Source organism: Gymnoscopelus microlampas (genome assembly GCF_963454915.1).
Source record: "Gymnoscopelus microlampas genome assembly, chromosome: 11".
NCBI lineage: Eukaryota > Metazoa > Chordata > Actinopteri > Myctophiformes > Myctophidae > Gymnoscopelus > Gymnoscopelus microlampas.
Window position 1 is genome coordinate 16,222,514 of NC_139948.1, and position 120,214 is coordinate 16,342,727.

The following is a 120,214-nucleotide window of genomic DNA, read 5'->3' on the forward strand; positions in this document are numbered from 1 at the left end:
GAATCGACATTGTAAATTAATGTTACTACAGCATAAAGTGGTTTGTCATGCTCATTGCACTTTATGATGTGAATGTCCTAGAATCAAGGGGTTCCCATGCATATCTACAACAAGATTAATGCATACAACGATCTGTTGTACACAAACACAAGGGTTTCTGGATGTTCCTGACATTTATGGCACTTACTGTAAACAGCACCCTGCATCTTAGATGTTAGAAGTGTCCTTGGGAGTCACAACTCCACTATATATAGTTCCTCACACTGAGACACCAGAACATGTGTTTATGTATTGTACTCTCTCCATATGATGTCATATAACATTTTGTGGATTATTGGTTAGATTTAAACTTCAGTGTATTCCTGGCATACATCACAAATGTTTCATGAAATAATACATTACACTATAAACCATTCATTGAAGAGATACACTGAAAACAAAGACAAGCAACTCACCTATGCACAAACACACAAGAACTGCTGTGCAAATGGTGGCAGGTGCTCTGTGCTAACCTAACGACATATTTGACTCTTAACAGCAGGCGGTTTGTTCAAGCCAGGGCTGAGAGCACTACACGGATGAGTATCTGCAGGCAAAAATGAAGCATTGCATGTTCTGGGCAGTATTTTTGCAAATGGAGTTGGGAGGTATGGTCATAATTTAGTGGCGTTCTCAGATTCAGATTTCAGATTTTTATTGAAGGGATAGCCCCTTGAGATGCAGCATCTCATTTTTGAGAGGGTCCCATAAAAACATGAACAACAGACATAGATACATACAAGTACCGGTATATATATTTCTGAACATAGGGTATTCGCACTTGCGGAATATTTAGAAAAGGCATGGGACAAACGAGTAAAGACAACATGTGAAGTATATTTATTTTTAGTTTAGTTTTTTTGGGGTGTTAACCAAACGTTTTCTTTTTACTTGTGCAGCTTTCCTGGAAGTGAATGTGATATTGTTTATTTATGTTTTTGGTGTCTTGTCCACCGTAAGGGGTGGGTCTTATGACAAGACATGAAAAATGTATTCATTCATTCATTCATTCATTCATTCATTCATTCATTCATACAAGTATACAGATACATTCATACACATGCTCACCCTCTCCCACCCACTCCACCAAACCAAACCATCAGCTGTTAAACAGAAGAGAAAGAAGGGTACAGTACAAATAAATCAGTGTATGTATCCCTACCAATAGTCAATTTAGAAGCATAAACAAGCTGATCAAGATGTAAATATAGGGAAGTCCTGAAGCGACAGAAGGATCCAATAGTGGATCCAATAGATAGAGGAAGATCATTCTAATCAGATGGAGCTTTGTAGCAGAATGACCTTCGTCCAACTTCTTTAAAGATTTGTGGGACAACAAAGTAAGGATATTTCCTAAGTGTCTAAGTGGATATGATTAAGTAGATGGAACCAAATACTTTAAAATAAGAAGGGCAACTAAAGTAAATGCATTTAAAAATGAAGTGAAACCAATGTAATTGCAGTGATGAGTTCCATGTGTTCTCAATGCTTAGAGGTAGATTCTTATCCATCTTATCATCAGGGAGGCTTCTGATCTGTCCCAAATTAATTCTGCAGCATGACTATGACCCAAACATACAGCCAGACTGAACCCACAGAGCCCTGATCTCAACATGATCGAGTCAGTCTGGTATCACATATAGAGACAGAGGCATTTGAGACCATTGCCTAACTCCACAGAAGTGGCAAATTCTGCAATATGTTAAGAACAACCTACCTGCTGTGCAGCGTAAAAAAAACTATTATGCAAGTGTACGTAGGAGAATTGGAGCCGTTTTAACGGCAAAGGGTGGTCACACCAGATGTTGATTAGATCCCCCCCCCCCCCCCACAAACGCTTAAAACTTTTGCGCTGTATTTCTTTAACCCAACTCAACTCTGTTTAGCTTTCATTCACAAGAGATGACACTATATAAAAAAGACATTACATCTCTGTACAAGGTGCCTTACATCATTAGACAAAGGCAAGTTTAATTAGAACTAATTACACACAAAAATAAAATACTCTTACAAAAATGATAGTGTTAACATACATCAAATTGCATCAGTCAGCTATGAGAGATATAGTCCTGCTAGTGGATCATGCTAAAAAAGGGGGGGAAAGGGGGAGGGACAAGAAACCAAGAGCTGCATCTCAATGTTGACTTGTTAATAAAAAGTTCAGTTGTTCAGGAAGAGGCAGCTGTGGAGCGATACTGAGAGATGTAGTGTAGGAAACAAACACTAGAGAGTTCTGTTTGTGCACAGGACTTGAGAGTAAATGAATGTCTACTTATAAAATTGATCAGTCCATTTTACCTATCTGGCATAGAGGTCTTCACCAAGTACACGTGGCAACCTGGTTCTGTATGTGTGCAATTCTTTTTTTATTTTAAGAAAAACCTTTTCTACTTAAGTTAAAGATAAATTACTTTGCGTGATCCACATAAATGAACAATATCTTATTACTGTACAAAGCACCATCTGAGGACACTTCTCACTTTGCATACACTTCTACATTAAAAAATAACAAAATGAGCTACTCATTTTTTAAGTGTATGCAAACCGTCAGAACAGTCCATGGTCATAAGAGATTGCTAGACAGGCAGCATCATTTAGAAAACATTCAAGAGTTTTTGTGTCAAATCATAGAAACTCCATGTTCTTGAAATTAAAACATTACTGGTACGACTGCTTAGCTGGGTAAAAATAATCATCTCACTCACTATATGTTTAATCAAAAGCCCATGTGAAAACACAATAGCGTTATTAACTGTCTACTGTGGGCAACACAATGCAAATTACAAGATTGTAAAGACCATTAACATAATCTGTAGGCCCCTCAATCAATGTGGGTGGGGTCAGAATTTGTGTTTTGCTTGTTCCTGAAAAATATTACAACTTAACGTGACATCTCCTGAGAATGTGGCTAGCTAGAGGTCTGCATGTATTGATTTGTGGCCACAAACAGTTTTTGGGGGGCAAGTAGTGTATTTTGAATTCTAGCATTAAGCTGCAAGAGTAAGTTTGCCAATAAAACAAACATGTATGTTATTTAGCACCACATGGCTATGACCATAAGGTAGTAGAGGTTGTTTTTGCTATGTCGACAGACAACACATACAAAATGTCACTATGGGTTATCTTTTCGTATTCCTGGATTTTGAACAGATCACTTGGAAATAATGTGTCGAGCTAGCGGAAATAATGTAAACCCCAAGTACAGAAGAACTACAAAAATTGAGAAATCATGATTTTCACAGACCATCGTACTGAATGTTGTTGGAGGATATCACTAACATTTAAAGGGTCAGCTTAATGTTTTCAAAGATTCATTCATTCAAAACTATTATGGCACTCAGAGGACATTGTGTGTTTGATCTGCCCTTAAGACATACCACTCCACATAGATAGGAGAGAGGCTAGGTAAAGATGTCAACCACAGCAATCAAAGTGAACTTCATTCAAGCTTAATTCTGCTTTCACAAATTGTCTTCTATAATTTAAACAGTAACACTTAACATTTAAAAGATTTCATTTTTTTCTGGAATAATGTCAAAGGGTTTCTGGAATATAACAGCAATAAATTATATATATATTATATATAATTTTAGTGTTTCTTTTTCATTTTCCCATTATATAAAAATAACACATTTCAAGCTATTCATTCATTTCTTCTTTTTCTCTTTCTTTTTTTTCGGACAAAACCTAGATGTCAGACGTATGAAATAGGTTTTGACTGGGAATGCAGCGCTGGTTGTCAGGTGTAGATCCCTGCTGCTGTCTTTGGAGAGGGTTGTAAACATTGGGTCACATTCGCTCTACTTCTGGATACAGCCTCTTGTCTTTAGTTCTGGGATGCAGTCTCCGCTGTCCAGCCTCGGTGCTAACTGAAACCCCCACATAAAGGCACCGGGAAGCCTTCACACCAAACCCCCCTGCCCAGACTCTCTGCATCCATTATGCTATTAAAGAGTGTTTTTGCATGGTTGTATTAACCAGCAATAACCCTGTACTCTGCCAAACCAGTCTCGTTAACGTGGGTTCTGAGTGGACTGACACGTTCTGCATGGTAAGATGATGCATTGCTACATGGAATACTGTCTATTCATTTTAGATGCTAAAAAAGGAACTTACAAAAGAAAGGGAAGAGTCAGCACTTTTTGCAGGTTCCACAAGTTAGTAAATAGTCTGAGTTATTAGCAGCTGTAAAGGTCCGTTTTTAATAATAATAATCATAAAAAAAAGTAGAGGTGGGTGTAGAGAAACTCAAGGTGAGTCTTGCCGCATGTTGTGGTCTTTTTCTGGCCACACCCGCCTCCCCACCAGGCCTGGCCACATGTCCCTGGTGAGTATGGGAGTCCTGGGGTCAGGTGACCATGGCCGACCCCCTGTTGAATTGGACTGATTTGTGGAGAGGTCCAATCACGGTCAAACTGTGTTGTTCCTGGTGCTTGCCGATCCTCCCGTCTGCATCCGTGTGTCACTCTACAGCGAAGCCACATGTCTCCTCAATGGCAGTGAGCAGCTTGTCGTATAATTTGTCATACAGCTCGTAGGGAGGAATGTCGATCCGGTTGAAACTAGATGAAGACAAGGCAGAAAAGACCTTAGTTTCCAGGTTTTGCAGCAGAAACCTTGTGTGATGTGATGAAGCGGTTAATATTCAGAACATGTTAAAACATCATAAATGTTTATGGATACACAAACCACAGTCATAAACAGAACCCTGTTCTGTTCAACATAAAGCTTCATGGCAGTTATAAAGTGAATTAAATGGATTGAATCCTAAAAGCGTGACATAAATGCTATGTCTAGGTTCACAACTGTACATATGAACATATGTTGCATCCCATGAGCAGCATAGGAAAGTATTCTATTGTGGACTCACCAGGTGTGGGCTTTGGGCAGGTTGTTGGAGCTGGCATCAATCTGGTGGATGGTGAAAAGCCGTGGCCCAGCAGCACCTGTAAGAAAGATCTACAGTTACTCTAAAGCTGTGGTGCACAAAATGTAGGACCAGAGGCAGTTCTAGGGTGTAGCCTCGGGTGGCACAGGCCACCCCTGGAATGAGGTGCCCATTGAGTGCCTCCGCATTACACACCACTTTATGCATTCGGAAATATGCTCTAAGAGCATTGAAATGCACCCGGGCCACGGCCATGGGGTACCAAGGTGGGCCAAGGTGCGCCGAGCATCGCCAATCAAAAATGCCAAGCACTGAAAACAGGTTTCTTCTTTTTTTTACACATTTTTTATCCCATGATTTTGCAACCCATTTTTTTCACCCAGTTGAATTGTCTAAGTAATCCTGGGCGCTACACTCCCTCTGAGTATATGTGAGTCTATAGTGTGACCTCATCATTGAACCTCATTGAACACCAAAAATGGTTTGTGCAACTTCATTCACAAACTGCACACAAAACATTCAAATGGTTCAAATCTGTTTCTTTAGCCTTCAGTTTAATACTGTAGTATATTCGACACCTCCATACAACTTTTGACCCGACACAACACTGTGCACCACCCATAAAACAGCAGATTTTAGGAGTTTGTGTGAGACACACACACACACACACACACACACACACACACACACACACACACACACACACAAATTGAAGTAGAGGTTTGCATAGCTGAGCCGTGTGGTTGCACGTTCTGGTGGACAAGATTTGCAGACACAGTGAACACAGAGTACACACATTTTACATACAACCAAACACAGACTCATTTCAATATCTTCGCAACACACAGCTCAACAAATAAATCTATTAAACAAACATAATAACTGTCAATTGAGAAAATATGGACTTGTGTTTACGGTGCAGTTTGCTTGCATGTAGAGACAATCAATGTATTAGTGAAAACATGCATTTAGATTTCTAACCCAATATTGCATCCCTTGATGTGCTTACTGTAATATTTTAAGTATTATGGTGGGCAACCATATATTTCTGATCAACCAGTCGATCTTGATCTTGGTCACACCATCTGCCATCCAATCACACTCAGGCTTGGTGGTTTGAATGTGAATCCTCAACGACTCATATGAGGGGAGTGGCACACCGCATTTTAACATATAAATGTGCTTTTCAGCATATGAATGGTCCAGGTGTGTTGGTTGTTTAGTTCTTTTCAACCACAGTTAATGAGACAATAGCATTGAGAACGAGTTCAGGAAGAGACACGAGAGACAGAAGATATAACATTTCCACAGAAAATAGCAAGATAATTATTTTTAAGGTCATGTCGAATGGAAAACATATTTATTCATTTTGAAACCAAGTAGCCAAGTCCCATAAATTGTTTCATTATTGTTCTAAGTGCTCACTTTTCACCCCAGATCCCATAAATTGTTTCATTATTGTTTTAAGTGCTCACTTTTCACCCAGATAGTCAGAACTTACCTTTATTATCTATATTCAATTATTGGCTCATTCTTTGTTTTGGTTTGGTTTTATTATTATAGCACTGACTTATTATTTGCATTATTCTAATTAGCAGCATATAATAAGACAATGGTGCTTTTCACAGTTTAAAAAATATATCTTTTCGAGAATTGTCGCTACTTTTTTTTACATTTTTGTATACAGATTAAAAAAATTGCAGATCTACGATCACAAGCTTGAACATTAGCTATTTAGCAATTTGTCTTACATCAAAGTATATAAGGCTTAAGGTGAGGAGGGTGATCTCTGTCACTGCACTAGTGACTACTACACGTTGGTCAGGGAACCTGTTCACTTCAGTGGGGAGCTGAACTGGGAAGAGAAGGTGTGCATTCAATTATGCACACATCAAGGTTGCCATTGTTACTACATGACTTCTCACTGTATAATATTTTCTTTTCATTCCAGATAATTCTAGCTTATTCAGGTTGAAGTGACATCCTAAAGACCAGATAAAATTGCTGTGCACAGTACCCCAACTCTGGTCATAACGCAATACAAATATTTATTCACAATCACCACCAATGCGAAATGACTGGGAGTTGTTTATCATTGGTCCATGCTTCCCTGTGTGTAACATTGCCTGCAACCAGGACACATTTCATATTGTGCCGAAAACCGATGCAGAGTATTAGGAAAATTGTCTACTGTGACCGCGGGCACGTGCAAAGCTTGTAAAGTCAAGCCTTTAAGCAACATTTTTACGTGTGGTCCCAGGTGTAGCTACTGTTAGTGCACCAAGTAAATTTATGTTGTGTTTGACCCCTATGGCTGCTGGATGGTGGGTGAGTTGTCTGACTGTCAAACAGGAAGAGCAGTGGATCACAGTGTGCTCTGCATGTCTCTCTCTCTCTCACTCTCTTTCTCTGGGCAGTGGTGTCTGCCAGGATGGACCCACTGAACCACTGGACTCTGCTCTGACTCAGGGTTCAGCCCGGGCCAGAAAAAACACAGTGACACTGATGCACAAAGAGGAGCACAGAATCTTGTGAAGATATTTGATTGAATAGAACAAGCAGCCCCCCCCCCGGTGCCCGTTGTGCCAACAGAGCTACTGAATAGGGGAGAGCACCGCTTTCAGGAGAGGGATGATCAGTGTGGGAAATGGAAAAAGTGAGTGCTCCACCTCACCTCCCACAGTGTAGTAGGGGCCAGACAGCTCTTTACAGGATAGGTAAGTATAGCTCCTTTGATGCAGCGCAATATTTGTCTTTATCTGTCATAAGCTGTGTTTCCACTGGAATACAGATATATTACTGAGCAAAACAATGTACATAAATTGCTGGCATTGACAGGTCAGATTCATACACCATTCACACACCACCCTCCTTCACAGTTAAGTAGTCATGTGACTGTTCCCATGAGATGTTAATGTTAAGGCGCTATACGAATGCACCATTTATCAAATATGTGTACCAGGGACCACCAGTGGTCCTTGAGGGGGATTCACTGCTTTAACCTCTCAGATGGCGGACAGTTGGGGCTTACAGGCCTGTGAATCACACCAGTGACACCAGTCGTTCATGATCGATTCGTTCAAAAGAACTAGTTCATTTGCCGTGAACGAGCTTGTTCACTTTCTGAAACTGTTACGCTCACGTGCAACGTAAAAATAAAACGCTCCCGCGATGGTGTTTTACACACATTATAAAACATACATGAACCACTTTAGCCCTATTTTATACCTAGGCTATTTGAAAATAGCAGGTCTACAAGCTCACAACGCTACGCGTTGTGAGCTTGTAGATCGGCTATTTTCAAATATATTAGTACTTTTACTTTTGGTACTTTAAGTATATTTTGATGCCAATACTTTTGTACTTTTACTCGAGTACATTTTGAACACTAGAAAATAGCGCTACTGAACGAGAATGTGAACGAATCATTTGAAGGAATCATTGCCGTGAACGAAATCGTTCGTTCAGTGAAATGAACGTTTTTTCCCACCACTAAATCACACCATACCTTGCAGTGCCTTGAAGCCTTGAAGGGGGACCCTGGACGAGCCGGTGACAAACTGCAGGAGGCGGGCTCTGCGCTCCTCGTCGTACGACTCCACCGCCTTCCAGAACCACTTGACGATGTTGCTGTCGGGCGTGCAGTGCTTAAGCCGCGTGTTGGACCTCCAGTCTTTGATGTCTATTTTGCCGAGCCCGCACACGATCAGCTGCAAGGAGAGAAGAGGGAGGCATTTTAAAAATTACCAATTCCAAATGTATTCAGACATAATGGATAATAAGGCCACGTACTGTAGGCTGCGTCTTAGTGGGCCAGTTAGTGTGCCATGTCCTTGGAACGCAGTTCAGGACATACGTCACATGACCTCCAACCCGCCAAGCTCGAAAAGCGTAGCCATTTGAAATGTAACGTGTGACATTTGGGTAGAATTTGGTTTCTTCCCATTTTACCACCTAAACCCGGGCATCCCTATTTTGTGCATGTCATTATAGGCAAACTTTAACCCATTAAGACCTGGAACTGTGTCATTTTTAGACTTGAGCTAAAAAAGCATTATTTTACACTTTGGGCTATTCAAAAATAGCAGATATACAAGCTCATAGCGCGGCACCGAGTGCCGCGCTACGAGCTTGTAGATCTGCTATTTTTGAAAAATCGTGAAAATGTGTGCAAATCTTCTGAATATATATATATTTTAAAGCGAACATTTTTAACTCAAATCTTTGCTTCTGGGGGTCCCTGGAACAACATATTTTGATGGGGGTCCGCGGCCAAATACATATAATTTTGGGGGTCCATGACATGAAAAAGATTGAGCACCACTGATATAGAAACATACGTTTTTCAGAATACTGTTGAGATTTAGGAGACATGTAGAATCGGCTTCAGGTCTCAATGGGTTAACCACCTAAACCAGGGCATCCCTATTTTGTGCATGTCATTATAGGCAAACTTTAATGATGTGATGTCATCACATATTGCATAAAGTCATGGTAGGTATGCTGGAGTTGCGCTGTGGAAGAGTTACCTCAAGCTCCTTCTCGTCAAAAGCCTTGAGGAGGTGCTGGGGGATGACCTCATTGAAGCCCTTCTGCAAGGCCAGGAACTGGGCCTCGATGCCGCGAAGGAAGCGCCAGTTGACGTACAGCCGCACATACTCCTTCTTGGTGTCCTGGGTGACTTGGATGCTCTTGCCGTTGGGCTTGAGCTCGTGCTGGATGATCTCGCCGTACGCGTTGTGCTCCACGCAGAAGGTGTGGTCCAGCACGCCCGTGATGTCGTTGTCCCTGAGACGCACATGGAAGGACATACTTCATTGGAGGACTCTGGCTGTCAGGTGTCATGTAGTTAAAGCTACCAATCTGCACTTGTCAACTACTGGTTTCTCCCCAGAGAAGGCAGACATGCTCTAATTGGCTCAGTGGTAAAAATGTCAGCAGTTGTGCGGGGTACCCGAGCTCATGGTAGGACATGAGTGCAGCTTTAACTTGAAAACTTTTGGACAGTAATGCTGAAATGAGCAGAAAAATAAAACATTGACAATGTATTTATCATAATTTTATAATGTCTGCTGTAAGACCTAGGTAAAGTCTCTAGGTGGCACTGTCATTCTCTCATTTGAGCTAGAGGTTGTTAAAATGTATGTATAATTGTAGCAATTTCCAATTTGCGAGTGGCTTAAATATTTATATTTATATTAAACATTTATTTGAACTCTCCAGCTCTTTGTACATTTTCAGGTCGGGATACAAGTTCTATCCAATCAGGAGAGAGAATTCAAATGATAAAGTAGTGAAATTAGAAGTGATGAAACAAAAACAAAAACACAGACAATTGGAACTGGAACACTATAAATTGACACTGATAAATTATGTTTGTGGGGTTCTCTCTCCTGATTGTATACAAATGGTATCCTGACCTGAAAATGTATTTTCTGTTTACTTAAGAGCTGGAAAGACCCCTGTTATTGAACAACCACTCTATAGCAGTCCCTACTATCGGCATGTAGAGCGTACCCAAAGAAATAAAAACGCCTCCACAGAAAACATGCAAATGGGTTTGTCGTCCACATTGGCACATCTGCCCTTTTCTTGTTTAATTCCCAGGAAACATTTAACCATTTCCCATGGGCTGTATAGTTGACCGTATTCCCATGGGCTACAATAGATATCTTAAGCTATTTTCATCAATTGGGTTGCTAGCGTTCAAGAGGTTCATTTTGACAATCTGCTCCACATGCTACGTACAGTATCCAGACAAGGCTGTTGTGCAGGTCTGGGTCAACAGACTCCATGTCGTCCAGGGTGATGGGTTTGCCCAGCAGCTGCTTGTAGAAGGGCAGGGTGAAGCCTCCATCAATGTAGTGTCCGTGGAACACCGCCATGCCCATGATACGGCCAACAAAGTGGAAATAAGACAAGTGTTCCTACCAGAGAGACAACAAACGTGTTAGTTTCTGGAAGAACACCGCACATGTTCTTTTTCTTTTCTTTTTTAAAGACGTACATCTGAAAACAATTCCATCCTTTAGGGAACTCGTGCATTCATGTTTTCAGAACAAATTCCATGTATTTGATTGCTCAAGACTGGGTTTGAGTGTGTCGAGCTGACATTTGGCCCTCTGCTAGATTGTTACAATATCTGTCTGTCTGTCTGTCTCAAGTCTCCGCTTACTACTCAAGTAGACGACATCAGAATCTCAACCATTTGTCTTTTGACCGTTTGAGAAATCCTAAAGGATAAAAAGTCAGTGAATAATCTATCATGAGAGTCTCAACAGAACAGTTAAATCCATTGCTTCACTCATCGGGGGGAAGTGTGTCCAGAAGAGTATCTTTGCTGGCCTGAGAACGGTGGTTGAGAACAGAGGGGGGACGCGAGGCCAAATAAACAGGGAGGGGCAAAGCTGTAGAAGATAACAGCCGATGAACCAACCAAATGTTTGCATGATCCCTCTTGACAGTGACGGCATTCTTGGAGGATATGTGTATGCGTGTGTGCGTGCTTTCTGTCTGTCTGGAGAGTGGGTCTTCTGTGTTGTGGTCAGTCAGTCTGTTGTGTTCTGTCTCAGACTCACCGGATTGACGGCAGAGTCAGGGTTTATCTGCAGGGTGTAGATGTCGTCACGGGAGTACTGGAACAGGCCGTAGTACGGGTTTAGCATCTCGTGGGACAGAAGATACAACCACTCCCTGCATAGACGCGGACAGGGGGTAGAGAACATATATGGTGAGAAAAGTCAGACATCAATTATATGTCCACTGCATTGTAATCCTCTGTCATCATGGAAAATGTATGAAGAGACTTTGGCAGAACAAATGTATTCTCTCTAAAACAAGGAAACACACATTTAGCAGGCTGTGAGGTCTGCCACAAGGGGGCAGACCGCAATGTAACATTTACATAACAGTGAGTGTCTTATAGGGATTTCTTACCTAGCCACTCCACCGTAGTCGAGCCCCTCTTCTCCTCTGAACTTCACCATCAGTCTCTTCCACAGGTCCTTCGGCCTCATCTTCATCACTTGACGATACGACTCCTGCATCAGAAACATGCGCGTATTACAGACACAGCACAGGGACAAGCGGACAGTTGGTGACAGTAACGGTTAGCTCTCCAAAAACTACTCAAGAGGGACCATCTGGTATATACAGTCTCTATGGCCGCTGGCCAGGGAGAAACACAGAGAGAGAAGCAGGCATCTATCTACTGGCTAACGTGCGTGTGAGCGATGCCGGTTCTGGGGAGGAAGCCAAGGAACATACATTCCTGTGACCCGTCATGTAGAACTGAGCATCCCAGAAGATGATGTGTGCCAAAGTAACCCTGTGGCAAAGGCCCTTTATCAAACTCAATTATCGGGGCTTAAAGGGCCGATAAGAGGTCCCCAAAATCATGTGACACTTTGGGCCTGGCAGTCCCATGAGAGAGTGAGCAGAGCCAGCATACAGTCCGATGCCTTGCATGGTGGCTCATGAGAAACATGGCAGGAATGTACAAAGCCATCATCTGGGCTGCCTTGCCTCGTCTGTCCTGAACAGACAACCCCTCTTACTAAACGATTATCCTTAATGGATTGCAATCAAAAAACTGCAGGGTGCGAAGCAGTGTAAACCACTCTGTACCATAACAACACTTTTCACTAGGTTGTATTTTGATAAAGGCAAACCATTCAACCCCTCTCGTGTGTCTGTCTGCTGGGATCTGACCGCCTCCGTCAAGTGTTGGGCCCACGTGCAGACAGCTTCCAGTGTCAGGGGGAGGCTCATTTAAAGTGGATTAGAGGCAGTTATAATAAACACAACCCATAAGACTATAATAACATGGCCTCTTTGACAGCAGCAGTCCACCCGTGCCCTCCAGATACGCTGAGAGGGAGAAGAAATAAGAGTGCCTTATCGCAGCAGAAAAGTACACAAGAAGACAGCTTTGACAGCTCGCCGGCCAACACTTGCCCCATTCAGTCATAATTTAATGCCTGGGTCGGTCTGGTGAAGCTATGAAGTTATGTCTAGCCCCTTGCCATGGCCCTACCTCTGGTTCGGGCCCCCCGCCCCACTGCTTTGTGTTGAGATCAGCCAACAAAAATGTCTTCCCTCAGATTAACAGACACGGCTGTTTCCAGCACATTCCATCACATATTTTACGAGGGGTCATGTAGTCTGTTTGCAGGTGTTGTTGCGGCTATGAAGGCCCGGCACCTCCTAGACTCCGAGAACTCCCCCGCTGAGAAAATGCACTTGAGAAAATCCGCATTTCAAACAAGGGGGTCTGCTTTCGATTTTGAACAGACTACCATCACACATCATAGATAATGGTGTGTGTGTGTGTGTGTGTGTGTGTGTGTGTGTGTGTGTGTGTGTGTGTGTGTGTGTGTGTGTGTGTGTGTGTGTGTGTGTGTGTGTGTGTGTGTGTGTGTGTGTGTGTGTGTGTGTGTGTGTGTGTGTGTGTGTGTGTGTGTGTGTGTGTGTGTGTGTGTAATAGCTAACAGCTAATCTGCCACAGGCAATGACCTTTATGGGAGTATCTAATGGATGGGAAAACTTACTCTTGAACTGCGAGAGAGGACAGAATGTTTGAGAGACATGGGTATCGTGCCGTTCGCCTCACTCTGCAATCTGAATTAAATAAGGAGTGCATTCCTTATTCTTCGCTGGCAATATGCGAGCAAGTCTAAGATTAAACAGATTTGAAGTGACTGAGCAGTGTCTGACTTTGCTGTGTGAGTGCGCACGCACACGCGTGGCCACATTTTGGCCAATCAATTTTTCTAAAACTCCTTCCAAACAGGTTACATGTCAAAATGGTACATGTAGCCTGTCACTCACCCCCTTCCTTCCCTCACCTCAAATATCTCCTCACGGGACACTTCGATACGGCAGTGGCCAGCCTGGGGCTGCTGCTGGGATAACTCCTGACGGAGGATCTTGAGCTTCTGTACCAGGTCTCTCTTGTACTTGGGCACCGTGAGGCACTCTGCCTCCTCGGGTAGCTGACTGGGAGACACCAGAACCTGCTGGGCCTGGTCCTTCGACTGGTTCTGACGGCTGTGGAGAAGGGCAAAGGTGGGGTAGAAATGGGAGAAATGGACATGGAAAAAGAGAGAGTCAGGGAGAAGAGAAAGAGAAAAAAATGAACAACAAAGACAAACAGCCAACTCATAACACAGAAAAATAAGCAAGCAAGCACACCGGGTAAAACAACACACCACGAGCCAACAAACTGAAAGTGAGGCCTGTGGCTCTGTCTGTACTCTCTGCTGACTGTGGAGAATGCCGGGTAAACACACTGAGGTCATCTGGGAAACGCATCAAATCAAACAGCTGCCTTGGCCTCACAGAGACACACACAGGTGGAGGTGGGAGTCTCGCCGGAGGAAACACACACACACACACACACACACACACACACACACACACACACACACACACACACACACACACACACACACACACACACACACACACACACACACACACACACACACACACACACACACACACTATACACACACTATACACAAACACACTCAAATATTAAATACACAAGCATACATATTAAATACACAGCATTAAACGCACACAGACACACATGCGCACACAGCAGGGGGGAACAAGTAGACGAGGGGCTGGAGTGACAGGTCCATGGAGCCACGCTGTCTGTAAACAGAATGATGGCCCTGCAGTCAAACCTTCTTCTATGCCCCGACAGACTCTACAAACAAATGCATATGTCCTCTACTACCCCCACCCCCCTTAACACGCACACTAACACGTCCCCCTCTGGCCACAGGGACCAACCTGGGGGCCAGATTCACAGGTAGGTGAGTGCCATGCCAGCCCTGCTCACCCCTGGGTGGGCACAGGGCCCCCAAGGCAGTCTAGCGCAGACAGACAGCTCAGCTAAAACAGGGCTCCCAGTCTCAACGGAGGAGTGTGTGTATGTGTGCGTGCGTGGGACTGGGGCAGAGACAAGAAAAGTTCTGCAAATAGATTCTCTGTTGCCATTGACTCATCATGTACTGTATACTTGAGGCAACCCGAGGGTCACTGAGGCCGTTGTTCAGAATTAGATGTTTGGGTTTGAGAAGAGAGGCTTCGCAGGCCAGGGTCCTATGCCGTTACAGAAAGGCAGAGCAAAGCCGTTCTACTGGATACGAGGGTTCTTGGCCAAATACCTCATCACTAACATTGTGGGTTCGAGCCCTGCTTGTGAACTCGCGTCTGTTAAAATCTTGAAAATGTACAAATAAAACCAGGACCAGGAAAACAAAAAGTATTACCAAGAAACCGGTTTGTTTACGATGAAGAAGCGGGAGGGATCTTCAGGAGCTTGTGATTTATTGTTTGTGCCCCTGTCAATCCTACAAGGACCACCTCTGCGATGGGCGGACAGAGAAGCCTCAGTTAACCGCAGTTATCAAAGAGGCGGTGGATATTATCTGAGGTTTGCATTTTGGCCACGAGTTCCACTCTGGCCCAGACCCCTGGACGAAGAACTGAACTTCTGAACCGAGGGGATGGGAGGGTGGGGGGGCTGGATGGAAGAGGCTGGCACTGTACGGTGGGGAGCGGGGCACGCAACACACACACACAAGAATCAAAAGGCCCTTTATGAAGCTAGCACCATTTGCACGTTGGCCTTTTGCACTTCATTGGGGCATTGCAGGCACACTCAGTTCTGAGCTGGGCTATAAACACCAAACCACTCGATGGTGGGACACACAGAGGTTGCTGGGAGCACACACACACACTCAGTGCATCTGTGTGCACTGTTCATATGTTGTTCAGGTTCATTTATCATGGAGGGGAAAAAAAGACCAGTGACAAGAAACTCTGAACTCTGGACTCTCAAGAAACAATGAAATGCTTATTCACAGCTCCCTCACACCAACTCACCCCAACAATAACAGAGACAGCAACGCAGATAGCAGTCACACAACACACAGTGAATCCGTGAAACACAGCTCACAAATCAATACAACAATAGCACAAGAACACCACCACCTGAGTTCAACAATAAAGTTCATTTAGATAAGACATATGGAAGGAATAATTGCTGATTGGAATAAGGTATTATACCATGAAGTGAGAGTATAAACAGCAAGTCTCCTTCAATAAATCCAAGGCAGAGTCTAGTTTTGTAGAGAAAAAAAAAAGTTAAAAGCCCTTTATTTTACATGGCTAGAAAAAATGAAAAAAGACCTACATGTTGCGACCTGCTCTGGTCTTCATCAGCGTCAGGGTAAATACAGTTATTTCTTGTTGAGCATACATGTGGGTTTGAGCATGAGCATAAGCTAAGTGTTAAGAAGGATTCGCATGGTGAAAGTACATGTCTCCACGTGCCAGATTTATAAATCCCCTAAAAACATGCAGCGGATATCAACTTGATCAACGAGGCAAATGGATTTTCAAGTTGTGTCTGAAGCAGGCCATTTAACTCCCACATTAACCAGAGTAAAATTTGCTCTTATGGTATTCACCAAATGGCTCGAATTATTTCTCAGCCACAACGTGCCATGACAGCTTATTCTCAACAAAAGTGGCGGCTCTTCTAGGTGCCCACTCTCGTCAGATTAATCCACTTCCTCCTATCCCAGAAAGACACAGGGCCCCCACAGGCCACTCCGGCCCTCCAATCCCTTTATTTCCTGCAGACTAGACTCAGAGGGAGGGAAAGATATGTAGATGGGGGTTAGGCAGGAAGGACTGCCTCCCGACAGCACCCAAACACAGAGGACAGCTCGGAGGGCGGAAGGGAAGGAAGGAGAAGGGAGAGGTGAGGCATGGAGATTACTCTCCATGCACTTTCACCCATAAATCAAACATTCCTCCACTGTCCTCTCTCTGTCTCGCTCGCCCACATACACGCACACACACACACACACACACACACGCGCGCGCACGCACGCACGCACGCACGCACGCACGCACGCACGCACGCACGCACGCACGCACGCACGCACGCACGCACGCACGCACGCACACCCTCACTCTCCCTTCCCTTTCCAAGTCGTTCCCCTGGTGAGCACAGTGTTGTGGTTTTATGTCTTTGCAGAGATACGTGTATTAAAATATAATAATACAATAATCACTTTTGACAAACACTTTATTCTACAGCAGTGTAGGGCTGTTAACATTCCTCAGAAATAGTATTTGAATATTGGTCTAAAAAAGACCAGTATTTTGTACACTAATCGGAAGCCATTCGAATGTTCATTGTTATATTCGAATGTAAAGAAAAATTCAATATTTGAGGAATATTCGATATTCGAATATTAATTTACCAGCCCTACACCAGTGTAACGCCTGTATATTAAATCAGTTTACTAACCCATGGAAAACAATTTCATGTACACACTATAATCACTTCATGCAACTCTGCCTCCGATGTGTCATCTGTTTGGGTAGGAAGTGCATAACAATTGCGTGCTTAGGATGCTTTGCTATAGGTTGATGTGACACACAGACTAATAACACTGGGATATGGCCGTTGTCAATAAAGTGTTACCAAACCATCCTCACTAATAAAATTCAACATTGCTTAAATGCAAGAAAAAAGCCATCCTCTGTGGAAATGAAACAGCAACTTCCCGTGCGAGAATACAGACGGTCAGCCAGCTCTTAAAAACAGACAAGGATTCAGTTACCTATTGTACAGTGACCATGACCAGCTGCACTGGTGGGGGGGGGGATTCATCAGAAGATATTGCAACACCACACGGGGAGTCTAACCAAAACCGTGCTCTGGCTGGCCGATCCAATGTCTTTAGCGAATAAAGAGGGGCCAATAAACCATGAGATTGACGGACATATATATATCAAACATTTTTGTGGGATGACGGCCGTGTGAGGGGTGAAAACTTCTGAAATCCCTGCCCTTGATAAAAGGCAGATGTCTTGACGGAAAGCCATGGCGACTGATCTCTTTTCCAGAGGTTTTTGTCGCGAGCGGGAACGTCGCTCCGAAGCCGGTCCCAGTTCCAGTCATGGTCCAGCGGCTTCATACTGGAGCCGCTCGCTGGTCAGCTTGGAGTTTCAAGTTTCAACATTTCATTCAGAGAATGGAAAATGGCCTTTCAAATGCAAGGGGAGAGGCTTAAGAATGGATCACTGGGGCTCGTGGCAGTGATTGGTTTTAAAACCTGGTCACTTGCACGTCAGGACTGGAGAAAGTTAGTTTGCTCAACTTGAGCAAAGGAATCTGAGCCCTGGACTAACCAGTGGAATTATCAGTAGCATGAAATGAAACCCCTATCAAACACTCAGTGAGGTGTGTTAGATTAACACACACACACACACACACACACACACACACACACACCTTTACAGATCTCTTCCATCCATGTCAAAGTCAGGGGTTTCTCACTTCAGAGCACATACGCAAGGAAAGTATGTGGTCGGATTGTACATCACTCTAATGGCTATAGACTTGCTTTTGCCGCTGAGACGCCATCCTTTCTCTGACTCAGATATGATCATTCCTCTGAAATAAAGTAATCAATAACCAAAACCCTACTCCCTTCCTGGCTTTGATGTGTAATAATTATCCAACCTGTGTATTTATAGAACAGGAAAAACGCTACGTGCGAGATTTTCGCACATCTGGACGTTATTGGGCTTAAAACGAAAAAGAAAAATTCCTGCATTACAAAAACGTACGTGGCGTGCCAGGCTGGGTTTTTATAAGATTTTCAGAGCACCACGGATGAGAAGAAAAAAAATGAGTACAAAGTACTCAAACACGTTCTTTGATCTGTCAGGACAGGGGGAAAAAAAGAAACCCGATCTCTCTATTTCCATCCGTCCGTCGAAGCACTCCGCCTCTCCCCGCACGCGGAGGAGGAATGAGGTCAGGCGGTGAAGGAGGCCCGTCGAAGCACCCACAACGCTGCTCCCACCTTCCACAGAGGCCTGGGACCCTCTGTGGCCATCGCCATGACTGTATTTGAACAGCTGCATGAGGTGAAAATGTTTCAAAGCATGCACACACACACACACACACGCAGGGGCGCAAGCAAAAAAAAAAGAAACAGGCAGCCACCACAAAGTGCAGAGGCAAGTCCGACAGACTTGTGTGGGTATACACACACACGTGCACTGCACATGCACATGTGAACACCCGTAAACACACACACGAACAAACACGGTTCATTCATTTACTGAGCATATCCTGGCCGCAGACACGGCAGCCTTGGTTTCCAGGCCGCTATCTGATGTGCAGCCAAAGCCTGCTTTGTGACGGATTGTGTGCTAAAACTCCTTCACCATCAAAACCTCTGCAGGCAGGGCTGTGGAATTTAAACTGCAATGTGTGTGCATGTGTGGAGGGAAAACTGTGGGGGAGTGCATGGGAGTGTGTGTGTGTGTGTGTGTGTGTGTGTGTGTGTGTGTGTGTGTGTGTGTGTGTGTCTGCTCAGCAGAAAAGCAGCTCTGATTGTTGAACCTCCACAGGTGGTGAACACACCTTGGCGTAGGATCCTGCTGTAAAAGACTCAACGTGGGGTCCTCAGACCCGCAAGGAGTCCTTGCGGGTCCCCGACTAAATAACTGATAGTTAGGAACCAAATGGACCCTTAATCCTCAGATTTAAATGAACACTGTGGATTTTACAGTGTAGATTGGGGTCCCAGAGAAAAAGAACGTATCATCCATGGCCTGATGTATATCAAACTGGGGGTCCTTGAAATCACTGCTGTAAAACATTCTCTGAAGGGGGAAGGTCTGTTTATATTTCCTTGTGTGTGTGTGTGTGTGTGTGTGTGTGTGTGTGTGTGTGTGTGTGTGTGTGTGTGTGTGTGTGTGTGTGTGTGTGTGTGTGTGTGTGTGTGTGTGTGTGTGTGGTTGTGCCTTACCTGACATTCTGACTTTCTACACCACCACGAGAACCGTTGGGGCTTGGACTGCAGATACATAAAAAAGAAAGAAAACACACACATACACACACACACACACACACACACACACACACACACACACACACACACACACACACACACACACACACACACACACACACACACACACACACACACACACACACACACACACACACACACACACACAAGAAAACAAAACATTTACTAATTGTACACCACAGTGACTTCATAACAGACAGTCTTTCAGTGTCATTTGTATTTGTCACTAATTAGTTCAGTTAAAGAGAAAAAAAAAGAAGGAAACCAATAGACGGACTCACTTGAGGACTAGATGCAGGTTGGCGGAGAGGCGCGGGTCCGTGAACTGCGTGGTTCGGTTGTTGTGATCCACGAAATAGACTCGGCCAGTGGCGGTATTTCTGATTTCCCAGCCAGGGGGCAGCGGACCAAGCTCCTCACAGTTCACGTTGCTGAGATCTCTGAAAGACGTGACACACACACACACACACAGGTCAGATACAGTATAGTGGCACTCAAAACAGAAAAAGAGACAGAATTTTTCTCTTTCTCTCTGTCTATCTTTATAATAAAAAACTATTCAGAGCAAGTGACTCAGGGCCGAGAGAGGAGACTCAGGCGGAGAGTGAGGATTTTCTGACATGTCTGAGAAATCACTTTAATGCTATTTTTCCCTTCTTTCCTCCCATCAGAGTTATTTACTGCTGCCAAGCAGCCCTTTTTTCCGGCAGTGGTTCACAGAGCCGAAAAGGTTCAGAACACTGCAGCGGAGTAGCTCCGCTACGCTGGCGCTCACTTATCGGCTTCTGCCGGTTCAGAGCCAAAGCAGAGCAGAGGAGCCTCCAGAGTATTCAGAACTTTGGCGGCTCAGTCTCATCTGGAGCCGTCTGCCCAGTGAGGTGTGGCCTGACCAATGTGGCTAGTATTCATGGCAATAAAAATACCATCCATCACGCTGCATATTGACACAGAGTGAGGGTGGACTGGCCCAGGTATTATGATATCGCTCATGTTTTATTGATCTAGTTTGCAGCACACTGCTGTGTCTGTGTGCATGTGTGAACGTGCATGTACATTATGTCCTTCTGGGAGTTTGGTAGTCAATAGCGCTCACATGTCTGAGTGAGCAGGGCCCTTGAGTCTCCAGTATGACAGAGTGGAAGGCCTGTTCTTTTGTACTTGCATCCTGTGGTGGGACCAGAGTCTAGAGGTCTCTTAAGCACAGAGAGACCTCTAGCAAGAGAGAGAACTCATAGCGTTCCACAAGCCAGTAATCAGCTTCTGCTTTCCTAGGGGATACTAAAGCACTGACTGGTTCTCAACCTTTTTAATTAAAAAAAAATGTCCCTGGAACCCAGGTTGAGAACCAGTGTACTAGAGGACCAGGCGACTTCAGTAACCAGAGATGTGAGGGGGATATACACATGCATGGCACCAGACTGTATCTTCTGTTCAATATCTTGTCATTAAACAAACGTTTCTGGGGAAATGCCAGGTGAAAATGACCATTAACAGGAATATGTTTAAAAAAAACAGCTAAACGAAAAAATAACGAAAAAGTGTGAATAATATGGGGAAATGCATACAGTGTTGTGGGTTGCAGCCATACACAGGCGTTATGGCAGACATACCTAGGTACTCTGGGGTCGTGCCATGTACTAACGCCCGTCTGGGTGTGGAGAAAGTACACCTGTCCTTGCTGCGTAGTCCTCTGCTCTGTAGGGGGTAGGGGGGTGAAGACAAAAGGATATTAAAACCTGTGGAAGGATTCAGGCACACTGTTACACAACAGAGCGATTTTGGGCGGCGTAAATCTCCTCCGCACCCCCACGTGGAGCGCACAAGACGTTGTGTCGACAACGTCGGAAAATGAAATGAGGTTTGATTTATACTGTATGTGTGTGTGTCGGGCCAGAGCTTGTGTGGCATCTGCGTGCGTAATAGAGAGAGATAGAGATCACACATGGGTGGAGATAAAAGCAGACCGTTCTGTCGGCGGAGGTCCCAGACTCAAATGGATTGGTGGGGTTGGAGGAAAGAGGGATGAAGGATGAAGGTGGATGGGAAGACTGAGAAGGAGAGATGGGGGGAGCTCATTCATCATAGGGGTTGACATGGATATTTCCACAGAGCAGCCCGCCAGGGAGCTCTCTTCTCTCTGGCATCCCTGTGGACATTACTGCCCGGTTTTAGCGTGCGTGTACATAATGGAGTCCAACCGATGACCAGATTATTGGGTCTGATGCCGTTCCTGATTGTGAAGAGCCTAAACCACCTAAAACCAATGTTTTTTCTAATCAATCTGAAAAACATTTTATAAAAAACAATTATAAAAATATATATTCTTTCGCATAGATAAAATATAAACACAAATTGAACTATTTTTATTTAACCATTTAAGCCCTGTCTATAATGACATGTCCAAAATAGAGAAGCCAGAGGTTTAAAGTGGCTGATATATGAGCTAGACTGATATATCAGTTGGGCTCTAGTACATGAGCCCCCTTCCACCACAGCAGACTAGTGCATGACTCACTCCATGTATTCGGTGCCTCCATGTACTGTACTCGATGATCTGGAGATACCGTAGGGCTGGCTGATGTGCCTTATTTTAAGCCAAGGCATACCGGTATCACACAAAGGTTCGCACAATGTCATCATCAATGCTATCATTGCTTTAAAAAAAGAGAAGGAAAAAAAACTAGAACAATTTGCTCTTGGGAGCACAGATCTCCACCAGGCCGGTTGCCAACCCAGGCCTTTGTCAGTCGTGGTGGGGTGCAGCCGCCTGGACACGAGGAAGCTGCGGATGGAAACTGAGTTTGCACGACAGACTGTGTGTTTGTGGTGCCCACTATGGGCGGAAGTGAAAGGGGTTTGGGAGGTGCACTATATAGAGGCCCCTCAACATGCAATTCCAATTTGGGCATGATTGGATGTTGCATTCATGACATGCGGCGTGTTTTTTAAGAAATAGGCCATGCCCACAAATTTGTGAAGGCAATTACAGGAAAATGCTAGGGAGAATAAAAATCCTGTTTGACGGCCGTTGTCACATCATGACTCTATGAGACCATTTGTGCCTCCGGAGACAAAAATACATGTGACATTGCAAACAATGCATGCATACGTATGCGAGGCACAATAACTCGGCTGAAGTCCCCAAACCCTTAAATGATAAGAATGGGTGTTAGGGGTGCATTTTGTTTGCATTTCTTCAGAGATGAAGTCAGACTAAGAAACACCTCTGACTACTTTTAAACTCAGGTAATAATGATATTTAAACTGTTCTCAACAGCATTTTGTTAAGCGTTTCCGTCTACCTAAATATTGATGCAATCAACACTTGTCTCTTTTCAAAATAAGGAAATTGTGAATTGTTGATTCTGATTGGAGTATCAATTTGTACTAGGAAGAAAGGAAAAGAAGAATAAAGAAAAGTGTACATAGTGTAATAAAAGGGTTTTGGTACACTAATCAGCGTGCATATGAAATGTTCAGGGGGACACTATAATATCCTCGTAACATTTTACCACGGTAAATACATTCTATGAATGTAAGAGTGTCTGGGACACTCTTAAGGCTGGTACACACTGCAAGACCTTAAAGTGGTCGGGGGGTCATCTGATCGTTAAGCATAACACACTGCAGGAGTTTATTTCTTGAAATCGGCTGTCATAATATCGTTGTGGTCTTCACAACACGATTGATCCCCGACAAGGGCTGACACACTGTAGGATAGTTCACTAGGATGCTATCTCCAGAGTCAGACCCAATACATACATTTGTGTTTATTCCAATTCATTTTAATCGACGTATCCCGTGATATGCCTCTCTCCCTCTCCCTCTCCCCCCGGGCCCTCTCTCTCTCCCCCCTCTCTCGCTCTCTCTCTCGCTCGCTCGTCAAGAGCGCAGAAACGGTCAGTGCCATGTCTGCTTATTATAAGCGACTTTGGGATTGTTTTTCTGTAAAGTTGCTTGAAAGTGTAGTTGTTTTTTTGGCCTTGTTTCCTAATGTTGTTTGAACCAGTTGTTCTCAAACATTTTCATGGCAAGGACCCCCAAATTAATAATAATAATTAATTGTCCACAGAGGCGCAGACCTCCCACTTCTGAAAACATGTTGTGCCATAGACCCCCATTCAAGATCTGTGTGGATTTTGTAAATATTCCCCCCCGCCCCCCAAAATGTCTTCTTTAAAAATAGCCTATCTACAACGTGAGCTTGTAGATCGTCTATTTTCAAGTATCCAATGTATTTGTATATAGGCTTAAAGTGCTCATAGTCGCTTTTGTTGGGCTTGTTTTCACAAACCTGGTTGCTTATTTCTCTCGCAAAATCTGGCAACACAGACAACGACACACACACACACACACACACACACACACACACACACACAGAGAGAGAGAGAGAGCGCTCGCTCTCTCTCTCTGTCTCTCTCTCTCTCTCTCTGTACAATTCCTCTAAAATAAACAGCCCACCAGGCTCGCTCACTTTCTCATTTTGTTTAATAATGTTAACTTATTAGAGGACTGGACGGTAATATTGCGGTAGGGACTGTTTGTTGTGGTCAGGTCCAGCGACGCACATTACAGCCACGGTGGCTGTAATGTGCTCTCATTGGCTGTAGCGTGCATCTCCTCTCAAGGTGCTCGCAGCCCCGTTCATAGTGTATGATATTGTCTGTTGTCCTGTCCCAGACAGAGATGAATATCTAACAATTTAGATATCTGAAAACGGTCGGAAAGCCGTCGCAGAGCGGAGAATCGCGGCCACATCGGGTCGCAGAGCCTTTCACACACACAGAGCATTATCTCGCCGATCAAAGGCCGATCTGCGTCAGGTTGGGAGGTTTTGTCGGCGAGCGCCAAAAAATGTCGGCGACAGCAATATCGGACCTAATGTCTTGCAGTGTGTACCAGCCCTTAAGCTCTGTTCAGAGGAGGTGTGTGAGAACCTGGGGTGTGAGACCCAAAATCATGTTCTCCTAACATATGTTACAAAACCAGCAATGACATCATGGTAAATTCCACATGTCGTGGCAAAACCAAAGGAGGATAAATGCTTTTACACTAAACCTTTACTTAAATGCCTTTCACACATGCACTTTAATATGGACATTTTCCAGACTTTAAACGGTCGGGCTGTATATATGAACGCAAATGTCCGACTCACTAGGACCTGATATGCAACAGACTTTATGCTTCCAGCTCCATTGAGTTAAGTCGAGGTAATGTCTGATTGAATTCAAACAGCTCAATGTGTGAATGGACGCAGTGATTATCCGGTGAATTTGCATGAGCGATCTGTCATGTTCCGTGGAAGGAAATTCATTTGAAAAAGATCATATTTGATCCTCGCATCTCCTTCACGCTGTTAAGTGGGAGTAGCTAACGCATGCGTCTACCCAGACACCGCCCCTTGCCTTATCAAACAGAGTATTTTAGTTATACAGTATGTGAAACAGACATTCTCCTGTTGCGTGCTACATGTGTGAAAGGCTAACACTGGACAATGTCCCGGCCTGATTCCCCAGACATTTTCCAGAATTCATAAGTGAAAAGGGCTTTAGGTTATTTCTGGTAGTCTTCATCTTGACTGATGAGCAAAACTAAAACCACAATTGCACTTTGACCTTTATGCTTTTACATTGAACAAAGGGTCTAAAAATGTATTGATTTAGCAGAAAACACAGACAGAATAACAGAACTGGGACATAACCAGATATCATATACTACTGTATCATGAAATTTGGAGATGTGCAACATCAGAATAAAATATGGGGTTAGGTGCCGTTATTTCTGCGAGTGCATGCCGTTTTCACGTATACGTAATACATATCAGTATATATCACTACTAAGTTTGTAGAGTGCGATGCCTTCGTTTCATGTAGATTACACCAGAGAGTGACTGCAGTTCAGTTCTGTGAGAGAAACATTTATGAAAGATATGATGTAATCCAGCAAACATGCTCTGGCAATGGTTGTCAGGTCTATGTGTGCACGTGCTTGGTGTCAGGGTTCCCAAAAACTTTAATGGGGGGGGGGGGATATTTGGGAAAAATACACAGTATTTGGGCCACCCCCATCAGGTATGAATTGGATAACCAAATAGAGAGATAAACCGATATCAATAATATTACAATATATATTTTGTGATCGAAAAAAGAAAGGAACAGCAACAAATATTGATAGAGAGAGAGTGAGAGAGAGAGAAAGAGTGGAGCTGCCAGTGAGAGAGAAACCACAAGGAGCCTCCTAATCAGACAGGCTGTGATAGTGTCCTCCAAACGAGGCTCCAAAAGCCGCAACAAGATTTCCAGTGTTAACTCCCCTCAGGCTGTGTGACGGATATAGGCTTGTGTGTGTGTGTGTGTGTGTGTGTGTGTGTGTGTGTGTGTGTGTGTGTGTGTGTGTGTGTGTGTGTGTGTGTGTGTGTGTGTGTGTGTGTGTGTGTGTGTGTGTGTGTGTGTGTGTGTTTACATGAATATGTCTGACTGCTTCAATGTGTGCAGAGAGAGGGAGACACGTGGAGGGGAAGGGGTGGAGTGAACGGCCAGCCTTTAACTGCTAGATCAATTCAATTAAGTCAGTCTAAACAGGACACCGATTAGCTGGGTGACTCAGCCCGCTGTTGAGCTAGGATGGGGGTCCTAAGAATCATGACACAGGCAGCACAGATACACACACAGCGGCGCTCTGATGTTGTGGGCTTAGCATGTTTTGCATATAGCTGTCAGCGCGTTGTTGGCGGTGTTCCTGAAGTGGAGCGTGTCAGTTGCAGTAAACTTACCACTCGTACTTTTGTTATTCATTAAACATTTTGTCCCTTTCAATACTGCAATATTTCATATCGTTGCTGTCCGGCAGAAACCAGTTAACTCCATTTTGACGCTTTTGCATTTTTTTCCATAAATCAGGGCCATTGAACACCCAAAAATGGAAACCAATGAAAAGCATTAAAAAGCGCTTCTGACAAAACCAGCTAACTCCATTGGATCCTCAAACTTCCAGGCTCCACCCCCTTTTGACCTCCAATCTCATTGCGAGCTTGGAGGTCCATTCAGCTGTTCTCATCAATGATGAACAATTTTTTTTTCTCATTTCCTGAAAATTGAACATTTTGGAGTTTGCGGTTTCTGCCGGACAGCAGAGATATACTTTTATTTTGTTCTACAATACTAAATAAAAGCATATTATATGTTGTTTATCAGTGGACAGCTAGCACAGACTGCCGAAATGAGAGACATTAATATGACGTGTATTTACAGGAACTGCATGCATTGAGGTGCTTATCCACGTTATGTGTCCGAACACACTGCAACTCACCGTAACCCTCCGGCAGGTCGGGGGGCGTGTGCAGGTGCGTTCTGCTCATGTAGTTGCGGTGCCTTTGAGAGCGCACGCGTCTCTCCTGGGCACGCTGGTCACTGGACGGCACGACGCTGGTGGGCGGGGGCGTGGCCCCGTTCGTGCTGATGGGCGTGTTCTCGTCCACGATGCAGCTCAGGGGGCGGCCGGGGCTGGAGTACTCCGACGCCGGCCTAGACATACACAGAGAGAGAGAGAGAGAGAGTAAGAAAGAAAGAAAGAAAGAGAGCAAAGGAGGACAGGAAGGAAGGATAGAAGAGTTGCTTGAAAACCAAAGCTGCAACCATTTGTGATCATGTTTTAGGTTTATTTTTAGGCTATGTAATGTTATGTAAATGTATTCCACCGTTCGTCTGTTTTTCTGATTTTATGTTTTGTGTGAGGACTGCGGATGAAAATTAGCATCGTTGCTAAATGCTCTGTCCTGTCTAAATAAACAAATAAAGTAAAGTAAAGAACACATAGCACACACATTCATCCTTGAACATAATACACTGTGGACTGACTCTGTATGATTTGCTGGCTCATGTATCAATTATGCATGAATTTGACATTGGTCCAGCCATAGATATAAAATAGTACAAAGAGCACAGTGCCCTAATTCTGTGTTGACAGAACCTATTTTGCTGTGCGATCTGATCTGCTCTAGAATCTAGATAATATTCAATCCTATAGCCAACAAATCTTGTCATTTAATGATAGCTATTAGATAGCCTGGGTAAACTTAATTAACAGCACAGCTATTTAATGTTATCGTTAACCCCCCCATGGAAATGTCCCTTCTATACCTTTCTATTTCTATGATTCCAACAGTATACAAATACAGGCATGCAAACAGCCCCGAGGTGAAAAAGGTGACAACATGTTGGGGTTTTTTTCAGTTCAGGTGTCACACAATTGCCCTATTTGGATTCAAAACGGCTATTGTTGCTGAAAAGCTACAAGTTTGCATGTCTGCAAATAGCAATGCCTTCTCCGATACAGAACAGCACACCTTGCACTTTCACGTTAGCATTAATGCCGCCTTTATGTTAATTCCTGACACCCAGAGACGAGAGACACCACACCAACAATCTGTGGACCTAGGCTGACAAATATAAACACAATTTGACTATGTTTATATCCAAGCTGTGTGATATCATTTGTGAGAGTTAAACATTAAAACCTCTTCGTTCAGACTATAGTCAAAGGTACACAGACACACCAGTTCCAAAACAGCCACTTGTCTGCTGACCTCATGGACAACAGCTGGTGTATTTGCTGTAACATTTGAGGCACGCACACACAGCTGTGTGATGTGCTGGAATGAGACTACCATAATAATAGGAAGACAGCTGATAAGGACAGTAGGGAAAGCAGCGAGAGAGCAAGAGACAGAAAGAGAGGTTAAGAGAAAGGCTGCGGCCAAACTCTCTTCCTCTCTGCCCCCTCCTCCTCATCACTGTCGCCTCTCTTATCAGCCCTGTGACTCCAGTCCGGAGAGTAAAGGGAACTTGTGTTTCTTTTTTTGGGCACCTAAGTTGGTGCAACCCACTCCCACGCTGATTGGACAGAGCATTATGACATCACCTTGTATCGTGAAGTTCATGCAGGCTTCATGATAGTTTAGCTCACGTATAATGCTAGATTATCCAACATAGTGCCAAAGTGAGGCGACAAGAACACGTCTCAGCTTCACAACACTGGCTGTAAAGCCTCTCCCACTGCGTGGTGCATGTGATGTGCATTCACCTGATAGGACTCTCCCATTGTGTGGTGCACTGTGCACTCGCCTGGTAGGCCTTTCCCACAGTGCGATGTGTGTACTGTTTCACTGTGCACTCTCACCTGGTAGGCCTCTCCCACTGTGTGGTGCGTGTGATGTGGTTCAAGTACTGGATTCGTCCAGACGCCGTCCTCCTCTCTTCCCACCTTGGCAGCAGAAAACAGACACACACACACAGAAACACACACACACACACACACACACACACACACACACACACACACACACACACACACACACACACACACACACACACACACACACACACACACACACACACACACACACACACACACACACACACACACACACACACACACACACACAGAGCAGTGAGACATGGTTTTAACACAGCTGCAGAACAGAACCTCCATTGGCGGAGTTCTGCCTGATCACATTGCAAATATATTCCAGAATGTATTTAGCCTATCTCTGCGCTACGAGGGCAGTGCACATTGTTTTGTGTCTGTGTGAGTGTGTGTGTGTGTGTGGGGGGGGGTTATCCAACTCACCCGTCTGGCAGATCGTTGTCAAACAGCCGGCTGCAATCCACCACTGGTCCGCCTGTGCCAATCCGATCCCTGGACTGCAGGCTCACTAGATCCACACATGGTGGACAGATGTACACACAAACGCACACACACACACACACACACACACACACACACACACACACACACACACACACACACACACACACACACACACACACACACACACACACACACACACACACACACATTACTAGACAGCACAATACACTCACAGGGCACAGATATCATATGGGGCAGGACAGTGCAGAGCAATAAAGCTTTATGAATCGCAGGAACAGGGCCTAGAAGCTGTCAGTGGGGTGCCTTGTGGGGGCCAATCTCCTTCTGAGGAGCGTGTCTGGTATAGCTGAATTCTACTCTTCATGAAGTCTTTGTATTTTACTTTACACTATGGCCATAATGTAAAACAATGCTACATTGCTGGCCAACTGTGGGCTCCTGGGTGATGTTATGTAGCCAGGGAACATTTGTATCAACATTTGAGTGGCTTGTGTGAAGCCCCATTTCAAAATTCTACAAGCTACCCAACGTGTTGCATTGGGAATGCGTTCTGAGCTTGTAGACCTGCTATTTTTGCTATTTGAAAAAAAGTAGTATATTTTTTAATGGAATTACATCTTTTGCATGTAATGACATGCCAAAACAGGAATGTCAGTATTAATGTGGCTGGTATAAAGCCTAATTTATTCTTCGTTGTACCATAGTGCTGCATGCCGAAAATAAAGGTAATAATTAGTCTTAAGCGCAGTTCCATTTGGGGTCATTAGTCAATGAGTGAGAACATAGTAATTAATCCACTTCAACCATCCTCTGTACTCACCAACTATCTGGCCTCGCACTGTGTCACTGTCATTGGGGCTCAGCTTGTTCAAGTCCAGTCTCTGGTCTGTCGAAGGAAGAAAGGGGGGGAGAGAGAGAGATGAAGAGGAGAGAGGTGATCGTAGAGAGCAGCGAAGCAAAGTAAGGAAGCCAAGAGGGAGAGAGAGAGAAAGAGAATGGCAAATCAATAGATGAAAGGGCAGAGAGAGATAGAGAGAGACAGAGAAAGCTGGATCGATCAGTGTCTGAGAGAGACACATGTAAACCAGCACGTGCTGGGAGGGGTTTTTCTTTTTCTCCCCCCTATGGACAAGTCCCATCGCTCTGTATCATTTACATCAGCCAGACGATTCCTCTCTCTCCCTCTCTAGACCACGACTGGACCTGTATATATGATGTACCAGAACAGATGTTCTGGCTCTGCGAGGAGGCAGCCACAGGGCCGTAGAAGTTAAAAAAGAAAAAGCACAATAAAAGAAAGCTCATTGAGCCGATCGGTATAGAGGGAGCAGTGGTCAGAGGTCAAACATTTGACAAATGTCAGTACAAAGCCAGCACTATTCCACTCAGTCTGAGCACGGACGCGAACCCCTCTGCCAAACTCTGGAAAGTCTTTGTCTTCTCAACCGAGTCTGGGAATGAGAAAAGTTAAGAAAGAGAGAGAATTGTGGAGGAGGATTGGGACAGATGGGGGGGTGGGGGGCAAAAATATGTCAGGAATACCAAGTTGCCTGCAGACATGAGAAATGCCACTATCTGTTCTGTGCTCTGTTGTCTGACTGTCGCGCAGAACCGCTCAGGATGTCAGTCTAGACTAAACAGGCAGCGGGGAAAAAAAAGACACAACACTCGAAACAGTTTTGTGACGAGACTGGCCCGGGGTCAGTAGCCCGCGGAGAAAACGCAAAGCACACACAGATGGACAGAAAAAATAACAATACACAAGCTTATAAAAGAATACCTGCACATACGTACAGTATGTCTGAATACATGCAGTTATATATACACACAATAGCCAAATCGTGACCAATGCCTGTGGATGGCAGACGGAAACAGCTGGCAAAGATGCTAAAGAAAAGAAAAAGAATGACAAAACCATAGTGAGAGAGAGAGACCACAACACAAGACCGATCTGTGCTTACACTCAAATAGCCATACAATTATGCATGTCTGGGTGAAATGGCCGGTTGTCTAGATCGACAGACGGAGATAGGCAGAGCTTAGTCACTGCAGAGTGTGTGTGTGTGTGTGTGTGTGTGCGTGTGTGCTGCCAGTCTATGCGGAAAGACAGGGGGGGTAAGGAAATGCAGCAGCAAACCGCTCACAGCTGTGGAGTGTGGTTCAGGTTTCCTGTGCCGCTCCAGGAAAACAACAGTGTCAGCGGCTTCTAGTAAAAAGGCAGTGGGACTCTCTTCCTTTTGGCTCGAATGTGAGGCCGCAGGTACGAGTCACTACTACAGGCCACTCTCTATGATAGGATATGTCATACCTTAGCTAACAACTAATTTTATCCCATTAGCGTCTTTTAATGGCAATCGCAGGGTGACAGTGATTGTTTCGTCCTGTTCTTGCGTGCGTGGGTGCGTGCGTGCGTGAACCCTCTCGCACCCTGGTCTGCACTCCGTCAGGCCTAGGGTGGGAGACACCCTCCGTCACTTAGCCCTGACAGGGAAGCTGCGTTATTAGCATCTGGCTTGTCTCACTGGGCCAAGTAGGACTTTCCTCACACTAAAAGCCTAGCAGCTGGGAGAAGAGGGGGATTGAAGATAAAAGCTTAAAGATTATTGTTGATAACTACTGTATAAGGTCTCCATGCGTTCATTCTGCATCTGTACTGCAGCCAATTCTTCTCATGAAAGCTACCGTACAGAGAAATTAGCATAGCGGTAGTTCAAATCTCTCACCTCTCAGCCAAGTGACACACCGGACCGTTCTCTGAAAAGCATCAGACAGCATCGCGGTTGTATGCCTGCCAACAGTTGCAGTCTACATCCATGTCTGTCCACGCTCATAGTTATGTAGTGAAGACTTTAATGGAATTTAATGAATGTGTTTTGTGAGGTCACAGTGCCCTTGAGTTGACATTTGACACCACCTAATTCTAATCAGTTCATCCTTTAGTCCAAGTGAACGTTTGTGCCAAATGCCATGAAATTTCCTCGAGGCGATCCTGAGCTATTGAGTTCACAAGGTTGGGACATATGTATGTACACATATCGGTACGTATGTAAACATAATGCTTCTGGCCACCGGCTGTGTGCCAGCACTGAGGCATAAAAAAGGTAGAGCCGTCTGAAATGTCTTCCAAATAAGTCCACCTGGGGCTGGAGCAGTCCAGTGTAACAGAGGTTTTATCAAGCTAGTGGCAAAACATGGGTTGTAAAATTCACATCAACACAAATTGCATACACTGTAAAATACTTAGTGTTAAATTCAAATCCCTCTTTGGAGTTTAATTAACACTGAGGATTTTACTGTGTGCGCACACACTACCAGAAAGACAGACAGGTCAATCATGTGGATCCTTACAGCCTGTGTCTTTGAGGCGGTTGATGGCGTTGGACAGGAGGCGGACACAGCCCAGGAAGCCTGCCCCTTGCTTTTTGTGGATCTTCTTGTGGTTCCACACGCTGATGGTGATGGAGTCCGATTTACCGATATACCTGAGGGGCGAGAGAGAGCAAGAGAGGATGGAGAGTGGACACTATCAATATAATGGTATTATTGACATAATTTCTGGTGACAACAATGAAGATCAGAATGAGACGAGTGACAAACCGCTTCTAAAAAAAACGGAAAGATAAATGTGGGCACACTTTTCTCTACTGTCCAGTAAATTAAAACTAACAACCAAAACTCAACATGTATTATTCCTAGAATGGCATAACGAGAAGTTTTCATAAATGTGGAAAAGAGGTTACATTAGTCAACTTATTATAGACGACATCTGACCCAAAGACATCCCCGTCTGAGCAAGCCAGTCCACGAGAAACATTTACCATTTACACACAGTATGTTTGTGGCTTTGTTTGCAACTCTCCCATCTTCATCTTCATTAGTGTAATTGCAGTATTGGATAAACTGTGGGAAAGTTTTGTCACTCAAATAACAGACAGAAATGCTATGGGTACAATGTGACCGCACTTAGCACAGTAGGGGAATTACTGGCGCCACTTGTAGCGTAGACGAGGAGACTGACCGATGTGCTCGATCAATAACCGTAGTATGGATGAAAACGGGAACATCCAGGCAGACATTTCTCTTTCTGCTGTGTGTGGAGACAGCTTAATCAAGTTACTCTCGTAATAAGAGTTAACTGCAACAATCAGGTTATATTGCGTGTGTGCAAACATTGTCACTGGATGAAGGATTTGGTGGGGAGACGTCTAGATGAGCCTGACAGACAGGAGACGAACGTTAACGACCGAGCCATATTATCCCCCGTCTGACTCGGTCTGTCTCCTACAGTAAATTGTCTTTCCCCTCCTCTATTTTGCTCATTTCTCTCTCTTTCCTTTCTTCCATGAAGAAGCGCGTCGTGGTCGGGTGGGTTCCCCTCCTTCGGTGTAAAACTAATCATCCATGGAGCACGCGGACCACATCCCAACTGTAATTATCACGCTGCAATCGACAGGGATGTGAAACAATGGGGTGTGAGTAAGGCGTCTGGACAGTTTGAGTTAATGCCAAATGCCTGTCTGGGTGGTGGGGGGGTGTATGAGCTGGACAGACGTGAGGGGAAGCGGTGCAATCAAACCCAGGTGATCTGGAATGCTCTCTCTGTGTAATATAATTCATTAGTCTGCCGGAGATTTCTCTAATGACACTCAAAGGCAATAATCACACACATGCCGAGCAGCGGGGAATGTGTACGGAAAAAAGAAAGGGTTGGGGTGGCGAGGGGTTGAGGGTGCAAGGCAGCAGATTAAAAACACTCGCCTGGACTTTTGAAATTAAGCCTATTGTATTTGTAGATCACATTTGTGTTAAGAGACACCATTGTCCCCGTCAATCTAATATTTCCTCTCAGGGCCACAGCGTGCAGCACCTGGTCAAAATGACAGAAAATGCACCGAGTTCCACCACTCTGAAGGCTGCTAATGGTTTTGTTCCAGTTTTCATTCCTTCTGTATTTCATTCCTTCTGACCGCCAGAGGCAGTGTTTTCAACACCTGGATATCCAGGTGTTGAAAACACTGCCTCTGGCGGTCATCCGGAATTCATAGAACCTTAGTTATATGCATAACTCTCACTTTCAATCATTATCTACCTGACACATTTCAGTGATAATCCTCAAATTAAGTATTAGTGTAGTCTAGTGCAACAGTTCCGCCATCAAACACAACCCTATACCCAAAGAAAGGTGTTGTTTCAACAGCATGATATAGCATTTGCACAATACACAGAACCCGATGGAACTGGCTACACTACAGTATTTAACTGATGGAATGCGCTATTAAAGACCCAGTGACATGCTAGAAATTATGACATTTGCTTCTACATATCACGTGTTTCCTGTAAAAACAGTATAATGGGGTGGGACGTCATGGATATTGATTGGCAGTTATAGTAGCCAACAGGACTCCATAAAAACAAGCGTTTCACCCAGAGACGGCACATTACAGCTTGCATTTGAACGGTCTTGTTGTCATGCTAAACTAGCTTAACAAAAACGGAAACTAGTCAATAACCAAATGTAATGACCCGAATTCTGTTCATCTGAAGAACAGTTCATGACAAAGGATATTCAAGGAATTACTCCTTATTTACAGCAAAATCATGTTGAAATGAATTTTACATCACGTTGGAAAGGGACTGATCAAATTGAAGACACATCACAGTCATGGTGTTACATAAAATAAACATATATACCATCCTAAATGACCAAAAGAACACCATGATACAACACTACACATAATGCCCACAACATAATCCTATAACGTGCTCCCATATTGAACCAACAACAAAATAATAAAAAACACAATAACATAACATAACAAAATCTTACTTCACCCTATAGCCACCTAAGCTAAGCTAAGAAAACCGGAAGCTAAAACATTGTTTAATAACCCAATCTTTGCTTTAATGCAAGATTAAGCCTTCAAGAGACATCACATCTGATAACCCCGTGGTTGAGGTTAGCAAACAGACTTCTCATCACAGGTGTTTTATTTAATGCTAATTAAAGCAATTTTCCAAGCCACCCCCTATGAAACAAATGGAGAATGTATGGGAGATTCGGAACCACTGTCCACTGTGTCCCTATTTCGGGCATGTCATCACACAGATGAACATCTTTCATTTTCTTCAAAACATTTAAAAGATTTTCAAAATAATTCAACATTTTGTAAAAAATGACCCATTTACAAGCTCCCATGTCCCATTGAGCTTAAAGATCTTATTTTATTGCAATTTGACGTACGATTAAGTATATAGGGCTTAAATGGTTAAAGCCAAGGCCTGCAGTACTTCACATACTTGGAACAGGCAGCGTCAGGAGGAGAAGCCAGGCAGGTTGCCAGCTAGACTTTGTCTGCTATCCTTGGCATGTCTGCCACTTCCTGCAACAATGCTGACAGGTCAGAGTTCACAAGCCAGTCTACTGGCTTGAACTGACCACTGAAACCATGTGCCTGGACCGCACTCTGACGTTTCAATGGTGCACTTGCAAACACAAACACACACAGACAAATACTGGCTCTCCCCACCCTCACATGAGCACACACAACAAATGGAAACAAAGAGTCACTGCCAGCAGCCTTTTAAATGCAGTTGGCTGTATTGTTAACACCAGGTGTTGCAGTCACTATTTTAATAAGTGTGCGCCAGCCAGCCAGCTAGAGCTGCTCTCTCAGTCAATTAAGACTTCTCTCCTCTCCAACACACCACCTGAGAGTCCTTCCGCTGGCCAGAGAGTAAACACGCACATACACATACGCACACGCACGCACACGCACACGCACACACACACACACACACACACACACACACACACACACACACACAGGGCACTGTGATGTTTAACTCATCACTGGCACAGAAAACACTCCTGCAGTTTCCACATAAACTCCAGTCCGCTCAGCTCACTGGCTCTCGGGAGAGATTGGAGAGGAGAGCTCCACACGGCCACAGGTCCATGTTCTCCTATCCATCAATCTGAGGTCACTCCACACTGTGCCTCTGAGGGGCAGTGGATGTATGGAAGTGTGTGTGTGTGTGTGTGTGTGTGTGTGTGTGTGTGTGTGTGTGTGTGTGTGTGTGTGTGTGTGTGTGTGTGTGTGTGTGTGTGTGTGTGTGTGTGTGTGTGTGTGTGTGTGTGTGTGTGTGTTTCTCTCCTGTCAAACGTGACATGAACAGCTAATTAAACAGCCATGTAGGGAGAGGGGGGTCCCGTATCCTGAGCAACCAAACAAACGGAGACATGTGCTTCCTCTTTCTGTTGGCTGGGCGTGACGGCTGGATAAACACCGAGCAAATACTGGAAACTTTCACTCTCGCTTTTCAACTCGTGCACACTCACTTTCACTCCTTTTTTCCAGGTCACTTTCACAGGACAAGCAGTCTGTGCGAAAGGCAACAAGACATGCACGTGTTTCTGTCCGTGGGGGAAAATACTATCGTGCTGACCTGCCCCCCCCCCCCCATGCAACATGCATTAAGTGATGCATTAAGGAGATTTTTTTTTTAGCCTGTGATTGCTAGGTCTATAGAATGATGTAATTATTGGGTCACTAAGTAAGTGAGAGGCCTGGTGTAAACAAGGGTTCCTTTTGGCCCCGGCTGCAGACACTTCTCTGTGTGCTCTCTTAGCTAAGTCAAATAAAGAAAAGTACATCATAAAGAGCTCAAAATAGTCAAGGCGGTTGCACTGATAGATGAGTGGATGCAGGCTGCCGGCAACGCTGAGCTCAAGTCTTTGGTTAGGCGGAAGGTATTCTTGTAAAAAAAAAAGGAGGACAAATGTGCTCATTCCGCCTTCAGAGCAGATGTTGGAGAGCGAGGCGGCGAGGGAGGTACAGGTCAGGATGTTGTGGCAGGTGTGTGTGAGTTTGTGTGTGTGTGTGTGTGTGTGTGTGTGTGTGTGTGTGTGTGTGTGTGTGTGTGTGTGTGTGTGTGTGTGTGTGTGTGTGTGTGTTTGTGTGTGTGCTTACAGGTCGTAGTGTTGGTTCCACTTGGGGTCGAGTGTGTTCCTCACAGTGTCTGTAGAGTGGCATTGTCCTGAGCCGTCCACCACCACCTTAGCGAAGGGATCGGGGAGACCTGCGGGGAAGGAAATCACAACAAAACATAAACAACACATGGCTCCACCACACAACACGAGGGTCGGGGGGGGAACAAAACTCTAATTCAGACAATGAGGCAGGTCAATCTATCATTACTGAGACGACCAAACAAAAGACTTCTCTGGCTCTCAATGAGATGCGGGGCTTTGCGTGAACGCTGATGAATGACTATGTGTGACAAGGCCATGAATGAATGGCAACATGTGATAGCAGTGTGAACCCGAGCTGCTGCGTGACAGGTGGAGATGAGCTGCGCTGTCTCTAATGCCTGGGTGCCTTTAAACACTTAACGTGCTTTTCAGTACCATGGCCAAACAGGACTAGCTAGGGCTTCCCCGGTTCTTGGGTGTCAGTTTCCACCCTAGTCTAAAGTAACGTTTACATTTAAAAATGTATTTAGAATCTTGTTGCCAGTGGCCACACTTAGCTGACTGGATTATTGTTTTAACGACTTAAACCCTTTATACTTAGTTGACCGGGGTCCCCCAGGGCTGTATACTAGGTGCCAGGCTAGTATTTCACTTCACACACCAAATCTCTTTGACAAAAGTAGCTGATCTACAAGCTCACAATGCATCGTAATGTGAACCGTTGTGAGCTTGTAGATCTGCTATTTTATGCCAAATGTTCGTCCTAGAATAGGGATGCTAGGGTTAAAGTGGCCCTAGCAGGCCCCCACTCGGCCCTATGGTGGAAAAGCTTCCTGCTGACCGGTAGGACCTGCTGGGCGACATTCACCCGGTTGCAACAGTGCTGCGGCTGGGTTGGAGGCATGCGCACTTACTGGCATCAACAGATATCATGCATGCACTCACGCACAGACGCCACGTTGTGTGCACACAAAACAAAGACACAACTCAGACGGCTGCTTCTATATACTGTATCTATGGCAGTTCCTCTGCACCCACTCTCTGCCTGAGTATTTGCTCAGCTCCTGAACGCTGGAATGGGAAGAATGGGCACCACAGAAACCACCTGAGTGAGTGGGGGGGACCTTTACACACTCACCATGACAGCCACTCCAAAACATACCAAAACACACACACAACACTGTGGACATCTAACCCCAAGTGAGTCTCCCAGGTTAAAAATGAACTGGCTAGCTCAGGCTAAACGACAGTGGAAAAGTCTTCTAATTGGCTACACATTTAAGACATATGGGCTGTGTGCCAGGCCATGCTGCTGCATCTCGCTAGAACGCTGTGTTAAACCGTTACTATATACAGTATTTATATCGATATTAAATGTGCCGAGAATGGTTTTCTTTGTGATATTCAACTTCTTAAAAGTCATATTGATAAGAGAGTAAGATTCGCACACATGACTCCCCAATGTAGTGTATCAAATAGGCCTACTATGTGCTGCAATACGTAGTATAGCAGCATACGCTGAGACCCCCCACATGTGTTGCCACACAGACACTATATTCTGTAAAAAGCTCACAACGTGTTGCATGGCGATGTGCTGTGAGCTTGATCGATATAAATAGATCTGCTATTTTTTAAATGTTTTGAAAAAAGGTTGAATATTATTTGAATATTTATTTCAAAATAGGGCATAATAGGCCTCCCCCCCCCCGTGATCTTTGGTGGCCCCTCCCCCAAGAGGGGACTGGACCCCAGGTTGCGGAACACTGCTTTAAAAGCACTGGTTCTCAACCTTTTTCATTTCAAGGACCCCAATTTGATACAATATTTTTTATATCTGGGATCCCAATCTACACGGTAAATAATCCTCAGTGTTAATTTAACACTATGAGAGTGTACAAATAGTACCAATTGGACTCTTACAGGTCCATTTGGTTCCAAAGAAACACCAGCCAATATTGATAATATTACTTGGTGACTTTGACTGATGAAGGCAACATTCTCATCCAGCGAGTTCCCAGAGGACACATCCAATGGTAACACAGTGTGTTGGTGAAGGCTAGAGGCAGCTGGCAGCACGGGGGGGGGGGGGGGTAACCAGTGGTGGAAATTAAATATGCACATTTACTCAAGTAATGTACTTAAATACAATATCGAGTTGTTTTTTTTCACTTTACATGAGTATGTCCATTTTCCAATACTTTGTACTTCTACTCCAGAACATCTCAAAGGAAAATATTGTACTTTTTACTACAGTTATTTGAAAACGTTAGCTACTTTGCAGATTGAGAATAGTACAAGACATCCAATGAAGCCCTATTTTATACTTCGAAAATAGCCAATCTACAAGCTCGCAACGCGTCACATTGCGGCGTGTTGTGAACTTGTAGATCTGCTATTTTCAGTACTTTTACTGGTACTGTAAGTGTATTTTTGATGCCAATAATTGTGTACTTGTACTCAAGTGAAAGCTTGAATACTATTACTTGTAACAGAGTATATTTATATTGCTACTTTTAATTAAGTAAAAGATCTGAGTACTTGGCCGTGACTAACCCACATTTCTAATTATTTGTATTTCACAGTGCATACTTCAAAGGCACTGGCATGGGCCACCATAAAGAAACTACTACTATTTAAAAATGCAAGATACTTACGAAAGAAGTCTTTCTTCACCAAGTTTTTGGCACAGAGAACTGAAAGAAAGAAGAGAAGGGTGGGTGTTACTTAAATTGTGCAGACACCACTCACACATACTTGCTGTTGAAGGTTGCTGAAAGGGGATTGTTTGGTTCAGGACTGATGTGGGACGTTCTCATTATAGGAGCCTCTACAAACACAGACTAACATCAGATATGGATTGCACCATCCATCTCTCACCGTAGATCGCATTGCATTCACATTGCATGACATGACATCACATAAACAACAGCGGTGGTAGGCAGCTAGTGGTTGGCTGAGAACGAAGGCTTACAGGCCTAACAGCGAGCTGCTTGGTTGATCGGTATGTACTTTCTTTTGGCAAGCGACCTTAATGCCTCGTCGGCACACCTTACATTTTTATTGTATTGTCTGCGTAGAATCGGCAAGCTACAAAGCAATTCAAGTTGCATTCTTATTGCTCATAACAACTTTTCACCTTTTTTATACAGAGGGAGAGAATAGAATCTTTTCCCAGCCTTGTCACGGTTTCTGGAGGAAAGGAGTTGATCCTACAGATCCCCCTCTGGGGGCCACGGAGGCGGTTGCTGGGGCAATGAGGCAGAGACACTTATGCTGTGTTCACACTGGCAGCTACAAAGATACAATCTACCATTCATTTTCAATGGAAGCCAGCGACATGAAGATACAAAGTTACATCCAACATTTGTAGCTGCTACAAAGCTACAAATAAGTTGAGCTGGCTTCAACTTCAGATACAAAGCTGCAAAGTGACAGATGCTCTGTAGCTTTGTTTCTTTGTAACTTTTGTATCTGCCAGAGTGAACAAAACCATCCTCCACCCCTGCTTGCCTTGCCTGCATGCCCATTTCTCTGTCAGTCAGTCGGTCTGAGTTCATTCTGTCTGTGTGGATGGACATAGGTCCGCTCACAAACTGAGCGAACACTCGGACACTGAAGCCCCAGATATAATTAGTTGTATGCAGCATACAACTACTAATACAACATGCAACATGCTTGAAGATGTGCTATTTTTGGTGTGTGACATCAGCACGCAACCAGTATGAATCTGACTTAAAGGAGTAGTTCAAATTATTGGCTTAGGAAAAGCGACAAAAACTAAAAACTCTCCATGAATTCAAGGCTTCATGGGGTGTGTAATTGATAGAAAATAAGTCATTTTTTGGGTGAACTACTCCTTTAAGTCACTCTCACGGAAACATTGTCTGCCTTGTTTTTTTTTTTTTTTTCAGCAAAAGCACCGTAGTACGTTGTTAGTCTTAGCGAAACCATCAGTAGATGGGGTGATTTTGGAATGTGCCTATAGCATTTACATCAATTTATCAAAACACTGGGTTTTAGATTCCCAGTTTCCCACTGCCAATGGCCATTTCCTATAAACAGCTATTGACAAAAGCAAAAATTAACCCTGCCTCCTTGGGGATGTATAATTCCTCCCTGCTAGCATAGATGTAACCCTGTAAAAACAGTCTACGAGAAATGAGAATAGTTCGCCTAAATGTGCACAGAAAGAACCCCCATGCAATTTTGTGTATGAAAATACAACTCGAGTTGGTCTGGCTTAAAGCAGGATTATTTGAGTTCAGGAGCTAATTAAGCCACAAACCGCTGCCAATATAATGACTATCAACATTCTCACTATGGCGGGGGGACCAATCTCCACCCATCCACCGTGGAAAAACAGCAGGCTGACCTAAAGACAACAGCTGCGGTTGGGAGGGCCATCACGGTGCCATGTGAGCCCATTTCACACCTTTCCTGGATGAAATCTGCTTTATGTCTAGCTAGCATGGCCGTGGGGCAAGCTCTGTGTTTTGTGTGTGCGTGTGTGTCTTTATGGAGGCTAGCTTGCCTAATGCCCTCACGTGCAGGTTAAGAGTGCTCAGACTTTGCTTTGCTAATACAAATAGACAAAGGCCCACCCATAGGGGAGGCGGTCTGCCGTTTAAACCGCTGAATCTACAGTCACTGCTATTCATCCAACCATTCAGTTGTATATGTGTGCCACTGTGTTTGCAGGCCTCAGTTGAAACAATGTTGCCGACGAGTGACGTGACGCCTTGCCTGCCGTAGCGTGAAAGGTACGACTATGTATGAAAAAAGAAAAAAATGCACAAATATGTACATACGTACGCACAGCGTTTACAGTGAATTACTCAGACAATGGGTTGAGGGCTTAATGAGAAGAACGCCATGTAAAGAGAGAGAAGGGGGTGTTTGGAATGAAAAAACAGACGACAAAACTGGATCTAATTCCTCTCTGGGGGGGTGGGGGGTGCAGGCCCGGGGTGGATGGGAAGGGAGAGCATGCTCGACAGACGCGGAAGAATTTCTTTCCGCAAACATCCCTGGGAATGTGTTACGTTCCAGTGAAACCCACCTCATTACTCAAACATCTGGTATGCATCTCCCTCAGTCGCTCTCTCTTCCTCAACACGCACGCACACATGCACACACACACACACACACACACACACACACACACACACACACACACGGTCTTCTACCCCTCACTCTGTACTCTCACTCCACTGATCTTAATTAATTATTAACAGGCAGAGAGAACTGTGTGTGTGTGTGTGTGTGTGTGTGTGTGTGTGTGTGTGTGTGTGTGTGTGTGTGTGTGTGTGTGTGTGTGTGTGTGTGTGTGTGTGTGTGAGTACTGTAGGCAGTGAGGGAGGGTGGAGAGTGGTTAAGGAACAGGTGACAGCATTCTTTTTGTTTCTATAATGCTTGGTGCCCTTGGCACTAGCTTATATGGCGAGGAGCAGGCCTCTTTTAGCTCCAACATCCCTGGCGCTGGATCAATATATCCCATTCAAATCTCTTTGACACCAGTGACCACTGAAGTAATAATAATAAACTTTACTCGTAAAGCACGGTTCATACATCATTTAGAATGTAGCTCAAGAAAGTTGCTTCACAATATTGAGAATGTAAGAGCAATTTAAAAATGCACACAAAAGGTTGACAAAAAAGGACAAGGAGCCACTAGGAGGTTAAGTGGCTGTGTTGGAATTGGAAGGTTCCCGGTTCAACGCCTGCATATCACTCCAGGTCTTAGTCCTTACACTGGCTCCCTGTGTGTCAAATAATTGATTTCATAATACTACTGTTGGTCTATGAAGCTTTGAATGGTTCAGGGACAAAATACATTTCTGATCATGTACGATACCATGAACCATCCAGACCTCTCGGGTCATCGGGGAAAGGTCTGCTTTCTGTCCCTAAAACAAAAAATAAAACGTGGGGAAGCAGTATTTAGTTTTTATGCACCACATATCTGGAACAAACTGTCAGAAAACTGCAGGTCTGCTGCCACTCTTATTTCTTTTAAAACACAACTAAGACCTTTCTGTTTGCCGCTGCCTTTGATTGAGGTACTTTTCTTTCTCTCCCTTCTGCACTGTAACGTTATCTGTTACTTTTATTGTATAATTGTGTTTCCTTTGCTTGTTGTTCTGTGTAAAGCACATTGAATTGCCTTGTTGTTGAAATGTGCTATACGAATTAAATTGCCTTGCCTCCTCCTGTCATCATGTCAAAGACACAGAACCCTTATCTTCTTCCGAGACTGTTTGTGCCTCTGTTGGTGGTGTGTGTGTGTGTGTGTGTGTGTGTGTGTGTGTGTGTGTGTGTGTGTGTGTGTGTGTGTGTGTGTGTGTGTGTGTGTGTGTGTGTGTGTGTGTGTGTGTGCGAGACTGAGTGAATGTAATATAGCTACATTGTAAAGCGCTTTGGAAAAAAGGTGCTATTTAAATGCAAACCATTTACCAGACCATTTAACTTACACGCTCAGCACCATTAACAACATAAGATGGATAGAGCGGGCCTGTGTGTGACCCTACATTATAATGTGAGGTCCATATGTCCGTAAGAGAGGGATATGAACCTTGGTTAGGATTAGGTAGGATTAGGTAACCCTGGTCAAAAAATATGAGAAATATTAGGAAGTAAACAACTAATGAGGTGAAGAGAACGCTGCTCCCCGGTACCACAGGTCATCCAGTAGACAGCCTAATGGCCTGTGATCTACAACTGTGTTCTCTTTAACCACTTTCACCCTGACGTCCATATTTTGGGCATGTCATTATACGTAGGCAAAATCTTTCAAAAATATAAAACATTTTCTATTTTAACTATTTGTCATACAACGAAGAAGGGCTTAAGTGGTTAAAAGCAGGCTTCAGACGTGCATTTTTCTAGCCTTTGGTAGGGTAAGTTAAAAGTCCATGTGTGTGCGATGTGTGTATGTGCATGGCATTGTAGGTGTTCTTATGGACAGGGTTTATAAATGCTGTATTTTGTGGGTGGGACAGTGCACATTGCACTTTGTATGTTTGTACATAATTCTTTTGTTGTCCTGCACAATGAGTTTACTGTGCGAGAAATATGCTCAATTGACTACGAAAAGTCTACAGCGTGATCCCAGCATGTATATGGTGGAATAGACAATTTAGACGACAGGAAAACAAGAGCTACAGGGTGAGGCAAGCGTCTGTCTGTCTGACTGAGGTACGAAGATGATATGGCAAACATAACGGACAGTCAGGCTAAGCCTATATAAAATCCCTGTGGACTGACCGAGGAGCCCTGCAGACCCTCCTGCGAGTCCATGCACAAGCCTCAAGCCAACACTGCAATTAGGCCTATATAGGCTCCATATGAAAATATACAAGGGGCAGAATTACAGCCCAAAAACAGAAAGCGGAGACCAAACCACCGGAATGGCCCAGACGGCGGAGACAATGGCTGCTTGGAGGCCACTCGTGATTCGGAGAACCACAGAGGCACAGGGGGAAGGGGGAGGGGAGTGCGAGGGCGTCAATCAGGACGCGCTGGAAGCCAACCATCAGAACACAACCCTCATTACACAGTGACAGCGCTGTCAGACAACGGTCTGCTGCTTGTCACTGGAGCAAAACACAAACAGTCATTATGAGAAGTGACAGTGATGCACCGGAGAGCTTGAGGGCGAATGCTTCAGGTTGCCGATTTCTGATTCTGCATGGATTAGAGGGAGCTCATTTTGGAAATATTCTTGAACTGACCTACCATGAAAACTTCATTGGACCTAATATTGCCGGCTGCCGTCAAATTATTTCCACTCAGAAAAACAACATCATGCACCAAAAATAAGGTACTCAAGATGACCAACCAGGCCAGATGTCAGCGCCATCGGACGCCAGGAAGGGGAACTTGGCGGTCGGAAAAGGATGCGAGCCAGAGTCCCAGCAGGCGTCTCGTTGTGATGGACAGACATACAGATGCAAGCATGCACACACTCTCTCCCACACACACACAAATGTGGTGGCCTGAAAGGAACTTGCCAGACAACACAAAGTCTCACACACACTGTGGCATGACCCCCCCGTGGGGCAGTCTGAGTGGACTGAAGGGGAAGTCTATTTCTAGAAGGAGTGGTGGCTTGGGGCAGGGAGGGGTGTCTGCTACCTTTGTTTGGCCAGTGTGACATGTCAGTATCATGGTATGCTGTGCACCAGTTTGCTCCCGTTCCTCTGAGACAACACAACGACTAGTGTTTCTAATGTAACGATTAACCCTGATGTCCGTTCTTTTTTCCCCCTTTTTGTCCAGAAAACAGCCATCTACAAGCTCACAATGTGTCGCATCGTGACACTTTGTGAGCATGTACTGTATATTGGCTATGTTTGCAATTAGTCATATGTCATAGTTGTCCCCAACAAACATATGATTGATTGTCAAAGCAAACCATAATGACTTTGTTTCACAGCTTGTAGACATTGCGGAGCTTCTTTCACCTCTATCATCACCTCCAATCATCATCAATCTTTATTTCGCCTTGAGAAACAACCTTATTTACAACGTTATCAATGGTAAGATTTAATAATAGAAAAACGCACACATCAAGATTAATTAAACACTTAACCTGGCGTCCATATTTTAGCATTTAAAAAAGCTAAAATAGCTAAAATAAAATAGCTCACAATGCATGCTGACACGTTGTGAGCTTGTTGATCTGCTTATAGATTTTCACCGCACGACAGTGTCATGACAAAGTATAAAATAGGGTCTTTTTAAGTGTTTAAAGAGAGAATATAAGAAAAGTATGAACTAAATAAATAACACATCTACAGTAATCTACAGTAGGAGATTCAAATCAGTTCCAATTAAGTTTCATTTAACCCATTAAGACCTGGAACGCATCTGTGCAATTTTTTGATTTGAGCTAAAAAAACATTATTTTACACTTATTCAAACTTATTATGGCTATTCAAAAATAGGCATAGCGCACCGAGTGCCGCACTATGAGCTTGTGTAGATCTGCTATTTTTGAAAAATTTAGAACATTTGTGCAAATCTTTGAATATATATTTTTTTTTAAAGCAAACATTTGTAACTCAGATCTTTGCTTCTGGGACCCCCTGGAACCAAATATTGTGAGATGGGGGGTCCGCGGCCAAATACATATCATTCATGTCCTTGACATGAAAAGGTTTGAGAACCACTGACATAGCAACAAAAGTTTTTTCCAAAAAAGGATTTAGAAGACATTTTCACTTCACTTAATGGGTTAATTCATTTCTGAGATCAGTCTTTTGAACTGCCGCAGTGGCAACGGAGAGTTCAAGTTGAAGGTGCTATGTAGTTTTTGTTCCAAGCGTTAAGGACACAGAAACCAAAGGCAGATTTTCCAATTTCAGTTCTCTAACATGTGGAACATGAGCATTAAGTCTACTTTGCGAGCGAGTACCCAAACATATGGAGAACCATCTTCAATCTGATGTAATCAGACAGATGTGGCTGAGGGCCTTGATGTTGCTGGACTGCAAGAGCTTGAATATATGTTAGAACTCTCAAAATGGTGGCTGGCTTTGTGGAAGCGATGGTTTGTGTTGCCATGTTGCCCTCTTTGGTGCCGCTGACCCAGTTCAGTTTTGGTTAAGCTTCCCAGCTGTTTGCTTCCAGCATTCCGACAGATCTCCAAGCTTGGGCACTCAAATAAATCAGAAATTTCAAACAAATCTCTAGCTGTCTGATGTCTCCTTGATGAAGCCAGTAGTAGAGAGATGTTCTGAATGAAGGGCGAGTAGGCGGGAGGGAAAAGATGTGTGTCCAAACACAATGCTTGGTGATAGAGAAGTTACAATATTTCAGGCAGGGCACAACAATTATTTAAAGCTTATTAGATAAAGTTAGTTTATTTTATTTCAGTCCACATTAAGTACTGTACTATATAGTCCAGTATAGGAGAATACCAGCACTCATGGAACTGTCCTTTAAGGCACTTTTATTTATATACGTATATATACACAAGTTGGCATGGTATACTGCAGAGCAGACACAACGCTGATGAAGGCTTGACGCCGAAACGCGTACGTTGCGGTCTGCTCTGCAGTATACCATGCCAACTTATATATATAAATAAAAGTGCCATAAAAGGACAGTCCCGTGAGTGCTGGTATTCTCTTACAGAGATTTATTGTAAAGTTACTTTTCCAGACCGTGCACCCAGTAAGAAAGTTCAGTAACGTACAGTTCAGTTGAAACAAGTCATGCTCGCACCCTTGATGTTAATAGTACAGTGTTTCCCCACAGAGCCACAGTATATACTGTATATACAGTGTGTCTATGTTGTACATGTTATATACTCTATGTGAATTCCTTCCTGATGCAATGGCTTTGTATAATGACACTAAGTCAAGTGACTGTACCCTGTTTTCTTGCCAGTGCACAGAGCTCCTCCACATTTACGGGGAATGTGGGGGAACGCGGCCCCGATGACAAGAGCCTTCCCCAAGAAAACGGAAACGGGTGAGCTTGCACCTACAGGGCGGCATCGTAAATCTGCTTTTTATTAGCCGCCGCAGACGTGCTTTCTCAAGCTCGGACGCTGACAAATATATGCGCTCGCTGTAGTGTCCTGGTACATAAACATGGAACAGGGAAAGGCACATACGTAACCGCACACACACAAGCTCCGATACTAAATCCTGGGAAAGAGCAGAAACGTAAAACCCCCTTATTTCAGATGGTTAGAATCACATAATTTCTTTTCCACGTCTCGTTACAACCAAAATGCCGTATTCAGGGAGTGGCAATTCCTAGCCCAGGCAAATGATGCAGAGGCTTGCCAAAGCGAATAAGGGGTGAGGGGTTTCGATAGGAGGAGGAAAAGACAGAAAGGCCGGCAGCAGAACAGAGGAGTTGAGCTCTATAAAAAGAACATGCAAGTGACACTGCAAATGGAATCCAGCTCATCATTATTCCTGTACAGAGGGAAAATATCACCCTGCGCCCACAATAAACATGTCGTTAAAACCACCATGGCACAAACTCATTTTCCAAACATTTCTCACCAGGCCACCCACTCCCCCTCCCTTCCCAGCACCCCTTCTTTGCAGAAAGACACACAGTTTCTCTCTCTCTCTCTCTCTCTCTCACACACACACAAAAAAACCACACATGCGCACACATATACAAATACACACTCCGGAAAAACATGGCGTAACCTCCACTGCATCTCGGCTCATCTTAAATCCTCTTGTCGCCATAGCAACGGTGGTATCGAGGCAAGGCGAGAAAGAGAGGGAGAGAAGGGACCCTCTGTGTCGTCTGTGTTTCTCATTCCAGTCGCAAAGCCAAGAGCTGCAGCGCTCACTGATGGTGTGTGTGTGTGTGTGTGTGTGTGTGAGAGAAAGGGGGGGGGGGGGAGGCCCCGCTGAGATATTCCCGCCAGGCGAGGAGTGACGAGTATTGACATTTAAGACAGCAAATACTGAAACAGGGCATTGGCGCTGCCTGTCAATCAAATGCACCGTCTGGAGATAGTAGAAGCCTCAGAGGTGGCCTTCTAATGCAGGCATAAGGTTGGCCTCAGAGTGGAATGTGACAGACAGAGTTTTTTTCCCAGTACCAGGCCGTGCCTACAGTGCCTGTAAACCATCAGTTGAATTAAGTACGGGTGACGGCGACACCGTGAGTAATGACAAGTGGAACTGCCGTACATCACGGCTAGAGCGCGGGCCGCGGCTGATAACAGAGTGCCTCTGCTCCATCATTGGCCTGTCCGTACAGGGAAAAAGAAAATAAGCCTTCCCATCTCCCTACCGCTGATAAATGACAAAAACCTTTTAGAGCAGAAGACTCTGCTGACTTTTGTACTGCCATTATTGTGAATATACCGTAGAAGAATAAGGAAATTGAGGTCGAGTACAATTTCGCGATTGTAAGCCACTTGAGAGCATAGTTCTTTTAACATCTCCTTCAGAAAGACGTAGCATCACTTACTGTCCAGCTACAGTCTCAACTCACGGAACAGTCCTCAACTAAAATATTGCACAGGGCAGATATGACAAATAACTTAAATATACAAAGAAATGACTGACAGTGACCAATACCAATAATCAAAATAAATAATGTAGTATGGCAAAATAGGCCATATTTAATCATTTAGCTGTCAAATAGCTGATCCACAAGCTCACAACACGTAAGTGTAAGTTTGTAGATCTGCTAGTTCCACTATTTCAGAAAATTTTTCAACATGGAAACTTTTATGACGATTACGCAAAATAATTGCGATGATTGCGATAAGGCAATTATGTACTATTTGTGACAGGCCTAAACATGGTGTCACGCCGGAATGAGGAGCTGGGGTGTCGTATGGATCCTCTTTCATGGTAGCTGCTTGGCTGACTTTAGTGTATTGAGACACATAATGGCTCCCCCAACATCCCTAGATTACAGCCCCCCAATATACGCACACAACACAGACATGTGTTGACAGGAGAAGGATATCAAACGGAACACAACCACCCTGAAGACTAATCATTGTGTATATTCCTGCACTATACCTGCACCCAGTGATCTTGGTACATAGAAATTGATCTATTGAAGATTCTGACTTTCAAATGTACATATTTTTTGTTTTGATTGTATTGCTGTATTGTGCTTTTTGCTTTGGCAATGTAAACGTATGTTTTCTCATGCCAATAAAGCCCTTTGAATTGAATTGAATTGAATTGTGTGTGCTTCCTTTTCCCAGCCTTTTACTACTTAAGGGACACTATCATGATTTTCAACATTGTCTAATGTCTATAGTTCAGTGTTTATTTATAGGGCTAATAATAGAGCCATAAAATAATAGAGCCATAAAATGTAGCAGTCTTCAGGGTGTCTCTGACTGAAACATTGGCAAAGTTGTACTGAAAGGTTTACCCGTGACGTCACTGGGATAACATTCCTGCATGTGAAAACTACCCCTTCTTTATCGTTTTCAGCCGTTACCTTCAGTGACCATGACACGATCCTTGTCTGCTATACAGCCAAACAATGACATCATATTGATATGTCCGCCATAGACCTCATGATCGTGCTTGTCCGTGAATTGCATTATTGGAATTCACAGAGAAAACACAGACAAGGAGATTAACAACATCAACACCAATCAGCCAGTGTCAGCACCACCTGAGGAGGCCAGCCGACTAATCATCTCGGAGGCTGACTGTATGCAGAGCCTTGAAACAGGTGAACACCCGTAAGCTGGCGGCAGCATCCCTGACAGCATCCTCAAAGCATGTGTGGACCAGCTGACGGGAGTGTTTGTGGATATTTTCAACCTTTCCCTCTCCCAGGCTATGGTCCCCACAGGCCTCAGGATGTCCACCATTGTGCCGGTGCCTAAGGTATCGTGGAGAGCTGTCGCCCTCACCGCTATTGTCAATAAATTCTTTAAAGGTTGGTATGAGACTACATTATGTTCCATGCGACCTGCCTCGCAGGACCCGTGGCAATTTGCATGTCGTCAATCAGATCCACTGAGAATGAAATGACATGGCTCTTCACACGCCCTCTCTCACCTGGATGAGGGGAACAACAGATGTGTATGAATGCTGCTCATGGACTACAGCTCAGAATTCAACACAACAGCTCCCGCCTGTTGCTCAGAGACGTAAGCCTACACCAGACCGTGGGCAAGAGGATACAGATATTCCACCAGGTGGTGAGAAGAATGGGCAACATTACTGTCACTACCACTTTATACATTTGTCATTACGTTTGTCATTATATCCGCTGCTAATTTAACTGACACATTATAATGTAATTTTCATTTAAACCATGCACCATGTACATATCGTTATATTTGCTGCTATTTTTAACTGCCTCATTACATTTCTAACCATGTACCTTATGTATATTTTTACACTGTTTACCTGTTTCTTTCTTTCTCTCTCTATTCTTTCCTCCTTTCTTGAAACGCGAAACGATGGTGATTGTACGACTATTTTTTTACACACTGTGATGTGTGACAATAACGTTGAGTTCAGAACGTACGAAGGTCGAAATAGCAAACAGGGAAATGTCAGTCAATATGGGTTGTATAAATATTGTTTCAATACACTATATAATCATCAACAATTAACTGAAAAGCACAGTCCTTTTAATAAAAATCAACTTATCTAAGTGGTTTGTGTGGCAGGGAGAGGGGCCTTGGGGTTGAGAGTTAATGCTCCACCTGTGGTGGAGGGCTGAGGTTCTCACAGTGAAGCGCAGCGCACAAAGAAGCCCAGTGTGCTGGGGGAATCAATGAGCCCTCCCGATCAGACTCAAGCCAAACACCTGGGGAGCCAGAGGTCATGTGACACGCTCAAAAGACATCACCATGGCAACAATCGCCGGTCAAAACAAAATGTTTGAGTGGGGGTGGGGGGGGGGGGGGTTGGCCGGATCCCGCGTCTTTTCTTGTGAACTGATGCAGAAGGAGAGAGAGGGGAAAACACTCTCAACAGTCACACAGTTAATTTCATTCCGAAGAGTGAAGTAAATTAACACAGAGCAGAGATGCTCGTAGGCCTGCGTCCTGCGTCGCTGACGCACCATATTGCGAAAGGACGCATTCATGACAACTCTAGTGCGTCCATGGGACGCAGCTCCGATTAGCTCCGATAATATATAATATTTGTCAGCTGTGATCTACATGGACTCTCTCGGTTAGGCACCGTTGGTGGAGAAGTATAACTCTCCGGTTAGACACCGTTGTACCGGAGAAGTATAACTCGGTTAAACAGCGTTGTGTGGCAGAAGCAGCAGCACAGCCCCTCGCTGTTAGTCTACGCTACACACACAGAGAGAGAGAGAGAGAGACGGCATGAGGACCTGCTCTTAAACGTGTTAAAACGTCTTGGATAGACCACTGTCTGGAATAATAACTGATCATCATACATACAGGTCTACTACTAATCTTTGTTGCTGTTGTCATCTTAAATTGACCAGCCAAAGTAAAATCCCCGATTTTAGAGTGTTCTCCCACTTGCTTGGAGATCAGAGTGATGGTGGATTAACGCATGTTGCCAATCAGCTGTGTAACATTAGCAGGTTAACGATGGCTCGTTGATCCTATGCATTTGACCCTGATTTGACCACAAAGGCAAACAAAAGCACTAATTAATGGCAGCTGTAAGTAACCGGTTGTCTATCGTCTGTGTCTTGTGTATGTTTAATAGGCAACTGGATGTTTTCTGTAGCTTAGAGATATCATAACAATTAATTCCCTGAAGAGGGTAGACCCTCTCCCTCATGCTAAACTTAAAGTGACTTATAAGGTTCCACTTCTCCTCAAAAAGACAACTTTATTTTCCTTTCTCAATGACAAGCCTAATAGTATTATTGCATGTTGACTATGTGCAATAACTGCAAGCCAATGTTCATAGGCATTGTCAGTATTTGTCTTCATTATTTCTTGAATTCCTATTTCTTTATTTGCCAATACTTCCACTGTAAGCCAGTGTTTTCAGTCTACACAATAAATAGTAAAAATAAATTCTACATTCATAAATAATACAAAATAAAATAATAATAATGATTAAAAGGTTCTATGATTAAATGTATTCTATTGGTCAAAGGTATGTTAAATCCACCTGTTGCCCACTACTAGTATTTCTTACCATAAGGTGTGCTAATACTACAGAATCATATACATTTGAAAAAATATATTTATGATTTTTTAATATATGTATATATATCGGTATCGGTCTTGAAAAGCAGGAACGGGTCGCACTGATCTAGATCTGCTATTTTCACAATATGTATCTGTGGAACTGAATCAAACTAAATTAAGTGCCTCAACTCCTAATTCCTCAGGGTGGGGGGTCCCCAGTTAAAATATGATTATTTTGGGGGGTCGCTGCCTGAAAAGGTTGAGATCCACTGCATCAGGATATAATGTACACAGTCACACACGCATAGAAGATATGGAGATTGGAGATCAAAGAAAACGATAGGGGGGGGGACGTGTAATTGGGGACCCATAAAATGTCCCTGGGACCCATCTAAAAGACCACCCTTGCATCCCAGGACCCATTACATTGAAAACCTAGCAACATCACTGACAGAGGATTTTACTGTGCACTGTCTGTCTCTTACGCATACAGATTTTACTGTGCACTCTCTCTCTCTATCTCTCTCTTACGCATGCAGTCAGTGATACCGCAAAGGAACATGGGAAAGGCCAGAGTGCCGTAGGGAGAGAATGGGGGTTCACACTGCTGTGGTTAACCATACCTCTGGAGTCCAGAACGTGAAGGAGGAAGCGGGGGTGTGGGAATACAGACTTCCCAGTAAAACTCTACCATTCCCAGCCCTGTCAAAAGTAAAGTCTGGATTCAATGCCTACACCTTAAAATCCTCAATGTTAATTTAACTCTTGTATTAAGACTATATAAATCACACTGTGTGTGTGTGTGTGTGTGTGTGTGTGTGTGTGTGTGTGTGTGTGTGTGTGTGTGTGTGTAGGGGGACGTGCACACTGGTGACTAGTGTGAAATTAAACAATCCTCTCCAGGCTTGTGAGCTCTGGTTGACCCCCTCTCCTATACCTCCTTTCTGTCCACCTGCTTCTCCAAGTCCAGTGCCCTGGCCCAATCCCACCAGACTATCTGACACATCTTCAGGGAACTTGCCTCTCTCCCCCCCATCGCCCACCCCCACATCCACCCTTTCCCCTGCCTGCCTGCCTGGCCGTATTTTGACTCCGGGCGCAGGGCCGAGCGCTCTCATTCGCAGCATTGTTCTTCTGTAAACAAAGGCTTCCTCTTCCCCTTTCCACTCTCTGTGGGACTTTAAAATCCCTAAAAGGGAGGGAGACAACTAACGAGAGAGAGAGAGAGAGAGAGAGAGAGAGAGAGAGAGAGGGGGGGGGGGGGGGGGGGGTTGGTTTGACATGAGCTTATTCTCATGGCAGTGCTGGTGGACTTATTTGTTATCTATGGCCATGATCAATCTCTTCTGACCGGGAGCAGACTCCTACCATAGCAATCTGCCAGGTTTTGGTCTGCCCCAACGCCGGCTCCTCAAGCCCTCTCATCAGAGAAGACATTTAGAGCAAGGCTAATCTTCGACACAAATTCCATGGCAACCTCACCCAGGAAGGGTGAAAAGTAGTCCTTCAGGCAGACGCAGGAAAGAAATAACAGACAGGTCCTCGGGAAACGGTTAAAAACAAACTAATGAATATTGACATTAGGGTGGGGGGGGGGGTGCAATTTAGCAATAACAAATGCTATACAATATCTAGACAGGTTCACAGTCAATGATCACAAAGCTCATATCAGTTTCCATGTTCTGACTGATATAAACTCTGAGTGTGAGTTAGGGTTGTACAGCTAAAGCCTCCCTGTCTCCCTGATGTTTATGCCGGTCTATCCCCTAGGGCCTAAAGCTTTATGCGTTGAAGCAGGACATATTTGCCGTTGGACCAGACTACCCTCTCCACGAGCACACACAGCTCTGACCTGCTGGTATCAAAACTGGCTTACTTTTTAAAGACCTGGCTACACCACAACTGTAGCCCCGGACTGTATAGTTAGACCCAGCAGTGTGGAGGCACAGGGTAGAATTTCAGCAACTCTGTCCAAGTCTTCCCAGGGTAAAGGCAGACTGTGGAAATGTGGTTAGGGCAAAGTGATTGGTAGGCATGGGGAAAGTTTCCAGCGTTGGCATGCACTTTTTAAATACATTTTCTAAAAGTCTTACAAATCCACAATACATGTATGTAAATATGTTAATCTGATACATAATAGAGATATTAGGAGATACTGGTGGCTGAGTGATCAAGGAAGGTGGGAAACTGCCAGGACATTTTTCTAATGTCTATAAACAGACCTGTAATTTCCGAGAATTAGATGTCATCATTATATGCCCATATATGGGCATGCGCCCTTTTGTGCCCATACATGGAGCTGAGCAATTTGTTTGCGCCATGGCGCCATGACGACACATTGAGATTAGACATCACACTCCATATTTGGGTGTTGCTGCATGGAACTCCTTACATGGTTATGGTCCGCCCGTTCGTCCGCCCGCAGCCGGTCCTCCCTTAAGCCAATTTTTAGCGGCGCTAGCCGCTCTATACCTTTAGGTATAGAGCGGATCCTGCTCTATACCTGACTTTGTCCGTGTTCACCGTCAACGTTCTGATTGGTCAGACCCGTCAACGTTCTGATTGGTCAGACCCGTTATTTTTAGCGGCGCTAGCCGCTCTATACCTTTAGGTATAGAGTGGATCCTGCTCTATACCTGACTTTGTCCGTGTTCACCGTCAACGTTCTGATTGGTCAGACCCGTCAACGTTCTGATTGGTCAGACCCGTCAACAAAGTGATTGGTCAAGCTTCATGTGACACATGGCTATAAACACATTCTAAACACATATCGATGACATAATGTATCAAAGGCGCCGCTACCTTCACACAGGGTGTGATTTTTTTAAACCATGGAGACATTCAAAGACATGGTATATCTGCTCCCATGTGGCCAGTGAGCAGGGGAGGAAAGACACATGTTGTCAACAACTGGGCATTGAAGAGAAAAAAATCACACCCTGTGTGAAGGTAGCGGCGCCTTTGAATACATTATGTCATCGATATGTGTTTATAATGTGTTTATAGCCATGTGTCATGTGAAGCTTGACCAATCACTTTGTTGACGGGTCTGACCAATCAGAGCGTCGACGACAGATAAAGTTAAATTGAGGATCTAACTTTAAATAACTTACCTAGAAGGAGACTTTAGCCAAATAAAAATATATACAAAAAAAAACATGAGGAAATAAAAAATAAACCTTGACATCATAGTGATGTCATGAATAGTCCCCTTGCCTGACAAATCACAACCTTGACGGGCCTGACCAATCAGAACCTTGACGGGCCTGATCAATCAGAACCTTGACGGGCCTGACCAATCAGAACCTTAACGGACTCTTGGATTCTCGATCGTCTCTATCAAACCATTCTGTCATAACGGATGACTGGGTCCCGAACTCAGACTTTCTATACATTCACCCTTCATCTGTTCTTGTATCTTTCTCTTTCTATTCGTCATATTAACTTTAAATAACTTACCTAGACGGAGACTTTAGCCAAATGAATAATAAGATGAAGTCATTGTCATCGTTTATATAGACATCGAATTCTATATTCATGACATCATAGTGATGTCATGAATAGTGACCAATCACAACTTTGGCGCACCTGACCAATCAGAACGTTGACGCACCTGACCAATCAGAACGTTGACGCACCTGACCAATCAGAACGTTGGCGCACCTGACCAATCAGAACGTTGACGCAAAAGCCAGGCATAGAGGGCTAATATCCGCTCTATACCTAAAGGTATAGAGCGGCTAGCGCCGCTAAAAAGTGAAACGTAATTATTATAAGAGCCCCAACACAGACCCTGTGAAAATACGGCCATATCATCGACGCTCCTGGGACTCCTGTTACGCACTTGAGCAACAAAACAATAAACAGGAAGTATTTGGGAGGGGAGGGGCATCTGTCACACATCGCTGTGCAGTGTGCACGGACCTGTAAAGCGAAGCACGGCACCTGGGAATAAAGGAAGAGATAAGACACGGAACATACCTTCGCCCACCCCTCCGACCCCTGTGGCGTCAACCTGTAAATGGGATCACGGTCCTAGTGTCAGTCGTGACTAAGAGAAGCCATACATCACCGTACATCACACTCAACACCTGTGTGCCATGGTGATGATAGAGCTCTGGAAACACTGGCTCTGAGAAGGGTCTTGAGGCGCAAAGAACCCGTCGGGCCAGGTGCCATTTTACACATGGATTAAGTTGTTGGTGGTGAGGTAGCGCCAGCCTGGGCCTGGTAACACTGAGGCCTTCAAACTTAAGACGCATGTTAATTGTTCTCAACAAACAAGAGAAAACAAGATGGATACAAAAGATGCACAAGTGTTGCATTGAGCCGAGTGAGTGAGCTGCAGCGGCTGAACCTACCACTGTAAAAAGATGTTGAGGTGCGATGGGAACACACACATGCATTAAAGGAAATGGGTGACGTCATTCTTACTGTGAGAACATTTCATCCATCTTACGTCACCTTTTCCCTCTCGTGATACAGGCTATACTGTAATAATTACATAATAGGGAGTCAACCCAGACTATTCTCGGCATCTAATAGAGGGAACCCGTCCATAATGACCTTTTTTTTTTGCGGCATTTCCGCCACCCCTGCAACCGCACATCACTCGCTCTTTCCACTCTGCACAATACAATGTGCCTAACAGAGAGTCATCCAGGGCGAGTAAAGTCTTCCACAGCACCATGACCACTGCTGCTGCCACTGCTTAGCTGAGAAGTCAAAACAGTGAGCAGAGCCGAGTGCAGGGCTTCTGCAGGCTCGCACCGCTGTTGGCTGGGACCTGGCCTGTTTGGAGAGAGCCACACGGCTTTCCCTCTAAGCTCCTTGGCTTCGCTGCTCTCACTGATGTAATGGAGGAGCGCAGAGGAGAGTGGAGGCCTGGGCTGAGCTGCAGTGAGAGGGGTTGGGGCAATAACCTGTTTAACAGAAGTCCAGGACTGCCGTTGCCCTGCCTGAATCTCTGCTGCTGTGCAAAATCCACGCTTCCCCAGACCAGTCTTTTTCTTTTTTCTCCACACCTTCTTTTCCCACAGGGTTTCAGTTTCTTAGAATGATTTCACAACTCCATCTAAGAGCAACATTACATCATTACCACCATTTTGCACCCCACTTCCCTCCTCCTAATCTTCATTCCCAGCCAAGCACGTTGATGTGTTGAGCTGACCAGACCCCTGTGCTGCTTCTAAGAATTAAATCAACAGTGATATTAAAGTCATTCAACAGCTTAGAAGTTAAGAGGAACATGAGTGGGGACAAAGACTAGTAACAAATAACATACTGTAGCTGTGCCCTTAGTTGTGCCCGTGTCACACATCAAAAATGGCAGATCTACAAGCTCACAATGTGTTGCATCTGCTATTTTAGGTGCACTACACAATGCGCAATCAAGTATAAAATCAGGGGTGTCATTTGGGGTCCCTCCCAGGGGATAGCAATTGCCTGCCCCTAGCAACTGTATTTAACCTCAAATGCCGTTATTTTATGCTGTATTTTCCACCATTTTCTTTGGCAAATGTAATAATTATAACAACACAACTAATAATATTAATACCCTACTTTTTTGTCACTGTATGTTTGCATATAATTTGTAATCTGCATTTACCCATCCCACTTACCAAAAGTGGCCCACTGCGCACTTGCATTCCACGCCTGGCTCCAAGCCAGCCAGCCAGACAGGCCTTTAACCCATTTAAAATGTTAGAATGTGTTGAGATCTTTTCGGCCGCAAGACTTATAATTTGCTTTACCAGATAAGACACACATTAAAAACAGTGCGCACTATTAGTACAGTGTTCTGGGAGCAGTTGAGTGTCTTGCTCAGGGACACTTCGACACATAGACCGGGGCCGGGACACAAACCAGAGACCTTCTGTTTCCCAGGCGGCCTCTCTACCCACTCGGCTACGGCCGCCCCCATAGATTGGAGATCCACGACCATTCATCTACATGCGACACAAATGTTATAGACATTAGACACATGTTTTCTTGTCTGCAACTATGCATTCATTAGCCATGTGGTAACCTTTTTGCCACCCTCTAGTTTATATTTTCTGGTACAACTCCTCTGTATAAAACACTGCTGTGTGAACAAGACATGGTGGTAGTGCACGCACGCACGCACGCACGCACGCACGCACGCACGCACGCACGCACGCACGCACGCACGCACGCACGCACGCACGCACGCACACACACACACACACACACACACACACACACACACACACACACACACACACACACACACACACACACACACACACACACACACACACACACACACACACACACACACACACACACACACACACACACACACACACACCTTGGGGGTGGGTGTCATCATCAATAATAGCTGACATGAGCTAGTCCTGGTGCGTCATCATTGAGATGCCACTGAGGTTCCGTGATTCAAATTGTGAGCAAATGGCATAGTTAAGTGTGCAGGTGTGCGCCATTAACAGCTTTTATTAGGTGTTGGAAGTCATGTTTAAAGTGTGTGACACGTGTCTATGAGCCATATGTCATGTCTGTCCCAAATATAGCCAAGCTGCTTCAATGAAATCATCAAGAGCCTGGCGATGCCAATGGAGGTGGCTTTTATTTGGACGTAAGCGTGTGGCATTTTTATGTTTTATTTGAGATAGGTCAGTGACAGTGTAGAGAAACAGGAAACCAAGGGCAGAGAGAGAGGAGAGACATTCGAGATAAGACAGGGATCGGACTTGAACCCAGGTCCTCACGCTCACAAGGATCACATGGCCTGTGCACTAACTGGCTGAGCCACCAAGCACCCCTTGTTTTGACCTTTGCTGCAATGCTTAATCCAAGTTCTGCCAAACCGCTGAGACACAAATACTTTGGCCTAACATAGACCAAGTCATGTGTTTTATGCCTTAAGACGAGCTCCTGCATTTCACTCCAGAGTGGAGTCAACTGTGGAAATCCCACTGCTGAGTCAGATAGTGGAAATCATCACCGTTTGCCATAATCCCAGTACAGTAAACAAGCACATCAAAGTGTTTCTCCCATAATGAAAGGGTAAGCCTTTACTGGGAGAGTAAACATTAGGCTCACATCCCTGAACATTTTCAACATGGCTGGCTGGGAGTTTCTGTGGCCTCCACCGGTGAGCCCAAACACATGAATCATCAAGCCAACTGCAGTCAGTCATTATTTGGCCCATACTCACAGTGCTGGATGTGGAGGGGAGTTTCATAAGAACGTTACTGACCAGCAAACCCAAACGCTTATCATGCAGAGAGTTGTGCACCAAAACGGCCAAACTCAAGGGAGACACGGGTGAAAATACAATTGAGGGTGGCTACTATGGGCATATCTGGGATTTTTCTGCGTTGAGAACCAGAACATTCGGGAGGAGAAAAAAAAAGAGCCTGTGTTGAAATGTTTGCCGGCTGCATGCCTCTTGGCTCGCATGCAGCCGGAGTGCCCCCTTCTTACAGGAATCCTTGTGCGTATTTGTTCAAGTTTGACGGAGATGCCATTTGAAACGTGATCCAGTGTGAATATAAACATCTCCCCTCTGATCCCGTCTCCTAGAGGACCGAAGGGGCTGGACGTCAGGCTGAGGCACGGACAGACGTATGCAGTCAGCTGCTGGCATCTTGGGGCTTTCACACCAATCAACCCACTGCACCCCACCCCACCCTTTCCCTCCCCATCTGCTGGAGGTTAGCGCAAGAGAGTTAATTGTATCAAAACCATGTCCAGCCAGGTTTATAGCCGAGCTAGCACATCCAAGAATTCAGCTCAGGTTTCCACTTATCTTCATCAGGCTGGGATGGAGGGACTCTCTGGGCTGTTCCCCTGCACCTCCCATTTCTAGGAAAACCAAACAGCTCTTGTGCGTGTGTGTGGATGTCTAGCAGAGCTAATAAGACTTTTGTACAAACATGCTGAGCCGACTCACCTGGAGCACCACCGCCGGCTCGCTGAAAGAAAACAACAATCACAGACGGCACTAAAGAAGAAGGGAAAAAAAGGGGAAATATGCTGCGGCTGAGATCACATATCAAAAACTGGAATGTGACAAGAAGAGGGGGGGGGCTGGCCTCGCACCGCTTGACTACCCCTAAACCACCACCCCCAACCCCGCCAAAACCGCAGCACCTGTAGGTCTCGGCTCAGAGGAACAATGTCCAGTGTAATGACAGAAGAATGGGGGTTCTGTTGTGTAGCTGATGGAGGGAGAGTGGGGAGTGTGTGTGTGGGGGGGCCACTGATGTCAGACTAAACAACACAGAGGCCAGAGGAGGGCCGAGGCAGAACGAGGATTGATCTCCCCAACTACCTGAGACTGGAGTGAGCCTCTCTGAACTCATCTAGAGACTGCTAAAACTCTCCTTTCGCCTGGGAAATACAGTTTTCGCTCATATTCAATATGAAGAATGTAGAATTCTTAATTCCATTCAATCCTTCCACCGTGAACAGGAAAAGAATTCAGCAAAGCTGATCTCCCCTCTGGTCTTCTCTCTGACGTCACTTCCCCTTAAACCCCGAATTGTTTAGCGTTGTTATAACTTAAATAAAAAGGAGAAAGAAAGATTAGGTACATCGTCAAACTGTTTAATTAACCACTTTCCCTATTTGAGGCATGTCATTAGATTCAGAAAATTACCTTCCCCCCCAAAAAAAACTTTTTTCTCTCCAAAATAGCAGGGAAAAAGTAACAGCTCACAATGAGCTTTGTAGATAATCATATTGTTTATCATTTATTTATTATTATTCATCATACGACTAAGTATAGTATAGTATAGTATAGTATAGGCCTTCAGTGGCTAACGACTTTGAAAGAATGTAACAAAATAGCTTGTTAAATATCGCTTTGGAACATTATAATGCAATATCACTTTAAAAGCCATTTATTCCAGTCAAGTGCCAGATAGACCAACTTCTTGGTATATTAGAATTTAACAGAAAAAAAGTGAACACAACACAGCCAACAGAAACTGTACAACATTTGGCATATGTCCACTTTGCCCCCAAAACAAACAAACCAGAGTGGCTGAAGAATACCCAGGGGATGTAAACTCAAACACAGCTACAGACTCAACATAGGATACTCATGCACAGCCACGTGCACAGCCACAGGGTGGGGGGTGGGGGGAATACCCCAGAGTATTCTAACTTCAAAATGAGCACTGGGGAAATGAGTGTGAAATAACAGGGGACAGAGACAAAAAGGCGGCGACAGGGAAAAGGAGGAATGATCAGGCCAAAGCAATACTCGCTGGAGGACCCCTCCCTCGCCTCCCCTCGCCGGCGTCCTCTAATCCAATTCTGACCCATGCATTAACCGCCACAGCCAGGTTAACACATCAAGACTTTGAAGAAGCCTTTTCCCCAGCCACCCAGGAGGATTAGCACTTCTCCTAGGCAAGAGTAGAGCAGTCTTTTCTCTCTCTCACTGTCTGTGGACATTGCAACAGGGGCACACGACCAGCACAAGCTCGAACTAAGGGAAGGCGAGGGAGGAGGCTTGGTTTAAAATACAGGCATGTCACAGGCAGACACTCGATCCAGATGTAAACTCATGAGTCACTGTGACTGATCACACCAAACTAATTAGAACTGTCTAGGAATCTGGAGTAAATTTTGCATCAGACGGGATTGACCGCATTCATTAAAATGAAAAGAGTGGAAATATACAAGCAGATGAGCTAGAGGTGGGAGTCACACATCTTGAATATTAAGATGTGCGTCTCTGTGTGTTAATCAATTGAGCCCAATACTTCGTTGTACAATGAATAGTGAAACATTTTCTGAAAATAGCCTATTTTTGAACATACACCTACATAATGACATGCGCAAAATAGGATTAGCCCTGGGATGGGTCCAGTCGTGCATGGACGACTCGACCCATGAGGTACATGTACAGGACCACACAGCAGGTTTCGGAGCAACTCTGCTCATGTCCAGCATCTGCTTACCACTGGATGCCCTCTCTAGCACACAGATAAAACATAATGGTGATGAGGGCTTTCCCAGTGGCTCAAGGAGCTACCAAACACAGACACACATGCCATGAATCATCCATGAAAGGGATTTGTGTCCTTTGTCACGGGCCGTCCTGTCTGCCTGTCTTTTCTCTATCCCCTATTTAAAAAGTCTGAATGCAATGAAAATAACCGTTAAAAAAAACATGGGTGTGTCCAGGTGGCTCACAGGTAAAGTACTAACCCACCAGCATGGAGACTGATGCCCGATTCCTCCACAGTGCCTCCGGCTTGGTGGGGCGCTCAAACACAATTGTCTGTCTTCACAGGTTGCTAGCGCGGGATTATGTTCTTTGTTGCGGTACTAGTGAGTATTCAAGGGGACTAAATTCGGAAGGAATATTTAGACACAGAGGCTTTGGATGTCTGTTAGCAGCACACAGTTAGTGTTATTGACAGACAGTGCATGTAAAAAAGCAGTTAATCATCCTCCCTGCTCTAACTTGGCAGGAAGAAGCCGATCTCGCCACCCGCTAATCAAACACGACACTCTTGTTATAATACAAAATGGGTCTCACCTGCACAAGACAGTGTGCACAAAGGACCGTTTCTATATCTTATTCCATTTCAATGTCAATTTTTATTGCCGTTTTATATTGCTATTTCATCGCTTTAAAACAAAAAGTTTTATCCATGCACCTTATTAGACATTGTTCGTCTTATAGTAGAATATTTGACATATCTAACCTGTTTTCCTTGTTTCTATCTTTCTCTATTATTTACCCCTTCTTGAAACTGCAAATCGATGGGCACTTGTCCAACAAAGAATTTCACCAACTCTTTTACACCTGTAAACTTAAGATGTGAAAATTAAGTTGTATCTGAATCGTTAAAGCGCCCAGAGAGTCTGAGCAACATGTGAGACCTTGAGTCCCGCTGAGTAACATGACTACAGTCCTTCCCTTTGTTATTCCAGGGGAACCTCTAAAGGAGGAGAAACAAGGGCATGGGGGGGTTCTGGACCGGGCTGTTCTGCTCCCCACCTGTCAGGGGTGACATTTAGACAAGTGTTCGGATCGGAGGAGTGCTTCCTCTCCCCCTCGGCTACATCTGGTCTCTTGCGAGCTGTTGCTGGCAGCGGTTTGAGGGCAGAGCGACCGCAGAAGCCTTTGTCCTCGTTGAAGAGAGCAGCTGAACCAACAGCGGAGCGGGCCCAGAGTCAGTCAATTCATTGACGGAACAATTTCAAAATTATCAGAGAGGCCCTCGGCGGGGAAGAAGGAAAACATTTACAAATGACGTGCAATAATGCTCGTTATGTTGCCCTTTCTTTCAACCCTCCCTTCAATTCCACCACAGCCCCACTTTTCTCTTTGCTATCAGTTTGTTTTCACCTTCTCATCTATGCAGCAGAATGTGGAAATGTTGCGTCGTCTGCGCACCAAGCAGGGGAGTCAACGGTTCCCCACATGTAGCTAATCATTGTGTATTTACAATGTATCCTGTCTGAACACCCAGATGAGCCCAAATCACTTCCATACAGGCACTCTGTAAAGAAAAAAAAAGGCTCTGACTGAGGCCACATGAATGCACCATGCGCAGGCTCAGACCACATTAAAACCGCTCTTGATCATCAGGTCTCTGGGCCTCCACAGCCTCCGTCTCTGCCCAGCTGTGGGGGTTTCTTCCATGATCCAACACTGAAAGACCCTCATCAGTAGACTAAAGACAGGCCAAGCAAGGCTGTGTGTGTGTGTGTGTGTGTGTGTGTGTGTGTGTGTGTGTGTGTGTGTGTGTGTGTGTGTGTGTGTGTGTGTGTGTGTGTGTGTGTGTGTGTGTGTGTGTGTGTGTGTGTGTAAGGAGGAACATGCTAAACAGAAAAGACCCAAGCATTTCAATCAAGGCTGTAGAGTGGGCCTATGTTTAACCTCCACAGCTTGTTGTCGCGTCTTTAAAAACAAGTCTGTTTGGCCATGGAAACAGCATCTGTGTCCATTCAGCAGTCCATCATCTTCCAAGTAGCAGAGAAAAGGCGCGGGCACACTAGCAATCGCTTTATCAAAAATGACAGCATTGACTCTTCAGCAAGAGAAACCTGCTGCAGCGTTGTCAAATGTCATTTACAATGGCGGCTGATCTTTCTTACAGGGGAACAAAAGACCTGTAACTATTCAGAGAGACAAAGAGAAATAGGAGAGAATGGCAAAGACAAAGACAGAGAAATAGAGACAGAACCAAAAAGGCAGCTCACTTAGCAAGGGTGGGGGTGAAATATTCTTTGGACTGATGGAGAAGAGGCATACAGTCGGAAAGAACAGGAGTGACTCAGAGAGAGGGAGGAAGAGATGGGAATGCTAACGGGGAAATCGAGGGAATCCCACTGAGATAGCTCTCTTCTCGAGTCTGAATCAGGCCAAAGAATTCAGATGAGCAAACCATATGCTGAACAAATCAAAAAATAAACTTTTGATGCTTAGGACAGAAAAGGAAGGGGGGGGGGGTAACTTCAACATAAGACTAGCCGGAAGTCAAACAAGACTTTAAATTGACTTAGGCTTAAATGGTTCAAAGACAGCTCATCGTTGACTCTGCTACCCCCATTTGTTGTGTGTGTGTGTGTGTGTGTGTGTGTGTGTGTGTGTGTGTGTGTGTGTGTGTGTGTGTGTGTGTGTGTGTGTGTGTGTGTGTGTGTGTGTGTGTGTGTGTGTGTGTGTGTGTGTGTGTGTGTGTGTGTGTGTGTGTGTGTGTGTATTTTCTTTAAGAATCAAGTCTGATTTCAATTCTCTGCATGGCTCGTGTCGAAATGGAGGGACAAGTTCTCCTTTCCACAGTCTTCATTCTGTTCATCTGGGAAGGCACTCTGTGATTTAGCATCGGCTGTGTCTCAATGAATTTATGACCAATTGGAAAGGCCACAGCATCATGGCATAAGCCATGTCTTCATAGCTGAATTTAAGGCTGATCGTATAATATATAAAGCAATGAGCCATGTCTTAATTGCGTAATTTATGACTCACTGGATCATGTGTTAAGCCATTAGCTTTGTTTGTGTGTCACATAATTTAGGGGTGATCAGCTGTAGACTTTAATGGAAACCTGTCCTGTGTAGTCAAGGGGCAATTCTCACCCCGAGTGTTAGTTTTAGAGGCTCGCTTGCCATATTTTTCCAGTTTAAATGCTGGCAAACATCTGCAACATCTGGTTCAAATGGATATGGGGGGTTTGTCAGCAAAGGAGAGGCTCCTCAAGTGCAAACAGACTGGTCGAATGTAACTGCTCATCATTCAGGACTTCGCAGAAAACTAACTCATCAACAGCAATGTGTCAAAATCATCTAGTCTACACATACTGTAACAACAAGCTGCTACAATGTAGCAATGACACTCTCTGGGCCCATTACTCTCCACATCACAATCTAATAGACCTAGTATACACATACAGCTGCTGGTGTTGAACAAAGAAATGCCTAATGACAGTGTACAGTGAATATACGAGCCTGCTTTCAGCTAAAATTGAGCACTTGGGCTTTACCACCAGAAGACTGCTTTGAATGCTTTCCTATGCTTCCTCTCCTGCTCAGAGGTCTGCGTTCCACTCTACTATGGGCCAGAAGCAAGCTAGCATATGGATGACATGGCACAACATTACATAATTCCCAGCCACCCCCGCCCCACCCCCCTACATAAAAATGTATTCAGTTCAGCTGACTGACTAACAGACAGATGTGTAGAAGACAAAAAGGCAGGAAGTCAAACACCACACAGCAATAGTTAGCTGGGCAAATAAATTTCTATAGGCTTTCCAGCAGGAATGACGTTAGGTCTGGGGACCTGCATTGTGTCACTCTCCCTGAAAACCATAAAGAGATCCCACTCTAGCCATTTTCCATAGTGGACTCACATTCTTAGCATTCTTCGAGGAGACTACTGCAGTCCATCTTGACCTGAAATGACAGACTAATTCAAAGACTAATGGACTCATCTAGACTTCCGACATGAAAACTCAAGTTACAAAAAAGTAATTAAAAACGGCATGGAAATTATGAGCATCGGCCATTTAGATATAACAGTGATACAACATGATGAACAAAATATTTGTACTATTATGTACCTGTACACAATATGTAACGATAAAGAATTCTTAAACCTTGAACAGAAACCATCAAGTGACTCTAGTCAGACACGACGTCATTTGTGAACTAAGACGACAATACAGATCATCATTCTGCGTTCTTGACGATAACAAATGATACTCCAATGATCAGGCACGATTAGCTGGATGCAAATTTCAAAGCTGTGCAGCCCTCCTGCTATACATGGCATGGAAACCCTGTAACTGGCCTGTCTGTCCACAATCTCTTCATGCCTGTATGGCAGACCATTTAATTTCCTTAGAAATATAAATCAATGTCTCAAAACAAACTTGCTTGTCATGTTGGAACTTGAGCACAAACATGATTTACACACCAACTGTGGAAAACAGCTTAGATTACTGGTTCTCAAAGTGGGGTCTGGGGACCCCCTGGAGTCATCCTTGGGGGGTTCCAGGGGGGGTCCACAGCAAATATGGTTAATATAGCATCAAAATCAGTTTATCCATTTGAACTATTTTATACTTAGGCTATTCAAATAGATCTCCAAGCTCAAAATGCACACACTGTGAGCTTATAGATCTGCTATATTTGAAGAAAAAAGATGGGTGTTCACGTTAAAATACATCAATTTAGGGGTCCTTGGCTTGACTGGCTAAGTCAGCTACCCAGCTTGTATCTTGCATTTCTGTCATATGAATTGGTCCCAATTTCCCTGCCAAGCTCCCTCCATCCCTCTACTTATTGCTATCAGAAACAGCACTAGCTTAAATATTTCATTTGGCTCTTCCTGGTGACTAGAACGGCCTGGAATTCGCGTCTGCCCTGATCCTGGAAGCACATCAAACACGGCAGCTGTCATCCCCCCTCTCCCAGTCAAAACAATGTCCTCTCATGTAAACGTCTCTCTGTTTGTGTTGAAATGGTACAAACCAAACAAGTGAGCCAAGGCAGAGAAAGAGAAAGCAACACAGACAGAGGGACAGACAGATAGAGAGAGAGAGGGGAAAGAGAAAGCTAAGTCCATATCACAGCTGCAGTACTGTTGTTACACTGACCTCACATTTGCAACAAATTATGAATTATGTGTCATAAACCTTAACGTGAAGAGTATAGTGTGTGCATGAGACGGCACTGGTGTGAAATGCTCATTACTGGCAGAAGCAGACAGGGCACTTTCCAGCATGAATTGCCACTGCTACTACAATATTCCCCACCACTTATACTGTTTTACAAGAATTACAGTGAAAGAGCCAACTACATCCATGCCAGTAACTCGCTTGAATAGCAGGCTGTTATGATTCATTAATTACTGCTGAGTGGCAGTTGCCTCCTGTGAGCACTAGACCAGTGGTTGTCAACATGAGGTCGAGGGACCACCAAATGTCCTTGAGGGGGTTCCAGGAGGCCCCCCAGCATTAATGCTTGATAGTTCAACTTCGTTTTATTTACAAGCAGGTACAATTACAGAACGTACAAGAAAGGTTATACTGATCAAAGTTTGATCTCTCTTCCTACAGTAGTTATTTACAGTGGCGTAAATTAACTAAGTACATTTGCTCAAGTACTGTACTTAAGTACAGTTGAGGTACTTTTACTTCACTGGAGTATTTCCAATTTTCAATACTTTTACTCCACTACGTCTCTGAGGAAAATATTGTACTTTTACTCCACTACAATAATTGGAAAACTTAAGTTACTAGTTACTTTTCAGATATAAATAATAATATTACAAAACATACATGAACCACTTCAGCCCTATTTTATACATAGATTATTCAAAATTAGCCGATCTACAAGCTCACAGCGCATGGCAACGCGTTGTACTTTCACTCAAGTTACATTTTTAACACAGGCCTGCTAGTCTGCTACTTGTAATAGAGTATTCTTATATTGTGGTATTGCTACTTTTACTTAAGTACAATATCTGAGTACTTCTTCCACCACTGGTTATTTATGGACTGTAGAACCCAATAATATCCAACAATAACAACTTTTTTTTCCCGAGACTAAATCAAATTTGCCAAACGCATATTTCATCATCATTTATTTCAAGGCTTGAAATTAAACATTGTGAGAATCTGTCACTGTCCATCAGTGACAGTCCATCTCAACTGGCCAAAGAAGAATGAGGCTGTCTCGCTAGGCTAACGTTAGCTAGACAACTTTGTCGCTCTCTAACAACGTAGTGTATGTCACTACTATTCAGAATCGTTCAGAATGCTTCTATTTCACTTATGCCACTGCCTTTTTGCATAGAAATATGCACATAATCACAACAGGCAAATCTCCTATTGCTAGTAGCAACGTTACAACAACAAAACTGCCAATGCAAATTTAACACAATAAACAGCCATTTCAGGACCAGTGAGTGTTAATGCAGGGCTAAGACTAGTTCCCAGAGCACCCATTACAAATGCACATACAAATGTAATGGTTTATTTTTGTTTTATTTTTAGGGTTATAATTCTAAGCGTTTCAACAACAATGGCGTGGGAACAACGAAAGGTCTCACGTGTAAGAGACACGACGTTGCAGAGAGAAACACGAGATAATAACGCACCTATTATGGTTAAAGCTACAACTTCATGGCAGCAAGGGCTCCATTCCAATGTTGCCAGGTTTTGTGAGAGAAATAGGCAACCGGGTCTAGGAAAACAAGCCCAAAAGAAGCAACTGGGCCTCATGAGCACTTTAAACCTACCATATATGCATCGGAATTTTTATTTGAAAATAGCCGATCTACAAGCTCTCAACGCGTCGCGAGATCTGCTATTTTCAATAAACTCTGGAAATAAAATATTAATAAACAAATGTTTGAAACATTCTATCAACACAAATGCTCCCTGAGCACAAAACGTTTATGCAAATAGTTGAGAACCAGCTGGTTTAAATAATAATAATTCAAATGTGGAAGCAATTCTAAATAAACAAGTACACGATATAAACCAGGCCAAAAAAACGCAACCACCAGCAACTACCATTTTTTTACAAGTAACTTTACAGAAAAAGAAACCCAAAGTCGCTTATAAATAAGCCGACATGGCAACACTGATCGATTCCAGTAAATACACTGAGCCTCGACTTGATGCTCATTTTTTAATACACTTCGTCGCACGAGCGCGTCGCTCACGCTGCAAAAAAACCCGACGTACTTTCATGTGAAAAAAGTGTCGACGTGCGTCGCGTCGACACTTTTTTCAGATGAAAATGACGCAAAAATGTCCTTTAGAGCGACGACGCGTTCACGTGCGATTAAGTATCATCAATAACAGAAAACAGCCTTCTCTAGTTGTGTGTGTGGGTATAAACATATTTGAGGGGGATTTAAATGAAGCTAAAAAACGTACCTGTTAAACGCAGCTTCACCGGACCGTTCCGCCGAACCCCTTGATTAGACATCTTGATTCCAGCCTCAACTGTTGTTATGCGCTATAAACAAAAATATCTCATTTAAAAAAATAACAAGGTTTATCAACCTCTTCCCCCAGTTTTTTAGACAATAATGGAGTCAAGGAGGCATTGATGTGGCCCGGATGTGGACAGAATAACTGCCATAATAATCGCTGATAGATACACACTTTGCTCAGTCACAAATGAAAAAAAAGAAGAAAAACTGTGCATATGGTATTTATAAAAAAAAAAAGTTTTTATTTCGTATGGTGGCACACAGTGTTCTCCTCCTTCACATCTTGAGAAAGGGCTTGTTGTACTCCAGACAGAGTGTGTGTGTCCTCGCTCTCAGTGCTGCTCATGTGTCTGTGTATGGAGGCTGGAGCAGCCCTGGCTGGCTTCGCTACAGCAGTGGTTCCCAAACTAGGGGTCGGGACCCCCAGGGGGGTCCACACATGATTTTGGGGGGTCCACAGATGATTTTTTTTTACGTGCAATATTGTTTTCTCACTCACTCCAAAGTAAAAAAAAAAAAAAGAAAAAAAAAAGTGTACAGGGTATCTGCACATTTCTTAAGTTACAATTTAATGACTTGTAAGACCTTTTTAATACCAAATTGGCCAAATTGTCAGATATTACTAAGAAAGAGGCAAACATTTAATTGTGAAAATAGCCGGTAACAGCCCAACTCACTCCAAATCGAGCCCAACTCACTCCAGACATCTCAAATAGCCGATCTACAAGCTCGCACTGCCAGGCGTTGTGAGCTTGTAGATAATGCTATTATAACAATATTTATCTGTGAAACCGAGTAAAACTAAATGTAATGCCTACAATTCCAAGTGCTTGTCAGGGTGGGGGTCCCCATGCAGTTCAAATATGATTATTTTGGGGGCGGCCGCCGGCCGCGTCCCCAGATCAAATATGATTATTTTGGGGGTGTCCCTGCAGTTCAAATATGATTGTTTAGGGGGGGGGGGTGGTCTCCAGTTCAAATATGATTATTTTGCCCGCCCCAGTTCAAATATGATTATTTTGGGGGGTCACGGCCTGAAAGGTTTGGGAACCCTTGCACTACAGCATCAAGAGAGCCAAGGCATCGTTTATACTCCGTAGTACGACAGTAAGAACAAACCTACAAGCTAAACAACATTGTTAACGTGTAGATCAGTTCTTTTTGGGAAGCGACACCCTCGTTACTTTGATATTTTTTATAGAACAGAGGGTCTATTTTGCGTCAGAGCGCCCTCGCCTAAAGAAGTTTCAAGAAGTTTTTATTTGCCATTATTTATCACTGCAATACAGTCAGCTACAAGCAGCGAAAGAAATGTTCATAGGACTAAGGTGTTTATGCAATATGCTTATTTGTAGTGGACCCAAACAATGCCGCCGCCCCCCCCCCCCCCCACACACACACACACACACACACAGCAAAAGAGACCACCTCACGTAGGGGTCAAGGCAAGCAAAGAGTCTTGCATGTGGAGTAGAATATGGTGAAAAATCATCAATATTTATTTTTCTTTTACCACCTTGATCCAAAATGTATAGGATGTTAATGGCTTCTCATTATTTTCACTTGCATGTTTATGCTTTTTTTCCAGATAGATTGGTAAAGACACAAGACCAAGGGCAAAGAGAGAAGACGGGTGTGGGATTCAAACCCAGGTCCTGTACACTTCACAAGGGGCATGGTCTGTGCACTACTTACTACATGATATTGCCTTTTGGGCGGGTGGATGGTGGGCAACACAAACCTATCATGATCATATATGGAGACAACTTTCATGTAGATTTGAAGGTTGCATAGCACCCTGGAACATCTATTATATACTACACACACCCCTACAGTATAGGCTACACCTCGGTTTCTCAAAGTGGGTGCCGTGTTGCAAGTCCAGGGGTTCCGCAAGATACTTTGATATTTGGAATTTATCAACATCACTTCAGTTTAACCACCAAAACCCTCTATACTTATTAATTGCACTGTACTTTGTGCGTTCTTTTTCAATCACACAAAATCTCACCAAAAATAGTAGATTTACAATCTCACATGTTGTGATCTTGCAGATTTTACCGTACAAGTATACTGAATATTTTTCTTGGCTTTTTGCGGTAGGGCAAGTGATATTTTTGGGTTAAAACAAAGTTTAAAGCGCTATCTGATGGCAATCATTGCTATAGTGTTTGTTCAGTAACAGGTTTCCATGTCTCACTCAGAAAATACCCATTTATCAGCTTAATTTTATAGTGTTTATCCTGTAGTACATACAATTGGTATCCCGACCTGAAAATGCACTATGTTTACTAAAGAGACTCCTGTTACTGAACAAACACTTTATATCAATGAGTACGATCAGAATAGAGCTATTTAACACTTATTTTTAACATACCCTACATTCAAGGACAAGTTTTTCATGCTGAATTTAGTGAACACCTGATTCTCATATGGATATTTATACAATGCAGATATTACATGTTTTATTGCCTATTATAACCAGTCATTTAATTCACAGCCAATTAAACAATTCAATGAGTTAGCAATATCAAATGCCTGCTTTATTTAACACCAAAAGAAAAGTGAAGCCCATAGTCATAAGCCTTTATTTACAGTCACATTGTAAAACACAAAGCCCCCAAAAAGTTTGTACATAAATACATACAAAAGAATGAATCACATAAACAAGGGACAAACAGTAGTATTGCTTAACAATACAAAAGGGTTGAAAAGAGGTATTCAGAAATTGAAAGTGCTTTGGTTGTCACTGATCTGGAATGCATAACCGTCAGTTGTTGTTTCTGGGACCACAGACTCAACTACCTCCTCCTGAAAAATAAACATTTACTTGTTCGTTAATGCAGAAAAATACTTGCAACATTCTTTAGCCAAAAGAGAACCCATATTTTAATATTATACAATTATTGTATACGGTATACAATTATTGCAGAACAGGCCAGATATACATACCTCTCCTGAGAAATATTTCTCGATCAGGTTGAGAGAAGCTTTGTAGACCAGCTCGTTCTCATGGGACTGCAGGGACTCAATCCTGTCGAGTCCACCACATTCTTCAATCATCAGGCAGAGCTTTTCTGATTCACCAATCTTCTCTCCAGCCTAATGAAATAAACAAGACGCGTTATTCCTGCAATTCCTCCAGGGTAGACAACATTTTAATAAGCAGTAAGCACTAACAGCTTCAAAGGGCACAGGTATATAAGGACACCAATGTCTAAATTCACATGGAAGAGCTAAAAACGAATACACCAATCTTTCGGTCATGACACTCTGCGTACCAGGAAGATATTGGTGATGGCGTCCAAGATGACAAGGACGATTTTACAGTCCTTTGAGGAGAGCAGGTTGAGGAGAGGCTCCAGCACATTTTCCTGAACAAGGTACACCACCTGTTCAACAGTGCCCCCACTGGTGAAGTTGGTAATGGCCCATACAGCCTCTTTCTGGGTCTTGTAGTCACCCTGCAAAAAGAGGGGTCCAAGATGAGCAAAACTGATCTACCTTAATAATAAATAAAACAGAGCAGTTTTAACAGGGACTACAAACAATAAAACTTGGGGTGTGCCTGCCGGGTATTATTTTGCATGTACCTTATTTAGGAGACAAATGTAATAATGGGCAAATCCGAATCGTGTGTGTAAACACCAGGGGTTAAAGCAAAAAAGAATCCCAAGACTGAAAATTATTTTCAGACCATGTCCCAATATGTGATTTTTGATTTTTAAACATGGCACATGGAATCCTCAAGACTGAAATCAGTCCCCAGGACTGAGAACTTTAATCCCTGGTAAACACACACCTGAAATGACTCTGTAAAATGTATATCATGTGCATTTGACAGACAACACCACTTCAGGTTCACAGTGCAATGCATCGTGATGTGCTGCGAGCTTGTAGAGGCCCCATTTTTTAATGTTGTGAAAAATGTCACCTATAATAGACATACCCAAAACAAGGACGCCAGGTTGATCGATTAAAAATAAACACAAATGTACTTCCTTACCTTACTGAGTACTTCAATCAGGCGAGGGACTAGGCCTGCATTGATGACCTCCTGGATTTGGGCATCCCTTCCTGCTGTGATGTTGGACAGGGTCCATGACGCCTCCTTCTGGACGTTGGCCTTGTGGTGGGACAACAGCCGGGGGAACATGTGCAAGACCCCAGCATCCAGCACCGTCTGAGTCTGCTCATCTGTACCGGTCACAATATTGCCGATAGCGCGCAGCGAGGGGGTCTGGAGCCAGAACAGGAGAGAGGTGAGGGGTTATGCAAGAACCTGGGTGTATGGGGTGAGCATGGCACCATCAGAAACATACTTTTTAATCAAAGCATGTTTTCAAGGCCTAAGTAGAAATTGAAGTTCTCGTACATACCACGACAGACAGCTCTCCAGAACCAAGCAGCTGTACCAGGCGTGGGATGAGACCAGTCTGGACAACCATCTCAATGCGGTCATTGGAGCCATCAGTCAGGTAGGACACGGCCCAGCAGGTATCAGCCAGCACCTCCTTGTCGTCATGATGGAGGAGACGAACAATAGTGGGTAGGATCTGCTGTATGGCCGTTACAGGTGGGGAGGGGTTCTTGTTGCGGCAAAGGTTTGACAGCGTCCAAGTGACATTTCTCAGGTAGCCAGACTGGAAAGAAATCAAGACAATAATATTAAGTATAATATCTGCTGGGTGTGGTGGCAAGGATTGGGTTAGGGTGCCATCTAGTGGCACGCCAAGGGGAATGAATTATGGCAATTTATGGGAAAACTTCTCTCTTTTGTGAGAGTTCAAAACTTCAATGCAATACATGTAGATTAAAGCAGTGATGCAAATTCTGTGGCTTTATCAAATAGCTGAGAATGGCAGTGTATATACACCAGTACAGTGCTTACTTACAGTAAACACAGAAAGTTCAGGAACTGCCAGCAGATTAAGCAGAGGTTCCAGAGCTCCATGCTTGATGACATTGTCTCTGAGGGCTGATCCATCACCTATGTAAAAAGGGAAAAAAAGAGAAAATTTACAGTAGCTCAACTGATATGGTTTATTTAAAAGAATGTTTTTTTTAAACAGTCGCAGTAATTACCAGCAATGTTTCCAAGGGCCCAGACAGCCTGCTCACTGATGTGAGCGTGGGGGGAGCTGACAAGGTTAATGAAAGCCGGAATGGCTCCTCCCTCCACGACAGCAGCCGTCTGCTCCGATGTCCCGGAGGCGATGTTGGTCAAAGCCCAGGCAGCTTCAAACTGGATGGGAGGAGAGTCTGCCAGACCCAGGAAAGCAACAAACTTGGGGATCAGACCAGCTTTGATGATGAAGTCAATGGGAGGATGCCTCTCACGTGACAGCAACTTCCTACATTCAGGAGGAAAATAAAAAGCATAGAATTGCAATGAGTGATCAGGGCAGGTTATTTTCTTTAAAAAAAATAAAAAGAATAAAAAATTGTGTGCACTACACAGAGCAACATCCATGTTTTGACATTACCTTGCTGCTTGAGTAGCCTGGACCTTTCCATCAAGGCTATTGCCATTTATTCCAGTAACAATCTCATCAACTGTCCACTGCCTGGTGAGCTGCAAATTGTCACACAAAGATCAATGTGCTGTAACAGCCTACTCATTGAAACCATTTATCTGAGAATCCAGGAAAATGGTTCTAGGTAAAAAAGAAAAATAGGTCTTCATAAGATCAATAGAATTAGATACCTGACAATTTTGGCCTTTCTCTTGAAGAGGTGAAGTTGCCTCATCTGGGAGAGTTGACACATTTCTTCTTTTGAAAATCTGGTCGTCTTTCTTGGCTTTTCGAAGTTCAACGTTCACTTCAACTCTCCTCCGTCTCAACTCCTAGATTTGACGTTTTGATTGAATATTTTATTAGACAGTAATGCAAATCAACACGAATAGTCAAACACTTTCACCCAAATTCAATATGGTCACGTGAGTTCACAGTAAAGTTACTTGAAACAAAACACTGCTATAGCAACGTCTTTTTAATCAAAACACGTCGAATAATGGTAGCCAACGGTTGCAGGTTCAATTCGCTACTCACATTGGTATCCTTCCCCTTGTTCTTGAACTTATTCAGACGTTGAGCGTTCTCAGCCATTTCCAAAGCAGCGTGTTCAACGGTGAAAAGGTTTTATAATGTCGTCTCTAAACACAAGATAAATATATTTATGTCAACACTTGGTGTTCTCAGATCAAGTAACGTTACCACGTTACATTGAATGCCACATGCCATGTGAAACTTCAAGTTATCGCTATACGTTAGTTTATCGTAGCCCAAATTGATTATTGGACCTGATTAAAGTCAATAACGTAATGTTCTGCGCTGAAATGGAGAACATTTCATTTCTTTACAGTTAAAAGGAATAATCGCCAAGTACTCACCAAGCTGAAGCTGTCCCTTGCAGAGAGTCTCTGGTTATGAGGAAGGAAATGCTGTACAGACCTTTAAATTTCTTCCACAGCGCGTCCTGATTGGTCGGTTCAAAGGCTGCATCCGACGCCGTCCATTCATTGGGCTTTTCAAAAAATCATAGGATGCACAGGAAGTGCCTTGCTGGCAGGTTTTGAGAGAGAAATAAGCAACCAGGACAATGAAAACAAGTTCCAAAGAAGCGAGAACGTATTACATTGGCCATTTGAAAATAGCCGATCTACAAGCTTGTGGAACGGAACAAGCTTGTAGAAAATAATATTTTAAAAACATTTTAACAACACAAATCTTGTATGGGGGTCCCTGCCATAACATATTTTCAGATGGAGGTCCGCAGACAAATACAAATTAATTTGGGGGTCCTTGACTTGAAAATGTTTGAGAATCACTCGTTTAAACAACATTAGGAAACAAGCCCAAATAAGCAACTACACTTTAGAAACAAGCCCAAAAAGCCGCAACCCGCAACGACCAACATTTACAAGCAACTTTACAGGAAAACAAGTCCAAAGTCGCTTATAATAAGCGGACTTGGCAACACTGGACGCGCAGGAAGTGTTGTCAGGCGAGGGCGAGGAATCATCGCGAGATCGGAACGTGTGGTATGGGGTGGATGGTTACAAGAACTGATTCTGGGTCAGTGTTTTATTTTAACGACTGCTTGTGATTGGCCTTTGTGATAAATTAACTGGATTGTGGCAGGAGGAGAGAGGGAGATTGGGGGGAAGGATACTGGATGTTCTTATTCAAAACATTTAGAACACTTGAACATGCTAGCTTGTTTAAGAAAATGTATTTAAATAAATAAATAGTATATTTAAATAAATAAAACGTGTAATCCGTATTACAATAACCATGTTCAATTCTCATCCACATTAAACAAACTGTACAATGAGTATTTTTCAATGAATCATTGAAATTTGCTCCAAATGATGCAGTATTTTCAGGCAGACAAATCTATGGGGTTCAAGGCCCAGGAAATAATTACTATAGTAGTTTGTAAAACAGTCCCATAATCTGTACCGTTGATGAAGTTTTCCAACATTTAAGCAGCATTGAATTTACTGTACCATTACATTATAATTAGTAAAGATGCAAATTTAAATCTTTGGTGAACATCATGGTATTCAGTAAGAGATTTAAAATGCTCATTCCAGGCATATAGAATTGCTTGTTACCGAAAGCGTAAGGGAAGGAAACCTAATAGAATTTTGCCATTACTGTCCTGTCTACAGCCATGATCCCATGTTTATCAGTGAATATCATGACGCTGAACAATTCTGGAACGAGGATCCCTTATTTGCACAGAATATAAAATGAATGCTTAAAGATATCAATTGGTGGTGCATGGGAGAAAATACTGTACAGAAAATGTGTATACACCAAAAGATTTGTACAATACTCTTTTACTTTTGATGTGCACTCTGTGGTGAAACTTCTGCATTGCTCAATAAATATATTTATTAGAAAGTAAGAAAAAAATATATGTTGTTTCCCTAAAGAAATTCTTCAAAGACTCATGTAGGTCAACTGAACTGATAGCTAATACACTCCATGTTCCAGATGCTGATGAAAGAGAAAGAAAGCAGACTTTCCCATTTATTATGTTTCATATACATCAATATTTCTTCAGCTGTAATACAAAAAAAGAAAAGAAAAAGTCAAAATTTGACAATTTTTTACAAACAGGGCAGGACACCTTCAAATACAGTTATTTAAATCCTTCCGTCACTACTGCAGAGCAAACCATTTGTAATAGCTTATTACTTTCAGTAGGCTATAGAAACTTGACCAAAACTGACTATTTCTGTCCAGACATTTACTAAGACTTTGATAGTCTTTCATGCCTCAGATAAAAGAAATGAGATGAAAAATGGGGGGGGGGGCAGGGTAATTCCACTGTGAAATCAGATTCCAGACAAAACCTCAATACACTGCTCAGTAAAACTCAGCAAAGTATTTCGGTATTGAAATGAGCCTTCTCCGTTGGACATGATGGCCACAACAATGGCCTAAGTACTTCTCAACAGGCAAAGAAGTGAATGACATATAAAAGCAAAAAAGTACATGGAAATGTGAAAGCTTTATGAGTCTTTTCTCCGAGGTAAACTTTCCTCTGAAATGCCTTTATTATTCACACTCCCCATGACAGTCCAAGTGCCAATAAAACAGGCCCACGATGTCCCTGGTGCAGAGCTGGCCAGGGGACAGCACTGCTTAACAGTTTGCATGGAAGCAGCAGCGCTGGTCGGACTGTCAGCCTTCTTTTAGCAGTGTGTGTTGATGGAAGGAGAGGAGCAGTTCCAAAGCACAGGAGGAGGCAGAGTCCGCCACAGATTTACTGTTCATTAAACCCGCGTTCTTGGCGAGTGCATTTTAGTTTTGCGCAATGTGTGGTGCATTCTAAGAGGCTGAAGAAGACTGTAGCTTGTTGTTATGAGACCTACAGAATGTGGAGAGAGGGAACAGTTGAGAACCCATTTATTTATTGTATGTAGTATTCAGTCAAAAACTGTGAATCTCATAACAAATGAACAAAGTGGTAACACAAAAAATGGATGCGAAGGGGTCAGTGAGGATACTGCAGCCATGTTGGGGTAATGTACAGGGAATGCCATTGTTATTGAAGAGTATCCTTCACAAATGACGCTACTGCATATAATGTACCCAAGTAACGTAACGTAAAGAGAGGAATAGGGTGGAGTTGAGGTCCATAGCAAATACATAATTTCTTCCACACACAAAATGTCTTTTTTGACTTAAAAGATCAACTGCCACAGTAATTGGTTGGTTATCTCCTAGTGACATCTATAGTATTAAAATTACCTCCATATTAACAGAACTGCCTAAAACAAAGGCTAGACAAAGGCCAAAGTGAAGTAAACACAAAACATTTGCTAAATATTCTATGATAAAATATAGTATTTGGTCAAGAAGATAGCCAGTCCAATGGAAAATTACATTAGAAAAATAAATAACAATTAAGAGCTAAAACTGCATCTTTCTCAAAAACAAAGCTTTCATCTTTTGGAATGGCTTATTCGATGCTTACTTGATTAACAAATTTGTTAATGATCAAAAGAGATGCAGCATATCCCTTGATTCCTTCGTACACGTATGTCAACATGGCTGCCATTCTGTGATCATCCCTGAAGTCACCAATTGCTAGAATCTTACCACTTCAAATTTCACAATTTGTTCCTTTGTTTCACATTTGCATGTGTGTGCATGTGTGTGTTTTGTTTAGTCTTAAATATTCAGACATTTTATGCTGTTCATGAAAAACAGCAGGCCTCCATGATTTTCACTACTAGAGACCCCAGCATCCAGCTCAGACTCCAGCTACAACGGTCGACTTATGAATCTGACAATCTGGAAGAAAGAGAGAATGGGATGGCATAAATGAAAAGGCATGCAGCACAGGTGAACAGGCACAAATGCAAGGTGATAAATGACACAAATGCAAGGGGGCACTTGTTGTCAAAGTTCTGCCGAAAGCTATGATAATGTGGAGTTCGGCAAACTTCAGCAAGGCTCAGCAACCCTCAAGCTACATGCACTTCTGAGAGATTGCATATAGTACCAGGCCTAATCTACTGCTACAGCACACTTTAAAACAAAATGCCTCAGGCATACACTGCTACTATAAACATGCATCACAAACGATGTGAATGACAGATAGGAGGTTATAAATGTAAAATCTGAGATTCAGTGCAAAAGTCATATGAGGGTCATCACTTAAAACATCCCTTAAAACCAAGGTAGCTTCATTTTAACTTAACACCTAACAAGGAATGTTCCTATTGGGAGTCCTTGTTTGACTGGAGGTTACAGAACAAAAATGTGAATGTCATATACAAATGTGACAGTCATATACAAATGTGACTGAACATTTCTACCTTTTAGAGAAATGGAGCCTAAATGGGAAGTTGCCTTGGATTTTGACCATTGACTGAATCAACAGAAGTAGGCCACAGCCATAACCTTCTAGCAGACAAAGATACAAGTATGAAAGAACAGAGTGGCGGCTGGAGACACTGAGGGAGCATTTAAACTTACCTGCTCGCTTTGAAACCTTTCAGCTTCTGTACAAAAAAACCTTCGAGGACTTCAGCACACTGAAAGAAGGGCGAGTCGTTGGGGTTGTAATAGCGGCAGTTGTCGAAGATTTTGGTCACGTCTGCCACAAACTCTGTAAGCTTGTGATAATGGCGCTTTTGCAATCGACCATCCATTGTGGAAAAGTCTACAAGGGACATGAGGTTGAAATATTAGTGATCTTTCTAAAAATCCTCATATGTCCTAAGTGCGACTAAGACCAATTAATCAAGCAATGTGTTTTTTTTTAAATAATCAAAGCTATGACATTTTTCAGACACTTTGATACATTCAAGTGATAACTTACACAGTAAAATCCTCAGCGTTAATTTATCCCTTTGTAACTCTGAGAGTGAACACATTGAGGATTTGACTGCATATAGATGGACTCTTACCCATCGGTTCCTTGATCACGCGATAATAATCAGGTGCATCATTGGGATCCACGGGCTCAAGGAAAGGCCAAGCCATTTTGTGAGTCTACCAAAAATCACAAATCAGAGATTGTTAGCCAGAAGAAGAATTCAGAGAATGGACACCACCTGACAGGGAGTGCAAATTGACCTATGGTGCCAATGTGAGCATTGATACAACAGATACACAATAGCAGGGCAGATGCCCATAATAGCTGTACCTGTAATGAGCGCAGTATTCTTTTCAAGCCTTCGTAGTCTTTGTCAGTGAGTGGCGTGAGGACCGTCATGGCATCCTCAGTGGACTGACACTGTGGACACACATACAGGTCTATGTGGTTGGCTTCGCTCTGCAGGATGCCCACACAGCGCCCGTGGTACCAATTCTGACAGCGATCACAGCCAATATAGAACCTGGGGGGAAAGGTGAAGGGCAAAGCTTGCATAAACATAAGAAATGCATTATATTGGCAAAAGAAACTAAAGATATTTACAATTTGTGTGTTTAACGCAGCAGGGGTATACATTTGGATACATCCAATACGTTAAATGTGAAGGGGAAAACATTTGATAAAAATCCCTGGCATTTGCTGCTTGAATGACACTTACATTTTTTACTGGGGGGGGAATTCTACACAGCACTAGAATATCTGATTTGGAGATAATCGTAAACATTTCCCTTAGCCTAAAATGTCCATTTTCATAATAAACATAGTTGTACTTCGATGTACCGCCAATAATATGACAAACCCATGTGTAATCTATTCTTTGTACAAAACTGTAACAGCACCACGGCACAAACCAGAACCACAAGCTTTTTCCTACTTCATTTTAATGTCACAAAATATATATTTTTCTGTCACAGATTATACAGTGCGATTAGCCGTACTGGGATTCGTCGTATGGCGTCCGGCAGATGCAATACAGCTCCTCGTTGCTCGTTCCCTCCTGGCCACGTTTGCAGTCGCTGCACACAAAATCCTCCAACTTCTTTGCCTCCTTCTCAGTGATGCCAACACATGCCCCATGGAACCAGTTGGAACACAAGTCGCAACCAATGTAGAACCTGAGAGAGAGAAAATAACCGGTTTACAAAAAAAAACATTTTTTTTTGTTCTTTTGTTTTTTTGAAAAACGTTCAGAACCCAAGATATCGTGATCCGAAGATTTGCTGCTCCATTCACTTCTTGGTTAACTTATTACTTAAAAAGGCTGTGTCTCGGCTCCTGTGTACTTTCTTTTTTAGTATGTATTTTTGGCCGAGACATGCTATTTTCAAAGGCGTATAAAATTGAACGGGGAGGTCGCGATGACATTTTTTTGTTTGTTGCAGAAGCACAGTGAAACCCGCTGTGATTAGCAACCATCAGGGGATCGATCATACTGGAGATAAATATTCTGTGACTACTTGAAAAAGGTAAGAAAATCGAAAAATCACTGGCAGTGGGCAAACGCAGACAGAAATAAGTCTGGCAGTGAGAGAGTTAAAGGTCTTCACAGGTCCACCTGAACCGAAAACCTGAGATAATAGCAGAGATCCATACGGGTTCAGATCCATGATTTATCTTCTAATGGGTTTCGGTCGGGTCCCGGGCCACCCGGCTGGTCTCGTTATCATCATTATGTGTAATACCAGAGAGGATCCGTAAAGACCGCATGAATTGCTGAGTGAGTTGTATCAGAATGGAGGAAAGGTGCACAGTAAAGATGGACCTAACTGTTATATGTACATTTGTTTTGAAAAGGAATGGGTCATTTTAAAAACAAATGCCAATTCAATCAGTGACAAAAGGTTTCATTTGTAAATTCATTTACATTTCATTTGCAGAGCCATATGCAATAGTCTATTGATCACCACAAGCAAGCAAAACTGATTAATATACACAATGTAGGCTACAGCAAATATTGTTTTAATGATTCATTTAACATACAGTTTAAATGTCATTGTCACTTGTTTTATAGGAGAGGATCACTTATTGTAGGCTGCATGTAGCGGTTAGATTCCATGGAGTAGTCCATCACTGTCATCTACTAGTAGATAGGAATGTTTTAACACTGTTTATTATGATTGGGTTTGTGAGGTCCATATAATATCCGACCTGTCTCAGATCCTGGGTCTCTCTGATCTCTCTCCTCTCAGATATGCACCATGCTGGTTCTGTAATATCTTAACTAATTACTAACTAATCAGATCCCTGAATTAATTTCACGGGTCCATTAGGGTTCGGGTCCGTCATTTAAAAGAAATCTCAGAACCAATCGGATGTCGGAACAAGTCTTCCGGGGCGGGGCCATTAGGGTTTTTGAACCTGTGAAGACCTCGAACCTGCATCTGGAGCGTTGTGGGTGACGCAACACCCAATACGCTGCTGACATCATTTCACCTTTTGTGTTTAACAAAAACAATGTTTAACCCATCTTTAGATTTCTTTGGCTATTTTTTGAAAAATCTTGAAAATTTGCAAATCTTTGAATATATACATTTTTTTAAAGGGATTTTTTTACTCATATCTTTGCTTCTGTGGGGGTCCCTGGAACAACATATTTTGAGATGGGGGTTTGCGGCCTAATACATAATAATTTTGGGGGTCCTTGACATGAAAAAAGTGTGTTAAAAAAGCCAAGATATTATAGCAACATGAATCTTTTCAAAAAACTGTTAGGATTTAGAATACATTTGTAGAATCCCCCAGAAGCAAAGATTAAAAAAAAAATTAAAATGTAAAAAAAATATATATATATATATATTCAAAGATTTCACAAAGTGCTATTTTCCAAAAAATATCAGATCTACAAGCTCATAGCGCGGCACTCGGTGCCACGTTATGAGCTTGTATATCAGCTATTTTTGAATAGCCAAAATAAAAATGACAGATGCGTTCCCGGTCTTAATGGTTTAACAATGTGTAGGGAATAGGGATGTGGTCGAGTGTAATGTGATGGCTTGGTCTTACTTTGACTCATCGTACGCCGTCTTGCAGATGCAGTACAGCTTGGTGTCCTTCTTGTGATCCTTTGAGGTAGTGGACATCGCCATCTTCTTCTTCTTGGGTTTGGAAGGGGAGGAATCCTCATCCTTTTCTCGGGTCTTATCTCTGTCCCTGTCTTTGTCTTTGTCTTTGTCCTTGTCCTTGTCCTCTCTGTGTCTGTCTCGTTCCCTGTGTCTTTCTTTCTCTCGGTCCCGATCTCTGTCCCTGTCTCTGTGTTTGTCCCTGTCCCGGTCCTTGTCCCGATCGCGGTCCCGCTTCTTGTCCTTGTCCCGATGCTTATCACGGTGTCTTTCTTTGTCCGCTCGCTCTTCATCCCTCTTTCGCTTGTGGGAGGAGGAGGAAGATGAGGGGGAAGTGGGCGAGGTCACCGTGTGGGTGGAGTGAGAGGAATGGGTGGAGTGAGAGGAATGGGTAGAGTGGGAGGGGTGAGATGCCACCTTGGCGGCGGAGGCCGTGGCAGCAGATGCTTGGGCGATAGCTGCCCGGGCCTTTTCCTTTTCCTTCTGCAGTCTGGCGATGTCCCTCCTCAGCTCCTCCTGAGACGCAAAGTGTCAGGTGAAAGAACACTTTTAATAAAGATGGAAAATAGACTAGGGCTTTATTTATGATTGGTTTGGGAATCAGACATGATGGATTAAAGGAGTAGTTCACCCAAAAAAATGACTATCTATCAATTACACACCCCATGAAGCCTTGAATTCATGGAGATTCTTTTGTTTTGTCGCATTCCTAAGCCAATAATTTGATGACCGGCGGAGTCGACTCAATTGGGTCTCCTACTGACCGATGACCCGGTCATCAAATTATTGCCATAGGAATGTGACAAAAACTAAAAAAAATCACCACGAATTCAAGGCTCTTTTGAGGTAGTGGACATCACTGTCTTCTTCTTCTTGTGTTTGGAAGAGGAGGAATCCCCATCCTTTTCTTGTGTATTTGTCCTCTCTGTGTCTTTCTTTCACTCTGTCCCAATCTCTGTGTCTGTCTATTGGCTTAGGAATGCGAATTACACATTGGGTGTGTAATTGATAGGAAATAAGTAATTTTTGGGTGAACTACTCCTTTAATTTAACCATGCTGTTTTTGTTTTTGGCATTGTAACATCCAGCACACTGGTAAACCATATTCTTCACTGACCTGCACTTGTAGCTGCAGCTCCTTGTCCAGTAGCGCTCTCTTCTTCAGAATCTCTGCCTTGAGCTGTTCCTTGTGCTTGTAGAGCAGTGCCGTCAGCTTGGTGGCATTCTGCTTGGAGCGCTTCTGCTCCACCACCTCCTCCTTCTTCCGCTTCTTGGCTGCCTGCTTCTCCGCCTGCTTCTCGTCCTTCTCCATTTTGTCTAGGATGAACTTCAACACCTGGTTGCACACGATGATCCTGGTTTCAGAGAAGACAGGACAGGGATCAGGAAATGGCATAGAATTAGTGCTTTGTTTTACCCGTGAAGTTAAAATATACTAACTAAGATATAACTTGCAGGAGTGTCAGACCTCTGGTTCTCCTCTCGCTCCGCTGCAGCCTGACTCTTTCTCTGTTTCGTCTGTTCTGATGTGGTGTTCTGCCTCCCTGACACCTGATAACAAAATAAATAAATAGGCTTTTAGTTTATGTAAAAGGGCTTTCATTGCTGTTCCACGACACAGGTAAGGATCATATTACTGATGCATTTCAAGCCCCACCTGTTTTTGGATGCCGTCACCAGGACTGACGCTATGCTCTTTCTGCTCCCTCTTAAATTCCTGTTTCCTCTTCTTCTGTGGCTGGTGCATTTGTTGTTGCTGTTGCTGCTGTTGTTGCTGCTGCTGCTGTTGTTGCTGCTGTTGCTGTTGCTGCTGTTGCTGTTGTTGCTGCTGCTGCTGCTGCTGCTGCTGCTGCTGCTGTTGTTGTTGTTGTTGTTGTTGTTGTTGCTGCTGCTGCATCCTCTGTAGCTGCTCCTGGACACTGGCTGGTGCCTGGATCGTCACCATGTTCTGGATTTGATGCGTCTGCACCTGCCCACCTGGCTGCTGGATCTGAATCGGCAACTGCAGCCTTATCTGCTGGGGAACAGCACCACCCTGCTGCTGTGCCTGGGCCTGGATCTGAGCTTGAATTTGGGCCGCAACGTGCGGTGGGAGGGCCGAGAGGAACTGAACAGGCTGCTGGAGACCCGGAACCGTGATCAGCTGATGCCTGATCGGGGACTGGACCTGAAGCTGAGGCTGGGCTTGAAGCGGCGCCTGGACCTGAAGCTGGGGCTGAGCCTGGAGTTGGGTTTTTGTCTGGAGTTGGGGCTGTGCCTGGAGCTGGGTTTGGTTAGGTGGCTGGAACTGGACTTGAAGTTTGGCTTGTAACTGGGGTTGGGCTTGGACCTGAATCTGCTGATGTTGACCCATCTGAGGACGGACCTGGGCCTGCTGTTGGAAGTGAACTTGAACCTGGGTCGGCGTTTGGAGCTGAGTTTGAACCTGGGGCTGTTGCTGTGGTTGAATTTGGGACTGTTGCTGAAACTGACCTTGCACCTGGGGATGGAGCTGGGCTTGGACCTGTGACTGGGGTTGGAGCTGAGTTTGGGCCTGAGACTGAACCTGAGGCTGTGCTTGAACCTGGGCTGGTGATTGGACCTGGGCCTGCTGTTGAGCCTGAGTTTGGATTTGAGACTGTGGCTGAAACTGGACTTGCACATGGGGATGGTACTGAGGCTGAACTCTGGACTGGAGTTGGGCCTGGACCTGGGGCACGGTTTGAGTTTGGGACTGAAACTGAGCCTGAGTTTGAAGTTGAGCCAGGCCCTGAGCTTGGACTTGGGTAGTTTGCTGAGCCTGAATTTGTGCCCGTGGTTGAAATTGCACTCTAACTTGGGGGTGACCTTGGGCTTGCACTTGGGCCTGGATATGGGCTTGGGGCTGGACATGTGACAATTGCTGGGCCTGTATATGGGTCTGGACCTGAATCGGTGCCCGGATATGGGCTTGAGGCAGGGGTTGAAGTTGAGTCTGAGCCTGATACTGGGCGTGGAGCTGAGGCTGGGTGGGTCTCACTGCAGTTTGAGTAACAACAGAAGAAACAGGTAGAGCCTTCATATGAACCTGCATGGGTGAGGCTGACATTTGGGATACCTGCGGCAAGGATACGCTTGCAGAGTGCTGGGTAAGTGCCTGGGAGAGAAGTGGTGCTTGCGTTGTTGGAACAAGCGGTGTGGAAACTGGTGTGGAGGCAAAGGCGGGGGCAAGAGCAGATACAGGGGTGAGAGCAGAGGTAGCAGAGGATGCAGGGGCAGGGATATACAGCGGGGCCAGGGCAGGTGGTTGGAAGGGAGCTGCAGCCTGTTGAGCTAGCTGGACTGGAGCCTGGGACTGAGATGACGCAGGAGTCCAAACCTGAGGCTCAGCTGCTCTCCGCTCCATCAGAGCTACAGGAAGACAGAAAAGGAAGAACAAATGAAGCTCTAATACAGTGAAATGCATGGTCCTAAAAAGTTACAGGAAAACAAATGGATCAAATCTGTGTATAGATTCATAAAATAACGTTGTCCACTGGTTCAGTAATATCAAATCTTTATATTGCTGCTTGATGTGTTTCATCTCTTACCTGGTACTGAAGGTGTTGTGGAAGTGGCTGTTACCGCTGTAACAGAAGCAGTGGCCATTGTTGTTGCATGGACAGCGAAGGGAGGTGCAGGGGGTATTTGGGTTCGGGCTTTGATTGGAGATGGGACAGCGATTTGGGTTGGGGACATGGTGACAGCAGGCGCAGTGATTGGAGAGTGCACTGGGGAGGGGAGTGGGGCCAGGACAGGTACAGTGACAGGGACAGACATTTGGATGGAGGGTGTAGCAGCTAATGTGGAAACAACTTGGGAAGGTACTACGACTGCTGCTGGAGATGAAACGGATGCAGAAGTTTGAACTTGCATTTGTGCAGGGGCTGAGGCCAGGGCACGAGCAGGCGCAAAGACATGCATTTGGGCCAGGGCTGGGGCATGCACCGATGCCACAGTTTGGGTTTGTGCAGGGGCTGAAGCTGGGGTTTGGGCAGAGATTGGTGTTGGGGTAACAAAGGGAGAAACAACTTGGTTTTGTACAGGGGCTGAAGGTAAAGTTTGGGCAGAGATTTGTGTTGGGGCCATAAACGGAGCAACAACTTGGTTTCTTGCAGGAGCTGAAGCCAGGGGTTGGGCAGACATTTGTGCCATAGCTGGAGACACAACTTGGTTGTGTGCAGGGGCTGATGCTGAGATTTGGGCAGACATTTGCGGTGGGGCCATAGCTGGAGAAAAAACGTGGTTGTGTGCAGGGGCTGATGCTGAGATTTGGGCAGACATTTGCGGTGGGGCCATAGCTGGAGAAAAAACGTGGTTGTGTGCAGGGACTGAAGCTGTGGTTTGGGCAGAAAAGTGTGTTGGGACCATAGCTGGAGAAATAACTTGGTTGTGTGCAAGAGCAGAAGTTGGGGTTTGGGCAGAAATTTGTGTTGGGGCCATAAATGGAGCAACAACTTGGTGTTGTGGCCCGGCTGCGGCTGGGGCAAACACTTGCGTTTGGGGCATTTGTACTGGAGAGGGCACAGGGGCTGCAATTTGAGGTTGTGAAGGTGCTATGGCTGGGATAGGGGAAGACAATTGCATTTGGGTGGGCTGCCTGGCTGCAACTTGGGTCTGGGCCAGGGATGGGGATGTTGTTGAGACTTGGCCAGATGCAGCTGATGTAGGTATTGCAGTGGTAGTGGTGGATGCTGCCAATGAGGCTGTGGAGGTAGGGGGCATGGCGGTGAAGAGGAAACGCTGGACCAGGCCATTGGGCATGGCTGCCTGCATCAGTTGCTGACCAGGGCCAGGGATGACCGTTACCCCCTGGGGGAGAAGCTGCAGCTGGCCCTGGGTCTGGCCCTGACCCTGGATTACCACTGTCAGACCTGGATTCCCCTGGAAGAATAGAGACCAAAGGTTTTACAGGGAAAATAGACATGTACGCATAGAGACAATAGGGCGGACTGCGTAAGGACTTTCTTCTTTCATAGTCAAGCATACTCAAGTAAGTAGTCTTTAGCGTGTAAACAGACCAACGTGTTCAAGAGGCATAGCACTGAAATGTTCATCTGTTTGTATATGCAACATTGCTGCGGGTTAGGCCTATATGTGGAGTTACCCAGAGACTCTGATCTTACCGGACTTCTTAAGTATACCAACCCCATTTTACATTTTGCATAGGTGCTCGATGAAAAAAAAAAGTCTGCTCCACAGACGTTTGCTTAGGGTCGGCCAGCTATATGTCCATGCAGACCCGGCAGACATCTATCAGAGTAACATTTTTCGTGACAATGAATTGGGCGGTCATTACTAAAGGACTGAAGTCACCCTACTCTCATCTCTCCTTTGCACAAGCAATTGGGTTCAAAACACATGTCTTAGTTAAATAAACCCTATGGTTTCACCTATCATAACCACTGGCGGACAGCTGCGATAGAATGATCTGGATATATAAATGACTACCCACCCCCTACAACCATGTGCATATGAAATAGAGAATAAAAGATGAATTTGAACAAAAGGCATGCAGTCCACACCTGTGCCCCCTGTGTTAGCTGAGTGAGCTGGGCCAAGGTGAGCTTGACCTGACCCTGCTGTGGCCGATTAGCCTGGGACGTTGGGGGAGGGACGGTGGGAGACTGCCCAGGTGCTGGTGTGGCAGCGGGAGTCTGCCCAGGTGCTGGCGTGGTGGCGGGGGACTGCCCAGGTGCCGGTGTGGCAGCACGCAGGGAGGCTGCAGCACCGACTACTCTCTGACCTAGAGTAGTCTGAGCAGGACTAGAGCCAGACACGGGCTGGCCACGGCCCATTTGAGTCACAGCCTGCTGAGGCTGGCCTGAAGGCAGACAAACAACATTGAGACAATGAGACATGAAGAACTTAATAAACAAATGCAGGCAGAATACTCCTATCCAAATGTAATCTGGTGTGTTTGCACCGGATGTGAAATACGAATTGCAGGCAACGTGAACAAGGCTGTGCTAAGATTAACTACCACGAGAGGGTGGCGGTAATGCACCTAAAATCTGTTTGCCAAACACCATTAAATAAGCCCGCAAGGACTTTTTTGGCCGGACCTTTTAGACAAAAGCATTATAAATGTAACTGTGTTGTTTTACATTCTTTTGCCTAATAAAAATTTCAATCAATCAATCAATAAGAAATTATATCTGTGCCAGCAAAGTGTTTTCCACAAGAAAACTTATAGTAAACATATGTTATGGAAGAGATGATTTATCACCACATGCATTCACATTCACTACTTCAAACGATCATTAACATAACCAGAAATTACAATTTGTGCCAAGGAAGTATCTGAAATAGTTTAGGTGTGGGGGGATGAAAAATTGCCAACTTTCCACAATATGTTCATACACAGCAACAGAAATAACACTGCAGTGACTAGAACGTTATCTATTGGTAGACACAATACCTTGTTGAGCCAACACTTGACCTCTGACCAAAGTTGTGCCCATTGTGGCACCCTGGGTAGGTGAGCGGATCGTAGTCATGCCCGGCCGCACCTGGACTCCTGTTGTGATAGCCTGAGCCAAAGAATTACAATAGGATAATGCAGAGGTTCTCAAAATGTTCAGATCAGAAGACCCCATAATCTCAACATCCCCATTTCGATTGTGGCTGGAGAATTCTGTTGAATGCCCCATCCCACCCTGTGCTCTCAGAACGCACCATCCTGTCAGCTACCAGCATGTTCCACTGGGAAATAATGTATAGTTGTATTTGTACCTGTTGCTGGGTGATGGAGGATGCGGTTGTAGCTCGGAGGTTGATGTTGCCAGTTGTGGGGTGTAACGTGCTGTAGGTGCGAAGGTTAGCTGGGGGGCCGGAGGGGAAAATTCCCAAGACTTTCTGCTGAACGCCTATGGAGGAGAGCGAGGGAATGTTGATGATGGCTACAAGCAGTTAGATTTGGAGTACATTCAGTGCTAGAGGAATATATACCATAGCAGTAAGGCATTACTACTCATTCACTCATATTGTCTTGCAGATTTGAATTAGGCATTGAATACAAATGAGTAGCTTTCTTTTTCCTTTCTTTTTTATACCTACACTCATCATTTTTTCACTCAGTGTCCATGGTAACATTATTTAAAATAAACCGTAGAATCATAAGGTTAAAATAACTATGATCCAATTTGTGGTCATAATAGTGTTCTTTCAACTAATCTTTCACAAAGTGGAAAAAATGAAGTGGCAAATGAAGTGACCATCACCCATCAGCAACGCGCATTATATCAACTAATCACATCACGTAATAGATCAAATCAGGGGTTTGTATCCCGCATGTCCTCCCTGTCCTGTCCTTCAAGACTACCGGGCAAGCCTCATGAGCAAAACAATTATCTACGGCAGCGGTCTGCGACACTCTTAGACTCCCTACCTCCTTGCGTGGTGGGCATGTTGAGAGTGACTATCTTGCTGTTAACTGGCAGTGGTAACTTGGCGGTGATGACCTGCCCAGCCACTGTCACCGGGCCGCTGGCCATCTGGAAGGTTTGCCCTGACGTGGCGGTGACGCCGCTAGCCACGGTGGCCACCGGGCCAGTGGATGCTGCAAGACACACCATGCCACCCGCGGTCACGCAATAAGACCCAAAGGGGGCCACTACAAAAGTCTGTGCACTACAGCCGTGGTGTCCACTGATTGGTTCGAAAGTAATTTGGGAGTGGTAATTTTAGCCTGAATATATACAAGCTCCTGTATGCTCTTATTCTAGCAATAGAGGAATCTAAAAAAATACCTGGAATTTTACAGGCAAGCCAGTGGACACCACAGACTACAAAAGCACTTTGTTAATCTGGTGAATACAGACAAAAAAACTAAAAATTAAAAGTGAAACGATACGACAGAAGTCATGAACTCATGATGGTGATGGACCTTTTAAATTCAAACAGTGTCTTAGGGGAAACATTTAAAATAAAAAGTAATATTTCAGAACGCAACAATTAAAAAAGAACGCATGTGTCTGCCAACATAAGTCCTTAGCCATCGAGCATAAAGGATGAGACAGAGAGGCATATGACTCTGAAGTAAGAGCACACCATGCATGATCTCCATATGAACTTTAAACCCCCTCCTCGTTCTCATTGGCATACCTGAGTCATTGCTGGTCTGACCCTGCTTGTTGACCCAGGAGGCAAAAGACTGCTGGAAGTTCTTGTCCTGCTGGAAGGACACTGGCGAAGCCAGTTTGGAGCCCAGGACCATCTTGGTTCCAGGGGCAACCTGGCCCATCTTCTGGCCTGTGGAGGCTGACTTGGTGGGGGTGCTGGTAGGAGTGGTGGTGGGGGTAGTTGTGGTTGAGGAGACGGCAGTGGTGGTAACACCCGTCTTCTGCTGCTCAAGGCGTTTCTTGAAAGCAAAAAAATATATTTTAAAACGTGCATATCAATTGGCGAAATTAAAGGACCATACAGTGGTCTGGCATATTTAGCCCATTGACTATGACTCATGGTATACTTGACCTTACTACTGCAAACCATTTTCTAAAGCATACCATAGATGTTTCATTTTCAGAGGAAGCCAAATTCAGTTCATTATAGGACACTCAGGACAGTACAGTATGCAAATAAACTTACAGAGACTTGAAACTTGCTTGGGATAGGTACTAAATATAACTGCACTGTTATATTTTGTGAAAGCTATATTATTGTTGTGTTAATGCCTTTTAAAATGTGATTTGAAAAATAATGGTTTGAATAACAAGCAAAGAAAAAATAACAAAATATTTACAAATAATGTGAAAGTGGTATACAGTATATTTACGGTTCTAAAAATGTATAAAGAAAAATATTTTATTTTATTTTATCCATGGCCTTTACCGTAGTGTAGTTTCATGTCCAGAAAATTCACATCCAACAGTCATAACTGTTTACGATTAACTTCTCTGTGCATTCCTGCCAATTTAGCCAAGGAATAGCATAATTCCAAAACTCCTACGAATTAATTTGCTCAGGGTTTCCTCCAGAACTCGGTCCTATGCCCACATTTAACATGCGGTTGCCTAACCCTGACTCTCCTCTCTCTCGATACTCACTACTCTCACAACTAAATGTTGGTGTCTCCATTCATAAAAGTAGGTGACGGAAAGGGATTGCGTTATGTGGGGCAGAGGAGGTGTGTCTGTGACTTGGTGTGTGTGTGTGTGTGAGAGAGAGAGAGAGAGAGAGAGAGAGAGGGGGAAAGGGAGAGATGGAGAGAGAGAGACAGAGAGAGATGAGAGCAAGGGTGAAAGACCCTGAATTAATCAGGCCACGGCGGGACACAATACACAAATCAATCACCCTGTTGCTTATTGCGCTTATAAAGTTTCTTGTGCGCGAGGGACTCCAGATCAGTGCAAAATAGTGCAGTTGCACAGCTTAGAGGGAACATTGCTTGAAACAAAAAAATCACACCCAGTGTGAAGTGGGCGGTGTGGTCACAGTGGTCATCACAGTGATGGAAGTGATTGACTTAAAAAAAACACTTGTCCATACTGCTATTCATAGGGCTGCACATGTGTCATGTGTTTCGCTAGCCAATCACAGTCCTGAATTTGCAAAGTCAGCCAATCACATTACAGCTAGTGGTGATGACACTAGCTGTAATGTGATTGGCTGACTTTGCAAAAGTATAGATTTGCATTGACTGTGGAAGGGTTAGGGTTGTAGACTGCGTTGTAGACTATTGGCCAATCACGGTGCAGGATTGGTCAGTGTCCAAACCTCACTTATAGGGGGCGGTTACACCGCCCCAAAAATAACTACATTGTATCCATTGGATCATAGGTTCTTTTTTCAAGTTCCACCTACCTGCTGGGCAGCCAGCCTGGCCTGTTTCAGCTGAGACTCAAGGTGGGCCTTCACCTCTTCCGTTGTCTTCAGACTGCTACCAATCTTAGATGAGTCTCCACCCTGCGACTTGTCCTTCTCCACCCTGCACCACAGAGGGAAAAGGCATTAAAGGAGAAGATTCACCACTTTTCTGTGGATGCGCTATTAATGATAGTCAATTAAAGTAGTAAGTAGTCAAATTAAAGCAATAGAATCCTCACTGTGTAGTGAGTTCTCCTGCACACAAACCCTTACTGGTGGTGCACAGTACCAGTACCAGCCTTGTGCATAAGGTTCTTAAGGGCGGAGGTGTATATTTACAGTCAAAGATATCGCTGCAGACTGCAGAATGGATGTGAACATCCAGATAGTTTGTAAATTGGACAGGTTACTTCCTTAATGTTCGCTCTGCAGTCATATAATGTTGAAACTCTGCCTTTAGTTCTCAGTGATGTCAGAATACACCACTAGGTGGTGCTGTTACAACAGAGAAAACTAATGGTTGCTTATAGGAATTTGTAGTATTCCATCTTTCTCAAACTTTTGCCAAAGTCTTTCTCACCTCTCTGCGAAGCCTCTGATCTCCCACAGTTCCAGCTCCTCCTCAGCAACCCATGACTCCATGACGATGGGTCCAGTCTGCTTGGCTGGCTCAGGCTTCTTGGGCCTCAGGGCGCTGGAGCGCAGGCCTTTCCTCTGGGGAGTAGGGGTCTCGGCTGAATGAGAGAGATGATGAGAGGTAGTAACAGAGGAACAAAGCATTGATTGTTACAGCAAAACACAGCCACAATTCTTCAAACTGGATCAACAATGGCGTTTTTTTTTTACTAAACTTGGACCCGTGTTGCAAAAAATGTAATGTGCCTCTGGACCTAACACGTATCCCTAGTTGGCCTACAGTGGGATCCTGCAAGAGATTTCTTCATGTGCCTCCCATCCACCATGTCTCTCACAATGTAATTAACAGTCTAAAAAGAAGTGGGAGAGGATAGCCCAGTCCTGGGTTTCCATTAGCCGATTAAAATCTTAATTGACCGTTAGGGTTAAAATATTGCTGGCCACATTGGCCGGCCACCCTGTGAAATAAAAACAGATATTTATATATATTTTTTTTATTATTCATTATTATTCAGCGGGACGGTGGAACTGAGATGAGAAACATATTCACAAAATCTTTAAAATATTTGGCAAATATTCAGTAATCGACTTCCTTGGCCTACTGAGTGCACTAGAACTTCTGTGCTGATTGGTGTTGTGCAGTTGTTTGCAAGATTAGCTATGGATGGACACAAGAATGTGGGGCACATACGTACATATGGACGAAAACTGTTCAAGATGACTTTCCCCTTTAAGCGACATGCAGTAAAAACAAAAACTACCTTTAGGAGGAGTTTCTCTGTTGTGGAGGGGACAGATGATCTTCCTGATGCAGTATTCTGAACGGATGCCATAAGGCCCCACGTCTCGCCGTTTGATGATCTCCGTAGTGATGATGTCCGTGTCTGTGGTTTCTGTGGGGATATTCACGTGGGAGATTAGCTTGGTAGAACATCTTACAATGATCAACAGCTCACAGATGAAGAGACCTTATGTTCCTGTGTACTGCGACACAACACAAGCATATTGGATCACTCCGAACATGGCAAACATTTGTGTCATGTAATATTCCTGTGAGTTGGCAATATGTCATCAGTGTCACCAAATAAAAAAAACTAGAGTATGGCACTTCTCTAAACCAATTTACAGTGGAAAATTCATTGCTCACCCCTTTAAGGCCTGCTACACCCCAAAGCCCACTGAGTTTAACTATTGATTTCACTACAAACAAACATATGTATGTACAGTAGTATAGCCTAATGAGACCTTTAACATACCACTAACACACAAGTGCACACATGTTTATAAAAACAAGATTCCATTTTTGGCTTTAGAGTCATTGTATGCCAATCACATCTCCGTATGAGGACTGGATCACAGTGTATGGGTCCTGATTGCAAATAGCTGATCAAGACTTATCTTTTAATTGCAACTGGTTTCATCTGTGTACTTTGCCCAGACTATGTTACTATGCAGCAGTGGAGCCTCTGTAATATACAAGGAAAGCCAAGGAAAGGAAAGGACGAGGACTCGGTAGATTCTGGGGTTGTCTGACCTTTACGTGAGGTCCCTACGGCAGCAGAGGGCTTCACGGCCATGTCATCCCATCTCAGGCAGGCCCACAGCAGCCTGAGCATGAGGCTAACTCCTGCGAGGGATCTCATCGTCTGAAGACGGTACCTGGATGAGAGACGGCGTCCATTTAGTATCACTTAGGTTGTATTGTGACAACAGCACATTTAATGATCCTGAATTACAGTGGATGTTTTGACATGTATATGAATGCTAATTGCCAGTCTTTCAATGTGGGTGAAGTAAGAATTTCAAGGTCACTTTATCATGTGTATTAATTTAAAATGTTTAGACCGAGAATGGATTCAGACTGTTGCCCACAGTTCAAGTGAGAATGCCAGGGACTATTAGACTTAAAAAATAGATTAAAAAAGATCAATTAGGGATTCATTTATTAAACATTTTATCACACATTTTTCACCTAGATCCCATTGTCTTGATGTGAGATATTATAGGGTGGGGAAAAATACCCCGTCTTCTGTGTACATTCGTGACATCATCGGGCAGATCGTTTTGTGTCATCAACAACACAAAAAAGGGCATTATTTCCCACACTATATACGTACTATACAATCTTCTCACACAAGATGGAATTTAGGTTCAAATTGGGTGAAGTTTCCCTTAAGTATACATTTTGTTGGCAATGAATGTGTTGTCTAATGTATACCATATATTGTAAGTTATTGTAAATCAGGCACAGTGATGACAACCATATCACAAGAATAAGTATTAATAATAATATGAAAGTGATTCTGAATGCATTCAATGATATTCAAAAGACCAGGGTTTTGCTGTGGCTTATTTTACTGCATTAAGGTAAACAGGCTTATAAGGAATCAATTCATTACACTAATGCAAACAGGTTTATGAGGAATCAATTCATTAATGAAAACAAGCCTATGCCTAACCAATATGTAACCAACCTCCATGTGATGCTATAAGTGGGCCTGGGGGAGGGGTAGGGCCAAATGTCCAGTGATGGCTTGGCGTTGTAGCTGAAGATGGGCACCTCTCTGATGCCTGCCCTCCTTGCCAGCCTCTTGAGGTCGTCGTTGGGCAAGATAAAGATGCTCTTCTTGCTGCTCTTGGTTACAAACTTGCGGTAGGAGGGCAGGGCTGTGCCCGAGCGCGACTTCTTGGACTTGGAGAACCTGAGGAGGGTGACGCGGTCGCTGGTGGAGTACTCCTTACTGACCGTCATGGAGGTGGCCACCGACGAGCCTGAGGGGCCCATCTTGGTGTCGGTGACTGTTGCAGTGATGACAGTTTTGGTCTCCTGGGAGACGGTTTCCCGGGGGGGCAGAGAGCTGCCCTGGCTTGTGGTAGTGGTGGTGGTCTTGGAGGTGGTGAGGGTGGCGATGGTACTGCCCCCTGCTGTGGATACCACAGAGGGTTTATTACTGCTACTGGACATCTCGCCAATCTGTGCGGTGCGAGTCTCTGTTGCCACTGTGGTGGTGGTGGTAGTAGTGGTAGTCACTTGGGTGACGGTCTGTACTCCTTCACCACTGCTACTAGTACTGCAGTTCTCTGTGCCGTTATTGCTAAGGCCAGAGGATGTTGATGTTGGAAGCTTACTAGACACCATCCCTCCGGTTTCCGTGGGCATTTCCCGGGTTCCTGTGGAGTTACCCATCTCTGCTACGTGGTTCTCCAGCCTGGGGATCTTGTTGGGTGGCTCGTGGTCAGAGTCTGAAACGGTATCTTGCGACAGGCTCCCGTTCATTAGAGATTTGAGAAGTTCTTTCTGAGGTTTGATCTCACATTGGACCTGGCTGGCCAGGCCAGGATTGACCTCGGGGTGAGCAGGAGCATCTTCCGCAGTTCTCCCATTCACCTGCAGAGGGCTGGCTTTGCTTCGGTCCACCTCCATGATCTCAGTTGGCCTCTGTCCACTGCCTTCCTCAGTGTCCTTGTACCCACGCTTCTTAGGGTTCTCTTCTGCCTGATTCACCTCCGCTTTGGGGGGCTTGTCTGCACTTCCTACCGCTTCTGACATTGACTCTCTTTTACCGTTGAGATCATCGTTTGGCTGGGAATTCCCGTTCACCTCTTTATGGGCTAAGGCCACACCACCTTTAACCTGAACGGCGCCGTGCTTGGACCCTGCAGACTCTGTGGAACCTAACCTGATATCCAGGTTGTCAGTCTTTGTCTCAGTGTGCTCCTGGTCAAAGTCCAGCTTCTTAACCACACTGTCCTTCACCTGCAGACCCACAGCCTGCCTGTCCTCCACTTTGAGAAGTGGTGCCGTCACCACCGGCGCAGGCTTGGCAACCGCAGAACTTTCGACTTTGACCCCGGTAGCGGAGGCCTTGGAAGCGGCAATTTTGGCCTGCAGGGTGGCCAGTCTGAGACGCTCCAGACGCAGCTTCTCCTCCAGGGTGAACTGTTTGACACGGCGCTGCAGCAGGCCATCCAACTTAGACGGCTTCACTTTCTTCTTGTATGCGGTCCGCAGCTGGAAGCCCTCGCTGACGTTCACCACGTCATAGTTGAAGGGCTTTGTCGCTGCACTGTCCATTTGCTCTTCCTTCACGGGCTGACCAGCAGGTGGTGAAGGACCACTCTTCTCAACATTGTCATCTGAGACAGACAGACAAAGAGACAGACAGACAGACAGACAGACAGACAGAGAGAGAGAGAGAGAGAGAGAGAGAGAGAAAAGGAGGGAGGGAGAGGAGTCAGTAGAGAATCTGGGCAACATCAATTGGAAGTCACAAAGCGCAGGTTACAAAAACTGAATTCTGACTGAAAAAGAATGTTGCTTTAAGAGTGACGAGCCACAGAATGACATGGTCTAACGAGATACTTAATTGATTCCCGTAATCTACCTTTCTCTTCCGTCGAAAAACACAAGGAAGAAGCTGCTGTGCTTGGATTAGTCTCCATCTTTTCTACCGTCTTGTCTTCCATAGCTTTTTTCTCGTCTTTCTCCACAATGTTTTCCTCCTCTTCTTTCGCCTTTACAGCCGGTCCCACCCCCGATGAAATGCTCTGTGAAGACGATTCCTGTTCTTTATCTGTGGTGCTCTGAGTAGACGGCGCCTCCACCTTTATCGACTCCTCATTCTGGCTTGTGCTCTGGGCGGAGCTCTCCTTGGCCGCTTTGGCTGCTATGGAAGCACATCAGTAAGTCAACTAGGTCTGCAGCTAATAACATTTTTAACAACATAAATGAAAAGAAAGAAAGAGAAAATGGATATAAGAAGGAAATACACTGTGTTTAAACCAATCCTAGGATGTTCTGTTGGTTGTACATGATGTTTTAGTGGTGTATGCAGTCACTGTAGTTTTAATTGTACATTTCATTTAATTGTTTGTTCATTGTTTCTACCAAGACCATTATATAATCATCATTTATCATTTATATTATATGTTCATGTCTCTCATGAGTGCTACTGTATTTCCCCATTGTGGTGTTTTTCCTAAGTTTTGATTGATTTTTTTTATTGACACAGTTTACTCTAAGACTTCATGTGACATTAATACATAAGTTCCTGTTCATGATTAAATAAAGCCTGAACTTAAACAGTTATTTTGTTCATTGTGTTTCTAAGAGTACAGACATTATAAGAGCACATAGCACATATTAGAAATATTTATATGATACTGTAATATAATGTATGTGACTCTGTGCCCAGAGTCACATATTTTTCTATGTATTTTTGTTTTCTTATTTTCTATTAATGTACTGATTTATTTTCTATAAGAAGCCATGTGTGTTATTTCATGTTCATGTTATGGCTGGGGTGCATAGTATTGCTGTGAGTTGGGCAGTGATTGGGAAACCTCAAGACTCACCTATCACTCTAGACTGATTGAATGTTTGTGGCACCTGGGGAGTGTGAACAGACAGAGACTACTGTAGAAGCAAGAGGATTCTTTCCCAAGTCTTGCTAGTTGGATCTTTTGGATTTCCATTGTGGATTATTTTCTGGGTTAAGGATTTCTATTGAGGACGGACTGTGCAGAAGAGTTTGAAGGGTGGTAAGAGAAGACTGTCTTGCCGTAACTGCATAGACTGGGTTTGAGTTTGTTTTCTTTTAGACATTGGACTTGAATAATTTGGGGTTTGTTTGGACAGTGACGACACTTAAAGATATGCTGAATATTTAATTTAGTGTAACCTTTTGGGAAATGTTTTGTTTTGTTTAAAAAAAACATTGTGTGATTTGAAGCATTACCGATCATTAAATTCAGCTTAAGTTATTTGGTCATTCTTTTATTGATTATGCTGAACTGACCCTCCGGCCTCCCTCATATTGCTATAATTGGTGCTACAATTAATAGCGTTGCAACCGTTATAATACATCAATAAACCGTAATCATCCAATTAGTCAAATCAAATTCTGATAATATTCTGACCATCGATTAATTTATTATTCTATTATCGTTTCACCCTTGTCAACAAAGGTGTGCATTGAACCAAACACGGTCAGCTAAGAAAGATCAAAATGAGTATTAGTGGAGAGAAAAAATATAAAAAGAGGGGGGGGGGGGGGGGGGAACCCCGATTCCAGCTCAGCTCTTACCCTCCAGTGCTTTACGGTAGTTGACGTTGGTGTTCCCAGGGAGCCGGGGGACAAAGCGTGGCACGTGGGTCTTACTGACCCAGCTCCACCCTCCATAACCAGTCACTCTGTACTCCTCGCCCTTCTGCTTCCATACCTAAACACAAACACACAAAGAACAATGAGGAAGGTGACAACAATGACCCTTAAAATTCAATTTGGTCCCATTTGTGCACTCTCAGAGTTAGGTTGGCACTCAATTCAGTCAGTCCAATAGTATTTTACACCCGGTGCAAGATGGCGTATTGCTTCTGCCCATCCAGTCTCAATTTTGATCTTTGAACATTTCAACCCAAAAGTTAACCATCTCTTCAGGTCATGGAAATACAGCAATCCTTTCATAAGTTATTTTGGTAACAGTCAAATATAAATATATTGGGCGATGCCAAAAAAGAGCAAGCATACTCAGCATACCTTCCATGGGTAAATAAATATAAATACACCTTGATATAAATAAAATAATACAGTCCCTACTCCCCACACTGGTAATATTCTCCCACTTGTTTATTGTGGATTAAATGTTTTGAATTCTTCAGGAATCTCCTTTGTCAAGAGTCTGACCTTGACCGAGACATTGAACTTTTTCAGCCAAATGCGAATCCTGTCTTCAGAGCAGCCTACTAATCATTTGTGCCAATCATTATGGAAATCTGCCTATCCGTTCTCAAGTTACCATGCAAAAAACAAACACATAATTGTAAGCTGTGGCTGGTAGATCTAAGGCAATGCAGGCTCACCTGGTGTTTGATGGGGATGGTGTACTTCACCCAGGTAGCCTGCAGCATTGTCTCTTCATCCTCCAGCTTCTTCTCTCGCTTCTTCACCTTTTCCTTATCATCCCGCTCCATGGAGGTCATGCGATGTAGCCTAAGACAAAAACAAACACGCAAAACCCGAACAAAGTAGATGTTGAGATTGAATCAGCAAAGTAGCTATGACTGCGGTTTGGCTCTTCAGCAACAATCCTCTACACAATGAGACCTTTTCACTCTCCTGGGAGCAGAGTCCTTTTCACTCTGCAGGGAGCTAGAGTCCTTCCCGGTAGCAATGTGAGCTACTATTATGTGCATTGCTGCACACAGCAACAAATTCTTCCACATTAATTATAAAAGATGGAAGTGACCAAGAAACCCAAGTTATCACTAGAGCGGTGACTCCAGCCTCCAAGCAAAACAATTTAGACAGTTATTTGGAGCACAAGTGATCTTTTAATGTACCAGTTCTACATGCCACGTTAATATCAAATAACTGGATAGCTAAATCAATTTTCATGTGACACATTCAAAATTGTTTGCTTACCTTGTGTGTCCGAGAGAATCCTTCCACACTGGCAACATGACCACTGGTTTGATGGCACACTCCAGTATGGCCAGGGCCAACGCAAACTCCCTGGCCTTACTGCACATCTGGACTGCTTTGTTCCAGTTGGATCTGGAGAAATATACAAAGAAATATGAGTCAATAACAGAGTTGCAGACTTTCTTCCACTGTGTACTGCCACATCAGAAAATGTGACATACTGTAAGTTCTATTTTTCAAAGAGAGATAGGCCGTTCTGCAAGAGAGCTGATATTTTGCATCAAGTACTGTATGAAAAGTAATCTACAAAATGAATGTATTTGTGCCTGTGAATGGTGGTGGGGATTACAAGTAGCCTCACGTGGCCAGACTATATCACTGCATGGATATGAGTCTGGTGCTTCTATGAGGACGTTTTTTCCCCAAGGGGTGGGATCAAAATAATGGCTCTGGACGCAATTGGTTAGACCTACAACTACCAATTACAGTCTCCCATATTTGAATACTGGGCCCTGATTGGTCACCCCAGACTTCGGGAGCAGGAAATGGATTCACAATGGAGTGCGGCCAGACCCAAATCGCAGAGGGCAATTTTATTTTTTTCACTGGCAGATTTGTCTGGTCCCAAGCTAGATTACAAGCTTAGCTCAAAAACCACACTTGGAAAACCACATAATTTCAACCCGCCCAGTTCAATACAGACAACAGACATTGTAGGCAAAGCCTTCCCTCTCTCTGCCTTCAGTTTCCTGTCTCTCTACTATCCTAAATCTAAATAAAGCAAAAAAAACATACTAAACCTCTTAACTCATCCACTGCCAGACTTATTGCTGGCCGCGTTTGCCCACTGCCAGAGATTGTTCATTGAAAAAAAAAAAGTACTCAGGAGCTGAGATACAGAATTTTTAAGCTTTAAGTTAACAAGGAAGTGGATGGGAGTCTTTTCCTTCGAAAAATCATATCTCCTTGGTCTTTGGGTCAAAAAAAAAAAAACAATAAAAAAAAAAATAATAATAATAATTACGTTTTTTACGTCTGTGGCAGGGTTGGTAAACGGGAATAATTACGTTTATTACGTCAGTGGCAGTGGATGAGTTAAGCCCTATACTTCGGCTATTCTAATACCCAATCTACAAGCTCACAAGGCAATGAAGGCATCATATTGTGATGTGTTGTATATCTATTTTCAAACAATAGTGAAAATGACACATTTCCGCAGCCTATAATGACATGCCCAAAGTAGGGACACCAGGGTTGAAATGTTCAAAATAAAGATGGCTTGGGAATGTTTGTGTAACACTGTTTTGCTCTCACCTTTCCTCCCCAGTTATCTCAAAGAAAAAACACAGAAGGACATTAAAAACCCACTGTCTTAACCACGTTGTCCTTTTATTTCCTTAAATAATTTTTATGAATTTCTTATTTTTTCTGTGAAGTGCAATGGGTTGCACCTACTGTAAGAAAAGTGCTATATGAATCAAGTTTCATAGATTGATTGATTAACCCTGGCATCTTTAGTTTTTTTTGTTTTACGTTCTTTAAATACATATATAAAATACATATATATTTTTTAAGTATCTACAAGCTCACAATGTGTCACTTCGTGATGCTGCTATTTTATAGCCTGGGATCCAGCCTGCTTCGCTACGTTCGGCGGACTTTTATTTCTCTCTTCGCTACTCAGTCTGGAATGCACCCCATTGACTCGTTTTGCAGAACTACACTGGAACTACATATGTTACGTTAGGCAACGTCGTTGCTGATTGGATGTTGTTCAAACGAATGACGAATCACAACGATCACACTGTTTTTTTTGTCCCGCCCTGCACCACAGACCAATCAGAAGCCACGGCACGATTCGAAACGTTTGGCATGTCCCACCTCCCTTGGAGATAGGAGGCATTCCAGACTGAGTAGCGAAGAGAGAAATAAAAGTCCGCCGAACGTAGCGAAGCAGGCTGGATCCCAGGCTAGCTATTTTAGCTATTTCTCACAAAACAAAGCATATAGGGCTTAAGTGGTATAAAAAAACAACAACAAGATACCCCACCTGTGTGATGCCCAGTTGGGGTGCATGAAGGGCCCGGGGACATTGCTCTCCAGCTGGATGATGGTGAGGCGCAGGGTGGAGATCGTCAGTGCCCTGGAGCCGTGGATGGAGCCGTTCCACTTAAACTCAGCGGCCGTGGTCAGGCTGAACTTGTGAGACAGGTGGCGCCTCTTGTCGTGGTCCTCGCGGTGCTGGTGCTTGTTGAGGGCCAGGACATTGGTGCTGTACTGGTTATGGTACACTCTGTACTTACCCTCCTGGCCCAGCTTGAACAAGTTGTTCATGCTTGCCTTGGTCGCCAGGTCTCTTTTGATAGAACCAGTGCGGGAGGCATCGCCATCGGCGCGTGTGGGAGAGGACTGGAGGAAAACAGAGAGACAGGATTACACTGAACTGTCTGTGAAGAGCATCGTCAATATTTGTTAAAAGGGGATTCTCTGTCTAAAATAGTATTTCTATTTATTTTATAATCGACATGAATCCTTTGCAGAAAAGCCACCAATAGTGTGATACAAACAAACAAACATGTACACACACGCAGGTGCACATACACGCCTCACCTCTTTGCTGCCTCTGGGCGTATCATTATTTGACTCTGGTCCAGTTGACGTTTTCTCGCTCTTAACCTTCTCATGTTGCTCTGCTGGTCACAGAACACATATGATTGATTCATACACTGGGACAATCGGGCCCATTTCATACAACATGGACCCCTGTGATTTTTTAAAACAGAGGTCGGTCTTTCTTCAGGTTTACCTGCGCTATCCTGGCTGGTGGTGGAACAGGACGATCTGTCGGCCAGGTCCGGCTGGTCTGGTCTCTTGAGGGCCACAGTCCCAGGCTCCCCGCTGCCACCACTGTTCTCTTCTGCCGGGCTCTGCTGCTTGCTCTGGGCAGGGGGCTTCCCCTCACTGCAAGCCTCTGCTTCCACATCTTTATCTACAGAGGAGAAGATGGGAACACCTGAAAACATCGGTTGGAAAAAGGAAAAAAAATATATATCAAGCCTCAGGGGGCTGGGATAGGAAAATGAAAGCATGCGCCATTATCACTGTCAGCAGGCTCTGTGTAAAAACTCCAGCTGTGTGAACCACAAAGGGCAGGAGATGTGCCCACGACAGGGAGGCTAGGATATGAGGGCTGACCTAACCGGATTCAAAGCACCACACCTCTGAAAATGTGTGGAAAAATAAGTCTGTGAGCAGATGCCTCACCTGCTCCTTGATGATAATGCACAATTAGCATAGTTCACCAACAAACTGCTTCATCAGTAAATATGTTTAACCCATTCAATCCGGGAACGCATCTGTGTCATTTTAGATTTGAGTTATAACCATTATTTTATACTTAGATAGCAGTAGATCTACAAGCTCATGCTACAAGCTTGTAAATAATTTTGGGTGGTCCTTGACAATAAAATGTTTGAGCACCACTGATATAGCAACAATAGTTTTTTAAGAAAAATGAAGACATTTGTTGAGACATTTGACAGTTACAAATGTTCGCTTTGAAAGATATATATTCAAAGATTTGCACAAATCTTCACGATTCTTCAAAAATAGCAGATCTACAAGCTTGTTTGTAGCTCGCTTGTATATCTGCTATTTTTGAATAGCCAAAGAAATCTAAAATGACAGATGCGTTTCCGGATTGAATGGGTTAACGGACAAATAAGCGCTTTGGTGGCCCAGGAGGCCAGATAATACTTAAACTCCTCTAGCAAGCGTAACCTATACAATCTAAGCACAAGCTGTGCCCTTTTTGTGATGCAATATTAAGACAGCAGCTCTGCCCCTATTAGCTATTAAAACAGAGAATCTTGCACATTGTGTACAATATATACAAGACTTTGTAGTGGAGGTAGCAAGCACAGCATCTGGCCATGGAGCCTTTTATTCTGGCAATAAACCAGTCTATTTCCCCACAAATTTGTAATGAGAAGAAGCGGCTGGTTGTGAGTGACCGAGTTAGTGTGGTAGACCCTGCCAGGGACGCTAACCACCACTCTGCCAAAAGCTGCCTTTTCAAAGAATCTGAGCACAAGAGGCAGGGTGAATTATGTGGAGGATGAAACCAAACAAGAGATGAATGCAGCTAGAGAATGAATAGAGCATGTAGGTGGTAAAATGGCTGCTCAGCATAACAGCTGTGGCTCTGTGCTTACAGTAGGTCAAAACACATCTAATGAAACAGAAAATAGATAGCAGCAGCTCAAGGTCATGGTGGAACAACTAAAGGGGAGGAGAAAAGGTCCTGCTTATCCAATTAGATGTCTAATCAAGATGATAACAGATGCACTGAAAAGGGAAGGGGGGGGGGGATCTAGAAAACAGGCTAATAATGAGCATTGTAGTGTTTTTGTAGAGCTAAGCAACAGTAAAACAAGATGGGAGAACAGCTATATATCAAACTAAGCAGTAATCAAAGTTACAAACAAACCCAAATACAACTGGAGAACAACAACAGCCAGGGCAAGAATGCGACAATATGCATGAAATGCTAAAAGACATCACATGGTAATGTACTGTGCAACACACGTTTGCATTATATGTGTGTTAGAATCCTGGTTACTCAATACTTTTGGCAATGTGGTCTTTTAAGAAACGCCATGGAAAGGGACTGAAAAGTAATCAGGGTAAGACGGCAAGATTTCTGCTGGAGAAACCAGGATACTTGGCTATGTATAGGGTACCCTTATCCTGGCTTCTTAAAAAAGGTTTTTAGTACCTTATCCCAGACCCAGACTGTTCACTGTGCTTCCGTGAAAAGAAAAATGTCATTGCGACCTCCTGTTCGCTTGTTATACCCTGTTGAAAATAGCATGTTTCGCCAAAAATACATAGAAAAACACAGGAGCCGAGATACAGAATATTTTCCAAATACTTTAACCAGGAAGTGAATGGAGCAGTAAATCTTATCTCCTGGTTCTGTGTGAAAAAAAATGAAAAAAAACCTGGACTTTAATTTTAAAGTTCTAAATCCTGACCTACGTTTTCTGAAGAACTTCTAAACATCAAACATTACAAATTTCTTTGCTATATACTGTACATAGCAACAACAACAACAACCCCAAAAGGGGTTACCGGATTGAAAGGTATAGTTAGGTATAGTTAGCTATAGTTACATATAGCGGTTTCCAGTCTAAATGGGTTAAGACAAAATTAAGGTCCAGTAGGTTCAAAGCCTCTGGCCCCTCCTCTTACTACTATACTACTACAGTTTGAAGTAATTCATTACTTACATAAAAACTGTATTACTGAGAAACATCTCTTTTTGCAGAGAAATGGCTTACTCAACGTATTGGTCTCAAACTCTATAGCTATCGACAACAATCAAGTTATTGTGTGCATGGGGAGGGGGCGGGGGTCTGATTACTGACCAAAGCACATACAGTAAACTGGTGTTTGAGTAACCAGAGAAACACAAAGCATGTAAAGACCATTGACAATTTCCTGCCTTGAGCATAGTACTCGCAGTATACCGGTTTCTTGTGAGCAAAAAATGTAGCTGAGTGCAAGCAGGCAGATGAGGACAGACGACGCACACATGCAGGCCAACAGGAAGATGTGACATGGAGATTGGGGTGAACTAGTGAATAATCGACTAATCAATCGACTGAAAATGTAGCAAATAAAGTTTTAATGACCCTGTATCCTTCAAAAAAATCTATTATGTGCCATTTATAACTTCAACAAAATGTGAATGTTTCTCTTTTTCCATTTTATAATATGAAATATATTTTTGTCCACAGTATGAAGATATTAAGCAATTTCAGGATGTCTGTTTGGGCTTTCAGATAACTTAATAATAATATGTTCTTTATTACCATCATTGCATGGTCTAAATGTATCAGATTAATCAAATAATCAAGAAAATGAATGACACATTCATCGATTATGATCATTAGTTGCATGATGAGCAGAATGAGCACAGATGCATAATGGGATGGCTGGACAGGGGGTTGGGGCTGGACAGGGTTTGGGGATTTATTTGTACATTTCCCAGGTACCTGTCCTGTCCTGCTTGGGGCCAACAGAGGACACCCCACTCTCCTGGCTCCCAGTGGGGGTGGGCTGGGTCCCCTCAGCGGATTCAGGGGCCTGGTCTTTAGAGACGGCTGAGTCCTGGGAGGCCGAGCCAGGCTTAGGATCAGAGGTATCGGCCTCTTCTCCGCGAGGGGGGAGTTTGACTGCTGTGGTACAAGCAAGTCACACTCAGCACCAGAGTCACCTCAAGAGTACCATTATACAAGTTCTGTGCCTTTGTGGTGCTAAACAAACTTCATACACCCCTGACACAGTCCGACAACAAGGACTGCCAGATTGCACCGGGCATGTAAGAAAAGACAAATCTCAAAAGTCGTTCAGTGTACAGTGGACTTGCTTAACCCATTTACACCGGGAAAGTATCAGTGTCATTTTAGATTTCTTTGGCTATTCAAAAATCGTGAAAATGCATGAAGATCTTTGAATATATATCTTCTAAAGCGAACATTTGTAAAATATTTAGTTCCAGGGACCTCCAGAAGCAAAGATTTGAGTTGAAAATGATCAAAAAATATATGTATTCAAATATTTGCACAAATGTTCAAGATTTTTCAAAAAATAGATAATCTACAAGCTTGTAGCTCGGCACTCGGTGCCACGCTATGAGCTTGTATATATCTGCTATTTTTGAATAGCCCAAAGTATAAAATAATGGTTAAGGCTAAAAATCTAAAATGACACAGATGCGCTCCCTTAATGGCTTAAAGACAGACAGACAACACATCATCCAGCATCATCCAGCTCCTACCTTGTGAGACAGTATCTTCCGTGGAGCCCGGCTCTTTGTGTATTCCACTGTCTGACTGTGAGGCCGACTCAGAGGGCATCTCTTCTGTCTTGGCAGGCACTGCTGCTGCTTGCTGTGCCTCTTGTTTGACTTTCAAACTAGCCATGATCTCTTCTACAAGTAAAAGAGGGAAAGAAAATGTTAACTTGATCTACACAGAGAAGCTGGAACTAGGCATTTATCACATTTGTTTAATTTAACATTTACTTAAATGTTCTTAGATTGGGGTGCACTAGCTGGGATTTGGGGGGGATGGGAATGTTCTCTGAAAAAAACATCTACTCAAAACAAGTTGAAGTAGGCGTCTCAGGGACGAGGAAACAAACAACCAGGCTTAGCAGTTGCCTTTCCAAATTGTTGGACAATTTTAATGACAATGGCAACATCACAACAGCTTTGAACTTTTCTGAGGATACAAAAATGGCCAAGAAACAACATCACAAAGAATGGAAAAGATTATTTTTAAGCTGTTCATCGTATTGTTTTGTGATTATTTACACATAGCATAGTAGAGAGACAGGAAGCCAAGATACAACACATCTCTGTCCATAATCCAACCAGGGACGTTGCAGCTATGTGGTCAACACACAATGCATATTTAGTCAGATAATGTAATAATGGTACACCCCAAGAATGGTATTTTTGACTAGTGACAAGTCAACGGCAAAACTTGCTGTAACAGAGTTACCCTTGCAACATTAAAGATGTCAAACGCACATTTAATATCTCAAACACCTCATAAATATATCCGTTATGAAAATGACTCTCTTTCCCGCCACACAACATCTGACAGAGGAATCCAAAACAAGGAACTGGAGCGGAACACAGGCCTGCATCTGATAACATGCTGCCAAGAACATTGTGGCTCATGGTTAACCCCTGAATGCCAAATCTGTCCAATAGAAATAGTTACAAAAATCTATGAAATATATAATGATAGGCAGGTGTACCGCATTTAATCTACAGTGTGGAAACATGACCAACCATTACAATAAATCTTGAAATGGCCTGAAAAAAAGAGGTGTTTGGCTCTAAAAGCTAACCAATGTGCTGTCTTCTAACCAGTGTTAGAGGTTCTTTTTTTATGTTCTGAAGAAAGATTCAGGGCAGCATCTGACATTTCTGTGTCAACTGTCAAAGTAGCAGCACACTACCTGAGGGGAAAGGTAGCCCTGCTATATGGAGCTTTTATAGAAGCCAGTACAACATGTGTATACATGCTCAGTCATATATACCCTGGTCTAATGTTACAGTCATATCAGAGACCTATCGTCTTGTAGAATATAAACTACATTTATAAGCATTGTTGCACAACAAAATACAGGGCGACTTGATTAATGATAGACAATGATTAAATAAATGAAATGGAATAGTAATACCTTCTTCCACAGATAATACTAAACCCTCATAAGGACATGAAAAGAACACAAGCCTATAGTGATATACTAATAGATTGTGGCTGGTGAGTTTTTCAAACTCAAGGGGCATTTCACCACCCGTCATCCTCTTGAGGTCCATTTGTGCCTTAATTGGAATTCACCAAGAACTGTCTATTTCTGGCTTTATTTAGATGAGACAGAAGAGAGACAGGAAATTGAGGGAAGTTACGTGTTGCATTTCCGTTGTCTATGACATATCTATGACTCCAAATTTGGGCAATAAAAAAAAATCCTTACATCATTCCCACCTTGCTCTCAATAACAAAAATAAAATTATAAATATGCCTGTACCGTTGATGGCGTTGAGGTAAGCCTTGTTGTTTCCGCGGGCCTTGTTGGTGAGGTCCTCTGTGATGTCCATGTGTTTGTGCACCTCGTCCTTCATCTCTTCCAGCGTGGCGCACAGGTCCGCCTCCCAGTAGGTCTTGTCCATGCCGTCCAGCAGCTCGCCCAGCTGAGCCTTGGTGCTGTAGTACCAGATCTTCTTCCTCTCCTGTTCCCCCTCCTCCTCGCTGGGAAAAGAGTGAAGGATATATAGTGTGATGAATACAAAAGAAATCTCCTCTGCCTCACAAATCAAACACATATATCAAAGTCAATAAAAGTAAAAAAATAATCAAATGGGGTCTATCATGCTCATTTCAAGCAATTTTATTCCTTCTTCTGAGACTCCACTAGAGTAGCTTTGCATGATTCACAGTTCACATAAATGCAACATTATGGAAATAAGGAAAAGCATATTGTCATTGTATTCAGCGAAGGAAGTATTTGGTCCTGGTATTTTTAAAGAATGATTAAGATGAGAGTGATTGCAGTACTCGCACTATGAACTCATAAATAAAACACAGCTTTACACAAAGTCCCAATTCTCCAAACACCAATCGTTTTGGTTTGTACTGCAGTCAAAACAAGATTATTTTTTGCTTTGGAAAAAAAGAAAAAAAAGCTGCTTCGGAGATGTGATAAAGGAACAAGGTGTCTCTCAAGAGGCAACCCTAATTCCCTGAGGGGAGTGAGGTACCATCTTGGCACAGGCAGTAAGCAGCAAAGTGTATGAACCTCACTTAGAAAGTTTTTCTGCTTGCATCATAAATAGCCTCCTTAGGGAGCATAGACTCTCGTGAAATGCTTATAGTGTAACATGGTGGTAGGGGGATAAGCTTTGCAAAGACAAAGTTGCCGTAAAACTAAATTATCTTTTGCATATGGTATAGTATAAATCTGAATCTATATCCTACAAATGAAATTACCCTCTTGTCTGTAGGACATCCTCACTCTCAGCATTAGGTGATATTCAGAATTGAATGAAATATGGTACATTTACCATAGGCTAAGACGGATACAGAGATACGGTTGTCCAGTGCCAGAGATCCGACCACTATGCCCAAATATGGTCATGTGCATATATGGGACCGATTGACTTCAAACCCGGCGCACGCAGCTGCAAGGACTCGAGTGAAGTAGTTCGGATATCCATCCAGTTGTCCAGAACCGCCGATCCAACCAATGTGCCCATATATGGGCATTCCAATATATGGGCATATACTGATGACATCAGGGATCTCCATAAAATGGACAAGGAGTGACAGATACAGATATCTCTATATATGGGCATAAAAGGGACACAGGTAGACAGACAGCTCATTATGTAAAAAAAGAGAAACTCCACCATCAGGTAGTTTCCCTTTGCAAAGATGTACTATAATAGTGAGTGGCGTTTTGAGCAGATAGATCAGCCAGATTCTGCACTGGTTTAGTCACCAGGTGACATTAGAGAGGAACTACCATTTAAAGGACAACTTTGTTTTTTTACAACCAAGGTTTATGTTTTAGATTGTAATTAAAGTAAATAAAAGATGAGTGTTAAAAAAATATATTTTACTGACTTTTATAGTTTTAGCAATTTTCGCAATCTTTTTTACAGTGGGTGGGGGCATTCTGTCCGGTGGCTAAATATGTATTTTTTTACACAATAACCCGGCGTTTTCTTTATTATTATTTACAGTAGCTATTCTAGCCCCCAATAACTCACATCTGACCATCAGAGACCACAGGACCTTTTTTTGTGTGTAAAAAAGGCATATTTAGCCACCAGACAGAATGCCCCCGCCCACTGTAAAAAATATCGCGAAAAATGCTAAAACTATAGAAAGCAGTAAATGAAAAAAAATTACACTCATCTTTTATTTACTTTAATTACAAGCTAAAATATAAACCTTGGTTGTAAAAAAACAAAGTTGTCCTTTAAGCTTGAACAAGCCTCCTTCACATGTTAAAAAAATGTATTTGAGGTGAAGTCAAGGACTTCTCCCACAGAGTCTCCCATTCACACCGGGTGCACTTGTTTAAGGATGCCCCCAGTACCCAGTCACATGATAGGCGGAAAAAAGGTAAGGCGGAGTATGTTGCAATAATCAAGTGTATAAGCGTAAAAAAAATGCACAGCGTTAAAAACAAATGAACATCTGTTTATCCGTTTGATTCATCCTCCGCCATGTGGCCTTTTGTTATGACTGAGAAGGTTGCGACAGTCAGGTAAAGTCAGGTCTCTGCTGCTGGATGGGACCATTTTAAATCAAGTACGAACTCTATCCAGCTGCTACGTCAATGCCCACCCAGGAGCCCTTAAACGAGTGCACCCAATGACAGCCAAGACGGTATGACGATATACTCAAGAGGTGTATCATAACAACGTCCAGAGGCGTATATCGGCAGAACAACATCACAGAAGTTTACATTTTTTTTAAGGCAGAGCTGGGCTACTGTGATTTGCGACGGAAATAGGCCTTAGAGCAATGCACACTTACAGACTGGGACTAGAAACAATTGCTATCTTACAAAATGGTCCTGACCTGTACTAGGTCAGGACCTAGTCAGGAAGGGTCTTCACTTACACAATGATCCTTCTGTTGAGGAACCAGTACTGCCTCTGGTGGCGGTCATACCCAATGGGCTCCTGGCGGATGTAGGGCTTGTTTTTCTGCATCTCTGTTACACAGTCTGTGACGCCAGGCACCTTGTGCGCCACGCAGATCTCACACCGCCACTCGTCCTCCGGGACCTCCTGCAGAGGTGGTTTCACGCACTCCAGGTGGTAGACGGCTGAGCAGGTCTCGCAGCACAGCAGATCGCCCAGGCGGTGGCAGACGCGGCAGTGGTCATCGTACAGCACCACCCCTTCAGACATCAGCTCATCGCGGGCGATGTTGGTGGTGAGGAACTGGTCGACCAGGAACTGCAGCACTTTGATCTTGCTTTTCAGTGGACCGTAGGGGTATTCGTCCACCTCCTGGTAGGGTAGGACGTGGTGATACTCACGGTCACTCTCACAGTACGCACGCACCACCTCGGGCCACGTCATGCCGTCGATGAAGTACAGCGTGGAATTAACACTGTCCTTGAGGTCAGCGGGCCCAAAGGTGGTGTTGGAGGTGTCTTCCTCACGCAGGATGACCTTCAGCAGGGCGATATGGGTTTCTGCTATCAACGTGCACTGCTCCTGACCCATCAATGCCGCACAGAAGTCCTCAAAGCGGAACGGGGAGAGACGCAGCACTGTGCCGAAGTTGCGCAGCACCTCATAGATGGAGGAGACATTGAGGAGCTCCTCGCTAGGCACCAGGAGATCCTCGGAGCACTCCGGAAGCTCAAGAGGCGGAATCTCCTTCTCCTCCAGGATGGGAGTGCGAGGTCGCGGAGCCTGTGACTTCCTCCTCCCTGTCAGATAAGGAGAGAGATCAGCAAACCATGATTGAAAGACTAATATCCATACGACATAATTGAATTTAAGTACAACTGACATTGTGTTTACAAGCTACAAGTAATCCATATTGTGTGACGTAACTGTGTGACGTTCCATAAGATTCAATCACTGTAATTTACAGGTTGATATAGAACACATGGCCAGTGTGTGGTCAGGTAAATGTGACTCCATCCTCCATGTATAGTCAGCAAAAAGTATCAGCTATTACTAGCTAATAAGCAAGATTAAGAATGCATTATATTATTATAACACAGCTCTCGCTTTCTAAGTATTGCAGGTGACACAAAACAATCCAAAGGCTGTCGGCGAATTAATGCGTTGGACTGTTCCAACTTTAACTTCTGGCCAACTGCTGCAAATGATGCACATGCTAAGCTATCGAGTTAGCTTCGGTGCTGTCATCATTTCACGGAAGTTCATTTTGCGCCATTATTAATAGTTCAATTGTGGTCATGGTTAACAACTACAATGTGTTATGTGTGGGTGGCTGGCAATATATCGTGCGCTCCGCATATACATCTATAACGTTACGCTGTTACCTAACGTGTTCCTATTGCCGTCTGCAGGATGCAAGCAGACAGCATGAGCTCACATTAGCAGGCTAGCAGTTAGCCGTTAGCTCTGAATGATAATTACCCAGATTGGACAGTGCATGTGCTATAGTAATGATGCAGGTACAATAACACATCATTTGGACAGAGGTTCGTGCCAACAAGACAGCGCTTGCACACTTTAACATTATAATTCCACCTTGCAACATTCTGGAGTCGAGACTGAGGCCTGTGTTTGTGTAATTCTCCATTTTGAACAATACAGTTCCCTGCATTGTCAAAAAAACAAAAACAATATGTAACAGCTATTAAGCACACTGGGCAACGTTTTGGAGGTCCACCTCATTGTGATCAGGGGGTGGATCATCATCATCATGTGTATTTACCCGGAGTGCCCTGGCTCTTAAAGCTGCTCTCTGTGCAGCAGCTAGCAGCATCCCCATCCTCCTCCTCCTCCAGTAGAGGATCATCCAGGCAGTCAGAGTCTTCCTCCTTGAGGGCCTCGTCCTCCTCTTCCGATACGGGCTCTTCCACAAACTCTTCCTCCTCCTCGGATCTCAGGCTGACGGCATCGTCGTCCTCCTCGCTCTCGTGGTCATCGTAGACCACCGCTTTGGAGGCAACCCTCCTCCGCCTTCCTCCTCCACCACCACCACCACCAACGCCAACTCCACCGCGACCTCCTCCTCCTCCTCTGCCACCTCCTCTGCCTCCTCTCTTTCCCCTGCTGCCCCGAGTGGACGAGCCCGGTCCCCCTCCTCTCCTCTTGCCGCGTTTAGGCTTGGAGCTTTCCCTCTTGGGACTGGTGTCGACGTCCTCGTCGCCGCTGTCCCCCCTGGGCCTGGCCTTCAGGGTGTTCCTGGGTCGAAGACCTCGCACAGGTGGAGGTGGCTCTTCCTCCGATGATAGCGGTTTGGGCGGCCTGCCCCGTCTCCCTCTCATGATAGGCGAAATCTAGTATTTCCTATCTCAATGTCGAGCCGATCCGCGGATACGAGCGAAAGTACGATCCCCCGAAAGGTTGGAGAGCAGGATGGTCAGAACATGCGGTCCCCGCAGCAGAGCCCCGGTGTTGTTTTGGGTGAGAAAGCTCAAAACGATCGCCCGGCGTCCCGTCTCGGTTCGCACGGAGCCGCCATTTTTCTTTCTCCTCTCTCTCTCTCCGATGCATGAAAAGCAGAGTTGCCAGGTTTTGCGAGAGAAATAAACAACCGGGTCTACGAAAACAAGCCCAAAAGAAGCCACAAAAGATCTTGAGGGGGAAAAGTGCAAAATGTGGAATATTTTTGAAACATTTTAACAACTCAAATCTGGTACGGGGCTCCCTGGAACAGAATATATTTTCCGTGGACAAATACCTATTAATTTGGCCCAAATTATTTGGGGGTCGCAACTACCAATATTTAAAAGCTACTTAACCCAAAGTCGCTTATAATAAGCGGACATGGCAACACTGATGAAAAAACAAAAGGCCTACAGTGGTCACGTGATCACTGTTCTTTCAGTTGACCGAAATGTAACAAAATTACATTTGTGATAACACATTGGTGTTAATTGTGCAACTATTCACAAGTCACATTGTATCAATGTTTATTCATTTTATTTTATCACTATTTAAATATTTATAATATTCTTTTTATCGGCGTGGCACGATTACACAGTGAGATCATCGGTGTTAACTGTTCATTTATACATTAAAACTTTGAAATAGCCGCAAGCAACTCTTAGATCCTATTTTTGGAATCTAGAGTTGCAATACCAACCCTTGACAGCCCATACATCCAAACAGAAAAGTCCTATCAGATTGTATTAAACTATGTTAAACTCACTCAAAGATTATAGCTGTACAGAAAGCTTGAATTATCCTCTTTGTATCTGCCAAGTTTTTGTTTCATAAAAAGCTACCATAATATTATGAGCTACTTTCTGTCAATAAATTCCGTCCGGGTGATTATTTTAGTGTTGGAGTCCGGAAGCGCTCGTTGGAAATCACTCAATGGTCCTTCGTACCACCTGTTTCGAAATTGCACATAATTTATGCAGGAGGCACGTTGCAAAAACGAGCGCTTCCAAACTCCAACACAAAAAAAAAGAATCACCTGTACGGAATTTCTTGACAGAAAGTAGCTCATCATAACATGTCTATAGTGGATTTTTGACCGCGTGTGTATACACACGCAGTCCTAAAGACAGCCCTCGTAAAAGGATTGTGCACTTCTGTTTATACTTATACCCACCCAGGAAAGGGGGCGTGGCTGTGGTGTGGGTACACACGCAGTCCTATAGACAGCCCTCGAGTCGTAAAGGGGGCGTGCACTTCCGTTTATATGTGTACCCTACCCAGGAAAGGGGGCGTGGCTGTGGTGTGTGTACACATGCAGTCCTATAGACAGCCCTCGAGTCGTAAAGGGGGCGTGCACTTCCGTTTATATTTATACCCTACCCAGGAAAGGGGGCGTGGCTGTGGTGTGTGTACACACGCAGTCCTATAGACAGCCCTCGAGTCGTAAAGGGGGCGTGCACTTCCGTTTATATCTATACCCTACCCAGGAAAGGGGGCGTGGCTGTGGTGTGTGTACACACGCAGTCCTATAGACAGCCCTCGAGTCGTAAAGGGGGCGTGCACTTCCGTTTATATTTATACCCTACCCAGGAAAGGGGGCGTGGGTGTGGTGTGTGTACACACGCAGTCCTATAGACAGCCCTTGAGTCGTAAAGGGGGCGTGCACTTCCGTTTATATTTATACCCTAACCAGGAAAGGGGCGGGGCTGTGGAAAGGGGGCGTGCCTGTAAAAAAAAGTCTGGTGGTGCTATATTTCTGTAACGCCACTAGATAGAGGCAGTACAAAATGTAATCTGTGTCATGCACAACACATACACAGTCAAATTGGATATGTTTATATCCAATTAATTCTTGTTATGAAACAAAAACTTGGCAGACACAAAGCTTTCCGTACAGCTGCAATGTTGGTGATTACTTTGACAAACCACATTGTATCCACTTTTTACTACATTTACTTATCGAATCACATTTAAATGTAATTGTTGATGTGATTCACTAAAGCTGCAATCCGAAACTTTTATGTCCCACCCTACCGAGATTCGAATCTGTGTCTCTAGGTCTACGAGGGAAATGTCTGAAGTTCTGTACTGAATACGTCCTTGGACTTTGGCGCTTATGAACTTCAGGCAGTAGTACATACCAACCAACCAACCAACCAACCAACCAACTAACCAACCACGGTGGTTGAACCAACAACCATTAGGCCTAGGTGTAGCCAGGCAGGTAGCCTACAACAGGTTCTATTCTACATAGAAGAAACCACTACAGTTGTAAATAACGTGTAACCAGGATTTTTGTTTGTTATTTTTCTCTTAGTTTCCTGTAAGATTTACAATTTGAGTTGTAGGCTACCTTTGAATTTTTAATTGACTTAATAATCTCTGTTGTTTGTTTGATTCATTTTCTGGACAAGAAGTCTAGATTGAGTTTAGTCTAGAATAGGCGTTCTTTCATCTTCTTGTCTGTCCAATCAGAGAGGAGTCTCCTAATAACTATTACTATTTTTCATTTTTTTAAAAAGGGTTTTGGCATCTATTGTTAATTATATCTCAATTATGACCACGGATGCTCTAAAGTGAAAAACATTTCTCTCCCCATTTCATATCATCTACTTCAGATTCAGAAGGAGACAAGTCCTTGCCATGTCTGTAGCTGGTCACATGTGTTTGCGGATACAAAGCGCTTTATTAATTAAAGTAGTAGCTTTAAAATCCTGTGTGATCATAGAATTACACTAGACTAGAAGACTGACTGACAGAGATATTCATTCATTCAGTCATTCAGTCATTCAGTCAATCAATCAATCAATCAATCAATCAATCAATTCTGACATTTGCTCTGTCAGTCTTGGTCGATCCCCCCAAATATCTAGGCTGACAGAGATTATATAAAAGTGTCAGACTCAGAATTGATCATGAAAATCTCAGTCCGTCTTCCAAGACTCCCATTAGACATGTAAAGTAATTACATATGACTTTTTCTCAGTATATACAAATTTGATATCACGTGACTGATTGATTGATTGATGTATTTTATTTAGTAAGACATGAGAACAGTACATGACAGTACATAACAGTACATGGAAGTACAAATTTGCAATACAAGGTCTACTAAACTGGATAGCTCAGTTAAGCACGTAGCTTGTTTAAGATGAGATCCCCATTTACACAAATCATGTTGACATATAAGAGACAGACAGATATACACACTACTATACAGAATGTCATACAATACGTTTACAGGTTACTGCTATGAAGAGTGAAAAATATGTACAAAAGAAGAAAGAGAGAGGGGGACAAGGGAGACACGGGGTAGGTTAGGACTTGGACAGGGGCCATTTTGAATTGCAGCCTCCTGAAGGTGTATCTTTAGGGCATTTTTGAAATTGAGTAGGGTTTTACACTCCTTTACTCCTTTTGGTAGGGCATTCCACATTTTTGATGAATAGCATGAGAACGAGTTCATTCCCTTTGTTGTGCCAAATCTGGGTTGAACATGGTTTGTGGAGCTGCCTCTGGTGTTATGATCATGGACTTGATTAACATTTTGGAAGTATTTTGACAAATACAGGGGGATCCCAATGTTGTGGTGTATCTTGAAGACCAGGCCCATAGCAAGTTGCTGTACTCTGTCCTCAACCCTAAGCCATCCAATCGTAGCAAAATGGGCATGGGTTAGATAGGTTTTGTAATTGAGGCCAAGAAGTAGCCTTACAAGTTTGTTTTGGGATGTTTGGAGCCTTGTTTTTAAGGCCTTGGAGGTGTTGTGATACCATGAAGTGCATGCATAATCATAATGACCTTGTATGAGGGCCCTTACAAGATAGACACAGATAGAATCATTGTCGTGGCCGTTACCTGCAGGCGATTGGACTGTAAACAGAGTCCTAACAATTCCTAACAACATCCTAACAGGTCCTAACGCAGGTCCTAACACTTGCTACTATCAGTTGTTACCTGCAGGCGATTGGACTGTAAACAGAGTCCTAACAATTCCTAACAACATCCTAACAGGTCCTAACGCAGGTCCTAACACTTGCTACAGTTCCTAACAGTTCCTAACACCTCCTAACGGCCAATGCTAACAGGTCCTAACGACGAAATATCTAGGCTACTTACGTTGACGTTCTGCATAGTAG

The 120,214-nt window shown here is 43.8% G+C and overlaps 3 protein-coding genes across 8 annotated transcripts; all 3 read right to left on the reverse strand.

Annotated features, from left to right (window-relative positions):
* Positions 1-1,974: 1,974 nt before the first annotated feature.
* On the reverse strand, positions 1,975-70,884 carry smurf2 (SMAD specific E3 ubiquitin protein ligase 2). Its single transcript, XM_084072700.1, has 19 exons — positions 70,490-70,884; positions 40,144-40,182; positions 37,488-37,596; positions 32,866-32,999; positions 30,338-30,403; positions 29,476-29,560; positions 29,026-29,109; positions 27,157-27,371; positions 21,459-21,543; positions 20,130-20,288; positions 19,786-19,833; positions 13,774-13,975; positions 11,864-11,967; positions 11,506-11,620; positions 10,676-10,854; positions 9,457-9,715; positions 8,436-8,637; positions 4,910-4,985; positions 1,975-4,601 (listed from the first exon to the last, which is right to left on the reverse strand). Exons 1-19 carry the CDS (start codon positions 70,539-70,541, stop codon positions 4,502-4,504), a joined length of 2,313 nt encoding a protein of 770 aa, XP_083928826.1. The 5' UTR covers positions 70,542-70,884; the 3' UTR covers positions 1,975-4,501.
* A 2,189-nt stretch (positions 70,885-73,073) lies between these two features.
* On the reverse strand, positions 73,074-76,975 carry kpna2 (karyopherin alpha 2 (RAG cohort 1, importin alpha 1)). Its single transcript, XM_084071881.1, has 11 exons — positions 76,943-76,975; positions 76,602-76,705; positions 76,256-76,396; positions 76,035-76,123; positions 75,634-75,902; positions 75,444-75,538; positions 74,928-75,191; positions 74,555-74,788; positions 73,830-74,012; positions 73,501-73,650; positions 73,074-73,359 (listed from the first exon to the last, which is right to left on the reverse strand). Exons 2-11 carry the CDS (start codon positions 76,656-76,658, stop codon positions 73,270-73,272), a joined length of 1,572 nt encoding a protein of 523 aa, XP_083928007.1. The 5' UTR covers positions 76,659-76,705; positions 76,943-76,975; the 3' UTR covers positions 73,074-73,269.
* Positions 76,976-78,577: 1,602 nt separating this feature from the next.
* On the reverse strand, positions 78,578-116,152 carry bptf (bromodomain PHD finger transcription factor). Of its 6 annotated transcripts, XR_014601769.1 has the most exons (32): positions 115,399-116,152; positions 113,593-114,415; positions 110,990-111,210; positions 109,221-109,373; positions 108,436-108,618; positions 105,183-105,389; positions 104,987-105,069; positions 104,427-104,785; positions 102,377-102,508; positions 101,815-101,944; positions 101,039-101,174; positions 99,338-99,619; positions 97,427-99,089; positions 96,487-96,611; positions 95,714-95,845; positions 94,897-95,050; positions 94,314-94,437; positions 92,616-92,871; positions 91,245-91,378; positions 90,931-91,042; positions 90,035-90,333; positions 88,061-89,393; positions 86,170-87,881; positions 85,981-86,063; positions 85,630-85,867; positions 84,457-85,028; positions 82,392-82,568; positions 81,724-81,916; positions 81,485-81,569; positions 81,051-81,237; positions 80,169-80,363; positions 78,578-79,434 (listed from the first exon to the last, which is right to left on the reverse strand). XR_014601769.1 is itself a non-coding variant. In XM_084071276.1 (31 exons), the coding sequence occupies exons 1-31, from the start codon at positions 115,952-115,954 to the stop codon at positions 80,348-80,350; spliced, it is 10,836 nt and encodes a 3,611-aa protein (XP_083927402.1). In that variant the 5' UTR covers positions 115,955-116,152; the 3' UTR covers positions 78,578-80,347. The 6 variants fall into 6 exon arrangements, 5 of the variants coding, with proteins under 5 accessions (XP_083927402.1, XP_083927401.1, XP_083927400.1 ...); XM_084071276.1 differs by having other exon boundaries at positions 78,578-80,363; positions 105,183-105,365; XM_084071275.1 differs by having other exon boundaries at positions 78,578-80,363; positions 104,987-105,066.
* Between the last annotated feature and the right edge of the window lie 4,062 nt (positions 116,153-120,214).

Coding starts and splice junctions, on each gene's coding strand:
- smurf2 (XM_084072700.1), bottom strand. CDS start 70,541: ATGTCTAATCAAGGGGTTCGGCGGAACGGTCCGGTGAAGCTGCGTTTA. Junction 37,597..40,143: donor GGTGAAGAAAGACTTCTTTC/GTAAGTATCTTG, acceptor CCTTCCCCGCAG/GTCTCCCCGATCCCTTCGCT. Junction 33,000..37,487: donor TGGAACCAACACTACGACCT/GTAAGCACACAC, acceptor CTCGCCCCTCAG/GTATATCGGTAAATCGGACT.
- kpna2 (XM_084071881.1), bottom strand. CDS start 76,658: ATGGCTGAGAACGCTCAACGTCTGAATAAGTTCAAGAACAAGGGGAAG. Junction 74,789..74,927: donor CTGGAGAGCTGTCTGTCGTG/GTATGTACGAGA, acceptor TTCTGGCTCCAG/ACCCCCTCGCTGCGCGCTAT. Junction 73,651..73,829: donor CCATCACCAATATCTTCCTG/GTACGCAGAGTG, acceptor TTATTTCATTAG/GCTGGAGAGAAGATTGGTGA.
- bptf (XM_084071274.1), bottom strand. CDS start 115,954: ATGAGAGGGAGACGGGGCAGGCCGCCCAAACCGCTATCATCGGAGGAA. Junction 85,029..85,629: donor AGCTGCAGCTACAAGTGCAG/GTCAGTGAAGAA, acceptor TTTGCGTCTCAG/GAGGAGCTGAGGAGGGACAT. Junction 81,238..81,484: donor CGTGATCAAGGAACCGATGG/GTAAGAGTCCAT, acceptor TGTCCCTTGTAG/ACTTTTCCACAATGGATGGT.